This window comes from Oncorhynchus masou, chromosome 1 (genome assembly GCF_036934945.1).
Source record: "Oncorhynchus masou masou isolate Uvic2021 chromosome 1, UVic_Omas_1.1, whole genome shotgun sequence".
In the NCBI taxonomy this organism is placed as follows: Eukaryota; Metazoa; Chordata; class Actinopteri; order Salmoniformes; family Salmonidae; genus Oncorhynchus; species Oncorhynchus masou.
The window spans coordinates 26,413,609-26,535,504 of NC_088212.1; the positions used below are offsets into that span (position 1 = coordinate 26,413,609).

At 43.1% G+C, this 121,896-nt stretch overlaps 1 protein-coding gene across 1 annotated transcript; it reads left to right on the forward strand.

The window, feature by feature from the left end:
• Window positions 1-64,581: 64,581 nt before the first annotated feature.
• LOC135540567 (transmembrane protein 132D-like) lies at window positions 64,582-112,891 on the forward strand. Its single transcript, XM_064967096.1, has 9 exons — window positions 64,582-65,115; window positions 70,446-71,331; window positions 88,045-88,182; window positions 97,715-97,907; window positions 103,575-103,718; window positions 109,126-109,331; window positions 109,753-110,023; window positions 110,167-110,358; window positions 110,469-112,891. The coding sequence occupies exons 1-9, from the start codon at window positions 65,043-65,045 to the stop codon at window positions 111,840-111,842; spliced, it is 3,477 nt and encodes a 1,158-aa protein (XP_064823168.1). The 5' UTR covers window positions 64,582-65,042; the 3' UTR covers window positions 111,843-112,891.
• The last annotated feature ends 9,005 nt before the right edge of the window (window positions 112,892-121,896 follow it).

Sequence of the window (121,896 nt, forward strand, 5' to 3'; positions counted from 1 at the left end):
TTCCCACAGTCCCCTCACACTGTGCAACACAGCCGAGCACACACACACACACACACACACACACACACACACACACACACACACACACACACACACACACACACACACACACACACACACACACACACACACACACACACACACACACACACACACACACACACACACACACACACACACACATCCTGCTCCAACCAAATTAGATTAGACCCTTCCCTTTCTCCCTATCAAGGCATTTGTCTTTTCTCTGCCTAGACCTTTTTGTCTCTGCTCCAAAAAAGAGAAACAAATTCTCAAAAAACTTGTTTAGAAATGGGTGAACGAAGGGCAGCCATCTTTAACCGACCTTTCGTGATTTCATAAAATCACTCCCCAATCATTCCACTGCTCTAGTGATGTGCATGTGGGAGTGTGGTGGAGGCCTGGCTGGCAGAGCAGAACAGAAGGCCAGATTCCTCTTCCTGTTACTTCACAGGAGCAGGAAGCCCCCTTCTTTCAGCAACATTGAGGATCTCTTTATACCAGCCCTGTACTCACATTGTCTTACATTAAATCCTTCAACGAATAGACTTCAGCTCATTCTTTCAAATCTGCCCACAATAGATCATCTACGGTTAACTGGGCTGTTTGTGATTGCTGGACCTCTATAATTAAATTAAATCCAAGTTTATTGGTAGTGTACACAAATTTGCAGATATTATCAAAGGTGCACTGAAATGCTTATACACCCTGGGCCTGTGATGTGTTTGTTTTCTAGTTCATCAGTTTGGGACACTCGCACAAGTCAAATATGCTTTTGGGTTTTAGAGTTTATTTTATAGGAAAAGCCTCATGAAGGTTTCCTCCCGGTACAGTGTGCAGCCATCCTAAAAGCAGCAAATGGAGAGCAAAGCTAAATTAAAGCTGACTCATTCAAAACAGATAAAAATGTGTGAGCCTGTAGCAATATGTTCGCTACTGATTTCCTCCTTTGCCTGGACTCCCTCGGACTGGGCTGGCTGTGTGCAGGGCGAGGTGGCTCCTGTGCTGCCTGGTGCAGAGAGAGAGGAAATGAGTATCGATAAAGACAAAGAGCCATAATGATGAGGACTAGATATATCATGCTCAGAGTGATAGAGTTACCTGTGCCTTATTCTAAAATGGATTAAATCGCTTTTTCCCCTCATTAATCTACACACAATACCCCATAATGACAAAGCAAAAACAGGTTTTTTGAATTTATACAAATGTATAAAAAAATTAAAAAATTAAATATCAAATTTACACAAGTATTCAGACCCTTTACTAAGTACTTCGTAAAGGGTCTGAATACTCAACAAAGTACTTTGTTGAAGCACCTTTGGCAGCGATTACAGCCTCGAGGCTTCTTGGATATGACATTACAAGCTTGGCAGACCTGTATTTGGGGAGTTTCTCCCATTCTTCTCTGCAGAACCTCTCAAGCTCTGTCAGGTTGGATGCGGAGCATCGCTGCACAGCTATTTTCAGGTCTCTCCAAAGATGTTTGATTGGGCTCAAGTCTGGGCTCTGGCTAGGCCACTGAAGGACATTCAGAAACTTGTCCCGAAGCCACACCTGCATTGTCTTGGCTGTGTGCTTAGGGTTGTTGTCCTGTTGGAAGGTTAACCTTTGCCCCAGTCTGAGATCCTGAGGGCTCTGGAGCAGGTTTTTATCAAGGATCTCTCTGTACTTTGCTTTGTTCATCTTTCCCTCGATCCTGACTAGTCTCCCAGTCCCTGTCGCTAAAGACATTCCCACAGCATGATGCTGTCACCACCATGCTTCACTGTAGGGATAGTGCCCGGTTTCCTCCATATGTGACGCTTGACATTCAGGCCATACAGTTCAATCTTGTTTTCTCAGACCAGAGAATCTTGTTTCTCATGGTCTGAGAATCCTTTAGGTGTCTTTTGGCAAACTCCAAGCGACTGTCATGTGCCTTTTATTGAGGAGTGGCTTCCATCTGGCCACACTATCATAAAGGCCTGATTAGTGGAGTGCTGCAAAGATGGTTGTCCTTCTGGAGGGTTTCTCCCATCTCCACAGAGGAATTCTAGAGCTCTGTCAGGCTGACCATCGGGTTCACCTCCCTGACCAAGGCCCTTCTCCCCCGATCGCTCAGTTTGGCCGGGCGGACAGTTCTTAGAATAATGGAGGCCACTGTGTTCTTGGGGACCTTCAATGCTGCAGAAATGTTTGGTACCCTTCCCCAGATCTGTACCTCGACACAATCCTGTCTTTGAGCTCTTTGAACAATTCCTTCAACATCATGGCTTGATTTTTGCTCTGACACCAGTCTATACACCAAATGTACTGTACATTGCCATTTTCAGAATACTGCTTCTTACTTAATATGATTACATTTTGCTGCAGTGAAGAAGAAAAAACATTTTGACATCAATGAATACCTGGATCTTTGGCACAGCGGTATCACTGACATTAGGGACATACAGTACAGTGCATTCAGAAAGTATTCAGACCCCTTTGCTTTTTCCACATTTTGTTACGTTACAGCTTTTTCTAAAACTGTTTTTTTTAATCCTCATTAATCTACCCACAATAACCCATAATGTCAACACAAAAAACTGTTTTTTTAGAAATGTTTGCAAATGTATAAAAAAACAACGGAAATATTCATTCAGACCCTTCTCTATAAGACTCGAAATTGAGCTCAGGTACATCCTGTTTCTGTTGATTCCTTGACATGTTCTACAACATTGATTGGAGTAGACCTGTGGTAAATTCAATTGGACATGATTTGGAAAGGCACACACCTGTCTGTATAAGGTCTCACAGTTGACAGTGCATGTTTGCTGATTCACTGTATATTTCGTGTTGATGATTCATTGTTTTCTGTTGAGATTTGAATAACTTAAGTAAACTGTTTATACAGTGTCTTCAGAAAGTATTCACACCCGTTGAACTTTTCCACATGTTGTTGTGTTCTTGCAGCCTGAATTTAAAATGTATCATATTGAGATTTTTGAGTACTGGCCTAGACACAATACCCCATAATGTCAAAGTGGAATTATGTTTTTTGACATTACAAATTAATGAAACATGAAAAGATGAAATGTCTTGAGTCAGTATTCAATTCCTTTGTTATGGAGTAAAATGTGCTTAACAAGTCACATAATAATACATTATATGGACTCACTATTGTGTGCAATAATAGTGTTTAACATGATTTTTGAATGACAACCTCATCTCTATAGCCCACACATACAATCCCTCATTCAAGCAGTGAATTTCAAACACAGATTCAATCACAAATACCAAGGAGGTTTTCCAATGCATCGCAAAGAAGGGCACCTACTGGTAGATGGGTAAAAACTAAAAGCAGACATTGAATAACCTTTGAGCATGGTAATTCCACTTTGGATGGTGTATCAATACACCCATTCACCACAAAGATACAGACGTCCTTCCTTACTCAGTTGCCTGAGAGGAAGGAAACTTCACCATGAGGCCAATTTTGACATTTAAACAGTTACAGAGTTTAATAGCTATGATAGGAGATACCTGAGGATGGATCAACATTTCCTTTACTCCATAATACTAACTGACAGAGTGAAAAGAAGGAAGCCTGTACAGAATAAACATATTCCAAAACATGCATCCTGTTTGCAAAAAGGCACTAAAGTAATACTGAAAAAAAAGTTTTTGTCCTGAATACAAGGTGTTATGCTTAGGGCCAATCCAATCCAACACATTACTGAGTACCACTCTCCATATTTTCTTGCATAGTGGTGGCTGCATCATGTTATGGGTATGCTTGTAATCCTTAAGGACTGGAGAGTTTGTCAGGATAACAAATAAACAGAATGGAGCTAAGCACAGGCAAATCCTAGAGGAAAACCTGGTACAGTCTGCTTTCCACCAGACACTGGGAGATTAATTCACATTTAAGCAGGACAGTAACCCAAAACACGAGGCCAAATCTACACTGCTTACCAAGAAAACAGTGAATGATCCTTTGTAGCCAAGTTACAGTTTTGACTTAAATCTACTTGAAAATCTATTTTCAAGACCTGAAAATGGTTGTCTAGAAATAATATTGAAGAATTTTGAAAGAATAATGGGCAAATGTTGCACAATCCAGGTGTGGAAAGCTTTTAGAGACTTACCCAGAAAGACTTACGGCTGTAATCGCTGCCAAAGCTGAAGGTGCTTCTACAAAGTATTGACTCAGGGGTGTGACTACTTATGCAAATGAGATATTTCTTCATTTTCAATAAATTTTCTAAAAACATGTTTTCACTTTGTCATTATGGGGTATTGTTTGCTGATATTTATTTTATATTTAATCAATTTTGAATTCAGGCTGTAATACAACAAAATGTGGAATAAGTCAAGGGGTATGAATACTTTTTGAAGGCACTATATGAGCTGGCAAGCAAAAGCATTGGGATAATGTTGTTTTTTGCTGTTATTATTTGTGATTTTGTGAAGTAAAGAAATAAGGTAACAAAGTTGTTTTCTCATGTTTTCTTTCCACCCAAGGCATGGTGCTCTATTTTAAGGAACCACATGTAGAGCCTCTCTTTCTGAAGTTTGTTTAGATTTATGAGGACATTGAAGTGCACTTTTCCCAGACATTTTACTTGGCAGTAGTTATTTGCTTAAACTGTGCCTTGGTACAAAAACTCCAGCTTGAATGAAACCCTCCCAATGGTGTGCTGTAGCATACATCTCTTTTTAATTAAATAAAATGAAGTTAACTTGAACTTGATGATCCAATAATAACACAACACCAAGCAAAAACGTCTTGTTATGTGTGAGGATCGACTCAGTGTAATTCTGGGTAATTTTGTGCGTTGCTTTGCACTGCAGCTTGTCGACGAGGTGTAGAGGAAGGGATGAGTGGTGGCGCAGGTGAACTAATCTGGGCTTTGTTTGAAGTCAAGTCTAGGGGGGGGGGGGGGGGGGTTGACAAGCCTTCCAGTGAAACCTGAACAGGTATGAATACAAGCCAGAATAATCAGCTTCTGGACTCTAATCATCATCAGCATAGAACATCTCAAACTCTCTGTTTCTGTCAGAATCCTCCTTCCTCAAGCTGTGCCCTTCCACAGACACTGATTGGATGTCTTGATGTTTGAAAAGTAAAAAAAAAACTTTACAGAGCTGAAAGGACCGTTCTTATTGGTGGAAAAGCATATTAACAGCAGGCTAACCATAACCCGTAGAAAATCCAGCAAGCACGGTGTGAAAGAATACACAACAATACAGACACACACACACACACACACACACACACACACACACACACACACACACACACACACACACACACACACACACACACACACACACACACACACACACACACCATCTCCTGCCCGCTCACCCTTTCTCATTTAAGATATTGCACCTGGGAAAGCTGAAAGGAGTATAAAACCACTGGGGACACACTGGTTGAATCAACGTTGTTTCCAAGGCATTTCAGTGAAATAACATTGAACCAACTTGGAATAGACATTGAATTGCCCAGTGAGAATCAAGCAGAGGAAAATTCCTTTCAATTTGTTTCACTTATTGTTTCATAGCTGTGAGCAGTCTTACCTCGTCTATGAAGCTTCCTCCTTACACAGAAGGATTACTGTATCTTTTAGGATTTCCTCAAGCTCAAATATCAAAACAGAGTTAAATAACTAACCTGTTGCTCTCCTTCCCAGAACATACTTAGTGTGTGATGGAGCTTGTGGTCCATTATTGAGGGGAGAAAATACCCCCCCTGCAACAATACTACCTCAAGACACAAAGGCATTTGGACACTTTCTGAAAGCGGAGCTGTGCTACAACCTGAAAACTATGAACGGTCATTGTTCTGAAGTGTCATATTGGTCCCAAGAAGCTCAGTTGGTAGAGCATAGTGCTTGCTACGCCATAGTTGTGGGTTTGATTCCCTTGGGGCACCAGTATTAAAATATATGCTCTGGATAAGAGTAAATGCCTGGTCTCCACATTTTTTCCCTTTAACAGTGTGACAGCTATTGGCTATCCAGTAGTGGAATGTTCCCTTGGGCTTCACTTCAGTACACAGTCAAATGAGTGCTTTTACGACTTCCCCCTCCCCCATTCTAATAATATGCTACAAGAGGTCTTAGGTCAAAATAGCCGATGATTGTATATGTTGAATTTGTTGTTCCGTTTCTTAACCAGGGCAGAGGAAAAGAAGAGACATTTGACATTGTATTGAAAACAGTCCTATTGAAAGCTGTTTGAAACATACCTTTCATACATCCTGTTTGATATGCATATTTTTATCCCTGAAGTAAAGGCATCTTTGGGGAATGGCTGTTTTTCCCCCTCTGATTAGACAGCATAGGAAACAATATGCACTCCTCTTTCTGTTCCTGCTCTTTCATTTCACCTCCTTCCTTTATGTTTGCTGCAGACATGATTACTGCTGCCTCTTCTCACAAGTTAGAGGATGTTGATATAGTGCACACACACTATATACACACACATCCTTTTTGTTGAGGGATATGAAAGCAATTTTAAGGGTGGTAGATCTCGTATTAGGTCACTGACTGAGGCAAAGAAAATAAAATGGGTGCATTGAATACCTAAATATCACGTGTGTGGAACTCTGTGTCTGTGTCTTACTGTCTATGTCTGTGTGTACAGTACCAGTCAAAAGTTTGGAAACACCTACCTATTCCATGGGTTTTCTTTATTTTGACTATTTTCTACGTTGTAGAAAAATAGTGAAGACATCACAACTATGAACTAACACACATGGAATTATTTAGTTACCAAAAAAGTTACACAAACCGAAATATATCTTATACATGAGATTCTTCAAAGTATCCAGCCTTTGCCTTGATGACAGCTTTGCACATTCTTGGCATTCTCTCAACCAGCTTCATGAGGTATTCACGTGAAATGTATTTCAATTATCAGGTGTACCTTGTTAAAAGTTCATTTGTGGAATTTCTTTCATTCTTAATGCATTTGAGCCAATCAGTTGTTTTGTGACAAAGTAGGGGTGGTATACAGAAGATAGCTCTATTTGATAAAAGACCAAGTCCATATTATGTCAAGAACAGCTCAAATAAGCAAAGAAAAACGACAGTCAATCATTACTTTAAGACATGAAGGTCAGTCAATGCGGAACATTTCAAGAACTTTGAAAGTTTCTTCAAGTGCAGTTGCAAAAACCATCAAGCGCTATGATGAAACTGGTCTCATGAGGACCACCACAGGAAAGGAAGACCCAGAGTTACCTCTGCTGCAGAGGATAAGTTCATTAGAGTTACCAGCCTCAGAAAATGCAGCCCAAACAAATGCTTCAGTGTTCAAGTAACAGACATATCTCAACATCAACTGTTCAGAGGAGACTGCATGAAATCAGGTCTGTATGGTCAATATGCTGCAAAGAAACCTCTACCAAAGGACACCAATAATAATAAGAGACTTGCTTGGGCCAAGAAACACAGGCAATGGAAATTAGACCAGTGGAAATCTGTCCTTTGGTCTGATGAATCCACATTTGAGATTTTTGGTTCCAACCGCCGTGTCTTTGTGAGATGCAGAGTAGGTGAACGGATAATCTCTGGATGTGTGGTTCCCACTGTGAAGCATGGAGGAGGTGGTGTGATGGTGTGGTGGTGCTTTGTTGGTGGCACTGTTGGGGACTTATTTAGAATTCAAGGGACACTTAACAAGCATGGCTACCACAGCATTCTGCAGCGATACGCCATCCGATCTGGTTAGCTCTTAGTGGAACTATCATTTGTTTTTCAACAGGACAATGACCCAACACACCTCCAGGCTGTGTAAGCTCTATTTGACCAAGAAGGAGAGTGATGGAGTGCTGCATCAGATGATCTGGCCTCCACAATCACCTGACCTCAATCCAATTGAGATGGTTTTGGATGTGTTGGACCGCAGAGTGAAGGAAAAGCTGCCAACAAGTTCTCAGCCCATGTGGGAACTGTGAAGCTGGTTGAGAGAATGTGAAGAGTGTGCAAAGCTGTCATCAAGGCCACTTGATGGCTACTTTGAAGAATCTAAAATATATTTTCATTTGGTTAACACTTTTTGGGTTACTACATGAGTCCATGTATGTTATTTCATAGTTTTGATGTGTTCACCATCATTCTACAATGTAGAAAATAGTTTTAAAAAACTAGAAAAACCCTTGAATGAGTAGGTGGGTCCAAACTTTGGACTGGTACTGTATGTCTGTGTATGTTAAATCTTATGGCATGTCTGAGCTTTGAAAATATATCTTAAGTTTTTCACATAACCTAACTTACCCGTGAGCTACTAGCTCATAGTAAATGTGAGATACAGTTTATGATAAAGAAATAAAGTGATCTTAGCTGATTATGGGCATTGTACAATATCTTGAGACCTTATTCTACCAGAAAATATTAATTATTTATTAGCAAATATATATATATATATATTTAGACAGTGGATATTGATAAATGTGAGATGTAACCTCGAAGCCACTAAATGCTTCAGCATGCTTCAGTTCGGTTAGCTGAACCAAAAACAGTGGATAGATGGCAGCATTCACGCAAAACTGAAAGCGCGAACCACCGCATTTAACCATGGCAAGGTGACTGGGAATATGTAATTTTTTCCCTTCGTAAGGCAATCAAACAGGCTAAACGCCAGTAGAGAGACAAAGTGGAGCTGCAATTGAATGGTTCAGACACAAGACGTATGTGGAAGGGTCTACAGACAATCACGGATTACAAAGGGAAAACCAGCCATGTTGCGGACACCGACATCCTGCTCCCGGACAAACGAAAAACCTTCTTCGCCCTCTTTGAGGACAACACAGTGCCATCAACACGGCCCACTCCTGAGGACTGTGGGCTCTCATTCTCCATGGCCGACGTGAGTAAGACATTTAAGAGTGTTAACCCTTGCAAGGCTGCCGGCCCAGCCATTATCCCTAGCCGCGTCCCCAGAGCATGTCCAGACCAGCTGGCTGGCATGTTTACGGACATATTCAATCACTCCCTACCCCAGTCTGCTGTCCCCACTTGCTTGAAGATGTCCACCATTGTTCCTGTATCCAAGAAAGCAAAAGTAACTGAACTAAATGACTATCGCCCCATAGCACTCCCTTCTGTCATGACGAAGTACTTTGAGAGGCTAGTTAAAGATCATATCACCTCCACCTTACCTGTCACCCTAGACCCACTTTAATTTGCTTACCGCCCCAATAGATCCACAGATGATGCAATCGCTATTGCACTGCACACTGCCCTATACCATCTGGACAAGAGGAATACCTATGTAAGAACGCTGTTCATTGACTACAGCTCAGCCTTACTACCCTCCAAACTCATCATTAAGCTCGTGGACCTGGGTCTGAACCCTGCCCTGTGCAACTGGGTCCGGGACTTCGTGACGGGCCACCCCCCAGGTGGTGAAAGTAGGAAACAATACCTCCACTACGCTGATCCTCAACACAAGGGCCCACAAAGGTGAGTACTCAGCCCCCTCCTGTACTCCCTGTTCACCCATGACTGCGGGCTCATGCGTGCTCACTGCGTGCTCACTGCGTGCTCACTCAATCATCAACTTTGCAGATGACACAACAGTAGTAGGCCTGAGTACCAACAATGACGAGACAGCCTACAGGGAGGAGGCGAGGGCCCTGGCGGAATGGTGCCAGGAAAATAACCTCTCCCTCAAAATCAACAAAACGAAGCTGATCGTGGACTTCAGGAGACAACAGAGAGAGCACGCCCCTATTCACATCGACGGGACTGCAGTGGAGAAGGTGGACAACTTCAAGTTCCTTGGTGTACATATCACTGACAATCTTAAACCACAGACAGTGTGGTGAAGAAGATGCAACAGCGCTTCTTCAACCTCAGAAGGCTGAATAAATTTGACTTGGCCCCTGAGACCCTCACAAACTTTTACAGACGTACAATTGATGTACAATTGATGTACAAATGTAAAAACTAAATTCCCTGTAAACATGCACCATTGCGCAGGTTCAGGGTTAAAGGGTGGGATAATCCATGGTTTTCTTCTGAGCTGTCTTGTATTATTCACGACCGTAATCTAGCCTGGGCTAAAGCAAGGAAATCATGTTCTGATGCTGATTGGCTTATTTTTAGGCATTTACAAAACAAGTGTTATTTTCTTCTCAGGAAGGCCAAGTCTGAATATTTTATGTCTGTTACCACTGATAACCTGAATGACCCTAGATAGTTTTGGAAGGCTATTAAGTTTACGTCTGGTAACAGTAATGTTAATGAATTACTGTCATGTGTTTTGAAGGACTCTGTTGTTGTATATGACAAAACTGAAATGCTGAATTTTTTCAATGAGCACTTTGTATCATCTGGTAGGCTGTTTGATTCAGTGTCCGCTGTCTCTGTACAACCCTGTGTGGATGAACCAGTGAGAGCTGGTCAAAGTTTTAGATTCTTTCCCATTCTCAGTGCAGGTGGTACATAAAGCCCTGAAATCCTTAGATCAGAGAAAGCCTGCATGTCCTGATCATTTGTATCCCTGCTTTTTAAATCTGGCATCTGATTTCATAGCTGAACCACTTATATATCTGTTCAATCTAACCCTGGAATGTAATGAAATTCTGAAAATCTGGAAATTTTAAAAGGGGGAGATCAACTCTTTTAAATAATTATAGGCCAATCTCAAACCTGTCACCCCTGGTGAAAATACTTGAAAACCTTGTGAATGAACAGCTAAAATAGTTTTTATTTACTAACTCTATTTTATCAATGTACCAATCGGGCTTCAGGAAGAAGCATAGCACAATTACAGCAGCCATGAAGGTTTTAAATGATATCACTGAAGCCCTTGACAAAAAAACAGCACTGTGTCTCACTTTTTATTGATCTTTCTAAGGCTTTTGATACGGTTGGTCATGTTATACTAAGGCAGAGATTGTCGAGTGTAGGTCTTTCGGAGCATGCAGTTGCATGGTTTGCTAACTATTTGTCTGACAGAACTCAGCGTACTCAATTTGATGGGTTTATGTCTGTTAAATTGTCTGTCTTTAATGCTGTGCCCCAAGGCTCTGTACTTGGTCCTCGCTTATTCACTATTTATATAAATGATTTAGACAAAAATGTCCAAAATGCGCAACTTCATTTTTATGCTGATGATACTGTTATTTACTGTTGTGCCTCGTCTCTTGCAAACTGCTTTTTATAGTGTTCAACATACCTTGTGTCAATTGAAACTTATCCTCAATACTGACAAAACTAAACTAATGGTGTTTACTAAAGCAAGAAATAGACCTCTGAACCTTTCACCTATTACTACCTGTCAGGGCATTGAGGTTGTAACCTTATATAAATATCTTGGAATTTTAATTGATGACGGGCTATCTTTTAAATTCAACAACTTACAAAAAAATTGAAGCTGAAATTTGGATTTTATTTTAGGAATAAGGCCTGTTTTTCTTTTGAAGCCAGAAGGAGGCTAGTATCAGCTACATTTATGCCTTTACTAGACTATGGGGATATTTTATATATGAATGCTTCCGCTGTCACGTTCTGACCTTAGTTCTTTTATTATGTCTTTGTTTTAGTATGGTCAGGGTGTGAGTGGGGTGGGTTGTCTATGTTCTTTTTTCTATAATTTGGGATTTTCTGTGTTCGGCCTGGTATGGTTCTCAATCAGATGCAGCTGTTAATTGTTGTCCTTGATTGAGAATCATACTTAGGTAGCCTGGTTTCACTTTTGAGTTGTGGGTGTTTATTTCCTATTAGTGTTATTTCATTCACCTTACGGGACTGTTCGTTTGTCGTTTGTTGTTTTGTTCAGTGTTCAGTTATTTTTTTAAAAACATGAACACTTACCACGCTGCGCTTTGGTCCTCAACTTCTTCCACCACAGATGATCTTTACATCCGCTCAGTGTTCGAGATCAATTGACACCCTTTACCATGGCACTTTGAGATATATTTTAAACTGCAAAACCCTTATGCACCACTGCACTTTGTATACCAGGGTTGACTGGCCTTCTCTAGTCACTCGTAGGCTCAGGCACTGTTTTACAAAGCCATTTTGGGTTTAATACCTTTTTATTTGGGCATTTTTATTGTTCAGAAATGTGGTGGGTACTCTCTTCGTTCGCTGGACTTTATCCTGCTAACTGAATTTCGTAAAAGGGCTTTTATGTACTCTGCGCCATCGTTTTGGAACGCCTTGCAAAATACTTTTAAACTGGAAGAACTTGTCCCGATTGGTATTTTTAAATCACTGATGAATGATCTTGTTTTTAATTGGCTGTTTTTGATTTTTGTCATACTCTTGTGAATTCTATGGTTTTTACTACATTTCTTGTCGTTTTTCATGTTGTTTGTCTGTAATTTTTGTAATGACTTGGTGCTGCCTATCTTGGCAAGGACGCTCTTGAAAAATAGATTTTAAATCTCAATGAGCCCTTCCTGGTTAAATAAAGGTTAAATAAAAATAAATAAAATTGAGAGCATCCTGTCGGGCTGTATCACCGCCTGGTACGGCAACTGCACCATCCACAACCTCAGGGCTCTCCAGAGGGTGGTGTGGTCTGCCCAACATGTCACCGGGGGCACACTGCCTGCCCTCCAGGACTCCTACAGCACCCAATGTCACAGGAAGGTCAAAAAGATCATCAAGGATCTCAGCCACCCAAGCCACTGCCTGTTCACCCCGCTATCATTCAGAAGGCGAGGTCAGTACAGGTGCATCAAAGCTGGGACCGAGAGACTAAAAAACAGCTTCTATCTCCAGGCCATCAGTCTGTTAAATAGCCATCACTAGCTGGATACCACCCGGTTTCTCAATGCTGCACATTAGAGGCTGCTGCTCTATGTACATAGACATGGAATCACTGGTCACTTTAAATGGAACACTAGTCACTTCAATAATGTTTACATACTGTTTTACTCATTTCACTGTATTTTAGTCATCCCACTCAGACATTGCTTGTCCTAATATTTATATATTTCTTAATTGCATTCTTTGACTTTTAGAATTGTGTGTATTGTTGTGAATTGTTAGATACTACTGCACTGTTGGAGCTAGAGAAGCAAGCATTTTGCTACACCCGCAATAACATCTGCTAACTATGTGTATGTGACCAGTTTTTGATTTGATGTTGCCTGTTATTTATTCTTTATCTTGTTTTTATGGCAAACTACAATTGCATTCAGGTGTGAATGTGCCTCACAAGAAGGACTGCAGACTTTCACATGATTGCATCCAATTATTTTTCTGTTTCATCTCTGCTACAGATGTTGAATACATCTATGTTTTCTATTTCCGGGGATGGAGAAAGACCAAAAGGAGAAAACACAACTTCTGTTGTCTCCTTTGAACAGTGTCAAGTGCTGTTGATGGTCCAGGTATGAATGGATTGAGCAGACTGTTAGCCTTCTAAACAAGGGGACAACGGGTGGCCCACTGCTTGTTCAAGCAGGCTGGCAGAAGTGAGGAGTGAATGACAACACTAGCCTTGTTTCCTCTGCGAGATGACACGGCTTTGTTGGCGGCTCCCCTCCAAACTGACGAGTGACACCGTGGTCCCCTACCCTCCACTACAAAGGACAAGGCGTGTTTTCACCACGACCCTCTGCTCTGTGTCTGGGCAAACAACCCCTCTCCCCCTGTGTCTGTCTTTTCTCTCTCTCTCTCTCTCTCTCTCTCTCTCTCTCTCTCTCTCTCTCTCTCTCTCTCTCTCTCACACACACAATTTAAATTTAAGGGGCTTTTTTGGCATGGGATTTTTTTTTTACATTGCATAATCAAGTGGAATAGATAAACAAAAGTGAAATAAACAATAAAAACGTGTAGCCTAAACATTACACTCACAAAGGTTCCAAAAGAATAAAGACATTTCAAATGTCATATTATGTGCAAATAGTTAAAGTAAGTACAAAAGGGAAAATAAATTAACATAAATATGATTTGTAGTTACAATGGTGTTTGTTCTTCACTTGTTGCCCTTTTCTGTGGCAACAGATCACACATCTTGCTGCGGTGATGGCACACTGTGGTATTTAACCCAATAGATATGGGAGTTTATCAAAATGTGGTTTGTTTTCTAATTCTTTGTGGGTCTGTATAATCTGAGGGATATATGTGTCTCTAATATGGTCAAACATTTTGCAGGAGGTTAAGAAGTGCAGCTTAGTTTTAACTTCATTTTATGGGCAGTGTGCACATTGCCTGTCTTCTCTTGAGAGCCAGCTCTGCCTAAGGCGGCCTTTCTCAATAGCAAGGCTATGCTCACTGAGTCTGTAGATAGTCAAAGTTATCCTTTGGGTTTGGGTCAGTCACAGTGGTCAGGTATTCCGCCACTGTGTACTCTCTGTTTAGGTTCAAATAGAATTATAGTTTGCTCTGTTTTTTTGTTAATTCTTTCCAATGACTCAAGTAATAATCTTTTTGTTTTTTCATGATTTGGTTGGGTCTAATTGTGTTGCTGTCCTGGGGCTATGTGAGGTCTGTTTGTGAACAGAGCTCGAGGACCAGCTTAACGGCTCTTTTCTGAATTTTGATCATTAGCGGGTATCAGTCAAAAGGGGGGTGAGCGGATGTAACCGGTGTGAAATTACTAGTTAGTTAGCAGTGTGCACTAATTCTGTTTCAATCGGTGACATCACTCGCTCTGGGACCTTGAAGTAGGGCAGTGGATTTTGTGGAGAGATAGGTAATGATGCATCATGGGAGGCAGTTGTTGATGTGTTTACAGGATCCCTGGCTCGGGTCCAGGTTGGGGTGAGGAGAGGGACGGAAGCAACACTGTTACATGAACCCCAGACCTCATAACCATAAAGGGCAATGGTTTCTATAACTGATTCAAGTATTTTTTGCCAGATCCTAATTGGTATGTCGAATTTTATGTTCCTTTTGATGGCGTAGAAGGCCCATCTTGCCTTGTCTCTCAGATCGTTCATAGCTTTGTGGAAGTTACCTGTGGTGTTGATGTTTAGGCTGAGGTATGTATAGTTGTTTGTGTGCTCTAGGGCAACAATGTCTAGATGGTATTTGTGGTCCTGGCACCTTTTTTGGAATATCATATTTTTTTTTACTGAGATTTATCTGTGCAGAAGATCTAGGTGCTGATGTAGGTGCTCCTTGGTTGGGGACAGAAGCACCAGATCATCAGCAAACAGTAGACATTTGACTTCAGATTCTAGTAGGGTGAGGCCGGGTAGTGCAGCCAATTCATTGATAAATATGTTGAAGAGGGTGGGGCTTTAGCTGCATCCCTATCTCACCCCCCTGGACTGTGGAAAGAAACGTGTGTGTTTTTTTTGCCAATTTTAACCGCACACTTGTTGTGTCAATCAGGGTGTGCAGGCTGCATACGTGGTCTGTTGTATGGTAATTTGGTAAAAAGATTATTTGACATTTGTTCAGTACATTGTTTTCACTGAGGAAATGTATGAGTCTGCTGTTAATGAAGATCATTTTCCCAAGGTTACTGTTGACGGTATCCTAAGGTAGTTATTGGGGTCAAATATGTCTCCACTTTTGTGGATTGGGGAAATCAGTCCTTGGTTCCAAATATTGTGGAAGATGCGAGAGCTACGGATGATGTTAAAGAGTTTATCTATAGCCAATTGAAATTTGTGGTCTGTATATTTTATGTCATCTAGGATACCATCAACACCACAGGCTTTTTTGGGTTGGAGGGTTTGTATTTTGTCCTGTAGTTCATTCAAAGTAATCAGAGAATCTAGTGTGTTCTGGTAGTCTTTAATACTTGATTCTAATATTTGTATTTGATCATGTATATGTTTATTCTGTTTCTTCTTTGATATAGGGACAAAAAGATTGGAGAAGTGGTGAATCCATAAATCTCAGTTTTGGATAGATAACTCTTCATGTTGTTGTTTGTTTAGTGTTTTCCAATTTTCCCAGAAATGGTAAGAGTCTATGGATTCTTCAATCACATTGAGCATATTTCTGATGTGCTGTTCCTTCTTTTTCCATAGTGTATTTCTTTATTTGTTAGTGATTCACCATGGTGAAAGTGTAGGCTCAGGTTTTATGCGTCTCTATGTTTTTGGTTGGATAGGTTTCTCCAATTCTTGGATAGGTTTTTTGCGTTCTTCATCAAACCATTTGTCATTGTCATTGTTATTGATTTTCTTAGGTTTTCTGCTTGAAATGTTTACATTTCATAGGGAAGCTGAGAGGTCAAATATACTGTTTAGGTTTTCTACTGCCAAGTTTACACCTTCACTAAAAAAAGTGAATCATTTTGTCCAGGAAGTTTCCTAAAAGGGGTTTAATTTCTTGTTGCATAATTGTTTTTTGGTAGGTTTCCAACACTATTTTCCTTCCATCTATAGCATTTCTTAATATTATTCAGATCCTTTGGCTTTGAGTATTCAAGTCGACTGGTTTTGCTGTGATCTGATAGGGATGTCAGTGGGCTGACTGTGAATGCGCTAAGAGACTCGGTTGAGGTCAGTGCTAATGTAGTCTACAGTACTACTGCCAAGAGATGAGCTATAGGTGTACCTACAGTAGGAGTGCCCTCGAAGCTTACCGTTGACAATGTAAACTCAGTAAAAAAGGAAACTGCGTTTATTTTCAGCAAACATAACATGTGTAAATATTTGTATGAACATAACAAGATTCCACAACTGAGACATAAACTGAACAAGTTCCACAGACATGTGACTAACAGAAATTGAATAATGTGTCCTTGAACAAAGGGGGGTCAAAATCAAAAGTAACAGTCAGTATCTGGTGTGGCCACCATCTGCATTAAGTACTGCAGTGCATCTCCTCCTCTTGGACTGCACCAGATTTGCCAGTTTTTGCTGTGAGATGTTACTTCACTCTTCCACCAAGGCACCTGGAAGTTCCCGGACATTTCTGGGGGAAATGGCCCTAGCCCTCACCCTCCGATCCAACAGGTCCCAGACGTGCTCAATGGGATTGAGATCCAGGCTCTTCGCTGGCCATGGCAGAACACTGACATTCCTGTCTTGCAGGAAATCACGCACAGAACAAGCAGTATGGCTGGTGGCATTGTCATGCTGGAGGGTCATGTCAGGATGAGCCTGCAGGAAGGGTACCACATGAGGGAGGAGGATGTCTTCCCTGTAACGCACAGCATTGATATTGCCTGAAATGACAACAAGCTCAGTCCGGTGATGCTGTGACACACCGTCCCAGACCGTGACTGACCCTCCACCTCCAAATAGATCCCGCTCCAGAGTACAGGCCTCGGTGTAACGCTCATTCCTTCAACGATAAACGTGAATACAAACATCACCCCTGTAGAGACAAAACCGTCAGTGAAGAGTACTTTTTGCCTGTCCTGTCTGGTCCAGCGACGGTGCATTTGTGCCCATAGGCGACGTTGTTCCGGTGATGTTTGATAAGGACCTGCCTTACAACAAGCCTACAAGCCCTCAGTCCAGCCTCTCTCAGCCTATTGCGGACAGTCTGAGCACTGATGGACGGATTGTGTGTTCCTGGTGTAACTCGGGCAGTTGTTGTTGCCATCCTGTACCTGTCCCGCAGGTGTGATGTTTGGATGTACTAAATCTGTGTAGGTGTTGTTACAAGTGGTCTGCCAATGCGAGGACGATCAGCTGTCCATCCTGTCTCCCTGTAGTGCTGTCTTGGGCGTCTCACAGTACGGACATTGCAATTTATTTCCTTGGCCACATCTAAGGCACGTTCACGCAGCTGAGCAGGGACCCTGGGCATCTTTCTTTTGGTCTTTTTCAGAGTCAGTAGAAAAGACCTCTTTAATGTCCTAAGTTTTCATAACTGTGACCTGAAATGCCTACCGTCTGTAAGTGTCTTAACGACGGGTGCATGTTCATGAATTGTTTATGGTGCATTGAACAAGCATGGGAAACAGTGTTTAAACCCCTTACAATGAAGATCTGTGAAGTTATTTGGATTTTTACGAATTATATTTGAAAGACAGAGTCCTGAAAACGGAATGTTTCTTTTTTTGCTGAGTTTACATTCCCAGCGTGCATCATAACTTCAGGAATTGTGACTCGTTTTTGTTGGTTATGTTGTCATAGTTGTGCCTATGGGGGCATGTGGTGGAGAGTATGCTGTCACCTCCAGGTAGGTGTTTGTTTCCCTGTGTGCTGAGGGTGTCGTGTTCTTGTCCTGTTCTGGTATTTATGTCGCCACAGGCTACTACATGTCCCTGGTCCTTGAAATTATTGATTTCCCTTTCCTGGATGGAGAAGCTGTATTCATTAAGGTATGGGGATTCTAGTGGGGGATATAGGTGGCACAGAGCAGGACATTTTTCTCTGTTGAGATCATTTCCTTTTGAATTTCTAGCCAAATGTAAAATGTTCCTGTTTTGATTAATTTAATAGTGTGAGTTTGCATTTGTATCTTGTATTTATTATGGATCCCCGTTAGCTGCTGCCAAAGCAGCAGCTTCTCTTCCTGGGGTCCAGCAAAATTAGGGCAGTTTATTCCATTTTAAAAACATTACAATAGATTCACAGATTTCACAACATACTGTGTGCCCTCAGGCCCCTACTCCACCACTACCACATGTCTACAGCATTAAATCCATGTGTATGTATAGTGCGTATTTTATCGTGTGTGTGTGTGTATGTGTGTTTGTGTGTGTATGCATGTGTCTGTGCCAATGTTTGTGCTGCGTCACAGTCCCCACTGTTCCATAAGGTGTTTTTTAAATCTGTTTTTGAAGTCTAATTTTACTGCTTGCGTCAGTTACTTGATGTGAAATAGAGTTCCATGTAGTCATGGCTCTATGTAGTACTGTGTGCCTCCCATAGTCTGTTCTGGACTTGGGGACTGTGACGAGACCTCTTGTGGCATGGTCTTGTTGGGTATGCATGGGTGTCCGAGCTGTGTGCCAGTAGTTTAGACAGACAGCTCGGTGCATTCAACATGTCAATACCTCTCATAAATAAGTCAATCTCTCCTCCACTTTCAGCCAGGAGAGACATGACATGCATATTATTAATATTAGCTTTCCGTGTACATCCAGGGGCCAGCCATGCTACCTTGTTCTGAGCCAATTGCAATTTTCTTAAGTCATTTTTTTGTGGCACTTGACCACACGACTGAACAGTAGTCAAGGTGCGACAAAACTAGGGCTTGTTGGACCTGCCTTGTTGATAGTGTTGTTAAGGCAGAGCATCGATTTATTATAGACAGACTTCTCCCCATCTTAGCTACTACTGCATCAGTATGTTTTGATCATGACAGTTTACAAGTCTAGGGTTACTCCAAGCAGTTTAGTCATCTCAACTTGCTCAATTTCCATATTATTTATTACAAGATTTAGTTGAGGTTCAGGGTTTAGTGAGTTTTTTTGTTCCAAATACAATGCTTTTAGTTTTATAAATATTTAGGGCTAACTTCTTCCTTGCCACCAACTCTGAAACTAACTGCAGCTCTTTGTTGTGTTTTACAGTCATTTCAGTTGCTGTAGTAGCTGACGTGTATAGTGTTGAGTCATCTGCATACATCATTTACTCAAAGTCAGTGTCATGTCGTTAGTAAAAATGTTAAAAAGCAAGGTGCCTAAACAGCTACCCTGGGGAATTTCTGATTCTAACTGGATTATGTTTGAGAGGCTTCCATTAAAGAACACCCTGTGTTCTGCAAGACAAGTAACTCTTTATTCACATTATAGAATGGGGTGTAAAGCCATAACACATGTGTTTTTCCAGCAGCAGACTATGATCGATAATGTCAAAAGCTGCACTGAAGTCTAACAAGACAGCCCCCACAATAATTTTATTGTTTGTGTAAGTGCTGTGCTTGTTGAGTGTCCTTCCCTATAAGCATGCTGAAATTCTGTTGTCAATTTTTTTACTGTAAAATACCATTGTTTCTGGTCAAACACAATTTTTTGCAGAAGTTTACTAAGAGTTGGTAACAGGCTGATTGGTTGGCTATTTGAGCCTGTAAAGGGGGCTTTACTATTCTTGGGTAGCGAAATGACTTTAGCTTCCCTCCAGGCCTGAGGGCACACGCTCTCTAGTAGGCTTAAATTGAAGATGTAGGATTGGCAGTATCGTCTGCTATTATCCTCAGTAATTTTCCATCCAGATTGTCAGACTCCGATGGCTTGTCATTGTTGATAGACAACAATGATTTTTCACCTCTTCCAAACTCACTTTACGGAATTCAAAAGTACAATTATTGTCTTTAATAATTTGGTCCGATATACATTGATGTGTAGTGTCAGCGTTTGTTGCTGGTATGTCATCCCTAAGTGTTCTTATCTTGCCAATGAAAAAGTCAAAAAGTAGTTTGCAATATCAGTGGGCTTTGTGATAAATGAGCCATCTGATTCAATGAATGAAGGAGCCGAGTTGGCTTTCCCCCCCTAAAATGTAATTTAAGGTGCCCCAAAGCTTTACTATCATTCTTTATATAATTTATATTTGTTTCATAGTGTAGTTTATTTTTATTTAGTTTAGTCACATGATTTCTTAATTTGAGGTATGTTTATAATTTTCAATTCCTCATCTTATCAAGGGGATTTAACAGTTTTTACAGTCATTTTCTTAATGGGTGCGCGCCTATTAGTAACAGGAATAAGTACTTTCATAAATGCTTCAAGTGCAGCGTCTGTTTGCTTCTCCTCCTCAGCAAATATTCTTCACATCATCAACATATGAATCACTACAAAACTTCTTGAATGACCTCTTATACACTATATTAGGTCCAGCCTTTGGAACTTTGGTTTTCCATGATATGGCTATTGTATTGGGATCACTACCTCCAATGGATTTGGATACTGCTTTAAAGTAAATATCTGCAGCGTTAGTAAAGATGTGATCAATACATGTTGATGATTTAATTCCTGTGCTGTTTATAACTACCCTGGTAGGTTGACTGACAGCCTGATCAAGGTTGCAGGGACTGGTTACAGTTTGAAGTTTTTTCCTGAGTGGGCACCTTGATGATAACCAGTCAATATTTAAATCACCCAGAAAATACACTTCTCTGTTGATATCACATACATTATCAAGTATTATCAAACTGAAATGGTCCACCCACACAGACAGTGTGGTGAAGAAGGTGCAACAGCACCTCTTCAAGCTCAGGAGGCTGAAGAAATTTGGCTTGGCACCTAAAATTCTGACAAACTTTTACAGATTCACAGAGCATCCTGTATCATCGCCTGGTACGGCAAGTGCACCACACACAAGGTTTGCTACTTGCTTGCTAAGAGTAGCTACTTTGCTCCTGTTGTCCTCCGCAAGCAAGCAGTTGCTACATTAAAAGTCAGTGTGGTCCACATTATCCCGGAACAAAGCAAAGTAAACACAGCTCCTGTTATGTTACAGTCTTATTCTAAAATGGATTAAATAAAGAAAATTCCTCAGCAATCCCCACACAATACCCCATAATGACAAAGCAAACAGGTTCTTAGATTTTTTTGAATTTATTAAACCTAAAACAGAAATACCTTATTTACCTAAGTATTCAGACCCTTTGAAATGACACTCGAAATTGAGCTCAGGTGCATCCTTTTTCCATTGATCATCCATGAGATGTTCCTTCAACTTGATTGGAGTCCACCTGTGGTAAATTAAATTGATTGGACATGATTTGGAAAGGTACACACCTGTCTATATAAGGTCCCACAGTTGACAGTGCATGTCAGCGCAAAAACCAAGCCACGTGGTCGAAGGAATTGTCCGTAGAGCTCCGAGACAGGATTGTGTCAAGGCACAGATCTGGAGAGAAGGGCCTTGATCAGGGAGGTGACCAAGAACCCAATGGTCATTCTGACATAGCTCCAGAGTTCCTCTGTGGAGATTGGAGAACCTTCCAGAAGGACAACCATCTCTGGAGCACTCCACCAATCAGGCCTTTATGGTAGAGGGGCCAGACCAGCAAACATTTCTAAAAACCTGTTTTTGCATTGTTATTATAGGGTATTGTGTGTAGATAGATGAGGGGGAAAAAACAAGTTAATCAATTTTATAATAAGACTGAAACCTAAGAAAATGTGAAAAAAGTAAAGGGGTCTTTATCGATGCTTTGTATAGGTGGACCTGGTCGTAAAGGCTGTCCAGGGTGGAGTGTTGGGTCAGGTAAACATTTGGTTTTAGGCACAGTCACGGGAAATACTTGCATTTTCCCGGTGTAAGGGATTGTAAGTAAGCATTTCACTGTCATGTCTACACCTGTGGTATCGGCGCATGTGACAAATAAAATTTGATTTGATTTGTATGGTAGCAGGGTGAAAGTATTTTTGTTGTGGCAGGGTGGAGATAACCACTTGTGTGTTGGGGAAAGTGGAAGAAGCTTTTTCAATCACCCCCTTTAGTGCTGTGGTCACCATTTCCTACTGTGCTCTCAGGTCGTTTGTGCCTGTGTGTATTATTATCTGGCTGGGTGACCTTAGTTGGTCCTCAGATAAAAGGTCTGGGGCGCACTGGGTGTTTGGGCACAACAGTTTAGACAATGTGCATTTGGGAAAAAGTTTATTTTCTTGCATACATTTCAAGTTTTAGTCCATAAGGAGTACAGTCTGTGGCTTGTGTAAGTCCTCACTGGGTGTTGTGGGGTTGTCAGGAGGGCTATGTGAGGGGCTGACAGGGGTGTGCACAGACTCTCTCTCTCTCTCTTCTCTCTTTCTCTTCTCTCTCTCTCTCCCCACACACACTCACACACCTTCTTCCCCTCTCCCCATCTCTCACCTTCTCTGTCAGTGGTTTTGACAGGGCGGAAGGTTTCTCAGGGTCAGGAGGTTTCCATTAACACATTTTAGTGAGGGTTTTTCATCCAGCACTGCAAGCCACTACAATATACTGCGGGAGGCTGGTAAACTGCCACTGTGGCAACGTCAAAGAAAACGGACCTAATAACACCAAGGGGAAGTCCCCAGGGAACAAAGACACCCAGCTGTAATTGTTATGTTTGCTGTTTACTGGTGTTTGTTTACACAATGTTGACATTTGGCTTTGGTTAGGCATGTGATATGTGTCTTGGGATGCAGGCTTCACTCTGTAGTCAAGGTGTGTAGGATCGCCTGACATTGGGCTCTCTATAATGTAATAAATAGGTTGTTTACTTTATGAGAAACAGTGTGCAGTTCATTTCATAATTATACTTAGTCTATCCAGCACACAGAAGGTTGTCCTGATGGTAGATGGATGTTTTTACCGTACTCTGTTATGGTATTCAATAAGCCTGTGCTCTGATAAGTTGTATTCCTTGCAACCAGTGATTTGAGCACTGCCAGACAATTCATCTGTCTTCATTGACGCCCATTTAGTCAAACCCTTAAAATTATGAATTTAATTATCCACGAATATCCAGGAACATACTTCAATTGATGGGGCCAACAATTATTACCGTCCTATCTATTTGAACAGATTATATTTATTTTGTTCCTTGGTCTATCCCATGGGAGGAAGCAGAGTCGCTGACGCTGTTCGTCAGAAGTAAGAACGGTTCTGGAGAGAGCCAACACACAACAGAAGAGACTCAAACAAACAGAAATAGAACAATAGCTCTACCAAGCCTGCTCTTATTTCATAAGGGATAATGCTCCGTTTGTGGAACTTTTCAATCCAAATGAAAGACTTGGCATGCTCCTATAGGGCCACACACATCATACGCTTTGTTGTGATATTCTGGGCTTTTTTTCTTTGAACTGTATTGGGGAAATTCTCATATGTAAGGACAAAGTATCAGATATTTCTATTTTTTGGATGACATTGTGTGATATAGTGATATATCAGTTATCTCAAGATGATGTTACAATCTGAAATACATTAGTTTGTCAGCTGAACATTTCCATTCAGTTCAAATAGGGAGTGAAAGTTAACATGCTGTTAGGACTCTCATTCAAAAGTAATTATCATACTAACACTCCACAAGCATTTTATTTCATTACAACAAATACTTTCATCTTCTAGATTACTCCTTTGAGCTTCTGTAATGTTAGTTGCCTTCAATATAAAGCCTTACAGTCAAGCATAGAGCTATTGGTTATTGCAATCTTCTTTAGAGATGGAAAGCATCTCCCAACTGGTCAAACTACAACTGGAGGGAACTCTTATCTATTGTCTATTGGGGTAATTGCTTGTTGTCATTATTGTGCTCTATTCATTCTCAACGTTTGATCTTCAATGTGTTTTATGGCCCCAGATGTTTGCAGAGTGATGTTATCCCTCAGTAGAGCCATCTCTCTTGTGATGTTTCCTGTGGTGTGTGGCTCCTCACAGTAAACATGGCCCCTGTTCTGTTCTGTTCTGTTCCCACACCACACAGCCAGCAGCTATGAGCCCAGACATGACAGAGAAATGTGGCCTCTACCTGTGTCAACACGTTTTACACTCACATCACTTTTGTTCTCTTTTTTGGGATCGTAAACATCCAATTGTTTACTCTGATTTCAAGACGCTGAAGTAAAAGTTGTTTCTTACACAGACATACGAGGACCTAGTAGCTTATTCTACTAGGTCCACAGAGCTACCACCTCTGCTCCTGTATAGCTCCAGCCTGAGGGTCTCCAGTGGCCACCCGGTCTGTCCATGTCCTCCTCTGGCTCTGTGTAGGTTAGTCCATGTGAATGAATCCGCTCTGTGTGTACAGAGCAGAGGGAACAGCATAGCTTCTTACCACCAATCAAGAGTGATAAAAAGAGGAGAGTAATCCAAAGGCAGCAGGGGGATGAGGGATCCTTTGTAATTACAGCATGGTCTTAAAAACCAAATACCAGGCCCTAGCAACCCCAGTTAGGGGACAGACGGAGAGAAAAGAGGAGAGAAGAAGTGGAGAGGAGGGGGAGAGAAAAAGTCCAGGGGAGTTAAAAAGATCCACAGAGAGCGACCCCGCAGTGACCTAGGCTCTCCAACAATCGTCTCCTGCCAGCTGGAGCCAGGGTTAGGGGGTGAGAGAGAGGGGCCGGGCAGCATCCCCTCCGATTTATGACTGACTACAAGGCCTCTGAAAGAAACCCAATCACCCAGGATTCCTGCGCAGCATGGCTCTTGCTGGAGAGAATAGATATCCGGAGAGAGTGTGGGACTGAGGCTTTCTATGGCAATACTAACAGCTCAGACACAGGGTCTCTAGGACAGAGGGCCACTTTACTGAGGGGAGGGGTGGTGGGCACTGACTGACTCCATTATCTCCAGCTCTCTGTGTTGTAGCGTGATATCATTACACTACGCCAGGCCTGAGACATAGACCCTTTTACCAAGTCCCAAACCTCTCTACTGCACTCTTTATGTCCAACATATTTAAAAACCGAGCTTTACATGTACTGAGCTAATTACTCTCTATCTAATTAGTAGAAATTAAATGCTTATAAAATGCCAACCTGCTATTAATATAGAGTGGGAATGAGAGAGGGATGGTGAGCGGGGGGCATGAAAAGAAAGGAGAAGGCAGCTGTCTATTTAAAGCGCGGTAAGCCGTGCTCGGAGCTACCCCGCTGAGTCATTAGCATATCTGAATTATCCTGCTCATGCGCCGCCACCACCACGCTGCAAGGTGGCACATCTGAAGAAGCCCTTTGAATACGCTCACAAGCTGAGGAAGCTCTTATTTTTCAACCCGTTTGAAAAATCTGGAGACAACTTGATGTTAGAGAAGCCAACGAAAAGGAGAGAAAAGGAGAGACAGAGAGAGTCAGAGAGAAAGAAAAAAGTTTCTATTTTTTTGAGGAGGGCAGAATTTTACAAGCTATTTGAAGCCGGATGTTTAATAATTCACTTGATTCTACAAGCTAGCAGCAAGGCAGTATGGGAACACAGGCATGCATGGTGTGATCTATTGCCTGCCCTACACTCAAAGCTCCCACAAACCACTATTGTTTAAAACTTTAGTATATGTCCTTATAAACGTTTCTATCAATCAAAAAAGATTGGAATAGATAAATCAGAAACTTTACACATGCCTTTCAGACCATTAATCAATCTAAATCTCAAGTATTAGATTATCCACTCTACTTAGGGTGGGCACACTACTACATGATCACCTGTGCATGATGGTGAAATTGACTTTAGTTCACTTTAATATGGTACAGTGGATGATGAAAATGTATAAATGCTATTATGTATAATTTGCTCAAACAAATTATTTCAACAAATTAGAGCTGCAACTCTATTCCTCACATCATACTGTAACTCTTTAATTATTTTTCACAATCTAGACTCCTCAGTCGTAAGAGTATTCAGAAGGATGTTTTCAAGCTGACATAAACTCTTTTCCACATTTGTGGGTCCCTAAGCCACAACAAAGTACCACATTTTCTCCTCTTAAAGTGCAGCATTTAAAAAATATATATTTAAACATATTTTCACATATGTAACACAGTTTTATTTCTACCAATTTTGTTTCACAATATATTTCTAGATCAGGTTCTTATGTGTCAGGACTTTTTTCTCTTCAGATTAGCATTGAAGTTGGTCTCCCCTCAGCCACAAAGTGCGCTTCTATTGACTGGTTCCATGGAGAGTATTAATGGTTCCAGAATTTGGGCACTGGAACACAAAAAGGCTGACCCCCGCTGGGTTTAGCACGACAGCTGAGTCAGCAGGGAGGCTTGCATTTATTAGCCTGGGAGAGGAGCTCTTGCAGGATTCAAGCACACTCACCCATCTACTGATCTCTGTCACAAAAACAATACCTGCCTCCCTCTCTGGCAGCTAGCTAGGCACCGCTCGGCTCTGAGGTAATGCAACGGCCGCTGAAAATAGGAAGCCTAGTACACTCGGGCTCCAAGTAAACACTAAAAAATGTGTAATAGGATGACAATAACTAAGACATATTGAATTATCAATCCACCAGTCCAATTGTGTTTTGCAGTGAATGGTGAATAAACGGTGTATGGATGTGAATAGAGGCCCTTTGCTTCGTGTGCTTACCGAGAGAAGAGAACGGTCTTTTGGTTTTTGCTGTGTTGTGACATGATGTTTGAATGCTTCCGTGAAGACTCTAGTTCCAAGGTTCCGTCTATGTGAGTGTTGAGGCATGCCTGTGGATGATATAATGGACATAACTGGCTGTTTGTCGACCTTTCTCTAGGGCTTAGGGAGGAGAGTGATCATACAGTATAAGGGGTGGAGGAGGCGGTAGTGTGTCAGCCTGTCCACACACCCTATGTGTGCTCTTATCTCCATCCCCAGTGAAGGGTGGTCACACATGGGGTTCAGGGGAGGGAGATATAGGGCAGCATGCTCCAAGGCCTCTGGCATCACACTGTCTACGAATCCTCTGATAGGAGCCCTCATCACCTCCTAAAATACCCAACAGGCTACTCCCATGTTCCCTTGTCTGAGAGAAGTCTATGGGTGTGACTACCTCTACACAACCTACCCAGCCACTACTATCTTACACAGGGGAGCTGGTACTGCATAAGTCAGAGATGCAGAGAGTGGGTGTTGTCCAAGGGGCAGAGTGTTGATACAGGACGATTGTTCCACTGTTCAGGCTGCTCCAGGCCCAGAGCTGAGCTGAGGTTGAGTGCCAAGTGAAGAGACAGAGAGCCTCTCGCTCCACACACAGTTGAAAGAAGCACTGCATCTCATTACGCCACCTAGAGCTCCTTTTGTCGGGAGGGTTTTGATCTGCAGAGGGCCTGGCTCAGGGCGACAGACAGCGTGGCCTGATATGGGGGCTGCCACGTTTCAAGTGACTGTTGTGATGAAGCCTTTCATATTTACAAAAAAATAAAACTCAGGGGATGGCCTTGATTGGCAAGCTTTTTTGATCGCTTAGTAAATGGTGTGAACTAATAACCATTTGCAGCCGCCCCGTTTGTCAACCCAATTGCAGCCCCAGGAGAGTTTGAAAACCTCCCCCCAAAAAACACGGCTTTGCATGGAATTTTTAGACCTCAAACATGGAACTTTCTTTAATCTATTCTCTCTTAAAAAGCCATTCAGACATCTTACATAAATTATGCTCTTAGCATTAAAATCAAAGGGCGACACCGTCACTCCTAGAGCTGTGTGTGAATACATTTTTGATGGCCAGATACAGACCAGCTTACTTTATGGGTAGCATATGCCACAAATCTTACTCTTCTGATTGTTATTCCAAAAATGACTTTGAAATCCAACCAGATCGGATCCCTCAAAAGCCAGAAAGGCTTCTAAACCACCATAGGCAAGATCACTTTATTCTCCTCATCTGAAGAGAATAGAGTTAAATATGTATCAATTTATTTTAGATGACGAAAGGGAGTACAATAAAACTGGCTTAAGAGATATAAATGTTTGAGAGCTTCACTTTAACAGAGATAATGTAAGGTCACCAGTGTGCTGATCACTAGCAATGAGAGTCAGGTTGAATGTTACGTTTCAGTATGTGTCTAGTATATTTATTCTCAGCAGGAAAAACTCAGGAAGGAGAAAAGTTTAAAACTGGGTCTACCTCTTGAGAGACTTGTCTGACAAAGGGACAAACATTTGAGTGCTAGGAGGGTCATGGTTAAGCCAAGGGCCTTTCCTGTATAACATTCACAAGGCTTATTTCATGGACAAAGAGAGCATGTACTGTTGTGTGTGTGTGTGTGTGTGAGAGAGGGAGTGAAATGGAAAGTGTGTGTGTAAGAGAGAAAGAGAGAGTGTGAGAGAGTGTGAGAGAGTGTGAGAGAGAAAAAGAGAGATCAAGAGAGTGAGACCATCTTATCTTTGTTCAAATAGTGCATGAGAGGAAATAAATGGGCGTGGAAACAAAACCAGGTACAGGATAATTACAAGGTCAAGTGTGTGCTCAATGCCTCAACTGAGCCAGCCCAAGATAAGACCCTACCTGCTGACAAGGTGTGTGCAGAGGGGAACGGGAGGTCAGGTACTGCTCTGGGGATGGATTTCCTCTTTACACATACTTTGTCTGGAATGCACTGTTCTGTGAGGGGATAGACTAAGACCAGGGTTGGGTAGGTTACTTTCTAAATGTAATCCGTTACAGTTACTAGTTCCCTATCCAAAATAATAATCAGTAACGTAATCTCATTACACTTTTAGATTACTTTCCCTTTAAGAGGCATTAGAAGAAGATACAAATGTATATTACCATTTGAACAACATCTATTACAGGATAAATCAATGTCAAAGTTTACATAGCTGGCCATATATAGATGTAAAATTTTAACCCATCGCTTTCTACTACATATAATAATCCAATTAAATTATATCTTCACATTAATATATATAATTTATAAATCCAAAAATAGATGTAGCAACTACAGATTGCCCCTTTGAATCTATCAAATGTGTGCAAGTCTGATCATGTCTCCATTAGGCCTATGGATGTATTTTTTTATCAGCATGTATTAGATTGAACAACAAAAGCCCCACTTTAATTCCATAGGCTGGAATCCGCACTATGCAGCTGTTGCAAGAGCTAATTTTTCACTGGCTGTTCACTGGTTTCAAAAACAGGTAGGCAGCTTAAACTTCTTGAATTCAACCATTATTGGATTCAAATACACATTTTGATTTTTGAACAGCAATCCACAACAACCACAATCCGTAAGGCGCAAATAGCTAAATTAGAGAGCAACAGTGGGATTCACATTAATGCGTTATGTAGGACTGTGGGCTTTCCTTCTCTGTGGCCCTGTGGCCGAGGTGAGTAAGACATTTAAGCGTGTTAACCCTCGCAGGGCTCTCGGGCCAGAAGGCATCCCAAGCAGCACAGACCAGCTGGCTGGCATGTTTACGGACATATTCAATCACTCCCTACCCCAGTCTGCTGTCCACACATGTTTCAAGATGGCCACCATTGTTCCTGTACCCAAGAAAGCAAAGGTAACTGAACTAAATGACTATCACCCCATAGCACTCACTTCTGTCATCATGAAGTGCTTTGAGACACTAGTCAAGGATCATATCACCTCTACCTTACCTGTCACCCTAGACCCACTTCAATTTGCTTACCGCCCCAATAGATCCACAGATGATGCAATCGCTATCACTGACAAACTGAAATGGTCCACCCACACAGGCAGTGTGGTGAAGAAGGTGCAACAGCACCTCTTCAAGCTCATGAGACTGAAGACATTTGGCTGGGCACCTAAAACCCTGACAAACTTTTACAGATGTACAATCGAGAGCATCCTGTCGGGCTGTATCATCGCCTGGTACGGAAACTGCACCACACCTACACGCATGACTCTCCAGAGGGTGGTACAGTTTTCCCAAAACCTACAGCACCCGATGTCAAAGGACGGCCAAAAAGATCATCAAGGACAACAACCACCCGAGCCACTGCCTGTTCACCCCGCTATCATCCAGAAGGTGAGGTCATTATAGGTGCATCAAAGCTGGGACCGAGAGACTGAAAAACAGCTTCTATATCAAGGCCATCAGACTGTTAAATAGCCATCACTAGCACATTAGAGGCTGCTGTTATATACATAGACTTGAAATCACTGGCCACTTTAATAAACAGAACACTAGTCACTTTAATGTTGTTTACATATTTTGCATTACTCATCTCATATATATATATATATACTGTTCTATTCCGTTCTACTGTATCTTCGTCTATGCCGCTCTGACATTGCTCGTCCATATATTTTTATATTCTTAATTCCAATCTTTTACTTCGATTTGTGTTTATTGGGTATATTTTGTGAAATTGTTAGATATTGCTGTTTTGCCCACCAGTATCTCTACTTGCACATCATCATCTGCTCATTTATCACTCCAGTGTTAATCTGCTAAATTGTAATTATTCGCTCTTATGGCCTATTTAATGCCTACCTCCTCATGCCTTTTGCACACACTGTATATAGACTTTCTTTTCTCTACTGTGTCATTGACTTGTTTGTGTTATTGGCTTGTTTATTGTTTACTCCACTCTGTGTTGTTGTCTGTGTCACACTGCTTTGCTTTATCTTGGCCAGGTCACAGTTGCAAATGAGAACTTGTTCTCAACTAGCCTACCTGGTTAAATAAAGGTGAAATAAAATTACTGCTCTGTCGGAGCTAGAAACACAAGCATTCTGCTACACTCACAATAGCATCTGCTAAACACGTGTGTGACCAAAAACATTTGTTTGATTTGATTTAGATAAACAATAAGTGATATCCGTATCGCCGTAGACTACACCACAGCTGTCATCCTTACTTCCAAGCGTTTATTCAAATTGGATAATCTTTGGATGCCGACAGCAGTCACACCACTGGAAGACAGTTTGGACTGTAGCCTGTAAAAGCCCATTCCTGCTCTTTTCCCGCGGTCCATCAAACACATTTGGTGTGTCATCATAGTGGTCTCTGACGTCTCGTCAGACTCGCCCAGGTGGAACAAACTTGAACTTGCGCCTTTTTTTCAATGCTGATTTGAATGTCATTGAGATAACAGAAACGTGTCAAATTCAAGCAAACATCCTTTCTGAATTTAAAAGTAATCCTTGGAGTAATCATCTAGTTTTTCAAAAGTTTCTAATCTGATTACAATATTTTAGCTGGTAACGTAACGGATTATAGGTACAGTTTTTTGTAATATGTAAATGTAAATGTAACATGTAAACTTCCTCTCATTAGAACATCCATAAATCACATGTCTCTGGTAGACCAGTGTTATGTTATGATTGTGGGAAGTTTAGGAAAGCATCCAGCTAGTGACAGTGACTGAGTTATGTTCATGGCACATTGCCAAAGTGCATTTCTTACAATGACTTACAATGACGTCTTAATTAAAATACATTCTTGAATATCTATTTTATGTTTCAGATCCTCCTATAGACGATGTTGGCAAAAATAAGAATATCCTTCATAACAACCTCTTAAGCATAAGGTGAGTGCTTATGAGGACATGACCGTCTGATAGAGGTCCAATGTAATGAATCATCATGACATGCTTGAAAAAGTCCAGGCTCAAAAGAAGATGATACATATTTGGAGGACTAGAGGAGGATGAGTGAGATGTCGATGTGACTTGTTTGAATCCAGATCGGACTGATCCTGATCCTAATCTTGATCCTGATGTGGAGCCTGGATTAAAGGCTGATCGGCTGAGGTGAGCGGGGTGGTGAAAGGAAAGCCTGGGGGGGGGTCTGCTGCTGGGGGGGCTGCTGGGATATGGGCCAGACTTTTTGGGGGATTTCTCAACAGGCAGCACTTTGACCACATCAAACCCAGGAGTTCTGAGAGGCGAAGGCGAAGTGAGGACCAGCTTGGCTTGATCTGATAGAGCTGGGCTAGGCTCAGTGTGAGCATGTGGAGGAGGAGCTCTGAGTTTTGAAGCAGACAGCGCGCCTGTTTTATTGTTTTGATTAATAATGGAGAGAGTCAACAGTGGAACCCTTCCACCACAAAGGCTTAAGGGCCTTTACTATACCCAATGTGACTATGAAATATGGTTCATTATGGATATCTGTGATTGTAAAAAAAAAAAAATCATGTCTCCATTGTGATCCTAATCAAATAAGGAAGTGTGTCATTTATTTTTTATCATTAAGCCAGAATACATTTCTGCCTTGATATGAAACTTTTATTTGATGTTAACAACCCACATCTGTCTCAAACATATGTTCAGGTGTGTGATAGGATGCAGCCCCTCTGAGTTTTACCACTGTTCATTGGATCTTAGTGCTATCTGGTGGTATTAAGAATGTATTACACATCCTATAAAGAGCTCTATATGAAATACACAATTATAAAGTAAAACCACTCACAACTGAATACTCTTTGATACTGCATTCCAAATATATGTATTTTAAATGTAATTGTGGCCAATTTAAATACCACCTGAAAGGGCATTTTTACTAACAACAAATGTATAATATTGGGTTATTAGGGCTGGAGGCTAAGGTGACTGCAAGCTCTATGCGCATACTCGGGTACTTGTGTGAGTGCATTTAGGTAACGATTTAGTCCTGGATGTGGAGCTAGGTATATGTATATAAATACACTACTGGTCAAAGGTTTTAGAACAAATCAAATCAACATGCTTACAAACAAACACTTTACCAACAATGCTGTTTTAAGAAAAATACCTAAAAATAAGAAATCGAGTGTAACAAATAATTAAAGAGCAGCAGTAAAATAACAATAGCGGGGCTACATACAGGGGGTACCGGTACAGAGTCAATGTGCAGGGGCACTGGTTAGTAGAGGTAATTGAGGTAATATGTACATGTAGGTAGAGTTATTAAAGTGACTATGTGTAGATAATAACAGAGAGTAGCAGCAGCATAAAAGGGGGGGGGCAAATAGTCTGGGTAGTCATTTGATTTGATGTTCAGGAGTCTTATGGCTTGGGGGTAGAAGCTGTTTAGAAGCCTCTTGGACCTAGACTTGGTGCTCCTGTACCGCTTGCCGTACGGTAGAGGAGAGAACACATTCTATGACTAGGGTGGCTGGAGTCTTTGACAATTTTTAGGGCCTTTCTCTGACACCCCCTGGTGTAGAGGTCCTGGATGGCATGAAGTTTGGCCCCAGTGATATACTGGGCCGTACGCATTACCCTTTGTGTGCCATGCAATCAGAGGCCGAGCAGTTGCCATACCAGACAGCGATGCAACCAGTCAGGATGCTCTCAATGGTGCAGCTGTAGAACCTTTTGAGGATCTTTTCAGTCTCCTGAGGAGGAATAGGTTTTGCCGTGCCCTCTTCATGACTGTCTTGGTGTGCTTGGAACATGTTAGTGTGTAGGTGATGTGGACACCAAGGAACTTGAAGCTCTCAACCTGCTCTACTACAGCCCCGTCGATGAGAATGGGGGCGTGCTTTTCCTGAAGTCCACAATAATCTATTTTGTCTTGATCATGTTGCGAGAGAGGTTTTTGTCCCGGCACCACCAGGCTACGTCTCTCACCTCCTCCCTATAAGCTGTCTCGTTGTTGTCGGTGATCAGGCCTACCACTGCTGTGTCATCGGCAAACTTAATGATGGTGTTGGAGTCGTGCCTACCATGCAGTCATGAGTGAACATGGAGTACAGGAGGGGACTGAGCACGCACCCTTGAGGGGCCCCCGTGTTGAGGATCAGCGTGGCAGATGTGTTGTTACCTACCCGTAACACCTGGGGGCGGCCCGTCAGAAAGTCCAGGATCCAGTTGCAGAGGGAGGTGTTTAGTCCCAGGGTCCTTAGCTTAGTGATGAGCTTTGAGGGCATTACGGTGTTAAACGCTAAGCTGTAGTCAATGAATAGCATCCTCACATAGGTGTTCCTTTTGTCCAGGTGTAAAAAGGCAGTGTGGAGTGCAATAGAGATTGCATCATCTGTGGATCTGTTGGGGTAGTATGCAAATTGGAGTGGGTCTTGGGTTTCTGGGATAATGGTGTTGATTTGAGCTATGTCCAGCATTTCAAAGCACTTCATGGCTACAGACGTGAGTGTTATGGGTCGGTAGTCATTTAGACAGGTTACCTTAGTGTTCTTGGGCACAGGGACTATGGTGGTCTGCTTGAAACATGTTGGTATTACAGACTCAGACATGGAGAGGTTGAAAATGTCATTGAAGACACTTGCCATTTGGATATCGCATGCTCAGAGTACACGTCCTGATAATCCGTCTGGCCCTGCGGCCTTGTGAATGTTGACCTGTTTAAATGGTCTTACTCACATCGGCTGCGGAGTACGTGATCACACAGTAACCCGGAACAGCTGGTGCTCTCATGCATGTTTCAGTGTTACTTGCCTCAAAGCGAGCATAGAAGTAATTTAGCTTGTCTGGTGGGCTCGTGTCACTGGGCAGCTCGCGGCTGAGCTTCCCTTTGTAGTCTGTAATAGTTTACAAGTCCTGCCACATCTGACGAGCTTCGGAGCCGGTGTAGTATGATTCAATCTTAGTCCTGTATTGATGATTTGCCTGTTTGATGGTTCGTCAGAGTGCACAGTGAGATTTCTTGTAGGCTTTCAGGCTTCCAGTCCAACTCTTTGAAAGCGGCAGCTCTACTCTTTCGCTCAGTGCGCATGTTGCCTGTAATGAATGGCTTCTGGTTGGGGTATGTACGTACAGTCAATGTGGGGATGTCGTCATCGATGCACTTATTGATGCACTCCTCAATGACATTGGAAGAATCCTGAAACATATTCCGGTCTGTGCTAGCAAAACAGTCCGGTAGCTTAGCATCTGCTTCATCTGACCACTTATATATTGATATATTATTGATAATATTATCTTAGGGTCAGAAAAGGGGGAGCGGAGTGTGGAGAACACATAGGGCCCCAGCTCTTATAAATCAGAACTGCGCCTCATCCTCATCCCAAACCAAATTGACCTGCCCATGCAGCGTCCACAGCCAAGCTACTGTGGAAATAAACCACAACAGATCTGTCGTATGTAGATGTCAGCTCCACAACCACTCATTATCCCCCTCCCGCTGTCACTCTCCCTCTCTCTGTCATGAGAGAGATATCACTATTGTTACTCATTGTGTATTTATTCCTTGTTATTATTTCTCTTTTTTTCTCTCTGCACTGTTGGGAAGAGGCCGTAAGTAAGCCTTTCACTGGTAGTCTACACCTGTTTTTAACAAAGCATGTGACAAATTACATTTGATTTGATTTGCTGTGCTCAGTTTTGTGAGAAAGCACCAACCAGAGAGAGTATATCACTACAGTTCATTGCTCCATGGACTTGCAACGGATTGCTCAGTTGCATTACTCAGATCAACATATCATCCATCAAAACGAAAATAGTCCTACATGTTGTCTGCCTCATTGAGGTATAGTTTCAAAGACATGTTAATTATATTCTGCAGCGTGAGGGTACAATTGCTTACAAAGCAGGTTCTAGCATTGACTCACCAAAATTCCCTTTGACGGAGCATGTAGTTGGGGCCCGATGTTGGGTAGTAACCTAACCCACGTGCAGAGGTTGCATTACTACATTGCCATATGGTACATTGTACATAGCCTTCTTAGGTGGTTTATTTACTTCCATTCCTGATATCACAAGGCAAAGCAACACAGAAGTTGCACACAGTGCCACAGCACAACCTAGTCCGGCAGATGAGGGGTGCGGATTGCCTCCCATTGAAATGAACGGTCTTCCGCCAGAATGCATAAAGTTTGAAGCAAACGGTACAAGGCTTGTACACTGGTTGATGTCCATTAATTTCAGAGGCAATCCTCACTGCATCGACTCATCTGCTGGACTAGGTTGCAGTGCTGTGGCACTGCGTGCAGTGTGTCACATGTTGGATTTTCAACATGTGTGTTGCTTTGCTGTGTGGTACCAGCAGTAAAACACAGAATAAGAAGCTAATGTGCAAAAATATTTTTGAACAGTCATCCAACTCGGATTTTCATGTTGGAAACTCAGGCATCTTTCTAGAGCTCCAACTTTCTGACCAGAAGATCACTCATATCATGATTTGACCTTGTTTATTTCAGACTTCCCAGTTGTCTTCAAAGCACCATTTGAATGGGTCACTTGGCTCACACCTGGGAGGCAGCCTGGTCCCAAAACGAATGCAATCTCTTTTCACCTAGTGAAAACTCCTCCCACTCTCACTGAGAGACCTGGAGCTCCAAGAGGCTGGAATTACAAACTAAGGACACATGGCTATATGGAAATAAACTAAATGTAAGCGAAGCATCCACTTGGAGCATTGCAAAAGGGTGGATTACTGCATTTTAAATGTGCCAATCATTTGGCTAAACAAAAGGACAATAATATGTAGCTTAATATGCATCTGAGGCACTAATGAGGTTAAAGGGAAGGTCACATTGCCTTTGATTATAACCAGTATCACAGGTGTTTGTCCTATAGGCCTGCCATTTTGCCCCACACTGTGTTCTATGATGACAACAGATAGGCTGCTGCATGGCCTGGCCTGTTCTCATCATTCATTGTTCTTCTGTTCACAGGTTCTTAAAATCTGTGCCCATGACTCTTAACCCCAGAGAGCCTGAGTGATGGTGTGAGGGATGACAGGCGGAGGAGAGAGGGGGCCTCTACATTTCTGGCCTGCTCATCTTCTGTCCTGCCTGGCTGATGGATAGATAACAGTGTGTGGCTCAGCTCATGGTGCATCTCTGTTCCCTGGACATCCATCGCTCTTATGTACAGTGATGAGTGGGCCACTGCATCTCCCTGCTCCACTCATCTCTGTCTGTGTATATACATCCCTGTAAGCTACAGGACAGGGCCCATGGAAGACAGAATAACTGGTGGTAAGCCTTAGAACGGTGGTTCCCATAGGCTTTGTGGTAAAATGCACAAGGGGTAGTCAGGGGAAGTCCGGGAAGAGCAAAATTGGTGGTACAGTAACCGAAAATGGTTGGGCACTACTGGTCTAGAACAAGGTCTAAATCATCAATAATCCCAAATCACAAGTGTGTTCCCAAGTGGCGCAGCAGTCTAAGGCACTGCATCTCAGTGTTAGAGGTGTCACTATAGACCTTGGTTCAATTCCAGGCTGTATCACAACTGTCTGTGATTGTCCCATAGGGTGGTGTACAATTGGCTCAGCATTGTTGAGGATTGTTTGGGGTAGGCCGTCATTGTAAGTAAGAATTTGTTCTTAAATGACTTGTCTAGTTAAATAAAAATGTATTTAAAAAATGCAAGGATATATGTGTGAAATCTCTACTGCACATCTGCAGGAGAGTTGTTCCACAAAATGAGTGTCTTTTGCATCCCTTTGATATTTTAACTAGGAAATTGTGCACCAATGTTGCATTTTAAAAGTCTTTTATATTAAATGAAGTATCCTGTAAGAAATGTGGCATGAAACCTGCCCTGTACATGTCACTCTAGGTAAAATCGCATAGGATTGAATGCATTATTTCCAGGATGGAAAGAGGTATCCCATTTCAACAAAATGCCTTTATGATTATACCATAAAAAAGATGTCTAGCTATATTGACATTGCAGATTTAACCTACTACACTTTAGGGCAGCAGTTTTCCAAAATGTCTGCCAACCAGCTCCATGGGGCGAAATAGGACAGGTTTCACATGCAGTATTTATGTTCCGTTTATGTTTTGTTAAGTATAGAACAGACATTTTGTTATATTACAAATCCTACTTCAGTTGTGCGTCTTATGTTCTGTTTTAGCTTATTTCTTCCCATATCAAAATCAGCCCTGGCCTTATTATAGCTTTCCTCTGGTATTTCTGGAGTTAAACTGTAGCACGGACAGTAATCTATTTTCCCATTAGTAATCCCTGCACCAGAAAAGCTGAATGTTTGCTTGGTGGACACCACACCAGCTACTGTGAGCTGGAGCCAGCCACATGGAATCGTAAAAACAACACTGTTACCAGATCTCCTTCAATAGTCCAGGGACTAAAATGACTCTCTCTGATATACAACCTGCCACTGAGTACTGTTTGACTTGCTGCACTGTTCTGGAAAATGGGCAGAAAAGTCACCCTGTGTCAACAACCTTCAACACAAGTAAGGAAGAGCCCTACTATGACTGGTGTCAAGTATTCATTGAAAGTGTAGTGTAGTGGGCTCCTTGTTTCTTAAATTATTCAATTGATTAATTCATGATTCATTCATTGTTAGTTTATTTTCTACAGACAATAAATGTTAGTCGTTGTTGTGAAGAACGAGAGTGAAACTGAAAATGCAGCTTATTGTATTGTTGGTTCGTATGCTGGCACAAGCAGCACAAATTGGGGTGATGTTTCAGTTTAATCGTTTTCCCTCCACAAAATGAAAGATCAAATGGGACACCACTAACATTTAGTGGTCTGCATTCATGGATGCCAAGGGATCAGTTATCTTTTGTCTCTCTGTGTTTCATAATTTTCCTTCAATTCGCAAGAGGCTGAATGTATCTCACAGGAGAAAGCATCCAACGATCAAAACAGCGTCCCTCTCTAAGCGTAGGCCACCTATCTGATGCTAGCCCAAACAAGTATGACATTGTTGCCACCTGTAATATTGAAGGCAAGGGAAGCCAGCGAGCATCTGGCCTCCCATGACAAAAAAAAAGTATAAAAATGTGTCAATCAGCATTGAGCTAAACTGAGAGAGCTTAACTGTGAATGGTCCAGGCACACAAAAAAAGTGTCAAGGGATGCCAGCTTGGATTTGGCATCACTCCTATTGAGAGCATACGTCATTGACAGAAAAACTTCAATTGTTGCATCTCGTTGTGCTGTTGTCCTCCGGTAGCTAACTAGCCAGCTAGCTAAAATTGGCCCTTTCCTAAAATAGCCATGGACAGAGATAGGGATTTGGACTTGTGGTTTTTCTTAATTCTCTGTACTTGCCAATGATTATAACGGCGATTCTGTTACAACCATTAATTCATACATTGTTGTGCCCCTGGCCTGAGGGGATGGAAGTTCAATACGTAGCTAGATGTAGAAGGCTAATGTTAACTAGGTAACGTTGCCCATGAACGGAAGTTAGGCTAGTGACAAAGCATTTTAGCCAGGTGGCCTAGGACAAAATAAAAGCGTGTATCACTATGACAGAGTGATAGACCATTTTGTCAACATTAAAGAGAGGAGGATGGCATTGGCGTTTCTCTACAAGTAGTGTGAGTCAACATGTTTTTCTACTTGCACAAACTCACACATGCACACAAAAGTCAGAAGCATGGACAGCCACATCATATTTAGTTTACGTTGATTGGACTAAATAGTTTTTGGTATCTGTCAGGACCCGGTTTCGAACCTGGGTCTCCGGAGTGAGAAACAGTCACTTAACCAACTGAGCCACGAATAGTCAGCAGAACCCAGAAGATGAGGCAGACACAGCAGTACTTAAGACGGTGTATTTAATAAAGAAAAAATCCTTAAATACAAAAAATGGCAAATCCAAAAGGTGGTAGGAATAGCACAAAAAGGCCTCAAAAGAAACTCACAAAAAAATAAACAAAAACAAAATACCACAAGAGCGTCACCCGGAATCGACAAGAGTACACAGAACACTAGGGCAGGGTGCTAACATACAAACACAGAGCACAAAACTGAGGGAAACTAAGGGTTTAAATACAATTAGAGGAAACGAGGCACAGGTGCAAATAATTAATGGGGATCAAGGGAAAAACATAAGGACAAAAAGCACAATGGGGGCATCTACTGACCAAAACCCGGAACAACCCTGGCCAAATCCTGACAGTATCTTTTAGTTGTCACTGTGTAAGACTAAGCAGAGGTGATTTGATGATGTTGAAGTTGATTGTGCTGGAATAGGGGAGGCAGCTTCTGTTTTCTTTGCAACTTTCGGTAACTCTATGGTTCTAAATCAATAGTTCAGTGGTCTGAAAACGTTGGAAACATGAACTGGCTTGACCCTGCTGTAGTTCATGTAACTGTCTGTGACTGTACATGTAATATGCTTTGTGGACTTCACTGGACAGGTTGCTATCTGGTTTTGTGATAAAACAAAGGTGTGGTTGAATTTATTCTGCCACTGAGTCTTCTTATTGTCTTGGCCTTTAGGCCTATATATCATGGTCACAAGGCATATGAATGAACAGGTTATTATAGAGCAAACCAGCTTGGCTTCCCCAGTGATTTTCCCCACACACCACTACTGATAACATTAACCACAATAGAACTCTGAGGACACTTGAGTTTTTACATGGTCAACGCCACCCATTTATCCATTCACTTTGTGGAGGGAAAACTATTTTACTAAAAAAAAAGTGCTGTTTGTGTCAGGACCCGGTTACGAACCTGGGTCTACGGAGTGAGAAACAGTCACTTAACCAACTGAGCCACGAATAGTCAGCAGAACCCAGAAGATGAGGCAGACACAGCAGTACTTAAGACGGTGTATTTAATAAAGTAAAAAGGAGAAGTCCTTAAATACAAAAATGGCAAATCCAAAAGGTGGTAGGAATAGCACAAAAAAGCCTCAAGAGATACTCAAAAACAAAAAACAGAATTCCACAAGAGCATCCACCGGAATCGACAAGCATACACAGAACACTAGGGCTGGGTGCTAACATACAAACACAGAGCACAGAACTGAGGGAAACTAAGGGTTTAAATACAATCAGGGGAAAACGAGGCACAGGTGCAAATAATAATGGGGAACAAGGAAAAAACATAAGGTCAAAAAGCACAATGGGGGCATCTAGTGACCAAAACCCGGAACAACCCTGGCCAAATCCTGACAGAATCCCCCTAGGAACGGCTCCTGATCCTACCAGCTCTTCAGGGTGGAGGGCCCTGAACTGACGAATGAGGTCAGGGTCCAGGATGTCTTTGGCAGGAACCCAGGAGCGCTCCTCGGGACCGTAGCCTTCCCAGTCCACCAGATACTGCCAGGACCGCTGCACCCGGCGGGAATCCAGTATCCGATGGACGGTATAAGCCGGCTGGCCTCCAATGACACGAGGCGGGGGGGGAGGTCTGTCTGCCGGGACAAGGGGAGAAAAAACAACAGGTTTTAACAATGAAATGTGAAATGTGGGATTAATCTTAAGGGATCTGGGTAAGTGTAGGCGATAAGAAACTGGGTTAACTCTCCTGGCAACCTTGAAGGGACCGATGTATTTTTGGGACAGCTTGCGAGACTCCACCCGTAGAGGTAAGTCTCTTGTGGAGAGCCAGACTCTCTGGCCGGGGCGCAGGGTAGGCCCGGGACGGCGACGTCTGTTGGCTTGTTGTTGGTACCTCTGTGAGGAACGCATAAGATTAAGACGGGTCTTCCTCCACATAAGCCGACAGCGTCTGACGAACTTCAAGGCTGAAGGCACTCTGACTTCTGCCTCCTGGTCCGGGAACAATGGAGGAGCATAGCCAAACTGACATCGTGCGGGGACATACCAGTGGAGGAGGAACGCAAGGTGTTGTGCGCGTATCGGCCCAAACAATAAAGGATGACCACTTGGGTTGTCACGAGTCATACATCGGAGGGTGGTTTCCAGCTCTTGATTCATCCTCTCTGTTTGGCCGTTGGACTCCGGATGGTACCCTGAAGATAGACTGGCAGAAGCCCCCATGAGTTGGCAGAAGGCCTTCCAAAACCTTGAGGCGAACTGGGGACCTCTGTCAGAAACCATATCTTGAGGAATGCCGAAGACTCGGAACACATGATTAATTACCAACTCAGCCGTTTCCTTGGCAGAAGGTAACTTAGTCAGAGGGACGAACCTGGCCGCCTTTGAAAACCTGTCGATTATGACTAGGATAGTAGTATTGCCATGGGATGGAGGAAGTCCAGTAATAAAGTCCAATGAGATATGGGACCAGGGTCTGTGGGGAACAGGTAAAGGGTGAAGGAGTCCTTGAGGGCGGAGGTGAGAAGATTTGCCCTGGCAGCACACGGGACAGGCATTGACGAAAGTGGCAACGTCTTCTCTTATGGTAGGCCACCAGAACTTACGCTGGATGAACTCCAAGGTGCGACCTACGCCCGGATGACAGGTGAGGCGAGAGGAGTGCCCCCACAGAAGGACCTGAGTCCTCACTGCCTTGGGGACAAACAACCGATTGGCAGGACCTCCTTTCGGGTCCGGTTCGCTAGCTTGAGCACGTCTCACGGTATCCTCAACTTGCCACGAGATCGGAGCCACAATCTTAGCAGCAGGAAGGACAGGCATGTCCGTGTCATCTCAAATGGCAGGAGCGTAGACTCGGGACAGGGCATCCGGTTTGAGATTCTTCGACCCGGGCCGATAGGTGAGGATAAACTGGAATCGATTGAAGAAAAGAGACCATCTAGCTTGTCTAGAGTTCAACCGCTTCGCCTGCTGGATATACTCTAGATTTTTGTGGTCCGTAAGCACTTGAAACGGGTGAGAAGCCCCCTCGAGCCAGTGTCTCCATTCCTTCAATGCCATCTTAACCGCTAGGAGTTCACGATCCCCACATCGTAGTTCCTCTCAGTCGGGGTAAGCCGGTGTGAGAAGAAAGCGCACGGATGAAGCTTCTTGTCTTCACCCTCTGAGACAGGACAGCTCCAACACCAACCTCTGATGCGTCTACCTCCACCACAAATGGTTCATCCGTAGTCGGTAGTATCAGGATGGGAGCAGAGAGAACGCGCTGCTTGAGTCCTTGGAAGGCCGTCTCAGCTTCTCTTCCCCACAAAAACCTTGCATTGCCACCCTTGGTTAAAGCTGAGAGAGGGGCTGCCACCAAGCTGAAGTTCTTGATGAACTTGCGGTAGAAGTTTGTGAAGCCCAGGAAACGCTGAACTTCCTTAACGGATTTGAGGGTGGGCCAATCCGCTACCGCCCCTACCTTCCTGGGGTCCATTTGGACTCGACCGGGTTCCACTACAAATCCCAGGAATTGTACTCGGGATGAATGGAATTCACATTTTTCCGGCTTAACGTACAGATGGCTGTCCAGGAGGCGTTTGAGTACTTGTCTGACATGCTTAGTGTGTTCTTGAAGGGAGCTCGAAAAGATGAGGATGTCATCCAAGTAAACGAACACAAATATGTTAAGCATATCCCTAAGCACATCGTTTATGAGCGCTTGGAACACCGCTGGGGCGTTGGTCAGGCCGAAGGGCATCACCAAGTATTCATAGTGACCAGTAGGCGTGTTGAAAGCGGTCTTCCACTCGTCACCAGGTCTGATCCGCACAAGATGGTATGCGTTCCGCAGGTCAAGCTTAGTGAAAACAACTGCTTCCTGGAGCAGCTCAAGGCTGTGGCCATAAGGGGTAGCGGGTAACGGTTACGGACGGTTATGGCATTGAGTCCCCGGAGTCGATGCAAGGACGTAGTCCACCGTCTTTCTTGGCCACAAAGAAAAACCCTGCTCCCGCCGGGGAGGTGGATGGACGCATGAGGCCTGCTTCCAGAACGTCCTTGATGTAGGTATCCATAGCAGCTCGTTCGGGTGGAGATAGGGAAAAGATCCGACCCCTGGGGGGCAAGTGCCCGGAAACAGGTCGATGGGGCAATCGTAAGGTCTATGGGGTGGTAGCATGGTGGCCCTCTGTTTGCTAAACACCAGTTTGAGGTCATGGTAACACTCGGGAACTCGGGTCAGGTCGATGGATTCTAAAGACTCGGGAGTAGAACTCGGGAATTCTGGAAAATACAAGTAGCTTGGCACGTAGGACCCCACTGCTTGATAGTGCCCACAGACCAGTCGATGTGAGGGTTATGGCTGTGAAGCCAGGGGTATCCAAGGACGAGAGGGAACTGAACAGGAGATCAAATGAAAGTTCATCAATTCCTGGTGTTGTGAAACTGAAAGTCGCAAGGAGGTAGTGACATGAGTGACAAGTCCAGATCCCAAAGGGCTTCCATCCAATGTAGTGACCCTCATGGGTTCACTTAGAGGTTCAGAGGGAACGCCATTCTCCTTCGCCCAGACACCATCCATGAAGTTACCTGCGGCTCCAGAGTCTACCAAGGCTTGAAGGTGAAGCTTGTGGTTGTCCCAGGAGAGGGTGACTGGAATGAGCAGACGGGAGTTGGACGGATGGGAGGAGGTTATGTTTCCCGTTACAGTTCCCCCGGTCTGTGAACAGAGCGTTTCCCTGAGCCCGGGACACGTGGAACGGAAATGGCCCGGTTTGCCGCAATATAGACAGCGTCGCTCCCTCATTCTCTCAGCCTGGGAGATGCGTCCAATCTGCATGGGTTCCGATGGAGCCAGCGAGGATAAAGGTGGGGACTCGGAGCTGGGACTGATAGGGGCTAGAACGGTTGAGTTCTTCTCTCTCAGACGCTGGTCAATGCGTGAGGCCAACTTGATCAGGGACTCGAGATTGTCCGGTGGTTCCCGAGTGGCCAGTTCATCTTGGATAGTGTCGGAAAGGCCTTTCAGAAAGCACACCGTGAGCGCCTCGTTGTTCCAGCCACTTGCTGCTGCCACCGTGCTGAACTGGATGGCATAGTCCGTCACGCTGCGCCAACCTTGGTGGAGAGTCAGGAGCTGTTTGACTGAGTCAGAACCACTGCTTGGGCCTTGAAACACTCGTTTGAATTCCTCAGCAAAGGCAGAGTAGCTGGCACAGCAGGAACATGTGCATCCCACACAGCAGTAGCCCAGGCCAGGGCTTTTTCCGACAGCAGGGTGATGATATAAGCGATCTTAGACCGGTCCGAGGGTTGTAGCTCAAAGGAGAGAGAACATTGGGTGAGAAACCCTTTACAAGCACTTGGATCACCTGAGAACACAGGTTCAGCCAGGGGGTTAACTGCCATGGGTACGTGAATCTGAGGTACTGGGACGGGAACTGTTGCCGGGGTAAGACGATCAGATATTTGCTTAATGGAAGTCAGCATCTCCGACAGAAGATGACAATGTCTAGCCATTAAGGCCTCTTGCTGAACCAGGGCGGCTTCTTTGGCGTTGGACAGTCTCCTGGTGGTGGGACAGCATGGCAAAAAGGTCCTGGGAACTGGCTGCCTCTGGGTTCATTTTTGGCTCTGTGTTTCTGTCAGGACCCGGTTACAGAACCTGGGTTTCCGGAGTGAGAAACAGTCACTTAACCAACTGAGCCACGAATAGTCAGCAGAACCCAGAAGATGAGGCAGACACAGCAGTACTTAAGACGGTGTATTTAATAAAGTAAAAAGGAGAAGTCCTTAAATACAAAAATGGCAAATCCAAAAGGTGGTAGGAATAGCACAAAAAAAGCCTCAAGAGATACTCAAAAACAAAAAACAGAATTCCACAAGAGCATCCACCGGAATCGACAAGCATACACAGAACACTAGGGCTGGGTGCTAACATACAAACACAGAGCACAGAACTGAGGGAAACTAAGGGTTTAAATACAATCAGGGGAAACGAGGCACAGGTGCAAATAATAATGGGGAACAAGGGAAAAAACATAAGGTCAAAAAGCACAATGGGGGCATCTAGTGACCAAAACCCGGAACAACCCTGGCCAAATCCTGACAGTTTGTCAAATGTGCTAACAGGAATAGCATCAAGGTTAGACTTATGTCAAAGATAACAACAGTGTCCTTGTAATCCAACAAAAATGAAGGAGGTCCGTGTCATGCTGGTTGAGAAGGTTTGAGTTGGGAAGAGTGTAGCAGGATAGAAGCTGGGGGTAGAAGCTTTTGAGATAAATGATTTTCAGACATCAGACTGTAGAAATGCCAAAGGGTTCGTTGATGGGAAACTCCAGGTATGTTTGACAACAAACATACCAAAAAGGCACAGGCAGAGATCAAGCAATGCTTTTCCTAATATGCTCCTGATTGTCATTCTGTGGGATACACACATGAGGAGAAGGAACAGTGAAGATCCTTCAGACAACAGGCAAGAAAGTATACAATGGTGCTCTTTATCTTTGGACATCTACAGGGGGGGGGTTCAATAAAGACTATGTGAGCAGGGACTCATATTTTAAGAGAATTGTTCAGAAATTTAGGGGGAGGGGTATCATATCTTCAACAACCAGAATCGCTCCCATGTCACTCAGCAAGATGATCATGAAGAATGAAGGAAGCTACTACACCATTAAGATGATCGCAGAGGCTAAGAGAGGAATAATGAAAACAGAGCAGTGCTGTATACAATGACTATTGCTCTACTACCCTCCGTTCCTGCAGTGGATGTCTCTCAATTCACTGAATCCGCTGATGTAGGCCATGGCCTTGTGATGGGTGGGGGGCTGCTAGAGCACTGTTTTTGAGACAAGGGATGATCCCGAAAACAGTTATTCTCACAAAAACGTCAGAACAGTTTGAGCTACAAATTATTATGACCCATTCTAAACAGCTGAGACATTTCTATGGGCTAATAACGATCAATTCAATATTTCATCAAATTATTTTTGCATATATTTTTTTAATCCCTAATCAAAATCAAATACTGCAGCTAGATGGACAACTGTATTACTATCTTTAAACAATTCCATATGTTAGGTTAGTAGATATCATAAATAAACGGCGTTGGCCTTGAATATTCAGGACCTTGAAAAAGAGATATAAAACAAAATAAAAACAAACAAATTGCCTTTTGTGAACTAACTCTGAAAACGCCAAATATATATACGCCAAAAGGCTTCTTATCAGCTTCTACCCACAAGCCACAAGACTCCTGAACAGCTAATCAAAGGGCTACGCAGACCCTTCTGTTACGCTGCTGCTACTCACTGGTTGTTTTTAATCTACTCATTAACCCTAACAAATAGAATAAGCTCATCATACCAAAAAGACTGTCCGTCAATGTGAAATGTCTTCCATAAATCAACTGGACATTGGTGAAAAGTTTGCTTATGTGGTAACATGTATAACAAAGTAGCATCTTACCATCTTTTATATTGTCACGGCATGTACCTTGTCTTCTTTCCTCAGCAGTGATGCTGGAATTCATCTCTAATTTGAAGTTGCAGCATTCCACTATCATGTGATTACAGGTGAGTAATAACCCATCATTTCAAATGACCAACCAGTTCTCCAACCACTTGTGTTCGACCCTCTTTACATATAATTTACTGAGACCATACCACTGTCCCCTGAGCCCATATGACCTACCTACTATACAGTCGCACTGTTCCCCTACACAAAGCTGCAGTAGCTTGGTTTCTATATGTGGGGAGTAAAGCTTGGAGCTTTGGTCGTTTCTGTACATTAGCCTATAGGTTTCATCCTGGCCATACTGTACCTTGATCATTGAACTCATAGACTTTAAACAAGGGGGCACTAGCCATGCCAACTGGAAATAGCTCTTGTATACGGAATACCACACAGAATAATTGGTCAGAGTGTACTTGCAGTGTTAAGAGTATAGAACTCATTTAAACTACAGTATAGGACTCGTTTGAACTACAGCATAGGGACTACATTATAGGACTCATCTGAATGTCCACACTTAAACCAGCATGTTCCAAATCGACTGTCAGGATCAAAATAAATATATGAAAGGAGAAAAGCCCAGGTAAAAAGTTTGAGGAAAACCTGCCTCAATCAAGTCTTCTGAATACCTAATCTCTCGTGGACTGGTGAAATGGCGAGAATCTGACAAGGCTCACGTAGAATTATATGATTCCCGAGCAGCAGTAGTTCCTGGTTTTGGGTTTTCATCATTCATTATTTGGGGGAATCAGGATTGGGCGATGGCGGTGCTTGAACTGGTGCAGTGATTTTCATGCCCGTGTGCAGAGGATAAAAATGTGGAGCAGGGTGTATAGATCAGTAAAAAATTTAACCATCCCTTTTTAGATGTAATTGTAAGGCAGCAAAATGTGACATCTGTGCAAGGGGCGTGTAGACTTTCACTAGGCACTGTATGACACAATATATGCACTGTTCTATCAAGTGTTTGTAAAGTATAGTTTACCATCTTAACAGTGGTGGAGATAACATTAGGATTTTAGTATTTTAATTACATATCAGAACACCAAAAATTATACTCACGTTGCACATGCAACACTTCAAGACAAATGCAGAACAGTCTCTGGTTAACACCGCCTGGAGTTTGCTAAATGGTATTGGAATTTGGATTGGAACCAGAGCTTTGGTCAGATGGCATGAAAATAGAGCTCTTTGGCCACGCACACCAGTGGTGGGTCTGGTGTCAAAAAATAAAAAACAGTAGCATATGCAGAAAAATACCTTATACCTACTGTAAAATATAGTGAAGGATCTTTGATGTTATGGGGTTATTTTGCTTCCACTGGTCCTGGGGCCCTTGTTATAATCAACTGCATCATAAACTTTACCAAGTTTTTTATTTTTTTAAATTTAACCAGGCAAGCCAGTTAAGAACACATTATTATTTACGATGACGACCTACCCCGGCCAAACCCTAACCCGGACGATGCTGGGCCAATGTGCTGCCCTATGGGACTCCCAATCACTGCTGGTTGTGATACAGCCTTGAATTGAACCAGGGTCTGTAGTGACACCTCTAGCACTGAGATGCAGAGCCTTAGACTGCTGCGCCACTAGGGAGCCCCAAAAGTTCCAGGACAATTCAGGACAACCTAACATGGTTGCTTCTGCCAGGATCTTCCAGCAAGACAATGACCTTATGAACACATCAAAATACAGAAATAAATGGTTAATTGACCACAAAAATCAACATTTAGCAATGGCCATCTCAGTCTCCTGACTTTAACCCCATTGAAAACCGGTGGTTTGCATAATTTAAATGTAATGCCAAAATGTAGATTTCCGCCTTAGTAGACATACCCAAAAGTAACTGCTATTCATGTGTAATTACATGATTCTGACATGCAAAAACTTGGTATATTTGGAAAGACGACATCTGGGAGATTAGGAGAAAATGATCAGAAGATAGGAGTTACATAGTTCAGAATACACAAGATCAAACACACAAATAACTGTTTTTATTATTTTGAAAGTCATCTTTTATAGACAAGCCATAAGTGAATTATTGCTGACTAGAGCTGGAAACACATCAGATGGCTTCCACAACATGTGAACAATATCAGAAAGAAATGGGATTGGCGTTTCCAAGTGTCCCTAAACCTCTTCAATGCAGCATATGTTTGTAAATTAGATCATTCCAGTGCTATTACATATTTGCAATCCCTAAATGCTATTTGTTCAGTATAAAAACACAATTTATACCATATCAGCCTCACTTAAAGATTGTGGTGGTGTTATGGGGTATCCAGGGTACATTGAAGTGTCCATTCAACCGCTCCAAAGTGTCAGAATGTGGTAATTGCACTGTTTTTGCACACTAGATGTGCCTAAAAGTTATTGTTCACTATAAAAACAACCTTGCTACAACACCAACCTCTCTCAAACATTATGGTGGTGTCAGGGGACATACAGGGGTTATTCAAGTGTTTTTTCAACCTCTCCAAAGTGCCTGAACGTTTAGTCTAAGCATATTCAATGTATTGTTCCCACATACAAATTAACTGTTTACAAAAACAATTTAAAAGCAACAGATAAACATAAAAAAATATACAACTGTCTTTATCAAACACAAACGCGGTCACACATGTGTCCTTCACTAAAAAAGGTGCAAAAATAGAAATAAACTGAACTACTTACAAATGGCATTCGTGTTCATTTTACATCCCAGGTGTAGATGATTAGATTTCACTTTCACCATAGCTTGTGCATGTCATGATAGTCTTTGAAGCAGTCCCTCTGCCAGGAAACAAAAAGTGAACTGGCATTTCCCCCTGTGTTTTGTGCAATGCTTGCAGTTCTTCCTTTTGTCTTTTGGCATGTGTTTTGGACATTAGCGCTCACCTAGGGTGGGGTGGGGGGGGGGGGGGGGGGTCTTGTGATGGTTGTGAGGTTGCTTTGGGCCCCCAATTCAGCAATTTCCAACACCAGCTGCTTTTGGAAGGCCAACTGGGAGAGAGGGGTTTAACCTTTTGCTTTGACCATCTGCTTGTGGAGAATGAAAGCATTTACTGTAGCAATGTCCACAAAGTCGGAAAAAAACTCTTATACCACTTCCAGGTCTTGTGGAGGACCTGGTAGTAGCCTATCAGAGCATCAGATAGGTCAACACCCCCCATACTGGCATTGTAATCCTTCACAGAAACAGGAATGGGGACATTCTTCCTCACCCATGTCCCATTTGGCATTTTTCACGCTCCTTGAGACATGGTCGTTATTGAATGCCTTATGCAGTGTGGTGAGCATGGTTACTTCCCTAATGTCCTTCCAAAAAGCAGCTTGTTAGTCCTGATCCAACGTATGGTCCCCCTCTCCGCTGTCTTTGTCATGTTATTTACCTTGGTCTTGAGGAAACCGATTCTGTTAGGACTAAGGCCCTTCCCAGTGGATGTGATCACCTTGCCATAATAGATGAAAAAGTTCCACGTGTAGGCAGAGGCTGAAATGGGTAGCACAAAAAGCTTGTAGCCCCATTTGGTCGGCTTATATTTCACATATTGCTTCAAGCCAATTCGAGCCTTTGAGGTAACCATGCACTCATCTATAGATAGATAGATTGTGAGCAGGCTGTAATTAAGTTTTGCCTACCTCCACCATGTCATGATTAAGGGGCTTGACTTGCAAGATGATCAGACCCTGTAACCCCCTTCTGGTCATTCTCCTGATCCTTTTGTGGGTGTCTCATGTGAAGAGTATGCTTGATGGCCATGAATCGGTTTTCACTCATGATGGAGGTCGGGAACTCAAACTGATAGAGTGGGGACTTGCTCCAGTTGTCAACTAGTCTTGATACCTTTAACAGTCCCATGTAAATCAACAAGAACATTTTGTTCAGCATGTCACCAATGGTGACAGGTTTCCATGACATCTTCCTTCCCCCCTGCTGCTTCTTGTCCCCCTGCTTGTTAGTATCAATCAATCAATCAATCAAATGTATTTATAAAGCCCTTCTTACATCAGCTGATGTCACAAAGTGCTGTACAGAAACCCAACCTAAAACCCCAAACAGCAAGCAATGCAGGTGTAGAAAAAAACTCCCTAGAAAGGCCAGAACCTAGGAAGAAACCTAGAGAGGAACCAGGCTATGGGGGGTGGCCAGTCCTATTCTGGCTGTGCCGGGTGGAGATTATAACAGAGCATGGCCAAGATGTTCAAATGTTCATAGATGACCAGCTGGGTCAAATAATAATATTCACAGTGGTTGTCAAGGGTGCAAGAAGTCAGCATCTCAGGAGTAAATGTCAGTTGTCTTTTCATAGCCGATCATTCAGAGTATCTCTACCGCTCCTGCTGTCTCTAGATAGTTGAAAACAACAGGTCTGGGACAGGTAGCATGTCCGGTGAACAGGTCAGAGTTCCATAGCTGCAGGCAGAACAGTTGAAACTGGAGCAGCAGCACAGCCAGGTGGACTGGGGACAGCAAGGAGTCATCAGGCCAGGTAGTCCTGAGGCATGGTCCAAGGGCTCAGGTCCTCCGAGGGAGAGAAAGAAATAAAGAAAGAGAAAAAAAGAGAGAAAGAGAGAGAGAATTACAGAGGGCATACTTAAAGTCACACAGGACACTGGATAAGACAGGAGAAATACTCCAGATATAACAGACTGACCCTGACCCCCATCACATAACCTACTGCAGCATAAATACTGGAGACTAAGACGGGAGGGGTCGGGAGACATTGTGGCCCCATCCGATGATACCCCCGGACAGGGCCAAACAGGCAGGATATAACCCCACCCACTTTTTCAACCACCAACTTAAAATCCTGAGACAAGGCCGACAAGGCCGAGTATAGCCCACAAAGACCCAGGACTCAATTCAACAGGCAGGCCAATGTATTTATTTACCACTAGATGGCAGTATTTACCGAACTGTTGCAGGTCCACTCATTCATTCAATTCAATTTAATTTATGTGCCTGTACAAGTTGAGGACCATCCTTATTTGTGTGAACACATCTGTATAATTTAGTGCTTTGATGCTCACATCATTGCCAATGTATGTACACTGCATGATTGTCATATTTATTGACCCATAACTCCTCCTGCCCTGCAAACTCATCTGTCCTGAGAAAAAAATCTAATAACATGGATGACTAACTGCCTGGCTGGCATGTCATGCTGTGGTGAGCATGCATGTGGGAAGAAATGGATAGATAATGGTCACATTCTGACTTCCACCAGGCTTTAAGCCACTCTGGAAATAAATAAATACATCACAATTTTTGTGTTGAATTTCCCTGGCTGGTAATCCCTTGGACCTGGTAGCTGCTTGCAAGGTAATTCTTTCTGGTAGGCAGCTGTCTCTCTGCTGTGGGCAAACTGGGTTTAAGATTAGAGTCCTTCCAGTTCTACAGAGTACAGTAGCTTCTCCCAGTGAGAGGATGAGTCCAAGAGAATGTTCTGGGATGAACAATTTTTTTGGTGTACAAGTACTACTGTAACTGAGTCCAGTTTCAAATGAAAAACTGCAATGTCTCCATCCAGTTTGTGATGCTGACAATGACAAGTAGCCGCTGTAGATGACAAACACATATCTACTTAGCAGGAACATATGAGAGTTAGCGTATGCTCTTGCATGTGTAACTGTAGTCTTCTTTCTTACTTTGTCCAAAGAGTGTTGCAGTATTGAGGTTATGGATGTGTATCCATGGGGATGGCAGGGCCTTATGACTCTCTCCATCATGGCCAACTCCGTCCATCATGGCCGACTCTGTCCCCTGGAGGGTTAGGGAAAAGCTTATCTGTCTTGTCGCTTCGCAGCCCACAGCAGTCAAATCTAATGCTGCAAACTTAGGATGCAAACACATCACTAATGGAGCTACCGCCAGACAGACCTGCACAGGAACCATTATGGTCAGCAATGGCATACTGTCAAATCATGAGAAATTACCATATACAGTGCCTTGCGAAAGTATTCGGCCCCCTTGAACTTTGCGACCTTTTGCCACATTTCAGGCTTCAAACATAAAGATATAAAACTGTATTTTTTTGTGAAGAATCAACAACAAGTGGGACACAATCATGAAGTGGAACGACATTTATTGGATATTTAAAACTTTTTTAACAAATCAAAAACTGAAAAATTGGGCGTGCAAAATTATTCAGCCCCTTTACTTTCAGTGCAGCAAACTCTCTCCAGAAGTTCAGTGAGGATCTCTGAATGATCCAATGTTGACCTAAATGACTAATGATGATAAATACAATCCACCTGTGTGTAATCAAGTCTCCGTATAAATGCACCTTCACTGTGATAGTCTCAGAGGTCCGTTAAAAGCGCAGAGAGCATCATGAAGAACAAGGAACACACCAGGCAGGTCCGAGATACTGTTGTGAAGAAGTTTAAAGCCGGATTTGGATACAAAAAGATTTCCCAAGTTTAAACATCCCAAGGAGCACTGTGCAAGCGATAATATTGAAATGGAAGGAGTATCAGACCAGTGAAAATCTACCAAGACCTGGCCGTCCCTCTAAACTTTCAGCTCATACAAGGAGAAGACTGATCAGAGATGCAGCCAAGAGGCCCTTGATCACTCTGGATGAACTGCAGAGATCTACAGCTGAGGTGGGAGACTGTCCATAGGACAACAATCAGTCGTATATTGCACAAATCTGGCCTTTATGGAAGAGTGGCAAGAAGAAAGCCATTTCTTAAAGATATCCATAAAAAGTGTTGTTTAAAGTTTGCCACAAGCCACCTGGGAGACACACCAAACATGTGGAAGAAGGTGCTCTGGTCAGATGAAACCAAAATTCAACTTTTTGGCAACAATGCAAAACGTTATGTTTGGCGTAAAAGCAACACAGCTCATCACCATGAACACACCATCCCCACTGTCAAACATGGTGGTGGCAGCATCATGGTTTGGGCCTGCTTTTCTTCAGCAGGGACAGGGAAGATGGTTAAAATTGATGGGAAGATGGATGGAGCCAAATACAGGACCATTCTGGAAGAAAACCTGATGGAGTCTGCAAAAGACCTGAAACTGGGACGGAGATTTGTCTTCCAACAAGACAATGATCCAAATCATAAAGCAAAATCTACAATGGAATGGTTCAAAAATAAACATATCCAGGTGTTAGAATGGCCAAGTCAAAGTCCAGACCTGAATCCAATCGAGAATCTGTGGAAAGAACTGAAGACTGCTGATAGGATAAAGTAATCCTTCTCACCCCCCTTAAATGATATAGATGCACTATTGTAAAGTGGCTGTTCCACTGGATGTCATAAGGTGAATTCACCAATTTGTAAGTCGCTCTGGATAAGAGCGTCTGCCAAATGACTTAAATGTAAAAATGTAAATGTGCAAAACTGATAGAGGCATACCCCAAGCGACTTACAGCTGTAATCGCAGCAAAAGGTGGCGCTACAAAGTATTAACTTAAGGGGGCTGAATAATTTTGCACGCCCAATTTTTCAGTTTTTGATTTGTTAAAAAAGTTTGAAATATCCAATAAATGTCGTTCCACTTCATGATTGTGTCCCACTTGTTGTTGATTCTTCACAAAAAAAATACAGTTTTATATCTTTATGTTTGAAGCCTGAAATGTGGCAAAAGGTCACAAAGTTCAAGGGGGCCGAATACTTTCGCAAGGCACTGTACAAGTGTTCTATACATAGCCTAGGCACATTTGCCTTGATGGAAAACACTCTTGACAAAGTACCCCAAAAATATATACTGTATTTCACATAACTGCATTAGGAGTTTCGCTTTGTCACATCACACCTTATAATGGGTGAATGATTTAATCCTTATACTATGAACTGGGGTCATTTTGACCCCAGAGGAATTGCTCAGAGGTGGTTTATTCAATTCTTCAAATGTATCATGACCTTGTCAATCACCTTAATAAATCGATATCATTGTTTAAAGTGTCTGGAACCCAATAAAAAAAAGGTAGGTCATTTTGACCCCAGCCAAAAACACCTAATTATGCCGATAGTAACTTAATAGTTAGGACCTTTATTTGAATCTACATTTCTCTGGAGACATAATAACAAGTTACCAATACCAGAGGGTGTGTAATAATATTCCAGCAATGTTAACAAACAAATTGATATAACTTGTACATTCCGATTTGCTCCAACCCGGTTCCGGGTTGGAGCGAGCGGTCGCATCTACACTTCGGTCCGCAGGTAGTATAACTTTTCATTACATTTCATTATAGTACAACGGTTTGATTTGTCTAATCTTAGCAATTTCTTCTTAGCTAGCTACATAGCCGTCTTTGTATCAAAGATAATTGCGTAATTATCGTATTTCGTCGTCCTAACGTAGTCTACACTGCTTTCTGCCCAGCAGCTAGCTAACGTCCACTAGCACAGCAGCTAGCTAACGTCCACTAGCACTGTAGAAACTATTTCACTCAACGACTCGATTAGTGTAGTGTTAGCTAGCTACATAGTTGTCTTTGCTGTCTTCGTATCCAAGGTAATTGTGTAGTTTAGAGTGTGTAGACTTAGAGTGATTATCTTAATTTACCGAGGTTAGCTAGCCAGCTATTTGTCGTCCTTGGCTAACAAGTTGAATCAGCAATACAAAATTGGGTTTAATTATTTATTTACTAAATACCTAACTAATCACACATACAGACATAATTAATCATAACTTGATTACAATTTAGGTTATAAAGGAAAACATCCCTAGGCTGAACAGATATGATGGCTGGTTACACAAAAGAAAAGGGCTGGGTTTGAGTGAAAGAGCAGGAAGACTAAGGGACACAGGGAGAAGCTGTGCTATCGTAAATACAGTACCTTATGCATTCTAAATTACCGCCCATTAGGAAAAGGAAAATGCAGTAAATATTTACTCTGAGCTGCGCTTCAATAGGTTGGTGGTAGATGGAAGGCCATGTTGCCCAACTGAGTCCTTTGAAGAGTGTCTCTGGTGGTGAACGGGAAACGTTGCAGTGTCGTCATTGTGTGGTAGACGGGATACTCTGTCCGTCCTTTCCTAGCCCACGTTTACAGCGGCCGCTGCTAACTCAACGGCTAGGAGGTATCACTTCTGTAGTGAATAAGAGTTCAAAGTTCATACCATTCGCAACCAAAGTTCACGCTGAGGTTGGCTTCGTTCTGTAGTTATTATCTGAATCCTTCTGACATTGGATCGTTATTCTAATGTACCCGGAACAGGAGGTTACATTTTCGTCAAGGGCTTATATAGTGGAGGGAGAAGGATGTGTTTCATAGTTTATAGCCCATGTTTCTTCACAGGGGCGGGCCACTGATTGAGCAGAGCCCAAATCTCTCATTTGGAAAAAATTACATTTAATATTTTCACCAATCATTTTATATTTAAACATTTGAATTGCACAACAAGGAGTCATCATGTCAGGTAGTCCTGGGGCATGGTCCTAGGGCTCAGGTCCTCCGAGAGAGAGAAGGAGAGAATTACAGAACGCAAACTTAGATTCACACAGGACACCGAATTGGACAGGAGAAGTACTTCAGATATAACAAACTGACCCCAGCCCCCCGACACATAAACTACTGCAGCATAAATACTGGAGGCTGAGACAGGAGGGGTCAGGAGACACTGTGGCCCCATCCGAGGACACCCTCCACTTGTTTGATGTTCCCAGACTCTCTGTTTAACAAAGGCTATTCAAGAGTCCCTCTGTAGAGTCAAGAGAGAGGGAAGGGAGAAAGGTATTTATGGGGGGTCATAAACCTTACCCACAGGCCAACGTCATGACAGGAGTCAATGTCAATATCAGTCAAACCTAAGTCACGTAAAACACCAGGACTGCTTGAATTGTCAGGTCCGTCAGTATTGTCAAGTCAACTAGAACCGTCATCAGTCATAGTCAGGTCTTCTTGGCCGCCAGTGAGAATGTCAGGTCTTTTCTGTACGTGTTGCTGCAAAACTGCTGGGGAAATCATCGGTCACATGCAAACAGTCAAAGTCAAAGATCTCTAAAGCCATAAAGGGAAAGACATCGACTAGTGTGGCATTTTTTCTCAATGACACGGTCATCTGAGAAGGGTTTATCACTTTAACAGGAAGCCACCCATCCCCCCGCAACAGAGCTACAGTCCTGACTGACCTTTTTGTTGACCTTGAACTGCTGGGCTCGCTAATGACAACAATGCCATCTGGTTCTGTGTTTCCTAGTCTGCCCCAGACTAAGTGCTCCTGCATAAGGCTCAAGAATCACAGCCCCCTTTAGTCCAACAGTTCCAACTTTGTCAGGTACTTCACCGTCTTTCCATCTCTCCATGTTAGCTATCATGCTGATTAGCCTACCCTCCTCACCACTGTCACTCTCAGCAGGGGACACCTTTTTCCAGAAGTCACCAGGTGTCTTCAGCTGGTGAAGGAAGTGCTTGAGGATATTACTGCCTAAGATGAGGTCTTCAATCTAGCCTTCAACCACCAATGAATGCATGGCAACACTACAGCTGTACAACTCTTATCTCCAGCTCACAAACTCCCAAAAGACTCGTCTTCGACTCACCACAACCAACCAAAACCGGCTCTGTAGGACTCAATTACGAGCTTCTCAACACTATTGCATGCAACAGCTCCGGTAAGACACTAGAGCTCAGGGTACAGGCCATCGACTCACTGTGAAACATAGCTCTCACTTCCACTTTGCCTCCTATTAATACTTTGACATAAAATAAATCATCAGAACTAGAGAGTCTCTGTGTGTTCCCATAAAACCTCACTTTGTTTCTATTCCCCTTTTGGAACAGATGGTTAGACAATTGTGGCCTCTGCTCCAGCACACGCTCCAGCATTGCAAGGATACGGTCCATCGGCTCAGCAGAGCCTTGAGTAGCCTGGGCTATGGAAGGCACCGGGTTAGGTGGTACAGTGGCGGGTCTAACAGCAGGCATGGTGGGAGGTGTGACAGCAATAACCTCTTGCTTTAATGTTTTGATGACTGGGGTGGTCCACCGGTGTAATGGCTTGCAACTTAAAAATAAGCGACAGTTCGGCATCAGGGCAATATCTGAGGAACATGACTGAGCTCTCAAGATGGTTCTTAAACACTCTTATTCTGTCTCTTCAAACAGTCCTCAGCAACCTCCAATGCCCTGTTCAGTCTGAGCCAACAGGCTGTTCCCCAGTCAGAGGTAACGTGGCATAAAAGTCAGCGAGGGGCATGCTTCAGAAAGCAGTGTCACAGAAATGTTTCAGTATGTCAAAGACAGGACTTGGGCAAGTGCCATGCTCTACCAACTGATCCACATTATAAATTGACATCACAAACCACTTGATGTCTCAATGTAACTCAATTACTGTATTGTGCATAGTTTTTCTTCATGGCGATGGAAAGTCTACAGGTACAAACCTAGATCACCAGCCTATGTACAATACAGTAACATACATTTATGTTAACTGGTTTGTAAGGGTGGTAAATTAATACTGCACAAAAAGTGGATTTGATTAAGAATATAACATTTTATGTGGATGTTTTGTGTCTTTGCCCATAACTTTGCACCTTTTGATGAAAACATTTGAGGACAGAATTGTATTCTTTCTGATTCCATTAGAATGACAATAGCAGAGAAAGGGACAGAGTAACAAATCTTACAATTCCAACTATTGAATCCTGCATAATACTGTTTTTAATTATACAACTACATTTTGGGCGGAGATGCAGTAAAAATGTTTTTGCCAGCGGTACAGATGTCTATATCAGTTCGCTAATACTAGTTCGCCTAGTGCACTATTTTTGTTTTATGAATATACATTTTTTCTTCTGATTATTCAGGGGGTGTTGCAGCACCCTCAGCACCCCTACTTCCCGTGGCTATGGATATAGCTTGCAATGTACTTTCCTAAGATTGTACTTTTCTATACCACATATTGTATAGCTGTGTACAAAATCAAAATGACCTTGTTTTTGTGCATTTACAAATCTGTCAATGGTATAGAAAGTCTTCCAATGGTATACATAATTGACAGAACTGCAATACATAACTCAGATATGCTCTGAATCTACACAGAGAACGGAATTGGTTTGTATTCCCCCCAAGTTATTCTAGGTCAAATCTAAAAAAACTATTTATTTGAATCAATGTTTCTCTGGAGACATAATATTACTTTATAAATATCCTCAGAGGGTGGGGAGGGACCTGTGTCAGTGATCTCGACCAGATAGAGATCACCTGCAGAGATGTAGTACCTTGTGTACTCGCATATGATTATTACTGTTTATTGTTGGTACAGAATCAAAATTACCATACAGTACATACACTGCCGGTCAAAAGTTTTAGAATGATTACTCGTTCAAGGGTTTTTCTTTTTCATTTGACTATTTTCTACATTGTAGAATAATAATGATGACATCAAATCTATGAAATAACACATATGGAATCATGTAGTAACCAAAAAGTGTTAAACAAATCCAAATATATTTTATATTTGAGATTCTTCAAATAGCCACCCTTCGCCTTGATTAAATATTTCTACTGTAAATGTTATATACAGAGCATTCGGAAAGTATTCAGACCCTTTGACTCTTTCTTCATTTAGTTACATTAAAGCCTTATTCTAAAATAGATTAAATTATTTTTTTTCCTTATTAATGTACACGCAATAACCCATAATGACAAAGTGAAAGCAGCTTTTTTGAAATTTTGCTAATTTATTACAAATAAAAACAGAAATACCTTATTTACATAAGTATTCAGACCCTTTGCTATGAGACTCAAAATTGAGCTCAGTTGCATCCTGTTTCCATTGATAATCCATGAATTGTTTCTACAACTTGATTGCAGTCTACCTGTGGTAAATTAAATTGATTGGACACGATTTGGAAAGGTACACACCTGTCTATATAAGGTCCTACAGTTGACAGTGCATGTCAGAGCAAAAACCAAGCCATGAGTTCGAAAGAATTGTCATAGAGCGCTGAGACAAGATTGTGTCGAGGCACAGATCTGGGGAAGGGTACCAAAAAATGTCTGAAGGTCCCCAAGAACAAGGTGGCCTCCATTATTCTTAAATGGAAGATGTTTAGAACCACCAAGACTCTTCCTACAGCTGGCTGCCCGGACAAACTGAGCAATCGGGGGAGAAGGGCCTTGGTCATGGAGGTGACCAACAACCCAATGGTCACTCTGACAGAGCTCCAGAGTTCCTCTGTTGAGATGGAGGAACCTTCTAGAAGGACAACCATCCCTGCAGCACTCCACCAATCAGGCCTTTATGGTAGAGTGGCCAGACGGAAGCCTCTCCTCAGTAAAAGGCACATGACAACACACTTGGCATTTATTAAAAGGAACCTAAAGACTCTCAGACCATGAGAAACAAGATTATCTGGTGTGATGAAACCAATATTGAACTCTTTGGCTTGAATGCCAAACGTCACATCTGGAGGAAACTTGGAACCATCTCTACGGTGAAGCATGATGGTGGCAGCATCATGCTGTGGGGGTGTTTTTTTCCAGCGGCAGAGACTGGGAGACCAGTCAGGATTGAGGGAAAGATGAATGGAGAAAAGTACAGAGAGATCCTTAATGAAACCTCAAGAGCGCTCAGGATAGACTGGGGAGAAGATTCACCTTCCATCAGGACAACGACCCTAAGCACACAGCCAAGACAATGCAGGAGTGGCTTCGGGACAAGACTCTGAATGTCCTTGAGTGGCTCAGCCAGAGCCAGGACTTGAACCCGATGGAACATCTCTGGAGAGACATGAAAATAGCTGTGCAGCGATGCTCCCCATCTAACCTGACAGAACTTGAGAGGATCTGCAGAGATGAATGGGAGAAACTCCCCAAATACAGGTGTGCCAAGCTTGTAGCGTCATACCCAAGAAAACTTAGCCTGTAATCACTGCCAAAGGTGCTTCAACAAAGTACTGAGTAATGGGTCTGAACACATATGCAAGGGTGATATTTCAGATTTTAATTTCAAAAATTGCTGAAATCATGAAAACCTGTTTTGCCTTTTCATTTTGGGATATTGTGTGTAGATTGACGAGGAAGAAAAAACAATTTAATACATTTTACAATAATGCTGTAACATAACAAAATGTGGAAAAAGTAAAGCGGTCTGAATACTTTCCGAATGAGCTGTTTGCATTGAACCCATCTTCTTGGATAGATTCAATAAGTGTTGAGTGTGAGAGAAAGATGCTTTCTCTGGCAGACTATCAGCTGTGTGTAGCCTTGTCCTCTTTGCCTCGGTGTGGATGATTTCTCTGTAGTCCAGGATTACCCCAGGGATTAGCAGCCCTGCCCGGGCGGCACATTGGCTGCTTCCATCGATGGGAGAGATGACAGTTTCCATCATCATGTAGTCCCAACTCCAAACCTCCGGTACACTGCGGCTTAAAATGAATCAACATCAGATTACATGGGCAGGACAGCAGGGGGAGAAGGAGTCACCCATCACAAACACAGTACAGACTAAGAAGTTGAACAAGCTCTCTCCTCAGCTCTCAGGGTGTGTACAACTAGACTGTATTCTTATGGTCCAGTTTGGGTTAGTTCACAATCACATAGCTATAAGAAACCCCTACTGCAAGAGTAAAGGGTACATAAAAGAAAACAACATGCTCAAATAAATATACAAGACTTAATCGTAATCGTCTTCATATTCTGTATTGATGGATCCACTCAGTATTTTTGATATATGAGTTTGCCCAAAACAATACAGCCAAGGTAGACACCCCTCTCTGTAGTCAGTGGCAATGATAGTTAATGTGTCTAGTCTCTAACATTGACACGAAAATGAGTTTCAACACTTGAACAAGGTGCGTGGGAAGGCACTCCCCAACATCAGCTACCTCCATCTGTCAAATAGAATAATGACATACTGTACATTGAAAACACATTGTTTCCCTTGGCATCCGCATCTATCAGCAGCTTATGGACACTATTCTATTCCCACTCTGACAGAGCTCTGCTGCTATAGCTTTGACATCCATCAATGACAATAGAACCCAACTAAGTTGTATTTCCTGAGGCACTGCTGTTTTCGCAAAGTGTCGCTTTTTTCTTATGCAAGGATGTGAGGTTGACCATGGGGTAGCATTTTAACAAGGAGTAGGCTTACGAAGTAGACGTGTTTTTTCTTGCCCAGAGTGAGTCTTTCATTTGAAAAGCCACAAAACTGTACAGGTATTTTCAATGCAATAAACAGGACAAAAAATGTAAGGGCAAACTGAACTTAATCAAATAAATTGAGCTCTATCAAAAGAAAACCCAGGCTACAATAATGCCTGAACACCCGGCAGCATGCCAACCTTACCCTGACTTTCTCTCTCTCACACAAACAAAGATATTACATGGTTTAAATAGGAATACCCACAATGCATTGGCTAATGAGAAACAGCCATATCATACAATGATAAATTACCATTCATAATGCATGAAATTCATTATAGAATTATTCAGCTCATAGACATGAGTACAATTACCAGCACACATCTCAATTAAGTTGTGAACCCATCAGTGGCAATTTTAGCATGTAAATCTTGGTGGGGCAAACAAAAACAAACATTGGGAGATGCATGCCACCAAAGCTACAACAAAACAGTAAAAAATACATTAATTGTACTATAACGGTGACAAATGGTGCCCACAAACTCTTTGGGCCTACATAAAGCTGTCCCAACAGCAGAGTCCCAACAGCAGACGTGACATGAGCTAGGATGGACGTAGTCAATATAACTATTTGTTCAGCACTTTTGAAATGTACAGCGAGAGAATTCAGAACATGGGCCATTCTTACAGCGTTCTCTCTGTACACCAAGTCAGAACTGTAGGATAAATAAAGGGGGCATGTAAGCAGACGGTGAAAGCTCTTATAATATTCAATGATTATATTTCTCTAAAACCGGTTATAGGCTACATGTGCACCATCAAGTCAGAATAGGAAAATAGACTAAATTATCAGGGTGAGGCACATGGGCTACTAACAGCTTACTACACAACATACACTTAATTTGACTTTCTTAGCTACAGTATACATATCTCCGTGGCATATTACATCATTTATGCAGTAACATACAAGACATTTTTGGACTCACCTTGTTGTGATGTGCTTGTACACCTTTTGGTTAGCTTGTACTCCATGGTGCAGCTTGAGTAGGTGAATAGAGGATCTAAATGACCCTATGGCACCACAGCACTACAGCAGCAGAGCCCAGGTACTGTACCATCATACCACCACCACACAGTTTATGACAGAGCTGCAGCGAGGGGAGAGGTGTAGCTCAATGTTGCTTGTGGCATCTTCCCCCTGACTCTCTATCCGTGAAGTCTGGTACACAATGAATTAAGCGTGGCCATAGAGAGTCTGTTAGCTATTGCCATAGTGGAGCACCTCAACCCCAACCCAATTCCTGAATAAATATGAAGTGTGTGTGTGTGTGTTCCCTGGCATCTGCTTAGGATGCTTGACTTGAACAAGCCCCTCACTGCTCACAGGGTGCTCCAATACAGGGGAGTACAGCTGCAAGCGACAGCAGTTACAGCCCTGTTGAAAACTTCAGTACCTCTTGCTGCAAGATCTTGCCAGCGTAGGGAAGAAAAAACACAACATGAGAGGTAAGGAGGGCTTTTGAAGCTTTGTTCACTTTGTTACATATCCTAATCCAATATCTGCACACCCCGAGCACAATGTTTGTTGGGTTAACCCACAGTCTAAAACTGTTGCCAAAGCTTTAGGAGAATATCAATATTACTGTGGTTGACACAAATATTTAACTTCCATGCAGTATGGCATAGACCTGTCTTACTCTTGACAACTTTGTCAAACTCTAGAGTTCTCTGTATTCTAATGACATGACAACCCTTTTGACAATGAGCTCCAAACACTGATAATTGCTGATGTAACTGACTGTAAGGAATATAGGCATGTAAAATACTCCAAATCCACCAACATACAGTGGACTACTCTTATAATTCCTCATCTATAGCCAACAGGGGGCACTAGAATTCCACCACTATAGCATTAACAGTAGGCGTTCACAACAGCAAGGTTTAGCCTCATTTACCTCATGCATTTACAGATGAGCCAATCAGAGATGGAGAGCATCATGTCCACCATGTCCATCACATTCGTATTGCCCCACTTATAAAAGTTGATGAAAGTTATGACAATATGTCATGTTATATCCCACCCAGATTCAAAACTGGACAGGAAGGAAAATCTCCCCCTAAAATAATTGAACAAATAATTGGAAAAGTTTAATTTTTAAAGAGCACCCTCTACTCTAAAACCTACAATGGGATATTGTCAATACCCCAAATAAGTAATTTATCTTCTGGTCTAACAGGCTATAGTCGACTGGTCAAGTGAAATTAGCAGTATGTACAGTAGTCATGCTATTTGTGTAAATCATCCGCAGTCCATCTATCTCCTCATCATGGATGCGGAATCCCAAATTATCATGGTTTTGTTTTTAATTTACAGATGCTGTTAAATCCTGTCGCCACCGCATAGGACGTGCTCTGACCGGATGACATGATGCCTTTAGTGCCCCAAGGATTGTGCACAAGGCAGTCGATGATCTGTGAATCTCACTGTACATTGCAGCGGCGTCCTGACGATGGTCAAAGTTGGGTAGACGTCTGAGTCTCGAAGCGGATGCAAGGACTTCAAAATGAACCAGATGGAGTTTCTCTATCAAATAATCGCATTCAATATGGCGGCATAAGGGATAAAGTTAAAAAGGAAAACAAAGAAGAAACTAGGTTGATCGCAATCTGATCAAGGACTTGGACAGGACGTCTCCAAACTCGTTACGCAGAACTTTTCCAACATTGAGACCGTATCTGATAGCTCAATGCATAGTTTATGTGATACACGGAGTGCACACGACAAGGCTGTATTCTTCTTACAGGTGTGATTTTGTAGGCTACACTAGGCAACTTCTCTTCCTGGGTAGAAATGAATGAAGTATACCCCTATTCACTTTGTTGAAACTCCGAGCCTGGGAATTTACATGTAATAAAGTGACAGTTGGATGCCAAAATGAGTGTTTACTCTCATATCTGGAGGATTTTACAGATATTCCTAGCGACGATTGTCACAATTGTCCCGCAAGGTATGTACCATACAAAAAGGGTTATCAGCCTGAGTGACTATCTGTATATTCTATTCTATTCTATTTGTATGTTTTTGTTTGGTACATATTTAATTGCAGACTCTTTATGATGTTGAAATAGTATACATGAGTATTTAGGATTATTTGTATTCCATTAGACAATGTGTAACAAACGAGTTTATTATATGATCAAGGAGCTGATATGAGATAGACAGTATACCCTTGTGGTTGAAAATGTATTTAACTTTTATACTTTCCTCTGAAATGTTATGCCATACTTTTATGAATACATTAGGCACACTGCCATCAGTCAATTGTCTTTGCAACATAGTTACAGACTGCAATTTCACCATGGTAACTTGTTGTTGTGGTCAACTGCCCCTATATGACACAAAAAGTCCCATTTGTCCAGTGAATAAGACAATGGCTTGAAATGAGTGTGTCTCGTCCAGTTTAGGTGCCACTCAGATTTGTGAGATTGCTGGTATACAGGTACAGTAGGCCAAGGAGGTCCACCTTAGTCTAATTACTCCAAAGTGCATGTTAAGACTAATCAAATCTTATTAAGGCTTGATTTTTAGTTAGAGTTTATGTCATTGAGCATTGAGGGTTAGTGCTGATGTAACTTGCATTTCGATTCGCAAACCTTATAAGGATGAAAATGTTTTTGATTATGTACTGTGTACCAGTACTTTATGGGACATTTGGCACTGTCATTAAGTTCCACTTATGAAATGGACATACATTTGTATTTCCTTAGTTTAGACTCAGTGTGCAGCAGAGCTTAAAAGGAGTTTCAGAGCATATTAGCAGAAGTCCAGAACACATTATTGTACTCATTCACATCACCTCAGTGATGAAATGGACAGGACCCTGTGGACTTTGATTAAAAACCCAGCAAATATTCCACATCACAAAGGCATTTCCTGAAAAGCTTTTAACTGCCTCAAAGACAGCTATTTCCAGACGATGTGGCCCTCCTGAATTATAATAAACAGACTGGATAAAGAGGACAAAAAGGGAGAAATCCTGATAAAAGCAGCTTTAAGAGTCTCATTGGATATAGCAATCTCAACCAATCCCCACACAGGCCTAAGCATCTCCCTCCCCTCCTCCTCTCCCTTTCTGTACACACATGATCAGTGCTCTATCAAGTTTCTATCTTTATGTAGCGGTTGCAGGGACATAGGGTCTTTTCAACAAGTAAACCATTGCCATTAGGAGAGCTTTCTTCCTAAAATACTTAGGTCATGCCTGACTTTTCCTCTGGGGAGAGGACACAGCCAATATGGAAGTAAACAACGTCTTGACCTAAAATTACAGACTCTATTCAACACTTCAAGCGGAATGAGTGAGACATCTGTGTCATGTCTCTGTCATGCCTTTTGAAGTCGGATCACGCACAGGCTGTTCTTCACGAATATTAACATTCCTTATAGCACATTAGAATGCATGGAGTTGAACTGTTACTGTTCTTTCAAAACACCACGCAGCATAGGCCAGGTTTGTTTGGTTTGTGGTCATCTTAAATCCGTGGGTTCCATCAAGACAAACTCAAGTTGAGTAGCTTGTCAGAGCGTGATAGATAATTCTGTATTAAAAGAGACATTGACATGTATACTTGTTGGTCTCAATATAATGCTGCTGAAAATAGCATCGAATGACAGCATGGGTAATCTTTTGTTTCCTAGTAACAACAAATAGCCTACTGTAATTGCACAGTAGCCTACAGTAAGTACAGAGCTTATACTCTTAAGTGAGCAATCCTATGCTGTCCAGACATTGGTCAGCTGGCAGCTTTACCACTACTGGGAACAATGCCAAGCAGACCTACATACATGTATAACCATGTCATAAATTAGCTTTTGCCTCAGTCTCCTCACTTTTCTAGCGGCCTTAATTGTTTGACTGTGTCCAGTGATCCTACTGGTACTGTAACCCTGTTGTTACCCCCAACTTTAGAACATAGTGCCTAATGTAGTCCTGTCCTTCTCCCTGTTCCTTGTGTTCTAATGCCTTGATTATTTGCTGTTTCTAACAGGCCCACAAGTAGTGACTTATTCCGAGAAAAGGGACCTGAAGATTATGTTTAAAGGTCGCCTCAGTCTTGTTTAATCAGATCTGAAAATCTCTCTCCCTCTCCCTCCTTGTTTCATATCAAATATACTATATTTAAATTGCTTAATGCAATTGCAGTTTCATATTCTCAAGAAATATAGACTATCCTATTGTACAAATGTAACCTATACACAGATGTTTTCATTTGGAATCAACTGTAGAATTTGCAATATAGATTTGATTAACAGCATATTGTGTTGTGCTCTGCATATGGATTCGGTTGTGCATTGGATGTCTCATAGTAGCGTGGGGAATGCAAAGTGGGTCAACTTTGAGCAATTTTTATCTCCTAAATGTTTTGGCATTCAGGTCCAAAAAGTAACATTTTCCGATCACTTCTACCAAGTATGGAAGGTTTCCTTCAAATAAAAAAGGGGTGTAGTCAAAAAGTGATTAAAATTATTTAGAACGATCCAAGAGGGAAAACAACAATGTCAATGGAGACAAGTGAATTTCTGCAGACCAGAATAGATATTGTTCTTCTGGACAGGGAAATAGAAAAGTCAAAGATGTCAGTCTCCAAGTTGGGTGATTGGAGCAGCTATGTGCTGAAACAGCTGGTGGAGGAATTTGGCTCTTTCTTTATCAGCTGGAAAGTGTTTATCATGTTGAGAGAGGAAATACAGTACATACGCAAACATATACTGTAGCTTCCCTACACAGTGGAGAATCAGTGATTATTGTCTCAGCAAATGAGACTGTTAACATATACAGTATATACTCACTAGTGCATTATTTACATTTAGCACAATTGTACCACCCCTCTTAGATTTCAGAGCTAACTCAAGTGTTCCTAAATACATTGGGGAGCACAGATGACCAGTCAAACCCAGCTTGAGAAAGATATAACAGCCTGTGATATGTGTTGCCACAGTTGCAGCACATCTCCCTCCTGCAGAGATGCCAAAGCAGAAAAGGCCCAGTGAGTTTTTATTCACAGTGGTGGGAAATACTGCCAGCTCTGGTATTAAACAGCACATCTGTCAATGGTCACTGGTGGAGCTAAGGGGGAGACAGCCCCTGTCCCAGTCCAGGAAGATGATTGAGATACTGTACATGTCCGTGTGAGAAAAATAAAAACATCCATTTGTGTTTCTCTTTGGGGGTCACTCTGTAGACTTGGCTCCGTTGTGACACACAAACTGTTTCCCTGACTGTGTAAAGCTCTCCAAGCACTGCACAGGTGTCTGCTTGGTGATAAAAGCAGGTCGAAGGAGGGATGATGTAGAGACCTGTCACACGCCACAAACCGTGAGGGACAAGACTTAGTTAGACTTAGTTTACAAAAAGCTCCAAGCCCTCCTCCTCCTCAGGAAAAATAACCACAACAATCCAGTGACATACATGTCATTCTCTCTAACATCTTTTGTCATAATTTGACCAATGGAACAGAAAGGTGTGTCACTACACATGCAGATAACATTATAGGAAAGGAATATTATGGACATTTTGGAGGGGAATCTCTAAACTCTGTGGTAAGGACAAGTTAATGACAGTTATAAGATCAACAGTAGTAAAGAGGGACATTTTTGATTATAGCTACAAACAGTTGACTCATCACTGGCACATAAGATGCATGCATTGTGTATTAGTTCATAGTTCATGATTAATAAAATTCCGTTACATTACAGGGCTCAGAGTCTCTGTCCTCTGGGCACAATAGAATGTGGCAATTTGTCATGAACAAGCAACTGATTGTATTTTGTGTCATTATACTGCAAAATCAAGCTATAGGTCTACACTTAAGTGGAGAATAGACTGTTTCACACTTTTTCTAACAGACAGTTTATTATCAAAGCCAGAGTGCTGTTGAGTGCCATTGAGTATGAGATCATCTCAGTTAATGAGCACATACTAGGCTGCTTCTCTCTCTCTCTCCCACCAAGTAGGCCAATTAGCCTCCCATTGACAGTGCAGCCTCAGGTCAGCAGCCATAATGTGTAATCTATCAAAATGGGGGCAAATGAGAGTGGATGCTGGCCTGTGGACCTGCGGCTCAGTTCACTTCCAGAGAGACAGTTGTGTCATACCCCTCATGCTTTTATGTCGGATCAGAGGGCTCTAATGCTGTTGTCCCCCTCGACACCCTCACCCTACTCCAAACACACACACACCATGAACATGCTGCCCTGTGTAGGACCAGATCAGCCTCCACCTAGGTAGGTCAAGTTGTTTTAAGGCATGCAAGTCAATATAGCTGGAATTACATAATTTACAGGGCGTAATCCCATTTAATTCATCTCTGATACAGTAAAATCTGCCAATAAATAATTTGTGTTTTCATGCATGTCATCGGATCATGCAGATATTATTGCTTGCTACTTTGCCATTTGGTTTTACATAAAAGTTATGATCTGAAAGAAGAGGGAGGATGAAAGTTAAGTCACTTCTGCAAAGCACAACAGAAAACACACCTCTTTTAACAGGGAAATCATAATGAGTAAAAGAACACTCCTGAGTGTCATAATTGTCTCTAGGATGGTCTCTGCCTCCCTCTGGTGACAGGTGGAACCATGACACCAAGTGTTCATGACAGGTAGTCCGTCCCGCACTTTGGTCATTTTCACTAGAAATCACTCTCATTTGGGTATGGGATTGACTTGATTTGGATGATGGATGATATCAAGGGATTGTAGTCTGTTCTGCTGCTGTCCCACCAGTGCTCCTTCGCCACTGCATCACACGCAGTAATACTCTTAGCTGCTCCTGCTATGATTTCTAATATAAAGACCCTCTTGTATACTATGGGAATTTGAAGATTAAGTAAATGGTCACTTTAATGATGATGTCCCATCTAGTTGATCAGCTTGCCTCATGTCTAGTTCCTGGAAATCTCTGAATGGTTTCTTTTTGGCAATTCCCGTTAAACTAATATTTTATTGGGATATCTTTGTACTCAGGTAATTATTATGATTTTGTACTTAATGATTGAGGCCAGCTATTATTCCTGTCCACTTCATATAACCATGAAACAATGGATCCTGGTATAAAACACCTGACCCTGATTGTGGTTGGTAGCCCAGAGTTGAGAGAAACTGATCAGTAGCCGGAAGGTTTGTTAATGCCGGGCTGTAGGCTATTAGCAGAGGTCAAGGGTCTCTAGTGACTCAGTAGTCCATCCAAAATGATGAACATGACTTTCCTCTACATGTCATCAAAACAACACTGTCTGTTAACCTACAGGTAATGTTTTGTCTCTTGCTTTCCCACAGAGTTGGACAGCCGGGAGATGTCAGACAATACTAAGAGCTCTCTGCCATTCCCTGTGTTCCTTCCAGTGAACTACCAGGTGAAAGACGCAGATTACTTCTTTTTGAAGGAGGCCGGTCAGGACATCATGAGGAACTCCAGCATGCAGACACAGACACAGCCATTTGTCATCCTGAGAGCCAGCCGGCCTCCTGCTGTCAACGCCAGCTATGGGCCTCTGTCCACAGAGCAGCCAGTCCCTCTAGACCTGGTACAGTCTGTGCAGCTGTTCCGGGCCCCGGGGGTATTCACCTACAACTGGAAGGTCCAGTCCTTTGTGCTGACCCCCCGGGTCTACTCCTCCATGCCCAAGGTGCGGGTGTTGTTCTATGTGGCTGGGAGGGACTGGGACAGGGGAGCAGATGGGCTAAAGGATGAGTTGCCCTGTGTTACGGTGTTTGCCTTCTGGCAGACTCAGGAGGTGAGGGGCTCCTGTGCCCTTGGAGGTCTGAGGGGCACATGCATGGCTGAGCTGGAGCCTGTAGCCGGCTGGTTCAGTCCCGCAGCAAAGAGCTCTAGCCCGGGGAGGTTGGACCCAACAGAGGTAAACACAGTAGAGCTGTACTACCAGGCCCGGCCCAGTGCATATGGGAAGTGCAGGGAGGGTGATTGGGATCGCTGGGGCAGCTCAGAGCAGCAGCAGGCTGAGTACATCCCTGTGACTCCCATGCAGAGGATCAGCAGTGTGCGCCTCCTTCAGGTGCCAAAGGGAGCTCCATCTCTGTCTCAACTCAAGCTGGGAAAGGCTGTTGTCATCCAGACTTCCTCCAAACCTCTGAAGAAGACAGATATCGCCACTTTCTACATCCTCACGGCCAGCTCCTCCTTCCTGGAGAACTTTACTATGCGGTGAGTTTCAGATGTCATGTTTGATGTTTTCACTCATACTAACCTTGACTTCTTATTATGTCAAGTCAATTATTATAAAACAATTAGTTATCTAATTGGGGTGGCAGGGTAGCATAGTGGTTAGAGCGGCAGACTTGTAACCGGAAGGTTGCAAGTTCAAACTCCCGAGCTGACAAGGTACAAATCTGTCCTTCTGCCCCTGAACAGGCAGTTAACCCACTATTCCTAGGCCGTCATTGAAAATAAGAATTTGTTCTTAACTGACTTGCCTAGTTAAATAAAGTTTAAATAAAACATCTTGAATTGCAAATGCAACTATTTACCCATTAAATAAAGGAAAAACTATGGTGAAGTGCTTATCAGACCAATAATTGTTCTGCAGCACACTGTGGTTATAATTGGTTAATAACAGTTAACCCTATTTGCTGAAGTACTGCCAATGTATTGCACAGTAGCCTTACTTATCTCATCGATTTAGCCACACATGCCCAAACCCTGTCCGTTAGAAATATCCAATGAGATTTGAAGTGGATTAAAATATTTATCTGAAAATATGATAGATTTTAGCATTCTTACAAGGAATTCAGGCAGATTATTGAAATTAAATTGAAAAATAGTGGAGAGTAATGATATTCAGAGCGACAGTGGCAAGAAAAAGTATGTAAACCCTTTAAAAATCCCTGGATTTCTGCATAAATTGGTCATCAAATTTGATGACAACAAGTCACAACAATAGACAAACACAGTGTGCTTAAACTAATAACACAGAAATTATTGTATTTTTCTTGTCTATATTGAATACATCATTTAAACATTCACAGTGTAGGTTGGTAAAGTATGTGAACCCCTAAGGACTTCTCAAAAAGCTAATTGGAGTCAGGAGTCAGCTAACCTGGAGTCCAATCAATGAGGTGAGATTGGAGATGTTGGTTAGAGCTGCCTTGCCCTATAAAAAACACTCACAAAATGTGAGTTTGCTATTCACTAGAACCATTGCCTGATGTGAACCATCTCCAAAAGCCTTGGTGTTCATCAGTCCACGGTAAGACAAAATGTGTATAAATGGATAAAGTTCAGCACTGTTGCTACTCTCCCTGGGATTCGCCGTTCAGCCAAAGACTCACAGAAATCTCTGGAACATGCTAACATCTCATGAAAACTTATAATTGTTTTTGTGTTATTAGTTTAAGCAGACAGTGTTTGTCAATTGTTGTGACCTAGATGAAGATCAGATCAAATGTTATGACCAATTTATGCAGAAATCCAGATATTTCCAAAGGGTTCACATACTTTTTCTTGCCACTGTATTTCAACTTCCCATGCAGTCATCACGCGTCTCTGTGTCACTGTGATGGAGATAAAGTGTGCTCAGATGTTGCTTTCTAGTGGCTCAATATCTGACTGATGTCAAAGGATTGCGTACACTGTGCTGTGCGTCTTATTATAATGACTGCATATGTGTATAGTGGGGATTACAGGCAAAGCCCAATTTCATCATTTCAAGGCAGTGCTCGTTCATTATGTTAAATGTCCCGGTTGTACTCGAGGACAGAGCACCTGCACACTACAGAACTTCAACATCATAGTGTGACAGCCATGCATGTAGGGTTTATATCCATACTGCTGAGACTTTTTGTCTGACTAATATTTTTCTCCGCTCATACAGGAGTAATAAAGGACTAGGCACTAATTTGGTGGGATAACAAATATTTGATTTAGATTTCTCAGGTGGTGCTGCAGTACCCTCAGCACCCCTACTTCCCATGGCTATGTTCACACAGCTGCCTGACCCTATTGATTCTTTACACTAGGCATTGAAACTTATGGTTTCAAGGACTCTCAGGGCTGAGGTAATACGGATGGTGTGGTCTTTCTCTAGTTCCCTGGTTTATCATATTTAGATTGAGGTGTTTCTGACAGCATTTTCATAGACTTGTATATAGTGTGTGCAGTATAAATGATTTCCACACAGCCCTCAATATCTCCACATCATCCTTGTTCACAGCCAAACCCCTGCCTAGACCAATGTATTTTCACTGATAAACACAAACAGTTGAAGTCGGAAGTTTACATACACCTTAGCTAAATACATTTTAACTCAGTATTTCACAATTCCTGACATTTAATCCTAGTCAGAATTCCCTGTCTTAGGTCAGTTAAGATCACCATTTTATTTTAAGAATGTGAAATGTCAGAATAATAGTAGAGAGAATCATTTATTTAAGCTTTTATTTCTTTCATCACATTCCCAGTGGGTGAGAAGTTTACCTACTCTCAATTAGTATTTAGTATCACTGCCTTTAAATTGCTTAACTTGGGTCAAATGTTTCAGGTAGCCTTCCACAAGCTTCCCATAATAAGTTGGGTGAATTTTGGCCCATTCCTCCTGACAGAGCTGGTGTAACTGTGTCAGGTTTGTAGGCTTCCTTGCTCGCACATGCTTTTTCAGTTCTGCCCACAAATGTTCTATAGGATTGAGGTCAGGGCTTTGTGATGGCCACTCCAATACCTTGACTTTGTTGTCCTTAAGCCATTTTGCCACAACTTTGGAAGTATGCTTGGGGTCATTGTCCATTTGGAAGACCCATTTTCAACCAAGTTTCCTGACTGATGTCTTCAGATGTTGCTTCAATATATCCACATAATTTTCCTACCTCATGATGCCATCTATTTTGTGAAGTGCACCAGTCCCTCCTGCTGCAAAGCACCCCCACAACATGATGCTGCCACCCCTGTGCTTCACGGTTGGGATGGTGTTCTTCGGCTTGCAAGCCGTCCTCCTTTTCCCCCACAAACATAACGATGGTCATTATGGCCAAACAGTTCTATTTTTGTTTCATCAGACCAGAGGACATTTCTCCAAAAAGTACGATTTTTGTCCTCATGTGCAGTTGCAAACCGTAGTCTGGCTTTTTTAGGACGGTTTTGGAGCAGTGGCTTCTTCCTTGCTGAGCGGCCTTTCAGGTTATGTCAATATAGGACTCGTTTTACTGTGGCTATAGATACTTTTTTTTACCTGTTTCCTCCAGCATCTTCACAAGGTCCTTTGCTGGTGTTCTGGGATTGAGTTGCACTTTTCGCGCCAAAGTACATTCATCTCTAGGAGACAGAATGCGTCTCCTTCCTGAGCGGTATGACGGCTGCGTGGTCCCATGGTGATTATACTTGCGTACTATTGTTTGTACAGATGAACGTGGTACCTTCAGGCATTTGGAAATTGCTGTCAAGGATGAACCAGACTTGTGGAGGTCTACAATTTTTTTCCGAGGTCTTGGCTGATTTCTTTTGGTTTTCCGATGATTTCAAGCGAAGAGGCACTGAGTTTGAAGGTATGTCTTGAAATACATCCACAGGTACACCTCCAATTGACTCAAATGATGTCAATTAGCCTATCAGAAGCTTCTAAAGACATTTAGAAGCTGTTTAAAGGCACAGTCAACTTAGTGTATGTAAACTTCTGACCCACTGGAATTGTGATGCATTGAATTATAAGTTAAATAATCTGTCTGTAAACAACAATTGTTTGAAAAATTACTTGTGTCATGCACAAAGAAAATGTCCTAACCGACTTGCCAAAACTATAGTTTGTTAACAAGAAATTTGTGGAGTGGTTGAAAAACGAGTTTTAATGACTCCAATCTATGTGTATGTAAACTTCCGACTTCATCTTCATCGAGGGTTGCTGTCAACACAGACAGGTGGAGATTTACGTTGCCTTCGTGAGAGATAGTACTTTTTCTGCTGCTACTATATTTCATCCACACTACTGTATGTGCTAAATTATGGCCAGGTCAGAGGTTCCAAAGCTCTATTTTCTCAATATGTCGCAATTATTTATTTGTGTTGCATGTATTCTGGAGTTTATTTGATGGTATCAGGAATAGTGATGCACCGATATGACATGTTTGGGCGATACCGATGTCCAATATTTTCCTTGCCCCAAAAAAACGATACCGATATCCAATATTACATTTTTTGCGTCCCTTGAAGCATTCTAGTACAGTTAAATAGTTAACACACACACATGGAGGCAGCGGTCTAAGGCACTGCATCTCAGTGCAAGAGGCATCACTACAGTCCCTGGTTCGAATCCAGGCTGTACCACATCCAGCTGTGCTGTTTCGTTGTTAATTTGTTCAGTCGTTTCATTCTCAACCAGGATTTCGTATACTATGGAACACCGTTTGGGTCTTTGCGTGTCAAATAACACTACTTGACGTGTCAAATATGCTTGATGACCAATCAGGACCTGAATATGACTGCACGTCACATAATAATTGTACGTGTTTATACATTTTTTATGTAGGTATTACCCATTGTTTACACCAGCACTCGTATTTCATATGTCACAACGATTCATCGATACGTTTGCTATGATGCTGGTAAAGTTGTCTCGCGCACCTACAGTGCTGGCCATTAAAAACCTAGCTAGCTCATGGATGCAAACAATGTTCTTCCCCAAAAACATTGCAAAACGTCATAATCTGTTTCAGAAGCTAGCTAACTATATAGCTAGGTGCCATCATCTATAATAACCCTAATTTACAAGACAGTTCTTATTTGATGGTGGTCAGACCCATCTATGTGAAACTAGCCACAATAAGGATTAGCCACGATAGTGGGCTTTGCGTTTAGCCTTCAAAATAAAAGTACGTTTTTGACAGTGATGCAAATGAATACAAATAGTAGAATTATGTCATACTTGAATAGATCATGCTAAACGAGGTTGGAATGAGGTTATATGAAATCAACAAAAGACAATATTTGTTAATTTGACAAAAATCTGATTGTGGATCAATGACATGGGGTATCAGTCTACTCAGTGACATCCAGAGAACATTAGCGTTGCTCTTATTGCTAGGTAGCCACTTGTTGTTTGCCTATTGAAATTGAACTTCAGTTTATGGAAATAAATAGCTAGCCAGCTATTTAACCCTGTTGCCCAAAGCCAAAGTTATAAGCAGCCAGCTAGCTTCATCTGGCTAATGATTCTTGGCCGGACCGGGTTATGTGTTGTGAAGCTAGCCACAGTAAAGATTAGGCACAATAGTGGAATTTGTGGTCACAATTGGTAGAATCATGCCATATTTAGACTAGTTAATGTTAAACAAGGTTGGAATGTGAAGCAAGGAAATGGGGTGTCAGTCTACCCGGTGACATCCACAGAACATAACTGTGAAGAGTTAACGCAACTGTTAATGTTGTAGCTCTCATCGCTTATCTTTGGGGCGGCAGGCAGCCTAGTGCTTAGAGCGTTGTGCCAGTAACCGAAAGGTTGTTGGATTGAATCCCCGAGCTGACAAGGTAAAACTCTGTTGTTCAGCCCTTGAATAAGGCAGTTAACCCACTGTTCCCCGATAGGCCATCATTGTAAATAATAATTTGTTCTTAAGTGACTTGCCTAATTAAATTGACAGTGTGAAATCACCTCCCCAGTCAGCCTATTGTGTGTATTGACGTTCATATTGCACTGTACAGCTTTACTTAAGGATTGGGGATCAATGAAATGGGGTATCAGTCTACTCAATACCCAATATATTTTTACCCAACGTCCTCCTCAGAGTTATCAGACTCCAAATCATCCACACAGTATTGTTTTTCCTTGGGAATTGTGTTCAATACACATAGGTTGACAATAAATATGGCTCAATTCACAGTTGTTTCAGAGTCCCGCAATACTTACACACAAGGATTCCTAAATCATTGCTAAGAATAATGAAAATGACTGCAGTTTCTCCTGGTCATTGTCTTCAGGCTGGTTGTATTGGTGCTAGCTAGGTACCAAGCTAAAGCTAGCTACCTCAGAAGTTGCGGTCGAACAAATCATGCTTTATTACCAACGTGGTATTGTAAACACATCGTTCGTGGCCGCTGTTTGCTTGTTTGCTTGTTTGCAGACCTTTTTGTACAACTTTGACAGTTCTACTGATAGTAGTGGTGGTGCTTGGCTTCTATGTGCAAATTCGGTGATTGGACATGGTTGACAGCCTAACGTGAGTACAATAGAGCCATGAGAGAGCCTGCTAAATGACAGAAATGTAATGGAAATGTCTTAGTAATGGAAATGTTTTTTGATAAAAATGTGTTTCTCTACTACTTCTAGTTATTTATTTATCTTATGTTTTTCTAATGTCGAACTCATTTGTGTGGCAACTCATTTGAATGAGATTAATTTAAATCAAGTTGACAGCTGCCTCTCTCTTCCTGTTCTACTCTCATGTGTTGGAATCTATGTATACTTAAGCAGTGGGGCTGAAAATAAGCCTTTTCCCTGGGTTCTCGCTCTCTCTCACCCACCCCAGTGCCCATGTATCTTAATCCCTTTTGCTTTAGTTTGAATTCAAATTGCCTCTTGCTCACAGTCTCTGCCTCATGGGGTCAATGGTCACATAACAACAACAAGGAGAGTAAAGGAACAGGAGCAATGGTAGGATCTCCTCTCCTCTACCTCATGTCATTTCTCCTCTCCTCTACCTCATGTCATTTCTCCTCTACCTCATGTCATTTCTCCTCTCCTCTACCTCATGTCATTTCTCTTCTCATCTACCTCATGTCATTTCTCATCTACCTCATGTCATTTCTCATCTACCTCATGTCATTTCTCCTCTCATCTACCTCATGTCATTTCTCCTCTCATCTACCTCATGTCATTTCTCCTCTACCTCATGTAATTTCTCATCTACCTCATGTCATTTCTCCTCTCATCTACCTCATGTCATTTCTCCTCTCATCTACCTCATGTCATTTCTCCTCTCCTCTCCCTCAAGTCATTTCTCCTCTCCTCTCCCTCAAGTCATTTCTCATCTACCTCATGTCATTTCTCCTCTCCTCTACCTCAAGTCATTTCTCATCTACCTCATGTCATTTCTCATCTACCTCATGTCATTTCTCCTCTCCTCTACCTCAAGTCATTTCTCCTCTCATCTACCTCATGTCATTTCTCATCTACCTCATGTCATTTCTCCTCTCCTCTACCTCATGTCATTTCTCATCTACCTCATGTCATTTCTCCTCTCCTCTACCTCAAGTCATTTCTCATCTAATGTCATTTCCCTCAAGTCATTTCTCATCTACCTCATGTCATTTCTCATCTACCTCATGTCATTTCTCCTCTCCTCTACCTCAAGTCATTTCTCATCTACCTCATGTCATTTCTCCTCTTCTCTCCCTCAAGTCATTTCTCATCTACCTCATGTCATTTCTCCTCTCCTCTCCCTCAAGTCATTTCTCATCTACCTCATGTCATTTCTCCTCTCCTCTTCCTCAAGTCATTTCTCATCTACCTCATGTCATTTCTCCTCTCCTCTACCTCAAGTCATTTCTCATCTACCTCATGTCATTTCTCCTCTCCTCTACCTCAAGTCATTTCTCATCTACCTCATGTCATTTCTCCTCTCCTCTCCCTCAAGTCATTTCTCCTCTCCCTCACGTCATTTCTCCTCTCCTCTTCCTCAAGTCATTTCTCCTCTCCCTCAAGTCATGTCTCCCCTTTAACTTGAATCACATTGCCTCTCATAAACAGAAGAGTACATTCAGAAGAGTACAAAAAAGTATTTAGTCAGCCACCAATTGTGCAAATTCTCCCAATTAAAAAGATGAGAGGCCTGTAATTATCATCATAGGTACACTTCAACTATGACAGACAAAATGAGGGGAAAAAAATCCAGATATTCACATTGTAGGATGTTTAATGAATTTATTTGCAAATTATGGTGGAAAATAAGTATTTGGTCAATAACAAAAGTTTATCTCAATACTTTGTTATATGTGTATGTGTCTGTCTCTGTACTGTTCACCACCCTGCCAACACAGCCTGTGTTCTAGCCCTCCTTTTCATCATCACACAGCCAGTGTCTCTTCTAGTCTGGGCCTCAGCAGCTGTCTGGCTGTTTTGTCACTGTTCAAGTGTCCCATTAAGTCAGGCTTAATGCTCAGTCGTCAACATGATGATCCCAGTGTTGGTGATAGCTAGTGACAAGAGGACCAGGGATCTAATCAGTGTGATAACATGGTCAAACCATACCTGATAGTTTCATTAGATTTCCATGATATGTTATTTTTTCAGGTGTCAACTCTCTATTACAGCTGTATTACCGGTCATATTGACAATGTAATGCCATGCCATCACCTCCCTATGCTGCATAGTCAAATTATGATTATTGTTTTTAATTTTATTGAACTAGGCAAGTCAGTTAAGAACAAATTCTTGGGACTCCCGATCACGGCCGATTGTGATACAGCCCGGGATCGAACCAAGGTCTGTAGTGACATCTCTAGCACTGCGATGCAGTGCCTTAGACCGCTGTGCCGCTCGGGAGCCCCAATTACATGAGGGGGAATCAGATTGCTATAGGAAATGTGTTTAGTCTGTGCACCATGAGCTGGTGAGTATACATATTGAGTTGGCAAAACCCCAGATCACAGATTATTTTTTAGGCAATGATTAAATGATTAAATCGTGATGATATCTGATCAAACACCATTTAATACATTTTTCTCTGATAACATGTATTTTATTCAAAGACAGCCTCATGGATAAAAAACAATAAGCTTTGCTATCCGGTGGATGCAGTCAGTGGGCTACCGATCATTCATCTGTCTGACAAATAGGACTTTTTCATCCCATTTACTGTGTTTTTATTCCTGGCCATCTGGCGTTAACATTGCCCTAAAAGTCTCTCTAACTCCCTAAACTGCCCCATAAGAATGACAAGCACGTCATTGATGACTGGCGGAGAATCAGAGTGGCTGAACGATGGTTATTTGCTTGCATAATTAAAGATTGCATCTGTTTGAGATTGCATTTGCGTTCAGTACTGGCCCCATGTCTCTGCAGTGATTCATCTGTACAGAGCCAGGGATGTGAAGGCAGAGTGAATCAGGGGGGGATTGTAACCCCTGGGCAGCAGTAGAACAGGTGGGCCTGCCTGCAGAATGGGTCTTACTGGGAACACTGCTCTCGGGTTTCCTCAAGACCAGGTCAATTGATGATGGGGAGCATCATGCCAATACTGATTGATACTGATGAGGATATGTTTTTTTTATATTCATACAATCATCCATAGAATCATATACTTACATTTAATGATTGTGTTATTGGTATTTTAACAACAATATTGGTATTATTGGTCCAAGAGTGGCATTTCATCACTCACAAATAGCAACTAAAATGTTGAATTATATGGCAAATTACATCAGCGCTACATTTAAGATTGTTTGCTTGATTTTCAGGTCTTAGCCATTATTCACTCTCTCTATTCTGTCTGAGACAAATAAGGCTTATAGAGAAGAGAAAACAAGCACGAGGGAGGGGGTTTCTGACTGGAGCGGACCAGGGGCCGAGGGCTGCCATGAGTGCGTGTGACAGAGGTGAGGGAGGTCATGGCTTCCTGTGGCAGTGTGGTTACGGGGAGGTCGGGTGGTGGGGAACCGGTATGCAAAATACACAGCATTAGTCCGCCACCCAAACCTCACTTGGAGAGAAGTGAGATGGATGGTAGGTGCAGCACCTGAGAGCTGATTTTCTCACACACTGTCAGTTCCAGTCTATGGGCCAATCTATCTTCCCTGCCCTCGGTGCCTTGTCCTCCTCCTGCCTCTCCAGTCAGCGCTGGCTAACCACAGCCACTGACTGCTATGGTTCCTGCAAAAAACCCTCCACCCTTAGAGCCCAGAGGGCCTGGAGGAGAAAAGGCTTCAAATAGGTAATCTTGTAACAATCCCTTTTTATGAAGTAAATCCCACACTCCAGTCCTCAAGTACACCCAACAGCACATATTTTTTGTTGTAGCCCTGGATAAGTACATCTGATTCACCTTGTCAACTAATCATCAATCGTCAAATTGACTTTAGACAGATGGCAATGCGCTCAATAGCTAGCAAATTTAATCAAAAATAGCTGGCAATGCTAACGTTAGCTAAAATCCGGTGGTCAATCTTAGCTAGCTAGCTAAAGTTATACTGCATCTAAAGTCAATCTGGTGACATCACAATGACGACAAAAGGTTTTCCTAATAATTATTTGCCTCCTTTAGGAATGTAATTGTATTTCCAAGCCACCGTAATGCACTTTAGATTCAATCTTCATCAGCGCCAATTGACACTGCGTTGAGTAGAATGCTCAGTCGTGCTTCAGTCCTATTAACTAATGTGACAAAACGTACAACCCACGAATAGCATGAGTGGGTGGATTTAGAATGCCATTATTAGATTAACTGTTCTCAGAGGTTTTCTAACTTCTTATTACAACAAATGTGTCATCAGTACATATTTTTTGTAATACATGCCATTTCAGTGATGACAAATAATAGCATTGTTGGTATTACCACTATGATTCCAGCAAATCCTTATGAGACAGACTGATGCTGTGACCTGTTCCTATAGTTACTGCTAAACTAACAGAAGTTCATGTGGAGGCAGGATGTTATGGTTTTTTATCTCCAGTTCTAAAATTATTTTTAATAGCATTTTTATCGTCAGGTACTGTTAGTTAGTTAGCACTATACCTTTATCCCAGGTTGTAGAGGCCTCAAGGTCTTCCTGGCTCCGGGATTGTTGTTGTGGTCAGGAAAGATGTATGGTGACAGGCATTAAATCAAATCAAATGTATTTATATAGCCCTTCTTACATCATGATGTCACAAAGTGCTGTACAGAAACCCAGCCTAAAACCCCAAACAGCAAGCAATACAGGCGTAGAAGCACGGTGGCTAGGAAAAACTCCCTAGAAAGGCCAAAACCTAGGAAGAAACCTAGAGAGGAACCAGGCTATGAAGGGTGGCCGGTCCTCTTCTGGCTGTGCCGGGTGGAGATTATAACAGAACATGGCCAAGATGTTCAAATGTTCATAAATGACCAGCATGGTCAAATAATAATAATCACAGTAGTTGTTGAGGGTGCAACAAGTTAGCACCTCAGGAGTAAATGTCAGTTGGCTTTTCATAGCCGATCATTGAGAATATCTCTACCGCTCCTGCTGTCTCTAGAGAGTTGAAAACAGCAGGTCTGGGACAGGTAGCACATCCGGTGAACAGGTCAGGGTTCCATAGCCGCAGGCAGAACAGTTGAAACTGGAGCAGCAGCACGGCCAGGTGGACTGGGGACAGCAAGGAGTCATCATGCCAGGTAGTCCTGAGGCATGGTCCTAGGGCTCAGGTCCTCCGAGAGAGAGAAAGAAAGAAAGAGGGAAAGAGAGAATTAGAGAGAGCATACTTAAATTCACACAGGACACCGGATAAGACAGGAGAAGTACTCCAGATATAACAGACTGACCCTAGCCCCCCGACACATAAACTACTGCACCATAAATACTGGAGGCTGAAACGGGAGGGGTCAGGAGACACCGATGAGACGCCCGGACAGGGTCAAACAGGCAGGATATAACTCCACCCACTTTGCCAAAGCACAGCCCCCACACACTAGAGGGATTTCTTCAACCACCAACTTACCATCCTGAGACAAGGCCGTGTATAGCCCACAAAGATCTCTCAAAGATCTGGCGCCAACCCAGACAGGAAGATCACGTCAGTGACTCAACCCACTCAAGTGATGCACCCCTCCTTGGGAAGGCATGGAAGAGCACCAATAAGCCAGTGGCTCAGCATGTCCCCTTTAACCCAGTCACCCCCACTCACAGTCCCTGTCCCCCTGTTAATCAGAGGCTGCTCCTCTGCTCCTCTTCGCCCCTTTCCCCTCAGAGCCTGTCAGTCCCCTGTGCCTTTGTTCCTGCTTCCTCCATAGAACCTGCTGGTTCCTGCTAACAATTGAGTGAGGGCCCCTCTCTGACAGTACAAAGAGAGGCAGGTCACCTACACACACACACACACACACACACACACACACACACACACACACACACACACACACACACACACACACACACACACACACACACACACACACACACACACAGACAGACAGACAGACAGACAGACAGACAGACAGACAGACAGACAGACAGACAGACAGACAGACAGACAGACAGACAGACAGACAGACAGACAGACAGACAGACAGACAGACAGACAGACAGACAGACAGACAGACAGAGACACACACACACATTGAGAACTGTGTTGGTTACTCTACCTTCACCTTCACTGTCTTGCCCAAACTGAATTTTTTGCTCTTTACAACTCTTTTTACATTATCCAGCCCCATTGGGGATGTGTAATTCTCCTCTAACCTTTGCCAGTCTAGTAAGTACTGTTAGCACTTTGTCGGATAGAGATTGTAGCAGTAACATGGAAGGATGAGTGAAATGTTGCTGGAATGTCTGAGTCCCTGTCTCACAAGTACCACAAGTATGTCCCCTCACGTTGAGAGAGAGAGAGAGAGAGAGAGAGAGAGAGAGAGAGAGAGAGAGAGAGGGAGAGAGGGAGAGAGAGAGAGACGAAGGCATTGGGTCATTTCAGTGCGCCATGTGGCAGCATCACAGGACATTTTCAGCAACCTCCATGCCAAGATTAGTTCTCCCTTGAGCTTTCAACGGGTGCATCAGATTTCATCTAGGAAGAGCTGTATGTGCAGATGCTCTTACACTACACAAATATGCATAGACACACACACACACACACTACATGCACACTTATACACACAAAACACTCACAAACACACAAAGGCAAATTACAATAACTCATATTTGTTTTTAAATGGGATGAGTACATTGGTTTTTGTGCATGGCAGTAGCGTGAGTAGAGCATCTGTCTATGACCTTGAATGTACACTCCCCCCCTCAACCAGGAGGGGAAGTAGGGAAGATCAGATGGATGCTTATATTGTAGATTATACCCCCCCCCCTCCCCCCAGAGACCCATAATGCGCTCAAAATTAGTTTTACTGCCATAACGTATATATGAAAGAGCCTGGGATTAACCCCTGAGAAGCGTTAGGCTACACATGATGTTACACATAACAATACAGAGTCCCAGATAACAACAAATGTTCCCACAACATTCGAGAACATTCTCTTAAATGTTGCATTATGTCATTTGCTAAAATGTTCATATGAATGTTCCCGTGATGTGCAAGGAATGTTTCCTAGAGACCATTCCCTTAATGTGAAATGGAATTTATCCAGAACGTTGTAACATTGTTCTCAGAACTTAAGATATTAATGTTCTAGACACGTTTCATGGGAATGTTGCAAGAAAATTTGTGTCCAGTTTTCTGAGGGTTAGGAGAATATTCCATCAATGTCACACCAGATATACACAGAACATGGTTGCCATGTTCTTAGGACATAAGATATTAATGTTCTAGACACGTTAAATGGGAACGTTGCAAGAACATTCATGTGTCCAGTTTTCTGTGGGTTAGGAGAATATTCCATCAACATCCCACCAAATATACAAAGAACATGGTGGCCAAGTTTTCAGTCTTATAAAAAGCATGTGCTGGCGCACACCCAGAAAATATTTGTGTAGAGTTGCTGACTAATGGTGAGTAAACTGTAGGCTATAAAAATAAAGAGTTGCACACTATATACAAGCTCCCAGTAATGTATTGGGTACACCACCAACGTTTCTGCATCACTGAGCCTTCTTCAGGGAATATTACATCAACATCCCACTAAACATACATGGTTGCCATGTTTTCAGAACATAATATTTTAATGTTCTAGACACAATTCATGGGAACCTGGCAAAAACATTGTGTCCAGTTCAGTAAATCTCAGCTCTGTTAAAACTACAGTCAAGAAAAACTTGTATTAATCATTAAAGCAGGTTAATATTCTCCACCAACATTTAATAGCTATACAGAAAGCCCTTAAATTGTTGAAATTAGTCAATCAAATCAATAATGAGAGAATAGTCAAATGATCTGATACTTTACATGGATAGGGTGGTATAGCAGGAAGATCGGGAATCTGTGAACCAAGAGGTTGTGAGATCAAATCACAGTTAAGGACTGGGATTTGTTGAATAATAATAATTGCAAGGTTCCCACGAAACATGTCTAGAACATTAATATATCATATTGTGAGAACATGGCAACAATGTTTGGTGGAATGTTGATGGGATATTCTCCTAACCCCCAAACTGGACATGTCCCATAAAACTAATCTACAACATTAATGTTGTATATTCTGAGAACAGTGTAACCACGTTCTAGATAAATTCTGCTTTACATTAAGATAATGTTCTCCTAACTTTAACACCAGAACATGCTATAAAGTTTCTCAGAAGGTTTTTGCTAACATAGATGGAATGTTCCCCTAACTAACAGAAGCCTGGACACTCAAACATTAGTGGAACATTATGAGAAACATTACAAAAACGTTCTTTCTCCCTAAAATTGTTAGCTGGGATAAAAATACATTTTAAAAAGACCATAATTTTGGGGATTTTCAATAACTTTCATTCCTATTTGACATTTGTATCTTAAAGCATAATTGAGAAATTAGGATTTGTTGATTATGATGAATTGTTTTTTGACATTTTGGCCAATCCCAGGCCTCCTTAAGGCTCCATAATGATTAATCTCTTGGTGTCATATGAAGCTTTACCGCTAGCTCTGTAATATGAGTAGTATTTTGAATTCAATAACAATTTTCTTACTTTATTTTATGAATATTGACAAATATAAACATGAATATTGAAAATATAAAATTTTGGATTTGGATTTTTTTTTTTAAATATATACATTGTCAAACATAATATACTACAGGTACTCCAAAATTCCAAAGTGGGATCTCTGCTAGTTTAACATATATGGCCGTTTTAAACAGATAAATTAGCATAGTAGGCAACATAACCAATTACAGCCATCTTTTTACCAGCAGAGGGCAACCATTTTGAATCCATTTTCAAGTTCACTCTTTTGGTAATGCTTACAAATTGGAGCATAACTCTAAAAGTAGCAGAGATCCCACTCTGGAGCTTTGAAATGCCCGTAGAGTATACAGTGCAACAATATATTGAAAATGTTTATTTATTTGTTTATTTATTTTCTTCTAACAAAATCGTTATTGAAATAAAAATACTACTCATATAACAAAGCAAGTGGTAGCAGTAGCGTAACGTAAAAGAGGGGTTGGCGGGTGGTGGGTGGCGGGACACAATGCAAATAGCTGGAGCCTTTGACCATTTTTAGGGCCTTCCTCTGACACCGCCTGGTGTAGAGGTTCTGGATGGCAGGCAGCTTAACCCCAGTGATGCACTGGGCCGTACACACTACCCTCTGTAGTGCCTTGCGGTCAGAGGCCGAGCAGTTACCGTACCAGGCAGTGATACAACCAGTCAGGATGCTCTCGATGTTGCTTCTGTAGAACCTTTTGAGGATCTCTGTCTTGGTGTGTTTGGACCATTCTAGTTTGTTGTTGATGTGGACACCAAGAAACTTGAAGATCTCAACCTGCTCCACTACAGCCCTGTCGATGAGAATGGGGGCGTGCTCGGTCCTCCTTTTCCTGTAGTCCACAATCATCTCCTTAGTCTTGGTTAAGTTGAGGGATAGGTTGTTATTCTGGCACCACCCGGCCAGGTCTCTGACCTCCTCCCCATAGGCTGTTTCATCGTTGTCGGTAATCAGGCCTACCACTGTTGTGTCGTCTGCAAAAATGAATGATGGTGTTGGAGTTGTGCCTGGCCATGCAGTCGTGGGTGAACAGGGAGTACAGGAGGGGACTGAGCACGCACTCCTGGGGAGCTCCAGTGTTGAGGATCAGCGTGGCAGATGTGTTGCTAGAGATGTGAATCTTTTCTTGAGCTTTTGGTCTCAATTCCTTATTGCAAAGAGGTTGCAATAGCATTTTTCTTTTTAACATAGTCTTAAAGGAGGCCTGAGTAAGGCCAAAATGTCACAAATGTTTCAACTTCAATTAATTATTTCTCAATTATGCTTTAAGATACAAATGTCAAATATACTGTATGTCAACAATACTTCCACCAAAGGTTCCTTCTATTGATTACAGTTTTTGAAAATCCCCCAAATCTTTTTGGTTCTAGTTTTGTGAGCAATCACCCTACTATAGTGATAATATTCAGCACTATAATAATATTTTATGAAGAAACAACTTGGTGGTGCTCAATTGTTATGGAAACATGCTTTGAATGGCTCTGAAGAGAGACAAATGAGTGCTGTGTTGTAATCCTGTACAGTGTCAGAGGATGGACAGTGGGATGCCTCTCCTGCACAACACTATGGATGTATATATCCATAGTATATATCTAACCTACCTCCAATCTTACGCTACACCAACTCCCTTGTAGGACCTTTTACACTAGTCATTAATTGCAGGGTAATGTTTGAATTAGCATTCAGCTCCCTAGTATGGCTGTCTACTGGAACAGTGTAAGTGTTCAGCTGCATTAGATAATGCTTATCATTTACAAATGAGAGGCCAGCAGGCCAACAAGCCATTAGTACACCATGAATAATTTGTGTACGAGACAGGAACAAAGAGGCCCATAGTATATGAGGAATACTAAACATTCAAAATGCATTTTTCCTCAGTCTATTGAAACCTATCCCCAGGGATTTGCCCAATCCTCTTAAATTGCAGGGCTTTGCTATGAGCAAAGTGGACTCTGATTGACTGAAGGTCTTAGGAATGAATAATTTCAAGGCCCCAAGCTATGGGAGCCAACATCATGTTAGCCATGTCCATTGGACTTACTGCTAGGTGTAGGATTTAGAGTTTACGTTCTAGTTACCTTGGTTTGTTTAACATGTGTCTTATTCCTGTCTCTCTTTTTATTGTCTCCATTGTTAGAGCGATTGTAAAAAAAGGAGTGTCGTTTCGCACAGCAACACCCAGTAACTCGTTGTTGTGGGACATCATGCTGGACTCTGGAGCGGATGGCACCATCGCTGTTGTTTGTCAGAGGAAATCTGCCATACCCGGAAAAAGGCAAGTCTGCTGAACATACACAACAATCCCCCCCAATATACTATCAGTGAACGCCATTAAACTCACTATGTGTTCAACCATTGGCTGGACCCTTCAAATTTGGCTGCTCATAGACAGCTTTACACATACTCTTGAATAAACATTACTGTACTCTATAAGGTGTTAATGTCATGGGTTTGTTCGTTAATTCATTTTAATAGTAGTGTACATGATACAGAGGGTTAGTTACTTCCATTTTGCCTGAGTAAGTGGAAAATAGTTTGCATATGTGATACCATGAGTAGGCTAACAACTCAGAATAAATAACACTCACACACGATGGCATTTTGACTGGGGCTTAGGCTATCTGACCTGAGAAGAAATCTTATGCTATACAAGCACAGGTCTACTGCTGAGAAAAGCTTAAGTAAATCTGCTTCTTAAAGAGGCCACTGTCCTCACAAGTCATTAAGTAGTGCTACGTCTGTAAGAAAATCTCTGGAAGTCTCTAATTGCTTATCTATACTGAGTGTACAAAACATTAAGGACACTTGCTCTTTCCATGACATAGACTGACCAGATGAATCCAGGTGATAGCTAGAATCTCTTATTGAAGTCACTTGTTAAATCCACTTCAATTAGTGTAGATGAAGGGGAGGAGCCATTCAGATGGTGACAAAATATTTACAGTGCCTTTGAATGGGGTAGGGTAGTAGGTGCCATGCATTCTTGACGTTCCTGACACCGGTTTGTGTCAAGAACTCCAACACTGCTGGGTTTTTCACTCTTAACGAAGGGTGGGTGGGTGGTGGTGGTGGTGGGGGGTTCTTAATGTTAGGACTGTGTTTTTAATGTTTTGTGTATAGTTCACATGAAGGGCTCCTGAGTGGTGCAGTGGTCTAAGACACTACATCTCAGTGCAAGAGGTGTCACTGTAGTACCTGGTTTGAATCCAGGCTGCATCACATCTGGCTGTGATTGGGAGTCCCATAGGGCAGCGCAATTGGCCCAGTGTCGGAGTAGGCCGTCATTGTAAATACGAATTTGTTCTTAATTTAACTGATTTGCCTAGTTAAATAAAGGATTTTAAAAAGTATTTCTGTTCCCTTTTCAGTATATTCAAGTGTTTCTGTCTCCTTTACAGTATGTTGTTAAAACCTTGGGCAAATACTAAACAATTATTATTATTAACAATTAATTAAACATGAGTGTGCCCAGTCAATGTGAATATGTGGCTTTGTTAATACCACTTCCGTTCCTAGAAGCCTGTGGGATCTGTTTCTGGTACCATTGCTGCTTTCACAAAGACATCTGGTGTCATGGTGCTCTTTCTGAAGTGTAACCTTTACCTTGCTTGAGGACAATTTACCTTGGAGTTCTGGACAATACACCAGATGTAGGAACCTGTCCATGAAGGAACAGGACCTTCCATTGACATACCATGTAATTGACCAACTCTGTGACTTGGCTGACCTTTATGATCTGCTGTGGCTCCAGGTATTTATAGCCTATGAGATGTTCCTGTGAATTTAAAGGTGGGACATCTTTGTAGTTTGTCATTTTAATTGGAGCATTATGGCGTCCATGATTGCATTGAGCGTGGCAAGCAGGATACACTTCACACTGATAAGCACAGAGTGGTAGAAACACTGACCTGGTAAAAGGAAGTTATTATTGGGTTGGCCTCATTTTCTTGTTTTCCCCATGTGATGGGGATTAGTTCATTCTTTATCGAACAGGTTTATGTGAACATATTTGTGGATGAAGAATCGTTTGTTAGGGATAATCCATCTTAAAATGTAATTTAACTTACTAGACCCCCTGCAGGGGCTGTCTAATGTCACACCTCTTTGGGTTTTTTATGGACTTTGTCTCTTAGCTTCCTAGCTCACTGTGAGTGTTTATGCGGCTATCTGGATATTAACTATTTTTTATCCTCTGTTTGACAATACATTGCAACAGATCATCAGATTTAAGATGGCCACTTAGTGAGAGTGCTGTCCCTTTAATAATCTGGGGTTTGGAGTACTTCACTGCTTCACCCACAAGAATGACAGAAGGCTATAATGGTGTCCCCCTTTTCACTATAATGCCAGATTAAAACAGCAAAATCCGTTTTAATGTATACTTTAGGGGATAGAGACCCTCTTGCATATCTTGTTTTGATACTTGACTAAAACACTGTTACAGTTGGTTTGTGTTTCGGTGTGTTTTTGTGCAATATTCTAAGATGATTCAATTACAGTAAATCTCTCTTGTTACGTCTTTTCACGTGTTGTGCAGAATTAAAAAAGCTCTTAGAGAATAAATGATATAGAGAACTCATCAGAAGTAGCTTTGTGCTTGCATTTGGCTTTGAAGGGACACACACAGTACATTTGAAAATATTTGACAGTTGGTTGTGTGTAAGTGTTTGATGTGGCGATGGGAGGGTGTGTGCCAGATACAGGACTGTCTTACTTGAGTGAGTGGATGTGGTCCTATTCAGTAGTGTGTTTCACAGGGAGTTGCAAAAACAAAGGGATAGGATGGATACTCTTTATTGTCAATGTTCCAGCTGTGCAAATTGTGCAATATTCCAGCTGCTTAATATTACAAGTCAAGGGAGATCTCATGAATTCATGGCACCTCACTTGACTCCGAGTTCAAAATCCATAGTTAAAAGCTGTCGAAACCCATCACTGCACTTACCCATTCTTGTAAATCCCCATGTTTATGATGATGATCTAAAGTACTGTCAGTTAAAACAGGCCGAACACTTTCAGTAATGCTTTAAAGATGTTTCGCTTTAGAGACTTTGAACCGATTCATCAGATTAGAGGGGATCCTATCCAAGTCCTATTCAAGGCATTATCATATACAATGAGAGGATCAGGCTATCAGAGAACTTTGCAGCTACAAGCTATCTATCCTATTTAGCCCATGCGTGCATTCTCTTTCAGCCTGACGCCTGCAGTGACATGTGTGTCTGTTCAGGGGTAATAGGTTTCAGTGGAGCCGGGAGATTGTGCATCTCATTAATCTGTTGTCTCACAATCAAATCCCTGATGCTCATTTGACATGCTCAGCTAGTCATACCTTACATGTGCACAAACAATGTGATTACTTTACAGTAACAAGAAATTAATGTGGGAAAGAATATTAAATGACACCCTCTATGTGGATAATCTTGTTTTATGCTACTGACGGTGAGAAGATGAAGTGTTTTGTTGTTATTTTGATGAAGGACAAAAGACCAAGGAAATAAGTAATTATTGGATATTAAAACTGACTGAAAAAAACAACAGAATCATAAATGAGTTGTTTTCTTATTAGGCATGTGTAGGAAGTCACGTTGACAATGCTGATGTTGTTTATTATACTAAACATACGCTACATGTAAGAGATAAGCTTTTACAATGCAGTGAAGTCTATGACAGAGTCAAGGTTAGGGTTAATAAACTGGATTCTTCCTGTTTTTTCTCCTCGGTTTAAACAACGCTCCAGAATCAGAATCACCTTTATTCACCAAGTACATTTACATACACCCCAAATTTTACTTGGTGATATGGTGCTGCTAGTGATTGACAACATTTAGAGATAAATTACAGACAGGGAAGTTTAAACAAAGTGTACATACATTATATACAACTAGGGTGAGTGAGCATAGAGCTATAAGAGGATGAGCAGTGGATATACAGTGGTTGTGCAATTTTACAATATCAGTATGAATACAGTACCAGTCAGAAGTCCGGACACACCTACTCATTCAAAGGTTTTTCTTTATTTTTACTATGTTCTACTTTGTAGAATAATAGTGAATATATAAAATATTGAAATAACACATATGGAATCATGTAGTAACCAAACATGTGTTAAACAAATATAAATATATTTTATATTCTACAAAGTAGCCACCCTTTGCCTTGATGACAACTCATCCCAAACCATCTTAATTGGGATGAGGGCGGGTGATTGTGGAGGCCAGGTCATCTGATGCAGCACCATTAGCCAAAGTACAACCATTGGATAATGAAATAGACTAACTACGATCCTACCAACGGGACATAAAAAACTGTAATATCTTATGTTTCTGCGAGTAGTGGCAAAACGACGACATTAATAACATACAGCTGGCGGGTTTTACACTGTATCGGCAGCATAGAACAGCCTCTGGTAAGACAAGGGGTGCCGGTCTATGTATATTTGTAAACAACAGCTGGTGCATGAAATCTAATGAAGTCTCAAGGTTTTGCACGCCTGAGGTAGAGTATCTCATGATAAACTGTAGAACACACTATTCACACCATTTACATTCTTTGTAGTGGTCTATTTACCAACACAAACCGATGCTGGCACTAAGACTGCACTCAATGAACTGTATACAGCCATAAGCAAACAGGAAAACACTCATCCAGAGTCTGCGCTCCTAGTGGCCGGAGACTTAAATGCAAGGAAACTTAAATCCGCTTTACCTAATTTCTACCATCATGCTAAATGTGCAACCAGAGTGAAAAAAAAACTCTAGACCACCTTTACTCCACACACAAAGATGCATACAAAGCTCTCCTTCGCCCTCCATTTAGCAAATCTGACCAATAATGCTATCCTCCCTATTCCTGCTTACAAGCAAAAACTAAAGCAGGAAGCACCAGTGACTCGGTCAATAAAAAAGTGGTCAGATGAAGCAGATGCTAAGCTACAAAACTGTTTTCCAGGACAGACTGGAATAAGTTCCGGGACTCTTCCGATGGCATTGAGGAACACCTATGTGGAACACCTATGTGAGAATGCTATTCATTGCTATTCATTGACTACAGCTCAGTGTTCAACACCATAGTACCCTCTAAGCTCATCACTCATCACTCATCACTCATCTGCAACTGGATCCTGGACTTCTTGATGGGTAGGTAACAACACATCTGCCACACTGATCATCAACAGCGGGGCCCCTGAAGGGTGTGTGCTCAGTCCCCTCCTGTACTTCCTGTTAACTCATGACTGCATGGCCAGGCATGACTCCAACACCATCATTAAGTTTGCAGATGATACAACAGGCCTGATCACCAACAACGATGAGACAACCTATAGGAAGGAGGTCAGAGACATAGCCGTGTGCTGCCAGAATAACAACCTCTCCATCAATGTGAATAAGACAAAGGAGATGATTGTGGACTACAGGAAAAGGAGGACCGAGCCCGCCCCCATTCTCATCGACGGGGCTGTAGTGGTGCAGGTTGAGAGCTTCAAGTTCCTTGGTGTCCACATCACCAACAAACTATCATGGTCCAAACACGCCAAGACAGTTGTGAAGAGGGCACGACCAAGCCTATTTATAAGGGCACAAGGCGAGACCCAGATGCAGACACAGGAGGCAGATGGTTTGACTCCAAGATGTTTATCAACAGTCCAAAAGGGGTAGGCAAGAGAATGGTTGTGGACAGGCAAAAGGTCAAAACCAGTTCAGAGATCCAGAGGTACAGAATGGCAGGCAGGCACGAGGTCAAGGCAGGGAGAATGGTCAGGCATGCGGAAATGGAGTCCAGAAAACAGGCAAAGGTCAAAACCGGGAGGACTAGTAGAAGAGAATAGAAAAGTTTGAGCATAGTGAAAAACACACTGGTTGACCTCAATATAAGACAAACTGGCACAGAGAGACAGGAAACACAGGGATACATACACCAGGGAAAATAAGCGACACCTGGAGGGGGTGGAGACAATCACAAGGAAAGGTGAAACAGATAAGAGTGTGACACTATTCCCCCTCGGGAGACCGAAAAGCTTTGGAATGGGTCCTCAGAGTTCTACAGCTGCACCAAGTTCTACAGCTGCACCATTGAGAGCATCCTGATTGGTTGCATCACAGCCTGGTATTGCAACTGCTCGGCCTTCAACCGCAAGGCACTACAGAGGGTAAGCTTCCTGCCATCCAGGACCACCTATACCAGGCGGTGTCAATGGAAGGCACCAAAAATTGTCAAAAACTCCAGCCACCCTAGTCATAGACTGTTCTCTCTTCTACCACACGGCACGCTGTACCGGAGCACCAAATCTAGGTCCAAAAGGCTCATGAATAGCTACTCAAGTGGCTACCCAGACTATTTGCATTGCCGACCCCCCACCTTTACGCTGCTGCTACTCTCAATTTATTATCTATGCATAGTCACTTTAACTCTATCTACATGTACATATTACCTCAATTACCTCAACTAACCAGTGCCCATGCACATTGACTCTGGTACCTTCTGTATATAGCCTTGCTACTGTTATTTTACTGCTGCTCTTTAATTATTTGTTATGGCCAACATCTGGTGAAATTGCAGAGCGCGAAATTCAAACTACAGTATTATAAATATTGTGTAATAAATCAAACTTGTTGTTAATTCAGCCACAGTGTCAGATTTCAAAAAGGATTTATGGCGAAAGCAAACCATGTGATTATCTGAGGACAGCCCCCCGCATACAAACACATGAAAAACATATTTCAACCAGGCAGGTGCAACACGAAAGTCAGAATATCAATATAAAAAATGCCTTACCTTTGATGATCTTCTTGTGTTGGCACTCCAAAAGGTACCAGTTACATCACAAATGGTCCTTTTGTTCGATAATTTTACCTTTATTTCACTAGGCGAGTCAGTTAATACAAAATTAGTATTTTCAATGACTGCCCAGGAACAGTGGGGGCAGAATGACAGATTTGTACCTTGTCAACTCGGGGATTTGAACTTGCAACCTTTCAGTTACTAGTTCAACGCTCTAACCACTAGGCTACCCTGCTGCCACGATGTCCTTCTTTATATCCATAAAAACTCAGTTTAGCTGGCGCGCGTCAGTCAATAATCCCCTCAGTTTCCCTCCATCAAAATGCATACAAAATGAATCCCAAACAACAAGTCAAACAACGTTTATAATCAAACCTTAGGTACCCTGATATGTAAATAAACAATACAATTTAAGACGGAGAATCATTATTGTCTTTCCCGGAGACTAATACCAAAGAATACACTCTCTTCCACATGCTTGGAAACACTACAGCCAAAATGTGAGCCACCTAGAAAAACTACAGTTTCTGGCTCATTTTTCCAAAAAACAGCCTGAAACTCTTTCTAAAGACTGTTGACATCTAGTGGAAGCCCTAGGAACTGCAAATAGAGCTAGGCTGAACATTTTTTTGGGGGGAATTGTTGTTTAAAACTTCTTTGGGATAGGTGGGACGGTAGCGTCCCACCTGGCCAACATCCGGTGAAATGTCAGAGCGCCAAATTCAAATTAAATTACTATAAATATTAAACTTTCATGAAATCACAAGTGCAATACATCAAAATAAAGCTTAACTTGTTGTTAATCCAGTCAAGGTGTAAGATTTCAAAAAGGATTTACGGCAAAAGCAAGCCATGCAATTATCTGAGGACAGCGTCCAGCACACAAATGCATAACAAATAATTTTCAGCCAGGGAGTTTCAACACGAAAGTCAGAACTAGCGATATAATATATGCCTTACCTTTGAAGATCTTCTTCTGTTGGCACTTCAAAAGGTCTCAGTTACATTACAAATGGTCCTTTTGTTCAATAAATGTCTTCTTTATATCCATAAAAACTGGCATGCTTCAGTCAATAATCCACTCGGTTTCCATCGGTCAAAATGCATACAAAATGAATCCCAAACGTTACCAATAAACTTATCCAAAGTCAATCAACGTTTATAATCAATCCTTATCTGCCCTATACACAAATAAACAATCAAATTTAAGATGGAGAATCGTTATTGTCTTTACCGGAGATAAACAAAAATAACGCGCCAACTCGGCCATGCGCATGGAAACACTACAGCCAAAATGGGAGCCCTTAGAAAAACGACTTCTTCTCCCTCATTTTTCCAAAAACCAGCCTAAAACCCTTTCTAAAGACTAGTGACATCTAGTGGAAGCCCTAGGAACTGCAATCGGGCGCGATTTCGCTCTATTATAAAAGTGCCAGCCATTGAAATCAGTGGTAGGATTAAACATTTTTGTTGGGGGGTATGGTTTGTCCTCTGGGTTTTGCCTGCCATTTCAGTTCTGTTTTACTCACGGACATTATTTTAACCGGTTTAGAAACTTTAGAGTGTATTCTATCCAAATCTACCGACTATATGCAGATCCTAGCTTCTGGGCCTGAGTAGCAGGTAGTTTACTGTGGGCCCGCTTTTCATCCGGACGTCAAAATACCGCCCCCTATCCCAAAGAAATTTTAAGGGCTTGTAAGTAAGCATTTCACTGTAAGCTCTACTACACCTGTTGTATTGGCGCATGTGACAAATACAATTTGATTAGATTTGATCACTCTCCTTCTTGGTCAAATAGCCCTTACACAGCCTAGAGGTGTGTTTTGGGTCGTTGTCCTGTTGAAAAACAAATGATAGTCCCGCAAAGCGCAATCCAGATAGAATGGCATATTGCTGCAGAATGCTGTGGGAGCCATGCTGATTAAACGTGCCTTGAATTCTAAATAAATCACAGTGTCACCAGCAAAGCACCCCCACATCATCACACCTCCACCTCCATGCTTCACGGTGGGAACCACACATGCAGAGATCATCCGTTCACCTCCTATGCATCTCACAAAGACACGTCAGTTGGAGCCAAAACTCTCAAATCTGGATTCATCAGACCAAAGGACAGATTTCCACTGGTCTAATGTTCATTCCTCGTGTTTCTTGGCGCAAGCAACACTCTTCCTCTTATTAGTACTCTGGTGGTGGTTTCTTTGCAGCAATTTGATCATGAAGGCCTTATTAATGCAGTCTCCTCTGAACAGTTGATGTTGACATGTGTCTGTTAGTTGAGCTCTGTGAAGCATTTATTTTGGCTGCAATCTGAGGTGAAGTTAACTCTAATGAACTTATCCTCTGGAGCGGAGGTAACTCTAGGTCTTCCTTTCCTGTGACGGTCCTCATGAGACCAGTTTCGTCATAGCGCTTGATGGTTTTTGGGACTGCACTTGAAGAAACTTTCAAAGTTCTTGAAATGTTACGCATTGACTGAATGTTACGCAATTCCACAAATTAACGTTTAACAAAGTGCACCTGTTAATTGAAATGTATTCCAGGTGACTACCTGATCTTTCCTGCATGCTTCCTTGCCCTGTAGTCATGCAGGACCTCGACGGAGGGCAGGTGGCAGCCGATGATCCTCTGCAACCTGGACGATGCTTTGCAGTCTGTCCTTGGAGCATACACAATTGATAACAGCCAATAGTGTGTCCCATTGCATATCTGACTGAGGAACCCAGATCCTCCCACCCTCCACTTTCTGTTCTTTATTGCTTCGCTTTTTTCTGTTAACTCTGTGGTTGATGTGTCAGGATCACTGCTGTGCCCCCTTGATTACTTTGGGCTTGGCTGTTCCACCTTGCTTGCTTTTCCTTTAAAACAAAAGCTCACTACCCGTCCCTCTGCAATGTTTATCTCACCGTACCACAATCACATACTGTATGTATTCAATGTAGTATCAAAGATAATAGCTTGAGCTGAGTGTGTTCCTCTGGCAGTGAGATTCCTCGTCTGATCTTGACTCTTCTATCTTCTCTCAGGCAAGACAGCAGTCTACTGGAGGTCCTACAGATGGACTTTGAGGTAGAGGAGCTGAGCAGCCAATCAGACAGCCAGGTGATCACATGGCACCTGGAGTTGCCACCAAACACCAGGGATGGGGGACAGAAAGAAGGTTCCATGAGGATCTACACAACCCAGAGAGACTTTGTGGGCCTAGCCCCACTTGTCATGGTGAGCACGGACTAACAATTCATTCTAGCATCCATATGCATATAGAATTTTCACCTGTGACATTTGCTTTTGCAAATGTTGTGTTTGGTCTTGGATGTGGCCTCCAGCATGTGGGTACTGGGACCTAATGCACTCTGTATTCTTGAGGTCCAAATCAAATTGTATTGGTCACATACACATATTTAGCATATATTATTGCTGGTGTAGGGAAATGCCAATTGATGCCTGTGACATGATTTACCAGGAGGTTGTCAATCTTTGACTGCTGCCATTTATTTTTTCATGGGAGATTTACAATATCTGCCTAGTGTAACGGTTCTCTTGTGGTGAAGGAGAGTCGGACCAAAATGCAGCGTGTAGATTGTGATCCATGTTTAATGAACAAAACGTAACACGAATCCAAATACAAACACTACAAAACAAAGAACGTAACGAAAACCGGAACAGCCTATACTAGTGTAAACTAACACAGCGACAGGAACAAGGACACTAAGGACAATCACCCACGAAACACACAAAGAATATGGTTGCCTAAATATGGTTCCCAATCAGAGACAACGATAATCACCTGACTCTGATTGAGAACCGCCTCAGGCAGCCATAGACTAACGCTAGACATCCCACAAAACCCCAAGACAAAAACACACCACAATAACCCATGTCACACCCTGGCCTGACCGAATAAATGAAGAATAAACTTAATATATTTCGACCAGGGCGTGACAGAACCCCCCCCAAGGTGCGGACTCCCGGACGCACATCAAAACAATAGGGAGGGTCCGGGTGGGCGTCTGTCCATGGTGGCGGCTCCGGCTCCGGCACGGGACGTGGAACCCACTCTATAAATGTCTTAGTCCCCCCTCCTCGCGTCCTAGGATAGTCCACCTTCGCCGCCGACCATGGCCTAGTAGTCCTCACCCAGAACCCCACTGGACTGAGGGTCAGCTCGGGACAGAGGGTCAGCTCGGGACAGAGGGTCAGCTCGGGACAGAGGGGCAGCTCGGGACAGAGGGGCAGCTCGGGACAGAGGGGCAGCTCGGGACAGAGGGGCAGCTCGGGACAGGGGCAGCTCAGCACTGAGGGGCAGCTCGGCACTGAGGGGAAGCTCGGGACTGAGAGGAAGCCCAGCACTGAGAGGAAGCCCAGCACTGAGAGGAAGCCCAGCACTGAGAAGAAGCTCAGGCAGGTAGTTGGCTCCGGCAGATCCTGGCTGGCTGGCGGATCTGGAAGAGTCTGGTTGACTGGCGGATCTGGAAGAGTCTGGTTGACTGGCAGATCTGGAAGAGTCTGGTTGACTGGCAGATCTGGAAGAGTCTGGTTGACTAGCAGATCTGGAAGAGTCTGGCTGGCTGGCAGATCTGGAAGAGTCTGGCTGACTGGAAGATCTGGAAGGGTCTGGCTGACTGGCGGATCTGGAAGAGTCTGGCTGACTGGCGGATCTGGAAGAGTCTGGCTGACTGGCGGTTCCGGCAGATCCTGGCTGACTGGCGGTTCCGGCAGATCCTGGCTGACTGGCGGTTGCGGCAGATCCTGGCTGACTGGCGGTTGCGGCAGATCCTGGCTGACTGGCGGTTCCGGCAGATCCTGGCTGACTGGCGGTTCCGGGCAGATCCTGGCTGACTGGCGGTTCCGGCAGATCCTGGCTGACTGGCGGCTCTGGGCAGACTGGCGGCACTGGGCAGACTGGTGGCACTGGTGGCGCTGAGCAGACTGGAGGCACTGGGCAGACTGGCGGCGCTGGGCAGACTGGCGGCGCTGGGCAGACTGGCGGCAATGGCGGTGCTGGGCAGACTGGCGGCGCTGGGCAGACTGGCGGCACTGGGCAGACTGGCGGCTCCTTGCAGACTGGCAGCTCTGGCTGCTTCATGCAGACTGGTCGCTCTGGCTGCTCCATACAGACTGGCAGCTCTGGCTGCTTCATGCAGACTGACAGCTCTGGCTGCTCCATGCAGGCTGGCAGCTCTGGCTGCTCCATGCAGGCTGGCAGCTCTGGCTGCGCTGAACAGGCAGGAGACTCCAGCAGCGCAGGAGAGGAGGAAGGCTCTGGCTGCGCTGAACAGGCGAGGCGCACAGTAGGTCTGATGCGTGGTGCTGGCACTGGTGGTACTGGGCCAAGGACACGCACAGGAAGCCTGGTGCGGGGAGCTGCCACCGGAGGGCTGGGGTGTGGAGGTGGTACTGGGTAGACCGGACCGTGCAGGCGCACTGGAGCTCTTGAGCACCGAGCCTGCCCAACCTTACCTGGCTCGATGCCCATTCTAGCCCGGCCGATACGAGGAGCTGGAATATACCGCACCGGGCTATGCACCCGCACTGGGGACACCGTGCGCACCACTGCATAACACGGTGCCTGCCCGGTCTCTCTAGCCCCCCGGTAAAGCACAGGGAGTTTGCACAGGTCTCCTACCTGGCGTAGCCCTATTCCCTGTGAGCCGCCCCCCAATACATTTTTGGGGCTGACTCTCGGGCTTCCTAGCCAACCGTGTTCCCTCATATCAACGGCTCCTCTCTCCGGCTGCCTCTGCTCTCCTCGCTGCCTGTGAGCCCCCCCCAATAAATTTTTGGGGCTGACTCTCGGGCTTCCTAGCCAACCGTGTTCCCTCATATCAACGGCTCCTCTCTCCGGCTGCCTCTGCTCTCCTCGCTGCCTCCACCTGTTCCCATGGAAGGCGATCCCTTCCCGCTAGGATCTCCTCCCATGTGTAGCAACCCTTGCCATCCAATATATCGTCCCATGTCCAATCCTCATTGCGCCGCTGTTGCTGCCTTTGCTGTTTCTCCTGTGGCTCCTGCCTGTTGACACGCTGCTTGGTCCGTTTGTGGTGGGTGATTCTGTAACGGTTCTCTTGTGGTGAAGGAGAGTCGGACCAAAATGCAGCGTGTAGATTGTGATCCATGTTTAATGAACAAAACTTAACACGAATCCAAATACAAACACTACAAAACAAAGAACGTAACGAAAACCGGAACAGCCTATACTAGTGTAAACTAACACAGCGACAGGAACAAGGACACTAAGGACAATCACCCACGAAACACACAAAGAATATGGCTGCCTAAATATGGTTCCCAATCAGAGACAATGATAATCACCTGACTCTGATTGAGAACAGCCTCAGGCAGCCATAGACTAACGCTAGACATCCCACAAAACCCCAAGACAAAAACACACCACAATAACCCATGTCACACCCTGGCCTGACCGAATAAATGAAGAATAAACTTAATATATTTCGACCAGGGCGTGACACCTAGTAATTTTTTCAACATCATATCTTTCAAAATGTTCCATCTTGTATGATCTTTTGTTTGTCCATTTACTTACAAAAAATTATTTAATAGATATTTCTAAATTCATGTTTGAGAACAGTAAATCCTTGACTGTCGTTCAATCACTCTGCCTGTATCATACAATAGACAGTATTTTGAATATGATATAGTTGAAAGGCACTGAAATATAAAGGCATTGGAAACTTGATTTTGGTTTGAAATTTGACACAGCCTGGTCTCATGGACTATATGTAACATAGTAAATGTAAATCCGGGACACTCAAATGAGTATAATATGTATGATTACATAAGACTAGAGGCACTTAAGGAGGGTGTTTGGTGGATTTTTATTTTAACCTTTATTTAACTAGGCAAGGCAGTTAAGAACATTTTCTTATTTTCAATGACAGCCTAGGAACAGTAGGTTAACTGCCTGTTCTAGGGCAGGATGACAGATTTGTACCTTGTCAGCTTGAGCGTTTGAACTTGCAACTTTACAGTTACTAGTCCAATGCTCTAACCACTAGGCTACCCTGCCACCGATGTGTTTTGAGAACACAACCCAACGGTTGTATGTTCGAATCTCATCACGGACAACCTTAGAATTTTAGCTAATTAGTAACTTTTCAACTACTTTTTAGCTACTCTGCAACTACTTAGCATGTTATCTAACCCTTTCCCTAACCTTAACCCTTTTAGCTAACTCTCCCTTAACCCTTCAACCTAACCTTGACCCTAAGCCCTATCCCTAAACCCTAGCCTAGCTAATGTTAGCCAGCTAGCTAACGTTGGCACTCGCCAGCTCACTAAAATTAGCCACAACAAATTGGAATTCATAACATATCATTTTGTATCATCATTTGTAACATATTGTACATTTAGAAAATGTGTAACAAATTTTACTTTTGGCTAAATCATATTATACAAAATGGATGATGGACATCCACAAATTAACACATAACATACAAATGGAGAGTCTCTGAGACTAGGTTGTTTGATATGGTCCATCTCAATCATGGATTAGATGGTGACCTCAGTCTGCGAGCCAAACATGAAGAGATTTGATGTTTGGCCAGAGGGGCCATTAGGTCTAGACTGATCTAGCACTCATTACTATGCTGCTGAATGTTGTTCAATACTGGTTGGAGCTACAGTTATATTGCTAAAAAAATTAGGATTTATACTGATTGCTTGTATTTTCTGGCACAGATGTGGTTTCTGGAATTTTGATATCACAGTTTAATTCCAAAATCTATATTTCTACCAGCGATGGGAACTCACAACTTCAGGTCATGTTTCCACACGCAATCCTCCCTTGCTCCCGTTTCCTACATACAACAAGCCTACAGTGCCTTCAGAAAGTATTCAAACCCCTTGTCTTTTTCCACATTTTGTTGTGTTACAGCCTGAATTTAAATCCTCTGCTCCTGCTTCCTACATACAACAAGCCTACAATGCCTTCAGAAAGTATTCAAACCCCTTGTCTTTTTCCACATTTTGTTATGTTACAGCCTGAATTTAAAATTCATTAAATTGAGATTTTGTGTCACTGGCTCACACAAAATACCCCATAATGTCAAAGTGGAATTATGTTTTTGGAAATGAATAAAAAATGAAAAGCCGAAATGTCTTGAGTCAATAACTATTCAACCCCTTTGTTATGGCATGCCTAAATAAATTCAGGAGTAAAAATGTGTGAAAACATGTTTTCAATTGAGTCCATTTATTTTGAATTCAGGCTGTATCACAACAAAATGTGGAATAGGTCAAGGGGTATGATTACTTTCTGAAGGCCCTGTATATCTTAAGCATCAGTAGTTAGGAGGTTACAATGGGCTGATATCTCATTAAACCTTCACTGAGTGTACAAAACATGCTCTTTCCATGACAAAGACTGACCAGGTAAATCCAGTTGACAGCCATGATCCCTTATTGATGTTAAATCCACTTCAATCAGTGTAGATGAAGGGGAGGATACAGGTTAAAGAAGGAGTTTTAAGCCTTGAGACAATTGAGACATGGATTGTATATGTGTGCCAATGAGAGGGTGAATGGGAAAAACAAAATATTTAAGTGCCTTTGAACGGGATATGCTAGTAGGTGCCAGTTTGAGTATGTTAAGAACTGCAATGCTGCTGGGTTTTTCACGCTCAACAGTTTCCGATGTGCATCAAGAATGGTCCAACACCCAAAGGATATCCAGCCAACTTGACACAACTGTGGGAAGCATTGGAGTCAGCATGCCTGTGGAATACCTTCGATGCCTTATAGAATCCATTACCCCAACAAATTGAGTCTGTTCTTAGGGCAAAATGGGGTGCAACTCACTATTAGGAAGGTGTTCCTAATGTTTTGTACACTTAGTGTATAGCCAGACTGATGATGTGTTCCCTTTAGGACTCAGCGATCCTGAACACGGCTGTGCTCACTGGGAAGAAGGTGGTGATGCCTGTCAGGACCGTGGCTGTGGAGGAGGACGGGTCAGTCACTGATGTCTCAGACTTCACCGACTGCAGCTCCACTGATGAGGACATCCTGAAGGTACTGTACAGCAGGCTGCCTGCCACTTCATGCCACAGTGGTACCTAGCATTTACAGTTGTGTAGAAGGTGTATGTGTTTTAAAACCTCATCTTAGTGGTGGAAGTACTTGGCACTTTAACACACACAAATAAGAAAGTGAGAGTGTGTTTCTTCAACGTGTAGACATGAAGATGTTAGACTGAGAGTTGCTAAACACAGAGCATTGCAACACAGAGGTTTTGGGGCTACTCTAATATTCACCTTAATTTATTTTACTGAAAGCAAATTTACTGTACATACAGTAAAAAGGGTTCCAAAGGGGTTCTTTGGCTGTCCTCATAGAACATTTTTGGTTCCAGGAAGAACACGTTTGGGTTCCATGTAGAACCCTCTGTGGAAAGGGTTCTACATGGAACACAAAAGGGTTCTTCAAAGGGTTCTCCTATAGGGACCTTTTTGTACAGGTGTCAGTGCCATGACAGGTACTTTGCAGGTCTGTGGTGTGAACAATCATGTCCAATAACCAAGGAGGTGATTTGAGGTCATATGAAGACGAGACTGTTTTGACTGTAGTTAGGAGGGAGTATAGTGCTGGATGTATGTTTTTCCTGTCTTGCTCCAATGAGACAGGAGGGCCATTTAGGGTGGGTGTAAGAGGGGAAGAGAGACTGCTCAAGGCGAAGAAGTTGTACCAAAGTCACCTCTCCACATTCTCTCTACCACATCAGAAAACGAAGAGTGAGTGACACCCCAGTGATGTCCTCCATCAAGCCAATCAGCAGTTGAAATGGACACATAACAGGAAATGACAGGGAAACAAAGGGAAAAACTAAACTCATTCCTTTTTGTTATTGTTGCACAATGTCACTTTGTTATTACAGCCATTCGGCCAGTATAAGTATAATTATACAATATAACAAATGTTTACCCAAGACACATTTCTTTATTGTTATTCTGTATTTTAGGAGATCCATTAGTACATGACCACTGGAAATATGTAGTGTCTGTTGTGTAATATAATGTAATGTTTTAAATCAAATTTTATTTGTCACATACACATGGTTAGCAGATGTTAATGCGAGTGTAGCGAAATGCTTTTAGATATGAGATCAGTGGGATTATGATAGTGACAACAGAATGTAAATCATTGTTCATGCATTTAAAAAAAATGATCCCCCCAAGCTGTGTGTGTTTGTTTGCTGATCAGATATCAGTAAGTTTGAGTTGCAAAATTTGCCCTAAGCTTCTTCGTTTAGCGGCTCTACTCAGATATCTTTGCTCTTATGATGCAAGTGAAAAAAAGTATGAGATCTGCAGATGATAAATGGCAAGGCTTTATTCCATAAAAATAATTCTGGCCTGAAATGCCAAAACAAGGTCAAATCTGTGATGATATAGAGGCTTTTAATAAGTATGGAAACATTTGCCTTGTCAGTTATGTGTGAAGAGAGTAATGGGTACTTTTGTGAAAAAAAACAATGAGATTAAGATTAATCTGGCACATCAAATATCAAAATCAAGCACAATGACAAATGGCTATTAATAAAAGTCTATTCTCTGTACATTTTTAGGATCTTGTGTCATGAATACAGTATACTCACTGCAACCTTTGATGGTTATTTGGAAGATCACTAATCCATGCAGTTGGTATCCACCCTGTCAGCACAGTTACTGATAAATGTTTGTGAGTCAAGAGAAAGATTAAATTAATTTTGTTGACCTGAAAGAGAGATATTTTCACTGCTATGCCACTTTCATCACTTCACACACTGTCATTTGTCTTTCTTCACTTCACTCAGTATCAAGGGAGAGTGAGATCATCTCTCTTTCAGGTCAACAAGATGAATTTCATTTGCATCTTTCACTCGACTCACAAACATTTATCAGTAACATCAAATGAAATGTAACTTTCAGACACGGTACAACACTGAGTTATATTCTGTGCTCCATGTTGAGATTGTGTCTTTGGAGCCTTGCAGGAGACTTGGCTCTGCACTGCAAAACTCAACATCGATATAAAATGATCCTCTGTTGCTCAGTTGGTAGAGGATGGCACTTGCAACGTCAGGATTTTTGTTTTTTTAATTTAACCTTTATTTTAGTAGGCAAGTCAGTTAAGAACACATTTTTATTTACAACGACAGATTACCCCGGTCAACCCAGACCAAGTGTGCACCATCCTATGGTACTCTCAATCATGGCTGGATGTGATGCAGCCTGGATTCGAACCAGGGACTGCAGTGACACCTCTTAGCACTGAGATGCAGTGTCTTAGACCTTTGCGACACTCAGGAGGATAGAACGCTTGCTTCCCGGGACCACTGTACTTCAATTGTATGTACACATGACTGTGAATAAAAGCGGATAAAAGTGTCTGCTAAATGGCATATATTATTATATACACTATATATGCAAAACTATTAGTGGATTTGGCTATTTCAGCCACACCCGTTGCTGACAGTTGCATAAAATCAAGCACACAGCCATGCAATCTCCATAGACAAACATTGGCAGTAGAATGGCCGGTACTGAGGAGCTCAGTGACTTTCAACGTGGCACCGCCATAGGATGCCACCTTTCCAACAAGTCCAACATTTGGTCAAATTTCTGCCTTGCTTGAGCTGCCCTGGTCAATTGTAATTGTTATTGTGAAGTGGAAATGTCCAGGAGCAACAACGGCTCAGTTGGGAAGTGGTAGGCCACACAAGCTCACAGAATGGGACAACTGAGTGCTGAGGTGCGTAGCGCCCAAAAATGGCCTGTCCTCTGTTGCAACACACTACCGAGTTCCAAACTGCCACTGGAAGCAACATCAGCACAAGGACTGTGCGTCGGGAATTTCATGAAATGGGTCTCCATAGCCGAGCAACCGCACACAAGCCTAAGATCACCATGCACAATGCCAAGCGTCAGCTGGAGTGGTGTAAAGCTCACCGCCACTGAACTCTGGAGCAATGGAAACGCGTTCTCTGGAGTGATGAATTACGCTTCACCATCTTGCAGTCTGATGGGCGAATCTAAGTTTGGCAGATGCCAGGAGAATGCTACCTGCCCGAATGCATAGGGCCAACTGTAAAGTTTGGTGGAGGAGGAATAATGGTCTGGGGATGTTTTTAATGGTTTGGGCTAGGTGCCTTAGTTCCAGTGAAGGGAAATCTTAATGCTACAGCACACAGTGACATTATAGACGATTCTTTGTCAACCGACTTTGTGGCAACAGTTAGGGAAGGCCCTTTCCTGTTTCAGCATAACAATACGAGGACTATATAGAAATAGTTTGCCGAGATCAGTGTGGAAGAACTTGACTGGCCTGCACAGAGCCCTGACCTCAACCCCATCAAAAACTTTTCGGGTGAATTGGAATACCAACTGTGAGCCAGGCATAATCTCCCAACATCAGTGCCCAACCTCACTAATGCTCTTGTGGCTGAATGCTGCATGGACTTGCTTTCAATCTTCCAACATCTAGTGGAAAGCCTTCCCAGAAGAGTCGAGGCTGTTATGGCAGCAAAGGGGGTATCAACTCCATATTAATGTCCATGATTTTGGAATCAGATGTTCGATGAGCAGGTGTCCACATACTTATGGTAATGTAGTGTATATTAAATCTTTTGGGAAATGATTTGATTATGTTGCCATGTTAATATGGAAGGGTTTGTGACTCAATGAGCGTTAACTAAATGGCGTATTTTGGAGATGAGAGGACGAGGACTCTTACCTGGGAGCCGCAGGCTGAACAGATGCTCTCAGATTAAGGATGATTGTCTGACCTCGTCTACCGCCTGGATGAAAACTCTTGATGATCTCATTGAAAAAAGATCAGTGCATAATAGCACGGACAGTTGTTCATAACTTTGCATAACTGCATTGTGGGCCCTAATGTTACATAAGTGCTTGATTAGATGAGGTAGCTGCAGAACCTTTTTACTCCCTTTCCAACTCAATTCTCCATGTTGAAGGGTAGAGTCATTTAACCAGAACACCATTTTAGTTAATGAGTGCAAGCTAATTATTGTCACAGGATGTCACAGGACCCCCCTCCACAACCAACAGGACATTACTCTGACAGTACATCTTCTAATTGCTACATTCATTAATAGATAGATAAGCAATCTCTGCCATTTGCATTCCTCCTTGAGCCGTCTGTCAAAGTTACTGATCTTTTTTTCTGCTACCCTGAGCACTTACGGGAGCCAATGACAACTGTATTTCAATGTTCCGTAAATTATCCAATTGATTAAAACAAGGGATGTTGATAGAACCGAGCCGACTCTGACGATGTCTTCCAGGGTTTCAAAAAGCACATGAGATTTCTCAATGGGCTGACAGAAACTACTCGCCAAGGTTACATTAAGTTAAAATGTAATGAATGTGTTTTCAGTGTGTTTTGATGTCCAATATAGCACAGTGTGTTATTGAATTAACATAAATTTGCAATGTTATATCTAGTTATGGCCTGTGCTTTGTGTTTAGTGTGAATGTTTATTACAGCTGTTTGACTATTATTTTACTATATTATTACCATAGTGGAGCAAGTTACAGCAGAACAATTTGTTGAGTTCATTAAAGCTTAGGGAACCATTTGTCTATGTTAAGGATAACTTAGAGCCTGGTTTCATTATCTCTCCTTTTCATTAGTGTAGCTAAGCATCTCATATACAATCTCCGTGTCATATAACGACCAGGACAGTCACATTTTCACACCGTTTGATTTACAAATGAATGCTATATTATTTCAAAACTGTACATACAGTAGTTTTATTGAGAAGACCATGTGCTAATACAGTATAGCCAGTGCTGGAAAAAGTACTAAATTGCCATACTTGAGTAAAAGTAAAGATAGAAAATAGAAAATGACTCTAGTAAAAGTCAACCAGTAAAATAGTTTTTGGTTATCAAAAGTAAATGGAATTGCTAAAATGTACTTAAGTATCAAGAGTAAAAGTATAAATTATTTCAAATTCCTTATATTAAGAAAACCAGATGGCACAATTTTATTTTATTTTGTGGATGAATAGCCAGGGGCACACTCCAACACGTAATTTACAAATGAAGCATTTGTGTTTAGTGAGTCTGCCAGATCAGATGCAGTAGGGATGACCAGGGATGTTCTCTTGATAAGTGTGTGAATTGGACAATTTTCCTGTCAAAATGTAATGAATACTTTTAGGTGTCATGGAAAATGTATTGAGTAAAAAGTACATTATTTTCCTTCGGGAATGTAGTGAAGTAAAAGTTGACAAAAATATGAATTGTAAAGTAAAGTACAGTACTACTTCAGTAGTACTTTAAAGTATTTTTAATTAAGTACTTTACTCCACTGAGTATTTACCCATGAATATCATATGACAGGAAATGTATGTTTTTGGTTAGACCTGTTTTGATGATTTAACCATTGTTATTTTTTCTGCTCCTCCTGTGTGCAGGTGTCAGACAGGTGTGACTATGTGTTTGTGAATGGGAAGGAGATGAAGGGCAAGGTGAGGATGATGGTGAACTTCACCTACAGCTACCTGAGTGCTCAGCTGGAGATGAACGTGTGGATCCCACGGCTGCCCCTCCAGATCGAGGTGTCTGACACAGAGCTCAGCCAGATCAAGGGGTGGAGGGTGCCCATCATGGCCACCAAGAGGTACAGTAGGACCCACACAACAGCCACCCCCCATTCCTGTCACACAGTAAAACCTTCACCCACTGTACATACTAGTGTACGTACATACTGTCGGTACAGTGGGTAAAGGGACCAGTATAGAGGTCTACTTGCCTGAAAGGCAGCCTTATCTCTAAAATGAGTCTACATTTTTATCAAAAATAATACTTTGCAAAGAGCTCAGGCTTGTGTTTTAATACCATTACCTAATGTATTACAATACCTCAAAGTGATCCGATTTCAATGTTGTATTTTTTTATTTGGATCTACAGAGTAAGAGAATGACAATGACAAACAGTGATGAGATTAACAGGGAAGAGTTTGTGTGCGTGCATGCCCGGGTATGTTGAGACAGGTGTGCCCTGTGCTGTAACGTAATACAGTGTTTCTCTTCATTCCCTAGGCTCAGCTGGAACAGCGAGGAGAAGGAGGAGGATAAGAAGGGCAAAGGCTGCATGTTACAGTTCCAGCATGCCCTGGTGCGTGTGATCACACACTTTATAGCTGAGCAGTCAGACCCCCGGGAGCCACAGGCCTACTTCCTGGGCTCAGACTGGCAGGTGGACGTTACCAGGCTGGTGCGTTACTTCCTCAAGGTGGAGGACCCTCACATCGCCAGACTGCAGGCAGGCAGGGTGCTGTCAGGACGAGACGTGGGGAGCACCTCCATCCAGGTATGGTAACCATCAGGTCTGATTGGAAGCATGGCCGATTGCCTGTTTAACTGAATGTTTAACTGGGCCTTCATCCAGAGATGTGACATTGTATATTGACATGATAGGATATCTAATGCTGTCTGTGTTTTGTGCCTGAGCAGGTGTTCTCCCCCCTGTCTGACTCCATCCTGGCAGAGAAGACTGTGACGGTGGTAGATGACAAAGTGACCATCACAGAGCTGGGGGTGCAGCTGGTCACTGGCCTGGCTCTGTCCCTGCAGCTCAGCCCAGGAAGCAACAGGGCCATCCTCGCCACGGCAACCACACAGGAAGTGCTGCAGAGCCCCAAACAGGTGCTGTTTACGATCTTCTTGAATGTCAATCAGATCAGACACCGGTGCACTGTAGAGTTTAATAATATTCAATTCAAGTAAAAAATAATATTGCTATTTGTTCTCATCAGGAGGCTGTGGTTAGTTCCTGGGTCCAATTCAGCGATGACTCCATGACCCCTCTGGACATCTATGACCCTGCCTACTACCGTGTGACGGTGACCTCTCTGGATGAGGGCGTGGTGTCGGTGCAGGGCTCCCCGCCTGCAGTGGTGGCAGAGGGTGAGGGACAGGGAGTACTGGTCAGGGTGGAGATGGCCATCTGTGAGGCCTGCCAGAAGTCCAAACGGAAGAGCACCCTTGCCGTGGGCAGTGGCAGCCTCAAGGTCAAGTTCCAGGTCAACAGCCGGCGCTTTGACAGCAGCAACAGCAGCAGCAGTAGTGGAGGTGGAGGTGGGGTTGGCGGTGGCAGAAGTAAGGACAGCAGCAGTGACTATGGGAACGATGGGGAGGAGGTGGACAGTGAGAGGAAGCAGCAGAAGCCCCAGCAGACCCTGCCCAGTAGTTCTGCCTCTGAGCGGGAGGAGAGTGCCATGCGCAAGGTCACCACCACCGCCAAATCCACCGAGCGTGACTCCGCTCCAGGCGTGTCCAGTGATGGAAACAGCCAAGGCGGTGTAGGCGGAGTCATTGAAACAGGAAGTTTCTTAAATGCTGGAACCCTCAACAGCCCTGCCAGCCCTATCAATGACAGTGATTATAGTAGCCCTAGTGACTATAGGACAGCTGAGGGGACAGACAGTGGGCTAGTTGAAGATATAGGTAGTGTTGCAGTCAGTAGCACCGTGAAGGCACCTGGTAACCTGGTCAACTACAATAACCCCTATCAAGAGGAGGTGCCTGACCAGGAGCCAATGGGGGTGGACATGGGCAGCGAGGACATGCTGTCCAACCGGCCTCTCTCAGACCTGGAGATTGGCATGTACGCCCTGCTGGGGGTCTTCTGTCTGGCCATCCTGGTCTTCCTGGTGAACTGCATCTCCTATGTGGTAAAGTTCAGGCACAAACAGCCCCCCTCTCATGGCCAGGAGCCCACGGGGCACAGGCACGACTGGGTGTGGCTGGGCACGGACGCTGAGCTGGTGATGAACGTGCCTGGCAGTCCTCCCCAGCAAGACAACCAAAGCGCCACCACAGTCATAGACATTGGGTCTGATAAGACTGCCTCTCTGCCCAGGCGACCCAGCTGCCTCGTCTCCTCCAGCCCCTCCTCTCCTCTGGGCTGTGGGGGCTCCGTCAGGGCCAAGCCCATGAACCGCAACGAGTCCATCCATTCGCCCACCAGCAAGAGGAAGAGGGTCCAGTTCACCACCTTTGCCTCTCTGGACCGTCAGCACTCCCCACACCCCCCCAGAGAGAACGGCCATGGGATCCACTGGGTGGGGAAGGAGGAGAACTGTGTTGAACCCCAAGTGCCCATCACAGAGCCCGTGGACCATTTATAATACGTATCGGGACCGTTTCACCCCAACTGTGGGTGAATATGTGGCTTCGATCACCTCAATGCCTTTATTCATGGATAAAAGCAGACAACATAAGGAGCATCACTACTACTGGTTATACTTATTCATTATATGTGATTACGCAAAGATCCTTCTTCGTTTCAATATCTGTAAAGGTGTCTTACTGTACATGTAAATATCTCGAATGGTTTGCGAGATACATTTTTATATTAGATATTGGACAAAATGCTGTGAATACGTGTGAGGATGCTTGTCATAAACTGACTGATGGCACTTTGTGTGGTGGAGAGAGGTTTAACCGTTTGACTAGTTGAAGGATTTATTTTTACAAAGCTTATAGACACAAAAGCCTCTTTTATACCTGGTGCTAACATGTGTTTTTTTTCCTGCTTTGTCCACATTCTGATTGTGCCCGCATTTTCAGAAATATGTCTACACATGGTATTGAAAGGTGTGTCATATCTGTCTGCATTGTGACGAGATTTCCTGGTCCCTCTCTGTATGCAAATAGTTTGACAGCTGTTCTTTCAAAATTATATTTATTTATTTTAAGACCCATATTGATGCCATAAGTCAATAATTTTATAAAGCGGGATCCGTCCACACTTGTAAGGTAACAGCGGGTCACTGACTACCTCCAGAGGTGGTTAGGAAGATCAGATTACAATGCATATTTTAATCGTCTACACCTGTCTGAAAATCAATCAGAAGTTGTGGACTAGATCAGGAAAAAGAATGCATGTTAGAACCAAGTATAAACAGGGCTAAAGAGAGTCTTTGTTGCATGTGAACATTTTTATTCTCTTACCTTTTCCACTCACATGGTGGTATCCCCCTCACACATAAACGGACACGCTTTACAAACAATTTATCCAGAGTGATTATATGAGCCACTCCTAAAGGTACTAAACATAAGCAAGTGGTATTTTTCTATATGCACTGTTTATGTCTTCATATTGTGTACATTCATGTTTGATTTGTTTTTTGATTGTGTCTAATATGATTTTTCATTAAAGATATGTTCTATGGTATTGATCATGTGATCTTTCCGATGATTGTAGACTAGATACTGCACTCGACTAATCTGTTAGTCCTAGAACTCTTGATTTATTTTGCAGTCTGGGGCAATTTCCGATGTAGGAATCTACGCTTTTCCTACACATGCCTTCCCTACACACTTCTCAGTATTTGGTATTCACACTCTACAGGTATGGCTACCTAATGCTGAAAACCCTCCCGCTTTCTGGCCAACAGATTTTCTGGTGAATAGAGTTTTCATTTAATAGGGTTTTCAGTAAATGTATCTTAAGCCATCCCTTTAATTTGAAAATAGTGTATCTTTAATTAGGATTTTGTCCACAGCCTCAATAGACTACATAGAGAGAATGTGTTCAGAATATATGATCAATGAAAGAATGCTATCTATGCATCTTCATCTCTGATTTTGCACCAACTGGTAGATTAAAAAACACTCTGATTTTGTAAACTCAGCAGAAAAAGCAACGTTCTCTCACTGTCAACTGCGTTTATTTTCAGGAAACTTAACATGTGTAAATATTTGTATGAACATAACTAGATTCAACAAGTGAGACATAAACTGAACAAGTTCCACAGACATGTGACTAACAGAAATGGAATAATGTGTCCCTGAACAAAGGGGGGGTGTCAAAATCAAAAGTAACAGTCAGTATCTTGTGTGGCCACCAGCTGCATTAAGTACTACAGTGTATCTCCTCCTCATGGACTACCCCAGATTTGCCAGTTCTTGCTATGAGATGTTACCCCACTCTTCCACCAAGGCACCTGTGAGTTCCCGGACATGTCTGGGGTGGAATGGCTCTAGCCTTCACCCTCCGATCCAACAGGTCCCAGACGTGCTCAATGGGATTGAGATCTGGGCTCTTCGCTGGCCATGACAGAACACTGACATTCCTGTCTTGCAGGAATTCACGCACAGAACGAGCTGTGTGGCTGGTGGCATTGTCATGATGGAGGGTCATGTCCAGTTGAGCCTGCAGGAAGGGTACCACATGAGGGAGGAGGATGTCTTCCCTGCAACGCACAGCGTTGAGATTGACTGTAATGACAACAAGCTCAATCCGATGATGCTGTGACATACAGCCCCAGACCATGACAGACCCTCCACTTCCAAATTGATCCTGCTCCAGAGTACAGGCCTCAGTGTAATGCTCATTCCTTCGACAATAAACGCAATCCGACCATCACCCCTGGTGGAACAAAACCGTGACTTGTCAGAGAAGAGCACTTTTTGCCAGTCCTGTCTGGTCCAGCGACGGTGGGTTTGTGCCAACAGGCGACGTTGTTGCCGGTGATGTCTGGTGAGAACCTGCCTTACAACAGGCCTATAAGCCCTCAGTCCAGCCTCTCTCAGCCTATTGCGGACAGTCTGAGCACTGATGGAGGGATTGTTTATGGTTCATTGAACAAGCATGGAAAACAGTGTTAAAACCCTTTACAATGAAGATCTGTGAAGTTATTTGGATTTTTACGAATTATCTTTGAAAGACAGGGTCCTGAAAAAAAAAACATTTCTTTTTTGCTGAGTTACATTTACATTTACATTTAAGTCATTTAGCAGACGCTCTTATCCAGAGCGACTTACAAATTGGTGAATTCACCTTCTGACATCCAGTGGAACAGCCACTTTACAATAGTGCATCTAAATCATTAAGGGGGGGGTGGTGAGAAGGATTACTTATCCTATCCTAGGTATTCCTTGAAGAGGTGGGGTTTCAGGTGTCTCCGGAAGGTGGTGATTGACTCCGCTGTCCTGGCGTCGTGAGGGAGTTTGTTCCACCATTGGGGGGCCAGAGCAGCGAACAGTTTTGACTGGGCTGAGCGGGAACTGTACTTCCTCAATGGTAGGGAAGCGAGCAGGCCAGAGGTGGATGAACGCAGTGCCCTTGCTTGGGTGTAGGGCCTGATCAGAGCCTGGAGGTACTGCGGTGCCGTTCCCCTCACAGCTCCGTAGGCAAGCACCATGGTCTTGTAGCGGATGCGAGCTTCAACTGGAAGCCAGTGGAGAGAGCGGAGGAGCGGGGTGACGTGAGAGAACTTGGGAAGGTTGAACACCAGACGGGCTGCGGCGTTCTGGATGAGTTGTAGGGGTTTAATGGCACAGGCAGGGAGCCCAGCCAACAGCGAGTTGCAGTAATCCAGACGGGAGATGACAAGTGCCTGGATTAGGACCTGCGCCGCTTCCTGTGTGAGGCAGGGTCGTACTCTGCGGATGTTGTAGAGCATGAACCTACAGGAACGGGCCACCGCCATGATGTTGGTTGAGAACGACAGGGTGTTGTCCAGGATCACGCCAAGGTTCTTAGCGCTCTGGGAGGAGGACACAATGGAGTTGTCAACCGTGATGGCGAGATCATGGAACGGGCAGTCCTTCCCCGGGAGGAAGAGCAGCTCCGTCTTGCCGAGGTTCAGCTTGAGGTGGTGATCCGTCATCCACACTGATATGTCTGCCAGACATGCAGAGATGCGATTCGCCACCTGGTCATCAGAAGCGGGAAAGGAGAAGATTAATTGTGTGTCGTCTGCATAGCAATGATAGGAGAGACCATGTGAGGTTATGACAGAGCCAAGTGACTTGGTGTATAGCGAGAATAGGAGAGGGCCTAGAACAGAGCCCTGGGGGACACCAGTGGTGAGAGCGCGTGGCGAGGAGACAGATTCTCGCCACGCCACCTGGTAGGAGCGACCTGTCAGGTAGGACGCAATCCAAGCGTGGGCCGCGCCGGAGATGCCCAACTCGGAGAGGGTGGAGAGGAGGATCTGATGGTTCACAGTATCGAAGGCAGCCGATAGGTCTAGAAGGATGAGAGCAGAGGAGAGAGAGTTAGCTTTAGCAGTGCGGAGCGCCTCCGTGATGCAGAGAAGAGCAGTCTCAGTTGAATGACTAGTCTTGAAACCTGACTGATTTGGATCAAGAAGGTCATTCTGAGAGAGATAGCGGGAGAGCTGGCCAAGGACGGCACGTTCAAGAGTTTTGGAGAGAAAAGAAAGAAGGGATACTGGTCTGTAGTTGTTGACATCGGAGGGATCGAGTGTAGGTTTCTTCAGAAGGGGTGCAACTCTCGCTCTCTTGAAGACGGAAGGGACGTAGCCAGCGGTCAGGGATGAGTTGATGAGCGAGGTGAGGTAAGGGAGAAGGTCCCCGGAAATGGTCTGGAGGAGAGAGGAGGGGATAGGGTCGAGCGGGCAGGTTGTTGGGCGGCCGGCCGTCACAAGAAGCGAGATTTCATCTGGAGAGAGAGGGGAGAAAGAGGTCAGAGCACAGGGTAGGGCAGTGTGAGCAGAACCAGCGGTGTCGTTTGACTTAGCAAACGAGGATCGGATGTCGTCGACCTTCTTTTCAAAATGGTTGACGAAGTCATCTGCAGAGAGGGAGGAGGGGGTGGGAGGGGGAGGAGGATTCAGGAGGGAGGAGAAGGTGGCAAAGAGCTTCCTAGGGTTAGAGGCAGATACTTGGAATTTAGAGTGGTAGAAAGTGGCTTTAGCAGCAGAGACAGAGGAGGAAAATGTAGAGAGGAGGGAGTGAAAGGATGCCAGGTCCGCAGGGAGGCGAGTTTTCCTCCATTTCCGCTCGGCTGCCCGGAGCTCTGTTCTGTGAGCTCGCAATGAGTCATCGAGCCACGGAGCGGGAGGGGAGGACCGAGCCGGCCTGGAGGATAGGGGACATAGAGAGTCAAAGGATGCAGAAAGGGAAGAGAGGAGGGTTGAGGAGGCAGAGTCAGGAGAAAGGTTGGAGAAGGTATGAGCAGAGGGAAGAGATGAAAGGATGGAAGAGGAAAGAGTAGCGGGGGAGAGAGAGCGAAGGTTGGGATGGCGCGATACCATCCGAGTAGGGGCAGTGTGGGAAGTGTTGGATGAGAGCGAGAGGGAAAAGGATACAAGGTAGTGGTCGGAGACTTGGAGGGGAGTTGCAGTGAGGTTAGTGGAAGAACAGCATCTAGTAAAGATGAGGTCGAGCGTATTGCCTGCCTTGTGAGTAGGGGGAAGGTGAGAGGGTGAGGTCAAAAGAGGAGAGGAGTGGAAAGAAGGAGGCAGAGAGGAATGAGTCAAAGGTAGACGTGGGGAGGTTAAAGTCGCCCAGGACTGTGAGAGGTGAGCCGTCCTCAGGAAAGGAGCTTATCAAGGCATCAAGCTCATTGATGAACTCTCCGAGGGAACCTGGAGGGCGATAAATGATAAGAATGTTAAGCTTGAAAGGGCTGGTAACTGTGACAGCATGGAATTCAAAGGAGGCGATAGATAGATGGGTAAGGGGAGAGAGAGAGAATGACCACTTGGGAGAGATGAGGATCCCGGTGCCACCACCCCGCTGACCAGAAGCTCTCGGGGTGTGCGAGAACACGTGGGCGGACGAAGAGAGAGCAGTAGGAGTAGCAGTGTTATCTGTGGTGATCCATGTTTCCGTCAGTGCCAGGAAGTTGAGGGACTGGAGGGAGGCATAGGCTGAGATGAACTCTGCCTTGTTGGCCGCAGATCGGCAGTTCCAGAGGCTACCGGAGACCAGGAACTCCACGTGGGTCGTGCGCGCTGGGACCACCAGATTAGGGTGGCCGCGGCCACGCGGTGTGGAGCGTTTGTATGGTCTGTGCAGAGAGGAGAGAACAGGGATAGATAGACACATAGTTAACAGGGTACAGAAGAGGCTACGCTAATGCAAAGGAGATTGGAATGACAAGTGGACTACACGTCTCGAATGTTCAGAAAGTTAAGCTTACGTAGCAAGAATCTTATTGACTAAAATGATTGAAATGAAACAGTACTGCTGGAGTAGGCTAGCTGGTAGTGGCTGCGATGTTGACACTACACTAATCAAGTCGTTCCGTCGAGTGTAATAGTTTCTACAGTGCTGCTATTCGGGGGCTAGCTGGCTAGCTAGCAAGGTTGATTGCGTTCCGTTACTTTAAAAGAACGACAATAGCTGGCTGGCTAACCTAGAAAATCGCTCTAGGCTACACAATTGTCTTAGATACAAAGACGGCTATGTAGCTAGCTAGCTACGATCAAACAAAACAAACCGTTGTACTGTAATAGTTACTACAGTGCTGCTATTCGGGGGCTAGCTGGCTAGCTACGTTAGAAGAACGACAATAGCTGGCCAGCTAACCAGCTAACCTAGAGAATCGCTCTAGACTACACAATTGTCTTAGATACAAAGACGGCTATGTAGCTGGCTAGTTAAAATGGTGTGTCTCAGATTTCTGTACAGAATAATACAAAATGGTTTGAGAGCAGGTTATTGGCTTAAATCGCCTTAAATTACCTCAGTATCAAATCAAATCAAAATCAAATTTTACTTGTCACATACACATGGTTAGCAGATGTTAATGCGAGTGTAGCGAAATGCTTGTGCTTCTAGTTCCGAAAATGCAGTAATAACCAACAAGTAATCTAACTAACAATTCCTAAACTACTGTCTTATACACAGTGTAAGGGGATAAAGAATATGTACATAAGGATATATGAATGAGTGATGGTACAGAGCAGCATAGGCAAGATACAGTAGATGGTATCGAGTACAGTGTATACATATGAGATGAGTATGTAAACAAAGTGGCATAGTTAAAGTGGCTAGTGATACATGCATTACATAAGGATGCAGTCGATGATATAGAGTACAGTATATACGTATGCATATGAGATGAATAATGTAGGGTAAGTAACATTATATAAGGTAGCATTGTTTAAAGTGGCTAGTGATATGTTTACATCATTTCCCATCAATTCCCATTATTAAAGTGGCTGGAGTTGAGTCAGTGTCAGTGTGTTGGCAGCAGCCACTCAATGTTAGTGGTGGCTGTTTAACAGTCTGATGGCCTTGAGATAGAAGCTGTTTTTCAGTCTCTCGGTCCCAGCTTTGATGCACCTGTACTGACCTCGCCTTCTGGATGATAGCGGGGTGAACAGGCAGTGGCTCGGGTGGTTGATGTCCTTGATGATCTTTATGGCCTTCCTGTAACATCGGAGGTGTAGGTGTCCTGGAGGGCAGGTAGTTTGCCCCCGGAGATGCGTTGTGCAGACCTCACTACCCTCTGGAGAGCCTTACGGTTGAGGGCGGAGCAGTTGCCGTACCAGGCGGTGATACAGCCCGCCAGGATGCTCTCGATTGTGCATCTGTAGAGGTTTGTGAGTGCTTTTGGTGACAAGCCAAATTTCTTCAGCCTCCTGAGGTTGAAGAGGCGCTGCTGCGCCTTCTTCACGATGCTGTCTGTGTGAGTGGACCAATTCAGTTTGTCTGTGATGTGTATGCCGAGGAACTTAAAACTTGCTACTCTCTCCACTACTGTTCCATCGATGTGGATAGGGGGTGTTCCCTCTGCTGTTTCCTGAAGTCCACAATCATCTCCTTAGTTTTGTTGACGTTGAGTGTGAGGTTATTTTCCTGACACCACACTCCGAGGGCCCTCACCTCCTCCCTGTAGGCCGTCTCGTCGTTGTTGGTAATCAAGCCACCACTGTTGTGTCGTCCGCAAACTTGATGATTGAGTTGGAGGCGTGCGTGGCCACGCAGTCGTGGGTGAACAGGGAGTACAGGAGAGGGCTCAGAACGCACCCTTGTGGGGCCCCAGTGTTGAGGATCAGCGGGGAGGAGATGTTGTTACCTACCCTCACCACCTGGGGGCGGCCCGTCATGAAGTCCAGTACCCAGTTGCACAGGGCGGGGTCGAGACCCAGGGTCTCGAGCTTGATGACGAGCTTGGAGGGTACTATGGTGTTGAATGCCGAGCTGTAGTCGATGAACGGCATTCTCACATAGGTATTCCTCTTGTCCAGATGGGTTAGGGCAGTGTGCAGTGTGGTTGAGATTGCATCGTCTGTGGACCTATTTGGGCGGTAAGCAAATTGGAGTGGGCCTAGGGTGTCAGGTAGGGTGGAGGTGATAAGGTCCTTGACTAGTCTCTTAAAGCACTTCATGATGACGGAAGTGAGTGCTACGGGGCGGTAGTCGTTTAGCTCAGTTACCTTAGCTTTCTTGGGAACAGGAACCATGGTGGCCCTCTTGAAGCATGTGGGAACAGCAGACTGGTATAGGGATTGATTGAATATGTCCGTAAACACACCAGCCAGCTGGTCTGCGCATGCTCTGAGGGCGCGGCTGGGGATGCCGTCTGGGCCTGCAGCCTTGCGAGGGTTAACACGTTTAAATGTTTTACTCACCTCGGCTGCAGTGAAGGAGAGACCGCATGTTTCCGTTGCAGGCCGTGTCAGTGGCACTGTATTGTCCTCAAAGCGGGCAAAAAAGTTATTTAGTCTGCCTGGGAGCAAGACATCCTGGTCCGTGCCTGGGCTGGATTTCTTCCTGTAGTCCGTGATTGACTGTAGACCCTGCCACATGCCTCTTGTGTCTGAGCCGTTGAATTGAGATTCTACTTTGTCTCTGTACTGACGCTTAGCTTGTTTGATAGCCTTACGGAGGGAATAGCTGCACTGTTTGTATTCAGTCATGTTACCAGACACCTTGCCCTGATTGAAAGCAGTGGTTCGCACTTTCAGTTTCACGCGAATGCTTCCATCAATCCACGGTTTCTGGTTAGGAAATGTTTTAATCGTTGCTATGGGAACGACATCTTCAACGCACGTTCTAATGAACTCGCACACCGAATCAGCGTATTCGTCAATGTTGTTATCTGACGCAATACGAAACATGTCCCAGTCCACGTGATGGAAGCAGTCTTGGAGTGTGGAGTCAGCTTGGTCGGACCAGCGTTGGACAGACCTCAGCGTGGGAGCTTATTTTTTTAGTTTTTGTCTGTAGGCAGGTATCAGCAAAATGGAGTCGTGGTCAGCTTTTCCGAAAGGGGGGCGGGGCAGGGCCTTATATGCATCGCGGAAGTTAGAGTAACAGTGATCCAAGGTTTTTCCGCCCCTGGTTGCGCAATCGATATGCTGATAAAATTTAGGGAGTCTTGTTTTCAGATTAGCCTTGTTAAAATCCCCAGCAACAATGAATGCAGCCTCCGGATAAATGGTTTCCAGTTTGCAAAGAGTTAAATAAAGTTTGTTCAGAGCCATCGATGTGTCTCTTGGGGGGGATATATACGGCTGTGATTATTATCGAAGAGAATTCTCTTGGTAGATAATGCGGTCTACATTTGATTGTGAGGAATTCTAAATCAGGTGAACAGAAGGATTTGAGTTCCTGTATGTTTCTTTCATCGCACCATGCCTCGTTAGCCATAAGGCATACACACCCACCCCTCTTCTTACCAGAAAGGTGTTTGTTTCTGTCGGCGCGATGCGTGGAGAAACCCGTTGGCTGCATCGCTTCAGATAGCGTCTCTCCAGTGAGCCATGTTTCCGTGAAGCACAGAACGTTACAGTCTCTGATGTCCCTCTGGAATGCTACCCTTGCTCGGATTTCATCAACCTTGTTGTCAAGAGACTGGACATTGGCAAGAAGAATGCTAGGAAGTGGGGCACGATGTGCCCATCTCCGTAGTCTGACCAGAAGACCGCCTCGTTTCCCTCTTTTTCGGAGTCGTTTTTTTGGGTCGCTGCATGCGATCCATTCCGTTGTCCTGTTTGTAAGGCAGAACACAGGATCCGCGTCGCGAAAAACATATTCTTGGTCGTACTGATGGTGAGTTGACGCTGATCTTATATACAGTAGTTCTTCTCGACTGTATGTAATGAAACCTAAGATGACCTGGGGTACTAATGTAAGAAATAACACGTAAAAAAAAAAAAAAAAACTGCATAGTTTCCTAGGAACGCGAAGCGAGGCGGCCATCTCTGTCGGCGCCGGAAGTAAAGGGTGTATAAAACAATACCTAGGTACACAGCTGGATTTCTTTGAACATCCGTTATACCCTAAACAGCAAGTGAGCAGAGGGTGCATTTTGTCTGTTGTGCATCTCACTCACACAAAGTTCAGTGGGATCAATAACAGGGAACTTGTGGACATGTATAATGAACACCTGTCAGCTCTAGTCTGGTGAGGAGTAGTTGAGGGGAGACATAAGTCATGGAGGGTGTAATCTGTGACCAGGGACCTGAAATG

What these genes read in the sequence shown, in the direction of transcription:
- LOC135540567 (XM_064967096.1), top strand. Translation starts at nt 65,043, where the DNA reads ATGAGTGTTTACTCTCATATCTGGAGGATTTTACAGATATTCCTAGCG. An exon ending in GCCTAGCCCCACTTGTCATG is followed by an intron (nt 97,908 to 103,574) that starts GTGAGCACGGAC and finishes TGTTCCCTTTAG; the next exon opens with GACTCAGCGATCCTGAACAC. An exon ending in TGGGGAGCACCTCCATCCAG is followed by an intron (nt 110,024 to 110,166) that starts GTATGGTAACCA and finishes GTGCCTGAGCAG; the next exon opens with GTGTTCTCCCCCCTGTCTGA.